The sequence below is a fragment of the Spermophilus citellus genome (assembly GCF_964194105.1).
Source record: "Spermophilus citellus genome assembly, chromosome: 8".
Lineage (NCBI taxonomy): Eukaryota > Metazoa > Chordata > Mammalia > Rodentia > Sciuridae > Spermophilus > Spermophilus citellus.
The window spans coordinates 126,914,242-127,037,638 of record NC_138189.1 but is presented as its reverse complement, the minus strand read 5'-3'; the positions used below and the strand labels follow the sequence as shown (position 1 = coordinate 127,037,638).

General features: G+C 42.1%; 3 protein-coding genes across 4 annotated transcripts; 1 reads left to right on the top strand and 2 right to left on the bottom strand.

Moving 5' to 3' along the window:
• Positions 1–23,985: 23,985 nt before the first annotated feature.
• On the top strand, positions 23,986–38,216 carry TLR2 (toll like receptor 2). Of its 2 annotated transcripts, XM_081304302.1 has the most exons (3): positions 23,986–24,029; positions 29,383–29,506; positions 34,938–38,216. In XM_081304302.1, exon 3 carries the CDS (start codon positions 34,953–34,955, stop codon positions 37,305–37,307), a length of 2,355 nt encoding a protein of 784 aa, XP_081160428.1. In that variant the 5' UTR covers positions 23,986–24,029; positions 29,383–29,506; positions 34,938–34,952; the 3' UTR covers positions 37,308–38,216. The 2 variants fall into 2 exon arrangements, with proteins under 2 accessions (XP_081160428.1, XP_081160429.1); XM_081304303.1 differs by lacking the exon at positions 23,986–24,029 and having other exon boundaries at positions 29,370–29,506.
• Positions 38,217–43,144: 4,928 nt separating this feature from the next.
• RNF175 (ring finger protein 175) lies at positions 43,145–91,180 on the bottom strand. Its single transcript, XM_081304304.1, has 9 exons — positions 91,047–91,180; positions 80,572–80,609; positions 77,717–77,858; positions 63,312–63,466; positions 58,136–58,243; positions 55,083–55,203; positions 50,000–50,133; positions 46,309–46,410; positions 43,145–43,538 (listed from the first exon to the last, which is right to left on the bottom strand). The coding sequence occupies exons 1-9, from the start codon at positions 91,095–91,097 to the stop codon at positions 43,418–43,420; spliced, it is 972 nt and encodes a 323-aa protein (XP_081160430.1). The 5' UTR covers positions 91,098–91,180; the 3' UTR covers positions 43,145–43,417.
• A 19,142-nt stretch (positions 91,181–110,322) lies between these two features.
• On the bottom strand, positions 110,323–118,764 carry SFRP2 (secreted frizzled related protein 2). The gene is made up of 3 exons (XM_081304697.1): positions 117,787–118,764; positions 115,397–115,477; positions 110,323–111,447 (listed from the first exon to the last, which is right to left on the bottom strand). Exons 1-3 carry the CDS (start codon positions 118,286–118,288, stop codon positions 111,143–111,145), a joined length of 888 nt encoding a protein of 295 aa, XP_081160823.1. The 5' UTR covers positions 118,289–118,764; the 3' UTR covers positions 110,323–111,142.
• Between the last annotated feature and the right edge of the window lie 4,633 nt (positions 118,765–123,397).

Here is a 123,397-nt window from a genome sequence, read left to right as displayed (position 1 = left end):
CCAGGAGATGGCTGACTAGACAGTTCTGCGCACAGCAATACGTGACATGATGAAAAGGCCACATGAGCAGATGACAGAAGCCGAGTCTTGTTCACTTTGCCATATCCTGGGGTATTCGGAACAGGAAGTTGGTGACTGGAAGATAGTCCCAGTGGCATGTGACATCTCTCATCAAGGCAACTGGAGACTCTTTATCCTTCATGTCTCCATGAGAGCTGACCCTGGAGACAAGCCCAGCTCTTTGAACTTGTCACAGACTCTGTGACTTGAGGCTCTCCTGTGGTCAATGTCTTCTCCTGTGGTCTTCCAATTCCTCTCTTGGCCTCCCTGCTCACCTGAGATGCAGTGGTGCCATGGCGGGCGCTGGGCCTTCTTCTCTCTGCCTCCTTGGAGAGCTCTGCCATGCTCATGTAACCCTCACCTTGGCGCTGGTGACCTCCTGAGAGAGCTCTGACCATGGCAGATTATATCACCTCCGACTCCCAGCCATGAGGTGCCACCCCTCTCTGTGGGTGGTACATATTCCTTGCCCCATTGTTGAGCTTGGCCCCATGTCTTGCTTTGGCCATGGAATTGCCAAGTGACAATGTGCCAGCTTCTGAGAGAAGCTTTCACAGGCCCTGCATTTATCTCTCCTCTTCCAAATTTATCCCACCCAAGCCACCATCCTATTGGATGGTGCTGCTCACACTTAGGGAGAGTCTCCCCTTCAGTTTGCTATCCCACATGCCAATCATTCCCAGATACACTCTCACTGACCCACCCAGAAGCCTCTTACTCTTCAACATCTCTTAATACAATCAAGTTGATGATTCAAATTAACCATTGAAAAGAATAACAAAAAAATCTAATTATCAGAGACCAATTAAAAAGGAGTCAAGCATTTAAGAGGGTTCTACTGTCCTACCCAATGGAGGCTGGATCATAGAGGTTGGGGGCTTTGGATTGAAAAAAAAAAAAACAACAACACTATTGAGATATCCTGTTCTCAACAGAGCAACCAGGAATGTCCTTTTCAGTATGTGGAACCACATCACACTTCCACTCCAAGACCACCCATGGCTCTCCATGACACTCAAGTGCCATATCACCCAAGACCAGGCATGATCTTGATTTCCCACCTGTCCGTCTCCCACCATTGTCCTTCTTTCTCACTTTACCCCAGTCACACTGCCTCCTGGCCATCTCTCAAATGCACCAAGCATGCTCTGCCTCTGATCCGTCTCACTTGCTGTTCTCTCTGCTGGAAATGCTCATTCCTAGCTATCCACATGACACTCCCTCCCTTTAGATTTCTATTAGAATATCACCAGCTTGGAAGACTTCTCTGATTGTGGCCACAGGAGATAATACTTCCTTGTCCATTATGGCTTTGGGCAATACATTTGATCAAAAGTCTCACGTGCCCCTTCTGGGCTCAAGCATTTAAAAGTGTCTAATACTGATGTTTGCCCCCATTGCTGCATCCATAAAGCAGGCCATATGTTCCAGATGTTGGGTCACAGGGTGGCAGAGCTGACAGCCGCCTGAATTGCCCAGTCAAAACCTAGCGGAAAATTTCTCTCAATGGACAGTGTTTGTTATAGCAGCAAAACTTAAACTGACTGATCCTGATTGATCCATGTCATTATTTAGATTTAGAAATGGCCCCTGAAACACTCACATTTTGAAAGCATGATCCTTAATACAGAAAGGTTTAAAGGTGGGGCTTTTAGGCAATGATGAGCACTGTAACCTTATCAGTGGATTAATCCCCTTGCTGGATCAATAATTTGAATGGAATATTGGGTGGTTAACTGTAGGCAGGTGTGGCATAGCTGGAGGAAGTAGGCCATGGGTGAGGGGAATCCCTTGAGGATTACAGCTTGTCCTTGGCTTTTATGTATATATAAAATATATGGAGAGAGAGAGAGAGAGAGAGAGAGATCTCCCTCCCTCCATCTTTCTCTCTCTCTCTCTCTCTCTCTCTCTCTCTCTCTCTCTCTCTCTCTCTCTCTCTGCCTCCTGGCTGCCATGAACTGATCAGCTTTCCTCCCACCACCCCTTTCTGCCCTGATGTTCTGCCTCTCCTCAAGCCCAAACCAATGGAATCAGTGGACCATGAACTGCACCTCTGTAACTGTAACCCAAAATAAACTTTTCCTCTTCTAAGTTGCTCTTGTCAAGTATTTTGGGCACAATCATGCAAAGCTAACGAACACAGTCCCCATGCCCACATGCTGCCCCTCTTTTCCCCTTGCCCTACTTTGTTTTCTCCTGGTACTTATCGCCACTTGACATATTGTATGTTTACCTGTTTGTCTGTAGAGATCATTACTGCTGCTCACCAAGCATGCCCATCTCTTGGGACATACAGTAGGATTGTGATTAGATGGGGCCATATTTTGCATTCTCCCTTGTGCACAGCAACAGATCTCTTTGGGTCATCCTGGGTCCTTGAGTTTATCAGGCCTTAGGGTATTTTCCATGATCCCTGCATCCAGGCTGTGTATACTCTCATATGACCCCTCCCCTGGAGGGTGAATGGGATCTGTGACTTGCTTCTAACCAAACAGAATATGGCAAGATGACAGCATGTTGCCCCCACACTTACGTTACCTTGTCTAAGACCCCATCTTGTTAGAAAACTCTATGTTGTTGGCTTTGAAAAAGCAAGTTATCATCAAGTAAAGGGTCATTTTGGAGAAGTCCTGTAGTAAATCACTTCAGGGAGCTAATAGCAACTACAAACAAGAAACTGAAACTCTTCAGGAAATGAATTTTGCAAAAAACCTGAGGAAGATAGGAAATGAATCATTTCTAAGTTTAGGCTCTGATGAAATCTTAACCTAGCCAATTCCTGCCAGGAAGGCAGCCTGAGACCTGAGCAGAGGACCAGCTAAGCTGCTCTGTTGGTCTCCAACCTCCCTGGCTAGAATGGAGCTCCATGAGGAGAGCTTGTTTTGTGTGCTTTCATATCTCCAGCATCTAGACCATGTTTTACACATAATAGGTACCTGTGTTGCCCGGGTTAGTCTCAAACTCCTGAGTTCAAGCAATCCTCTCAGCTTAGCCTCCCAAGCAGCTGAGACTAGAGGCATGTACCACTGGGCCCAGCTGATACTAAATATTTTTTTAACATTTTTTTTTAGTTGTAGATGGACACAATATCTTTGTTTTATTTGTTTGTTTGTTTGTTTATTTATTTTTATGTGGTGCTGAGGATTGAACCCAGTGCCTCACTCATGCGAGGCAAGCGCTCAACCACTGAGCTATAACCTCAGCCCTGATACTACATATTATACATAAAAATGTAATATATATAGAAAAGTTCATTTTAAAAAATCTGTCATATTATTATTACTGATTAAAAAAATATCATATTCAAGAGGATATGATTTGACCCATAGTAGGACTATATTTATGCTTAAGTTTTAAAAAAAGATAATATAAAATAATAGTTCTCAACCAATATAAATAATTAAACAAAAATTCCCATGGGTCTGAATGTGTCATGAGAAATTGGCTTTTAGTTCGGTCACCAGACTTGGAGAGTAGGTCTGGAAAAGTCTTACCTAAGTGTATTCAATGTACACAAAGTCAGTTAGTAAAATCCTGGGATTTTTGAACAGGAACATCGAAATGAAAGCCACATTGTGTTCGTCAGCTTTTCATTATTATAAGAAATACCTGATATAAGTCAACTTATATGTAGGAAAGGTTTATTTTGGCTCATAGTTTTGGAAATTTTGGTCCATGATTGGATCAATCTGTTGCTTTGGGCTCCTGGGGTTGCAGCACATCATGGAGGGAGTGCCCAGTGGAGCAAACCCCTTCACCTCATGGTGAGGATGAGGAAGAGAAAAAAGGACAAGGAAGGGGCTGGGATTCCAATCTTTCTTTAAGGCATGTCCTGGATAACCTAGAGACCTCCCGCTAGGCTCCACCTCTAAAAGTTTCTAGCACCTCCCAATAGAACCAAGCTGAGGACTAAGCCTTTAAATATGGGCCCATGAGGAACATTCTAGAGCCAGACTATAGCAACAAGGAAATGTTCTGACTTGCAGTAGAGTCACTTCCCATATAGGCAACTTTATAAACATGCTATAAGAATCTATTACATAGTGATGGCTTAGATTTGCCTTAGCAATGGAGAAGATTAAGAGACAGCTAAATTCAAATAGTGGATGTTTTGTGGCAACTTTGATATTGAAGGTTGGCTTCCCTCTGTCAACTATCATGCTTTGGATTCCTTTCATATCACATTTCAGTAGGCAGAGTTATGGTTTCCCAAAGACGTCCACATCTTAGTCTCTGGAACCTGTAAATATGTTATGCTACATGGCATCTTAGTCCATTTGTGCTGCTATAACAGAATACCCTTGACTGGGCAATTTATGAACAGTAGAAAATTATTTTTTATGGTTCTAGAGACTGGGAAGTCCAAGGTCAGGGGACCAGCTATCTGGTGAGGCTGTTCTCTCCTTCCAAGATGGCACCTCTTTGCTGTGTTCTCCAGTGGGGGGGCAAACTCTGTGTCTGATATTGTAGAAAAGCAGAAGAGAATGACCTACTCCCTCATGTCCTTTTGTAAGGGTCCTAATCCCATCCTTGGGAGCTCCAAATTAATCACCCAACTCTCAATATAATCACATTGGTGATTAAATTCCAACATACGAATTTCAGGGGACACGGTCAGACTGTTACATGGCGAAGAGGAATGAAGACTGTGGATGGATTAAGGATTCTTGTCAATCAACTTTGAGATGGGAGTTTATTCTGGATTTTCTGGGTAGGCTTCAGATAATCATAATTACAGATGAAAGGGGGAGGACAGAGAGATTCAAAGATATTACATTGCTGGGTTTGAGGACAGAGGAAAGAGGCACAAGCCAAAAAATGCAGAGGCTGAGAACAACAAGGAAATATATGCATCCCTAGAGTCTCTAGAGAGATGCAGCCCTGCCAACACCTTGATTTTAGCCTAGTGAGGCCCCTTTGGGATGTGTCCTCTCCAGAACAACACAAAACTGTGAGTTGTTTTAAGCCACTCAGTTTATGGTAATTCATTGCAACAGTCATGAAAATGAGTGGACCACTAAAAAGAGTAGTGAGGTGTCAAGACTTCACTTTGCTCTCCAGTTAACTAGTTAGCCCGTCACAGTTTCTTGGATGTTGTCAGAGGACACGAGACTATTGGGTCAGAGATGAAGGGTGATTCACTACCCACAGCAATGGCAGACGTTAGCATATAAGCATTTTGAACCAGTTCCTTGAACCCAGATTCCCATGGAGCAATGTGTAAAGGACCAGGTGACACCTTGTGTTACAGGATAGGAAGCCTAAATCTTTCATAAAGAATTTTTAATATTTATTTTTTAGTTTTTGGTGGACACAACATCTTTGTTTGTATGTGGTGCTGAGGATCGAACCCGGGCCACACTCATGCCAGGCCAGTGCCCTACCGCTTGAGCCACATCCCCAGCCCAATTTTTTAACTTTACAATGATATGAAAGTGAGGCAAAATACAAAATACAATGATTTTGTTTTTTGCTTTGAGCACAATATTGAATAATGAATTATACAAGATATGTAGCACTTTTTATAAAATAGGATTGTATTGGACGGTTTTGTCTACCTATCAGCTAAGTGTTCTGAGCACATTTAAGGTAGGCTGGGCTAAGCTAGGATATTTAGTAGGTTGGGGATAGTAACATATTTTTTTTTTTTTTACTTGTGATAGTTTCCACTTATTATGGGTTTGTTAGGATGTAGCCTCATTGTCAGTCAATTAGCACCTGTATACCTTTGAAAGCTGTGAAGTAAGCTTGTCCTTTGTCCTTGAGGGCTCTCTCTTTCTTCCAAGGCTGTTTGCAATATGAACACTATTAAACATACAGTCTAAGAAAAATTCTGGCAAAGCTGTGGCTTAAGTTGGATATATGGAGACTGGCTAGTCATTTTCTAATGTATAACTGCAAAAAAGAGCTGAGAAATGCATTTCTTGTTTGTAGTTGGGCTCATAGTTCAAGGTTTCTTACTGAGTAGAATGAGTATTAGGGGCCAATTGACCAATACTTCTAGTATAACCAGTTTGTTTACCCAGACTCTCAGGGGACCTTGTTTTGTTTCGACTGTATTTCCAAAGGAATAACAATAAAATTAAAGGTAGCTACAACATGGCCCAGAAAAAGTCTGGAAAACTGAGAATAATCCAAAGCCCAGCAAGAACTGAATGGCATTGATACACAAAAAGTACTATGAGGAGTAATTTGTATGTATAAAACAGATTCAGTTACATAACATATATTCATATAGTTTGATTTGAATCCAAGGAGAAAATAAAGGTACATTGTAGCATGATCTATTTCTCTGTAAAGCTTCTGAAATACATGTGCATTCAGCAATTTAGCAACTCCTATTTGCAAATTTACCTCCTCAACCATTTGAAGTTTTAAAATTGTTAGCTTCACTGAGGTATGACTGACAGATAAAATTACACAAATATTTAAGATATACAAGGTGACATTTTGATATACATTTTTGATATCATTTTTAAATGATCAGCACAATCAAGCTTATAATACATCCATCACTTCTCATGGTTACCTGAGTGTGTGTACACATTACAACCTTACTATTATAGTCCCCATGCTGTACCTTAGGTCTGCAGAACTTGCTCATCTCATAACTGCAAGCTTGAACCCTTTGATCAACACCCACCCATTATCTCCAGTCCCCAGTCCCTGTTAATTCTGTTGTATTCTGTCTCTGAGTCTGACTTTTTAAGACACCCCCCATGAGATCTCCCAGCATTTGTCTTTCTGTGTCTGGCTTATTTCACTTAACGTTATATCTTCCAAGTTCATCCATGTTGTTTCAGATGGCAGGATTTCCTTCTCTCTCTCAAAACTAAGTTTTATATATATATATATATATATATATATATATATATATATATATATATACACATATACATAAACTATAATTTTCTTTATCCATCTAATAGTGAATGGACACTTAGGTTGATTCTATATCTTGGTTATTGTGAATACTGCTGCAATAAGCATGCCATATGGGGATCACTGGGTCATACGGTAGTTTTTTGAGGACCCCCCACACTGTTTTCCAAAATGGCTGTGATAATTTACACTCCCTCCAACAGGGTAAAGGATTCCCCGTTTTCCACATTCTTGCCAATACCTGTGATCTTTCATCCTTTTATTGTAGCCCTTCTGACAGGTGGGAGCTATTATCTCATCATGGTTTTGATTTGTGTTTCTCTTATGGTCAGGAGTGTTGAGCATCCTTTCATATACCTGTTGACCATTTGTATGTCATTTTTTTAAGAAAAATGTTTATTCCACTCCTTCGCCCATTTTAAAATCCAGTTATTCACTCTTTGTATTGAAATGGCATAAATGACTGACGTATTTTGGATATTAATCCTGTGTTGAACATATGGTTTGCAAATATTTTCTCCCATTCTGTGGGTTCTTTGACTCTGCCTGTTGTTTTTCCTTTGCTGTACAGAATATAATGCATTTTTTCAAAGCAAGGAAAACGTGCTCTCTACTTAGTTAAGAAATCAAAATATTGAAAGTCAAGTGGCGTCAGCAGAAGCAAAGGCAAGATGGAAATTTGAAGAGTTTGGTCTACATTCTCTTCACTTCCCCATTTTAACCCAACACTTTGTGAGCCACGTTCAATTGCATAACAGTCATGACAAGAACGATGAGAATAGTGGCTATTCATTCAAAGACCCTTTCAGTGGGTCTTTTTTCCCTAACTGGTTTTTTTTTTTTTTAAGACTGCTTCAGTTTTAGCCAGACAACTTTAGTCAACTCTCTTCTCATCTCTATCATCTAATTTAGTTTCTTAAAACAGCTCCTTAAAAAGGCCCAGAAACATCGAATCCCCTGCTCAGACCACTCACCTCATAATCACGAGGCCACAATTTCCTGTGGCTTTTCTACTCTGCCACTCTGGGTAGATAAATCTATTTGTGCAGCTCTTCACCCTTTGAAGGTATGAGAGACTCTGACTAGAGTAAAATGTCACTCAAGCTCTTGCCCTGGCCACATGACCTTGGGGGATACTTCATTCAGTAGATAGAAAGTGGGTTTGGGAACCAGGTGTCTGAAGTTCAAGGCTAGCACTCCATCTCTCAGAGCCCTGGGTGGCCCATCTCTGGAAAGGAGTGCTGACTGCCTTGTGTGGCAGTGTTGCTCAGTGGCCCCTGTGGAATCACTTACGCAGTCGATTTCCTGACCTTTCTGAGCTGACTTCCTGGGGCGGAGGGAGGTGGGCTCTGATGTGGGTCCAGGCATGGGGCAGTTCTTGGAATGGGAATTTCTGTGAAGTGTATTATGCAAGAGTGGCATTTTAATGCAGTCACTCCCTGGAGAGCCCAGCTGGCAGAGTTAGCTCTGACTCAGCTGGCCTTGGCTCAGTTGTGCAAATTCCTGAGATGAACAACCAAACAGATCTCCCCTTCATTCTCAGAGTGCCAGAGAAAGCCTTCTCAGCAGACATCCTTATTCTTGGAAAAGAGAGGAATGCCCCTGTACTTCCTAAGCCAAGTGCCAGGTCTCATCTCCTGTGGGAGAGACGTGATCATTTGTCATTACAAGATGGGGCCTGGAGTTCCCCTAGACAAAGAGGCAAGGCACCTCCACAGATGAACCCATTCAGGGGTTTCTCACGACCCCTTTTCTGAATCCCTCCACTTTCCCCGAACTCCATTATTTTCTTCCTAAGGGACCTCCGGATCTTTTTCTTTCCAAACTCTTTCCCTTTTACTGTGCCCCCTGAACCTTGGTTGAGCAATGCTCTCGGATCCACCAAGGCCAATACTCAGTCAACACTCTCAATTCCTGGGAGAAACAGATCTCATCTAGTTGACTTAATTCATATTAAGGTGTGAATGACTGAAAGCCCAATGTTTATATTCCTCGGTGTGTACTTGCCTTTTTACCAAAGAGGCTTAGAAATCCAAGTGAATGCTTTCTGTGATACAATTTTCATAAAGAATTTTTGTCCAGTTCATCTTCTTCAGGCACCTCGAAGAATAACTTTCTTTCTTTCTTTACTTGTTGTTTTTAGATATACATGACAATAGAGTGTATTTTTACATATTATACATACATGAAGTACAACCCTTTCCAATTAGGATCCCATTCTTGAGGTTGGATATAATGTGGAGTTTCACTGGTTGTATATTCATGTATGAGCAAAGGAAAGTTAGGTCTAATCCATTCTACTGTCTTTCCTATTCCCATTCTCCTTCCCTTCCCTTCATTCTCCTGATCTAATGAACTTCTATTCTTCCCCTCCTTACCCTCTCTTGTTGTGGGCTAGCATCCACATATCAGAGAAAACACTCAAATGTGGTAAATATACACAATGGAATATTACTCAGCCATAAAGAAGAATGAAATCATGGCATTTGCTGATAAATGGATGTAACTAAACAATATCATGCTAAGTGATATAAGTCAGTCCCCCCCCCAAAAAAAAACAGAGGAATAACTCCTTTTCAATGATATCTGTCTCTTTAAAAGTACATTACAGGGAGGGTCAGATATACAACAGATTTCAGGACTGATTTTCTGAGAGGCAAATCATGACCTGGGGATTTTCCTGGCAATTAGCTTATGATCTTAGAAACAAATGCTTTTTAGAAAAGGTAAATCTGCTTAAATATCTGCACTCATCCACATTATTTAAGTTTTTCTCAGAATTTTTATTCTTTGCCAACATAGATTTGAAGCTATGTTTAGGTTCCTCCGTCCACTGACCTACAATTCCTCTTTCTTATCTCTTTCAGCCCATAATTACATACTTTTGCCAACATATTATTACATTCCATGTTTCTGCATACATACTGACAGGCAGCTTGGTATTCCCAACTCAGTTTTCTATAAAATAAATACATTTATTAATTTGTCATTTCTTACAAACCAACTCATCATGATCTAGCACTTACAAACATTGGGTGCAGTCTGTGCTTGACCCATACCTCCGTGGGTAACTTGCACAATGACCCTATGAAGTTCATTTTACAGGGATGGTCACTTGGTCAAGATCACACCCCTAGCCAGATGGACCAGAGGCTGCATTCATAACCATGGTACTGTACCATTTCTGTCTCAATCTTCTGGTTGTCAGAAATGTTTTGAAATTACTTTGGAATGTCATTTCTTGCAGCAGACTTGAGTATGGGCATCCTAGCCTTCAAAAGCCAATCTGAACAGTTTGAGAAAATGAAACTAAGACCAAGACCACGACGTCCCTCTGACATGCTCACGGTGGCATGCTCATTGTGCAAGTTACACACAGTTACACAAGTTATGATGGGTGAGGTGAGGTTCCTGCTGTTCCCTGGTTACCTGGCAACGCCATCACTCGTCTCAACAGATTCTGAGGGTGGAGGGGGTGGCTCTTGAATCAGGAAATAGGTTGACTATGACCAATCACCAGTCACAGGGATTGTACGATCTATCTTCCCCTTATTTTCATCCTGATCCACCAACAATTTGAGGACACTGGTTGGACCCACTGAAAACTGAGAGGAAATTAAGTGTCCATAGTTCATTTTTGAAAGGCGGAGCTAACACTGAACATTTACCCAGCTCTGGGCACTATATTCTGGATAAGAATTATCCGCATTTAACAGATGTGAAAACTGAGTCTTGTTATCTGCTCAGCCTTAGAGCTGACATGTGCAAGAGTTGCGATTTGAACCCAAGTTATCTGCCCTTATGAGCCTCCCACACTGCTTCCCCAAGCTGTAGAGGATGGCTGTGACTGGATGATGTTGGGTCATGGAGATGAGTCAATATGACTAGATCTGTGGCATATGGCCCTACTGATGGCTGTCTTGAGTTGATCCAGAAGCTTATTTATGGTTGTGATTCACAGGAAGGCTTTTACAGCCACTATAGCATATTGGGAAAAACCCCATATATATTAGTTGTAGATGGACGCAATGCCTTTATTTATTTTTATTTTGGAGGGGAACCGGGGATTGAACTCTGGGACACACAACCACTAAGCCACATCCCCTGCCCTATTCTGTATTTTATTTAAAGACAGGGTCTCACTGAATTGCTTTGGGCCTCACTTTTTGCTGAGGCTGGCTTTAAACTTGCAATCCTCCTGCCTCAGCCTCCTGAGCCAGTGGGATTACAGGCCTGTGCAAATGCATCTGGCTTATTTTTTTATTCTATTTTGGTGCTGAGGATCAAACCCAGTGCCTCACGTGTGCTAGGCAAAGTCCTCTACCACTGAGCCACAACCCCAGCCCCAAGTATAGCATATTTAAGATCCTGTATTTTAGTGTGTATGTAAGAAATAAAGGCAATGAAGATTTCTCACTATGCTGCAGGCTAGGAGTAATGATTAGGATGATGATGGTGATGAAGGTATTGATGACAATGGCCATCCGTTATTGAGCTCCTTCTGTGTGCCTAGAATTCTGTAAGCACATGATATGCATGACCTGATTTGGAAAGGAAGCAAAGTCAACTGGCACTGTAGTGGTGTTGCATGCTCGAGCCATTATTCAACCATCATTTGATTTCCTTCCTGGATTTAAAAGAATGAGTAGCGTTGTTTCAGGCAAGGTTTGTTTTTTTGCTTAAGGGTCTCATATGAGGCAATCATACTTGGATTATGCAATTCATTTGAGCAATATTTGTAAAAAGAAACCTTGCAACACAACAGGTACATAAACACAGACACACACACACACACACACACACAAACACATGCACACACACAGAGTAAAAGTTTCAGCTTTTTGTATTATTTGAGCATTTGATCATGTTCCATTGAATAACAAGATTATGAAGCATGGGAAGTTGGTCTACGGAGATTAGTAAAATACCTTATAGACTTGTTAGAGGATTAAACAAACACACAAAACAACCAGCAGAGATGTTATCTCAAGATGGGGTCTCGACAGAAGTCCTTATATTCCACGTCCCCACTCCCACTGTGGATTCTATCTGCAAAACTTTATAGTTTGTGATTCATTATTTTCTTCTCAGATACTAGGGTTATCGCTGAGGAGGCAAAGAGAAGCTAAACCCAGCAGGATTCCTGTTTGCGGCTTGGTGAGAGAGAGAGGTATCAATGACACAGTGGAAGGAGGTTCACAAACAGCCGTGAGCTATGAAGGAAAAAGGCACATAATTAGGCTGAAGGGTAAGCAAAGAGAAGCTGATTGGACACCTGAAGGGGAAGGACCCAGAGTTTCTCTGCGATGGTGCTGGTGCTGGCGCAGGTGGTGGTTATGGTGGTGGTGACAGGGTCCTGGGGGGGGTGGCCATGGTGGAATTGATGGTGATGATGGTGGGGATGGTGGTAGAGGTGGCATTCACTCAGAGAGAACAGCACTTACAAGAGATCTGTAGTGGGTAGAAACTCTGACTCAGAAGCAGAAATACTAGCATGGCTGGCACACAGGTGGAGTGGGGAGAAGAGGCAAAGGCCGAAAAGTAAGTAGAAGCCGCAAAACAGTTCTGGTTGGCTATGCTGGGTATTCCTGGGTAATCCTAATTCCAAGAACAACTGAATAACACAGAAGACCTTTAAATGGAGGGGCTGGGGGGGGGGGGTTGAAAGGATCTGATCTGCATCACAAAAGATGCAAATGTTCTAGATCTCTACGCAGCAGCGACCTGTACTGCTAAACCCTAGAAACTGGTGAGGGGCTATAGGGAATTAAGAAACACACATGCACACAGAAAAGTGGGATCAGGTGGGACACCACTGATCTCTGATAGAGAAGCAGTGACCCAAAGCTGGCTCTGCACTTTCATTATATAGGCTTTCACAAACAGGAAGTTAAAGACTATAGAGGCATTGTTCTTTGTGCACTACAGGGTTAAAGGACCGAAACATTTTTGAAGCTATTCCACTGTAGCAATGCTAGGAGCTTCTCCTGGCACCCAGGAAGCCCATTATCCAAAGTTTCTATTAAGCAGTCAGGCTTAGAGGTCACAGCACTGGTGAAGCATTGTGGTTATCTCGCAATGCTCAGAATCCTCTGGCCCTGGGAGCTGGTATCTGAGATCTAAGTCAAAGACTGCTACAGCTTCCATGCTTTGCCCAGAGTCTTCATGGGCAGGACATCACCATAGCAACTGGGCAATCTTGACTTCCTGTACTTTTTGCACAGGAAGTTCCCAGTGTTTGCAGGTACACCACAGCCACAAGACAATCAAAGACTCTGATCCAGATCACTGCATTCCACAGGTAGTTACTAGGGACACACGGCTACTGACTTAAATGTTGTCAGTCTTAGTAGTGATATGGTGTACATGTAAAATACACACTGGATTTCAAAAATAGTAGAAAAATAAAAAGAAAGTAAATATTGTTGTTGTTATTATTATTATTATTATTATTATTATTATTATTATTATTATACTGGGGATTGAACCCAGGGGCAATTTATCACTGTTTTATTTTTAGTTTTGAGATGGTCTCTCTAAGTTGCATAGAGCTTTGCTAAATTGCTAAGACTGACCTTAAACCTGTGATGCTCCTGCCTCAGCCTCTGAAGTCACTAGGATTATAGGCATGCATAACCATGCCCTGATCCCAAAGTCTCTCATTAAATACTATTTACATCTTGAAATGATAATATTTGGGGTTAAATAAAATAATATTAAATTTTGCGTGCAAACACTGGGAACTTTCTGTGCAAAAAGTACAGGTCAAGACTGCCCAGTTGCTATGGTGATGTCCTTTAATATTAATCAGTTTTACCTTGTTTTTGGTCAACATTTTAAAACGTACCTACTAGAAAACTTAAAATTACATACATGGCTCACACATGTGGCTTCCATTATATTTTATTTAGATGGTGCTGCTCTAAGATAGAGCGTAGAAAAGGGATAAAGAGAAGGCCAAGTAGATGAGGCCAGTTGGGTTTTTGTATCCCGGGCAAGAGCAAGGGCATCTCGAACTAGGATAGTGGTGGAATGAGGAGAGTCAGATGGATTCCAGGCAAAATCAGCAGCAGACACATCTGGATGATCAGTGGTGCCAGGTGTCAAAATCAAGAGCCCTGGAGGAGGAGCAGCATTGCTAAGAAATGTTATGAGCTCCCAATGGGACATGTTGAGTGGGCATGCTCAACACACCCAAGTGGGCAGATGTCTCCAGTAGGCCCTTGCCCACCAGGTCTGGAGCTTGGATGAGATGTCTGAGAAGGAGACTTCAATTTGAGAGTTCATGGTATCTCCATGGGCAAAAATGAGACTCCTTAGGAAGGAAGTTGACAGCAAGCAGTGGCCTGAACCTGGCTTGGGAAACAGGGTAGGGAAAGATGAGCTTGAAAAGGAGATTTGGAAAGAAAAACCCATTATGTGAGGTCTTGGAAGCCAAGGGCAAGAATGTGTTCTAACAGAAGGAATGGTGGGCAATGGTGTCTGCTCTCCCCAGTTTGCCAACCCGAGGACAGGCACCATCCGGAAGGGCTGGCAACATGGTGGCCATGATTGTCACTGCAAGAGGAGGGATGGGTGGCAGCCAGGTCAGAATAGAGTGGGGACTGGTTCAGTGGAGAGTAGACAGGGACAGGAAATGCAGAGAAGTGTTCAGAGGAGCCAGGGCTTCTGGGAGATTTGGGACGAGGAAGACTATGAGCAGATACCCGAGTCTTCAAAATGCGAGAGGAAGTAAGGAGGAGGTTAGCTGATGGTCACAGGAGGGCATGGGGATGTTACGCTCAGAGCCTAGAGGAACTGGTTTTCTTACAAAAGACGGAGGAAGTAACAGTTGGTGATTTTTATTTTTTTTTGCACGTGATCAGGGAGCTGAGTTCCTGGCTCTGATGCTGCTCTTTGTGGGACATCATGAAATACCATGAGAAAGTACATTTAATCCATCGTATAAACTGTGGTTTAATGAGAATCATCTGGTAGTAATCTAAGCGGGCTGGGATTGTTAAATGGCAAATAACGTATACACAGTTGTATCTGTAGCAGTGATTGAAAGCACAAAAAAGCCCCCGTTGGAGGAAGGGCAGACAGGACGTTGGCAGGATGTGCAGGAGCAGACAGGAAGACTTGGCACGTCTGTCTGCTTCAGGCGGAGGAAAGGGTGGGGACGGGCCAGAGAAGGAAAACAGCAGCAGTTCACAAGGACTTGGCCCATTTTTCTTTAGAGACTCATATTTAATCTTGTCCATGTTGCCTATTTTTTTTTTTTTTTTAAATGTGTTTTGAACATTTTTGTTGGCAGAAGAGATGATTCAGGTTTGCTTTGGCCTTCTGATTTAATATCTGAATTACTAAATTTACATGTTTTGAAACCTGTCCTTCCTTAAACTTTTGGGTTTGATTTGCTATTTTTAAATCTACCAGAAATGTAAACATCACTTTAAAAGGGACTGACGCTTACATTTGGTCCTATTATAAAGGGCAAACCTAAATAAACCCTCTAAGCTTCATTTGCTTTTAGTTGACTTTAAAAGTCACTAATTTCGAGTGGGCATGGTGGTGCATGCTTGTAATCCCAGTGGTTTGGGAGGCTGAGGCAGGAGGATCATGAATTCAAAACCAGCCTCAGCAACTTAGCAAAGCCCTAAGCAATTTAGTGAGACCCTGTTTCAAAATAAAAAATAAAAAGGGGAGAGGTATGATTCAGTGGTTAAGTGCCCCTGGGTTCAATCCCCAGTAACCGCCCCCTCCAAATCACTAATTTTAGAAGTCATATTACACACATTACATACATCCCATACATTACAATACATTATTCGTCTCCCACTGGCCTTGCTGTGGATCACACTTCTGACATGTGGGTGATGATAGTAATGGTTACTTTGGTTACTTTTCAGGGACTTGATGGTCCCTTTTGCAGAAAACTCAGACTCTTCACTTGGGCCTGCAGATGTCCCATGGGTAACGAAAAACAGGATGTAAAAGTATGGTACCCCCACCTTCCTATTATGTCTGTTTTCTTGATTACCTTAACCTTTGGGCCAGAGTTTTGTTCAACTTTGCATATAGACATATTAATCGTTTAAGAAATGTCTTGTGGGGGCTCTAATACAAAATTGACTTGACCTAAACTGCCCTAATCTCTCTCCTCCCCTTTCAAGGCTGAAAATTCAAACATAATTGTTGCAGTCCAGGCCACTGAAGCAGTACTTAGAAGTCCCCAGTCATCAGTACATTCCTGCCCATTACTCCCCTTTCCTTTCCCTCTCTGTGAAACCCTTTCCCATACCTGAGTTCCCTAAGATGGTCTGGTTGGTGATAGCCTCCTCCACCTTTGGCTTGCTAGACTCCCCAATAAATCCTTTATTCTTGTCTTAAAAACTTAACCTTGAGTCATTGGCCTTCTCCAGTGAGGACAGTAAATGAATTTGGTTCAGTAATGCTATTTATAAACTGAACTACTTAAACTTTCAAATATTTTAGCTGCAAATGCATAAATGCATTTGACAACCTTTTAAAGTATTTTGGTTGTCAGATTAAATTATTCCTTTTTTCTTAAATAACTCATATAATTAATAAACTCATAAACATGGTAATTTTAAGCTCTTTTAAATATCTTAATATGTAATGTAAATGTTTCAAATCTTGCTTCTACAACAGAAAATTTTCGACTTAAAATTGCAAGTTTAAATGGTGTTCAGCTGTCCCTCAGCATCTGTGGGGGGTTTGTTTCAGGACCCCTGAGGATACCAAATTCCAAGAGTGTTAAAGTCCTTTACATAAAATTACATAGTATTTGCATTTAAACTATTCGCATCTTCCTGTATACCTCCAATCATCTCTATGTTACTTACATATCTAATGTAATGTAAATTCTATATAAATGGTGGTTATTTATATTTTCTATATAAATGGTCCTGCTAGGGAATATGACAAGAGAAAAGCTTGTACATGTTCAGTACAGATATAATCCTTTTCGGAATAGTTTTGCTCTGAGGTGGGTTGAATGTGAATGAGTGGATAAGGAACCTATAGCTATGTGGTGCATGGCAAATTCTGGTTTTGATTTTTGGAAACTTCCAGAATTTTTTTCTTTGAAATGTTTCCAATCTACAGTTGGTTGAATTCATGTATGTGAAATCTGAAGATATTGGTAGGCCATTTGTATAAGTTTTAATTTGAAATTTGAAGTCTCACCTTCACTCTAATAAGGCAGATTCCTTTAAAAATGACAAATCTGGGGCTGGGGATGTGGCTCAAGTGGTAGCGCGCTCGCCTGGCATGCGTGTGGCCCGGGTTCGATCCTCAGCACCACATACAAACAAGGATGTTGTGCCCGCCGAAAACTAAAAAATGAGGATTGAAAAATTCTCTCTCTCTCTCTCTCTCTCTGTCTCTCACTCTCTCTTTAAAAAAAAAAAAAACTGTCTTTAAAAAAAAAAAGACAAATCTTTTTAAAAAAGTTAAGTATGCATGTTTGGGGTGTAGGTCAGTGGTAGAGCATGTGCATGAGGCCCTGGGTTCCATTCCAAGCAAAGCAAAAAAAGAAAAAGATATTTTAAAAGCACATATAGGTTTAATACAAAATATTAACATAAATACTAATTATAAATCTTCCAGAGGTTGCACCCAGAAACTTTTAGGGCCAAATACAACTCTCCCAATACCAAGAAGACAGCTATTTTCCGGGCTTTGAAAATACTTGCTCACATAGCCAGTCATTATATCATCATACATAATTTGGGGAATTCCATCTTAGCTATGGTAAGTTGGCCATCTAAGAATGGCCAATGACATTGGCTGGGAGGCTGGCAGTATTCTCATCTGGAACCCTGACCAGCACACACTGAACCCTAGTTAAAATGAATAATTGGGAAAGAACTAGTCCTAATGAAGGCAGTGGTCACACAATTTGTGTCCCCGGATTTGAGTCATATCATGACTCAGTTTTTCCATCTAGTTGACAGTCAGCAACTCTTGCTCACACCACCCTACCACAGGGTGGATTTAGCAGTTATTTGGCTCTTAGGATATTTTAATGTATTTTCTAGGGAGCTCTAGAGAACTTCACAAAATTCTGCCTTCATTTCATATTCTTCTATCTGAAGAGGGCATCCAACACTTAGTGATATTAAAATACCAGTCACTCATAGATTGTCTGGCAATATGGATAAAAATAGCATGTGATCTTTATTCCCAGCTTTAAATGGGGTTAATTATAGTGTGGCAGGTCAAGGAAGTCAGTTAGAACAAGGGTTGTTCAGCCTCTCTCCCACACAGTTCCTTGTATCTGCTAAGGGACACTTCAGATCTTTATATTCCATTCCTCCAGGCCTGTTCTGAAAAAGTGAGTGAATGCATCACTCAGTCAGTATTAGTGAGTGATTATTATGTTGGGGGGGAATTCACTACAGAAAGAATAAAAGCCATGGCCCCATGAGATTTCCATCCAGTCACATTTGGCAGATAAATGGGAATCTGGAAGCTCCTTTTCTACAGACTAATAAAATTCTTGCAGCAAAGGAGAACTATTTGCCTTGTCTCTTCGAGTCTTCTGTATTTCGATCCGACCTATAACAACTTACCTGATTTGTCTTCCTCACCATTTGGTCCTTTGTTTCTAGGATAGTTCATCAAAGACTTGAGGAAAAGTCTCTTTCTCTCTTTCTTTTTCTATTTTCCCAAACTTTAGATTCCTGAAATAATTTATAAGTCCCTTACAAAAACCCTCCCCCACAAAAAAACCCCAAACTGTTCAGTTAGGTTTTTGTTGCTGTGATTGAAATGCCTTACCAGAACAACTTAGAGAAGGAAAAGTTTATTTTGGCTCATGGTTTCAGAGTTTCAGTCCACGGTCAGCCAACTCCATTGCTCTGGGCCAATGTGAGGCAGAATATCATGGAGGAAGGCTTTGGTGGGGGAAAGTTGCTCCATCCATGGAGGTTGGCAAGCAAAGAAAGGGGAATGTGTTGAGCTGCAGGGAAGATGAGCCCTTCCATGGCACGAACCCAGTAACCCACCTCCTTGAGCCATGCCTCACCTGACCACAGTTACTAGTTAGTCCATTCAAACTAGGGTGGAAGGATTAGGCTACAGCTCTCATAATCCTATCATTCCATCTCTGACTATTCCTGCACTAACCTAGGAGCTCTTAGGGACATCTCACATCCACACTATAACAAAAATCAATCAAACTTTGGAGCTGGGGTGTAACTCAGTAATAGAATGTGAACTTAGTGTGCACAAAACCCTAAATTCAATCCTCAGAAAACAAAACATGTCAACAGCAACAAAATGGATAGAATTTTATAGGCTTTCTCTTCTGACTTAAGATTGACATTTCTAATTCTGAGATATGAACCAAGAAGCCTGAAATAAATGTAGATCAGTCATTTGGGCTGACATATGAAGCAGTTATTTTTACTCTGATATTTGGGTACTTAAGGAAACACAACACAAGGGGACAGCTGAAATCACACCAGGCCCCAACAGAGACTGTAATAAAAACAGCTTAGCTACGGGAATTTTCCATGATGACAACTTGAAAGGAATGCTTCTGCTTTTCCATTAACTGAAGAGAGTCACAGCTGAACGTTCCCAGACCTCCTTAATAGTGTATCTTCTGTCATGATATTTAAAAATCACCAGGCTACTTGGATCTCAGTGGAAATTTGATGGCTAGAAAAAAATTGAAGCATTCAGTTCACAAGGATGCCTGGTTCTTACTATATACCTCAAATTTAATACAAAAATCACAAACAAGCTTTGAAAAATACTTCTTACTTTAGAAGACCTAACACTGATTTTGGGCAGTATACACTTGTTTCTTTACCACTTGACAGTGGCCAGAAAGAGTGGAACTTAACCAACAGAAAAATACACAATTTAACCCAGTGTTTCCCAGACTCTACGCTTATCAGATGTCAGCAATATTATGTGTATTTTTAGCCAGAATTTTAAAAACTTTACATTTTCAGATATGTTTAAAGGCCCTCTCAGATGCTTTTTTCCTCCTTAAGAGTAAGCAGGAAAATTGCCGTGCAATGATGGCATGCACCTGTAATCCCAGTGGCTTGGGAGGCTGAGGCAGGAGGATCCCAAGTTCCAGACCAGTCTCAGCAATTTTGAGAGAACCTGTCTCAAAATTTTTAAATGAGGGAGGGGCTGGGGATGTGGCCCAGTGGTTAAGCAACCCTGGGTTCAATCCTGGTACAAAAAAAAAAAAAATCAAGTAGCAAAATAAAACTTTCTCTAAGGAGCAACTGAATCCATTTCACAGACTGAAGACTCTGGAGGCTGGTGGCAACAACTTTAACTGCTCGTATGAATTCCTGTCCTTCACTCAGCGCCAGCCAGCTCTGGCCCAGGTGCTGGTGGACTGGCCAGTCACCTGTGTGACTCTCCCTCCCACGTGCGCGGCGCCCGGCTCTCCGCCTCTGAGTGCAGTGCTGTGGGGTGTGCTGTGTCCTGTTGATCCTGCCCACGGGGTGGTCTGTGCCACCTCTTCCACGGTGTGTGGTCCGAGCGGGACTCCCACTGGGTGGAGAACCTCCTGGTGCAGGAGCTGGAGAACTGGGAGCCGCCCTTCAAGCTGTGTCTGCACAAGCGCGACTTCGTCCCTGGCAAGTGGATCATCGACAACATCATCGACTGCATCGAGAAGAGCCACAGAACCGTGTTTGTGCTTTCGGAGAACTTCGTGAGGAGCGAGTGGTGCAAGTATGAGCTGGACTTCTCCCACTTCGCCTCTTTGATGAGAACAGGTCATTCTTGTCCTGCTGGAGCCCACTGAGCAGCCATTTGTCCTAGTTCACGTGGGCTGCGGTATTACATCACACAACAGAAATAGGTTTCTCGCGGTTAAACGGGAGGTTGAGGAGATGCAGTGTCTGGCGGGAGCTGTCTTTTTGGCTCGCTCAGCTGCTTCTTGCTGTGTCCTCATATGGTGCAAGGGACAAGGGAGTTCTCTGAAGTCACTTCCATAAAGGAGCTGATCCCATTTAGGCGCCTTGATGGCCTATTTGGATACCAAGGACCCTACCTCCAATCCCACCACCATTTTTACCCATGAACTTTTTTGAAGTGTGGAAGGTCATAAACCTTCATTCTATAGCATCATTCCTCGAAGTTTCTATAGACCGTGGAAGATAATGAACACCATGATCTACTTGGAGTGACCTTCAAATGAAGATCAGCTGGAAGAGTTTGAGTTGAAGAAAAAATTTCTAATTTTTAAAAGGAAAAAATTAAAAAATGAAATATTCTGAATTTTCATAACTTGATTCTGTGGAGACTTAGAATTTTTCTATTTTTACTTCAGGTAGCTCATAGATATTAAAGCAGTTTGATTAAAAGTAGGGTTTTCCTTTATAGAGTACTCACTGCATGATGATGATGTTTTAGTCAGTGATGTACCACATATACCACTGTCCAGCCTAGGTATGTAGTAGCCACATGGTATATTCTTTTTTAAAAAAAAAATATTTATTTTTTTTTAGTTGTAGTTGGAGACAATATCTTCATTTTACTTATTTATTTTTATCTGATGCTGAGGATCCAACCCAGGGCCTCGCACGTGCTAGGTGAGCACTCCACCACTGAGCCACAACCCCAGCCCCACATGGTACATTCTTGTGTAAGGGAGGGAGTCGTAGAAGGGCCTACGTAGTCAGGGCAAGATGGTGAGTGAGGAGGTCAGGGGCAGGGGCAGAACAAAGGAGCATGGAGAAAGTCTTCTAATGAGGTCAACTTCCTGCTTGATGAAAGGGCTTGTAGACACAAGCGGGGGACCCAATCAGACAGACACTTGTAGTGCTTGTAGCACACCTAAGTGGGGGATCCAATAGAAAAACTAAAACAGACACGTGGACAGAGGGGGCACCAATAGAAAGGACAGTGTGGACAGGGAAGGAGGTAAGGAAAGGAGGAAATTCTAGAGACAATGAAAAGAACAAGTTACAACTCCCCACCAGATTCCCAGCTCTGGGAGCCCCTTCTCTTTGGAGAAGTCTGACTGTCACTTTTGCAATTATCCATGTTCTATTCTTCAATTCTTTGCTGAATGAAGACAATGAACCCAGCACCCCTAGACAGTAACATAAGCATACTCTACATTGTTCACACAATGCAGAGTCACCTGAGGATGCATGTCTCAGAATGTGTCCTCGCTGTTAAGCAATGCATGCCTGTATACTACAAGAAGTACTTTTTCACATGTGTTCCTTTTCTTTCTTCCTCCTCCTCCCCCTCCTCCCCCTCCTCCCCCTCCTCCCCTCCTCCCCCTCCTCCTCCTCCTCCCCCTCCTCCCCCTCCCCCTCCTCCTCCCCCTCCTCCTCCTCCTTCTCTCTCTTTCTCTCTCTCTCTCTTTCACCAGGGATTGAACTCAGGGGGTACTTAACTAATGAGCCACATCCCCAGTCTTTTTATATTTTAAATTTTTGAGACAGGGTTTCACTAAGTTGCTTAGGGTCTTACTAAATTGCTGAGGCTGGCTTTGAACTTACCATCCTCTTGCCCCCGTCTCCTGAGCTGCTGGGATTACAGGAATGAGCCACATCTGGCCTGTGTTCATTTTCTAACCTTTTTTTTTTTTTAAGGTATTTTCAGTTGTAGGAGGTCTTATATCAAACTGAAAAGAAGGCAGACCAGAAGGGAGTAAGGAGATTTGAAATCTAACCAGGGATATGCCACTGGTTGTTAGCTGTGGGTCCCTGACTCTAGGCAACTCTTTAATCACTTGAACAGAAGGGGTAATAAAATCTGGAACTTTTCATTTCATGTGTTATTGTGAACCGCAAATGAACAAATAGATGTAAAAATGCTTTGAAAATGTTCAATGTAGGACTTCCTGTTAGTGCTAACAGCTTTGATGAGTGTGTAGGATTTGACTTCCCTGTATATAACACTGCTAATAATTTGTGGGTGAATATTTGATTTCCTTCTGATTTTGCCAGATATTCTGTTTGGCTTCAGGTTTAAAGCAATACCATCAAAATCAATCTAAGCAGTTTAGGAAACATACATAAAGAATACAGGTCTCTAGCTTCAGGGAAAAGTAATTGGAAAGACATTTTCACAAATACCTAAGAAATCACATGAAAGAGAGGTGGAGATACTGACTTAAGAAAGTAGTCTTTCAGGCAGCTGGTGGGCCTGAATCGCCAGGGATGGAGATAAATATCTACAATTAGTAAGCTATATGGCAAATCAGACTTCACAGGGCACTGAAGTCCTATCAATTTAATATTCATGCCTATTAATTGTTTCCCTGAGTTTTGAACGTCACAGATTGGGGTGGGGGTAATATGGGGCTGTCCTTTCCCAGTCCAACAGGCGAAATGTTGCTGTGCTGGTTTGATGTTAGTCAGTAAACTATTTTAATGCAGCAGGGCACAGATTTCAGCATGAACCCTTGGAAATACACTAGTAGATCAATAAAGTGAACCCTTGGAGATATACTGGTAGGTCAATAAAGAATTGAACGGGGTTGGGGTTGGGGTGGGGAGAAGCACCTTCAGAGTTTGTATTCCGGTTTCCAAAAATGGAGAAGAATCAGAAATGGAGTTTAAGGAGTGCGTTTTGGGGTGAATTGAGGTTTTGGTTACCCAACCCTTCAATAAAATACTGGTTGAGCACTCAGCTTTCTCTTTGGTGACTGAATCAGCCTCTGTACTCGGGGAAATCCCAGGCGGATTTCTAGCATCTGGGTTCTCTCTTTCCTGCTCTGCAACCCCTACCAAGTCCCCAGCGCCCTCCTCTGATCCCCGCTTGGCACAGGGCAGGGATTGGGGCAGGATCCACGGGCTCCGATCTTGGCCTGCCTCGGGGCTACAGCCACCAGATAGAGCTTGTGCGAAAGGTGGCCGCGCAGGCGGGGGTGGGGGGTTTGTCTCTGCCACCAGGTGTGCGGACCGAGGTCTGGCACAAGCCACTGCGTGGAGGCGCGCACATAGAGTGGGCGTTCCTGCCCATGAGTGGGCGTTCCCGCGTCCGGGAAGGGCGGGCACCGGACTGCGCGGACCTCCCCTTCAGTCACTTCCCAGTCCAGGGCCGAGAGGGCGCAGCGGCACGACCGCCCTCGGCGGGCACCCCAGGTATGTCAGGCGGTTCCCCCTGGCGCGCTCCGCCCGCGCGGTCTCTCTGCGCTCCTCCCGGGGCCGGCGGGCAGGGGCGGAGGGGACCCCGGGTTCCCACTCGGTGCACCTGTGCCCCCAGCCGGGAGGCTCAGATTGCGTGCGGCGGGGAGGCAGCGGATTCTGGACGCCTGTGCTTCCCGCACCTTGGGTCTCTGTGCAGCCTCGTGCTTGAATAGGGACAGCGGCGACATCCACGAAGGCCGAGCTGCGGGCGGTACCCGGGAGAAGCAGGGGCACCCAGAAAGGGAAGCGGGCGAGGCAGAGATACCCCTAGCCACTGAGCAGTCTGAGGACGCGACTCTGCCCATGACTCGCTGTCCTCCGGGAGTGGTCACGGTAGCCTCGGAGCCAGCGTGGACGGTGGTCCTGGCTCTGCCAGTCAGCTGACGGAGTGGCTCGGAGGGAAAGTAACCAGGGGCACGTGAATGCTGTCACCTAGCCATTGCGAGTGACCGCTAGCGTTCTCCGGGATTTGTGTCCGCGATCGTGGTTACTTTAGATGGGATTTCAGTCACTAGGGCACTGAAGTGGGCAAGGTGCCAAGGTTCGTTCCAGGGGGTAGTCCAGGACCCTCCCTTACTGTTTTAGTCTGCGTTTTCGTCGCTGTGACCAAAAGAACGGACAAGACCAGTGTAGAGGAGGAAAAGTTTATTTGCTCTTAGCCGGCCGATGTTCTTGCTGTGGGCCAGAAGTGTGGCAGAACATCACCCGCAGAAAGGTGTAGAGGAGGAAAACAGCTCAGGACAAGGCAATCAGGAAGCAGAGAGAGCATCTGCTCATCAGGGACAAAACATAAGCCCCCAAGGTACGCCCCCAGTGACCTACCTCCTCCAGCCAGAAGGTATCTGCCTATAGTCAATCCATTCAAGTCAATGCACTGATTAGGTTAAGGATCTCATAACCCAATCATTTCACTTCTAAACTTTCTTGCATTGCCTCACATATGAGCTTTTGGGGGGACACTTTATATGTAAACTATAAGACCTCCTAACAGGGAGTCTGGCCTCTGCACTGTGGGGTGCTTCATGCCCCTTCTGCATTCTTTGATTCTTAGGGTATCTTGAGCTGGGTCTCTGTTGAAAAACCACCTTAGAGCATTTAAACAGTTGTTCTTTAAATAAGAACACTATGAAGTTCCTCTTACAACTTCTTCAACTTCTGAACATGAAAACAAGTTTTTGCAAGTGTTAGAACTTGCAAACCAGAAAGGTGTTTTGTTGATTTTATTAAGAAAAGAGAGTGTTCTGGGTGTTAACAACTCAATCTGCTGTGGATTCCCCCACCCCCCTTTTCCTTCCTTGGTAGGTAGGGTGACCTGGCTTGAAAGAGACCTTTTTTTTTTTTTTTTTTTTTTTTTTTTTTTTTTTTTTAAAGGAAGCACAAAGATCTTGACTTATTGGAAAATGACATTCATCAATATTTTAAATTTCTTCCTGTTCCAAGTAAAGAACAGATGAATCTTAAACTTTTTACAACATCCCCATCTTACAGAAGTTGCCAGAAGTTTACAGCATGTTTTGGAAGTTTCTAAGCTATCAGTTAATTTTCTCATATTATTTCATTTATAAACTAACAGGAAGAAAAAAAATCTAATGATAAAAATCACCTCCAAATTTAAGAGAAGGAAAAAAAAAGAGAGAGAGACAAGAGAACATGAAAAAGATGGGACTAAAAAGCATAGTGTAATGACTTACATCGTAACAAACCATTAATTAATTAATTAATTAATTCTATTGAATAAAAGGACTATATGTTGTAATCATCAGACTAATTGTGAGAACAGAATTAAAAACTACAAGCCAACAGTCATGCCTGTTCATAAGAGACATGTTTTAGAAAGATACTAAAAGGTTTAAAGTGAAAGCATGCCACTAATTATCCAAAGAAAAATGTGCAGCTATATTAATTTCAGATAAAATAGACATTAAGCCAAAGAAAGAATATTTCACTGGGATAAAAGTTTCACTGAGAAGAGATACAAATTCTGAGTTGATAAGCACTTACAACATGACATTTAAAAAAAAAAAATGGAGCCAAAGTGACAGAACTATAAGGAACCAGACAAATCTAGGCATGGTGGGAAGTTTTATCACATCTCTACTGATATAAAAAGCAGACAAAAGGTCAGAAAGGATAAAGAACATGTGCAAACTGTATGCCAACTAATTGGAAAAACTATAATAAATGGATAGATTTATGGACACATACATCCTATCTTGATTGACTAACGAAGAAATAGAAAATCCAAATAGACCAATGTAGAGCAATAAGATTGAATCAGTAATAAAGCCTCCCATCAAAGAAAGGCCTAAGAGCTGATGGCTGCACTGCTGAATTCTACCAGACACTTAAGAAGTAATACCAATTCTTTCCAAACTACTCCAAAAAATTGAAGAGCATGTAATGCTTCCAAACTCATTCTATCATCACCCTGATACCAAAACCAGACAAGGACCTGACAAAACAAGAAAACCACCATTCCTGATGAATGTGGATGCAAAAATTCTCATCAAAATACTAGCAAACTAAATTTAGTATATGAAAAAAGAGTATCCTTTTTAATGATCAAGTGGTTTGGATGAATCCCTGGACTTGAGAATGGCTCAACATATGCAAATCAATAAATGCAATACATTGTGTTAACAGAAATAATTCAAAAACCATATGGTCATTTCAACAGATGCAGAAAAAGCATCTGATAAAATTCCCTTTATGATAAAAACTCAACAAATTAGGAGTAGAAGGAATGCACCTCAACACAATAATAGTTACTTATGACAAACTCACAGGTAATATCATCCTAAATGGGGAATGATTGAAAGCCTTTCCTTTATATCTGGAAGAAGATAAGAATGTCCACTTTCATCATTTTTATTCATAGTACTACAAGTTCTAACCAGAGCAGTCAGTCAAGAGAAAGAAATAAAGATAACCCAAATTACAAAGGAGGTAGTAAAACTTTCCCTGTTTGCAAACAACATAATCTTATATATAGAAAAATCCTAAAAATTACACTTACAAAACCTGTTAGAAATAATAAATTCAGAAAAGTTACAGGATATAAAAATCAACAGGAAAAATTATTAACATTTGTATATGTCAATAGTGAACTATCTGAAAAAGAAATCTAGAAAGCAATCCTATTAAAAATGTCTGAGACTTTGTGTGATGCCAAATTTAAAGGTGATGGACTAATTAACGTGACACAGGAAATTTTTAAGGCAAAACAGCATTCAGGCAGTGACATGGGCATTGCTATCATTTTTTAGCCAGGTTTACTGTGATAATTTGAAGCAAAAAACAAGAGAATAAAAAACATTTAAGACCTGTAATTTGGCCAGAAAAAGACATGTAAAACAGGCCAAGGAAAGTGTGGTTGATGAAGAGATTACCACCACTAAAGATAAGTACTTTGCCTAGAGACAATGGGATAGATGTATTGAGGGATCAGGAATCAGCAAGACCATACCTTGGCAGATTCAAGGGTGTAAAAGTGAAAACCTGTTTAAAAAGAAAACATGGAGGCATGCCGCAGTCTTGGCTGGGCACAGAATCACGAGCCAATCAAGCAGGAACAAAACTTTATTTTGAAAAAGCCGCTAACACTCTCAGCGCCAGCAAGTCAAAAACCGGTCCTCCCACGAGGGTGTCCGACCGGAACCGCGCGCCGACCGGAACCCCCCCGTCTCCTCCCACCTCCTCCGGAATTCCCTCCTACTATCCTTCCCCAACCAATGGGAACTCTCCAGCAGTCCCGTAAAGTCCCGTAACTTGAGTCCGGTAGCAGGCCAAGGTGAACAGCGGGAGTCCAGTTTGCATATGAATGTAAATTTTAACATAATCATCTCAGTGGCTAGCTGGCGTCACTTTACAACCAAAGGTGCCATACATCGTATATATGCTTGTGGCTCCTAGCATCTGCCCCCTTCTGTTTAATTAAGCAACAAGCAATGTGGCTAGGGACCGTGCCTGGTAGGTTGTCCAATTTAACATATGGTTCTTACCCGTCATGGGAGAACTGACCTTTAGGCGTCAGCTTCCTGTCTTAGGTTGAATCCACTGTAATCAGAGCAACCCGTCGCTGACTACCGGTCCAGCATTCAGCCATGCTTGTGGATAGGCCGCGGGAGTCCAGTTTGCATATGAATGTAAATTTTAACATAATCATCTCAGTGGCTAGCTGGCGTCACTTTACAACCAAAGGTGCCATACATCGTATATATGCTTGTGGCTCCTAGCAGAGGCACACTGATGTGTAGAAAATTGTTTCTCAAGGAAATTGTTTTGCATGGGTCAGCTGCTCAGACACTAAGAGGCCACTGCAACCATGGTGCAAGGGGGCCTGGTTACTACTCAAGCTGGAGGCTGACCTTGGCATCATCCACATGGTGCTGGTTTTGCAGGAATGCAGGATGCTAGTGTTAAGGGGTCATGGAGGCTTTTTACCAAGATTTCAAATGAAGGCCTGGCATGCTAGGCAAAGTGTGGCAGGGTTGGAATCCCTCTAGGCAGCCCCTGAGAAGATGATGTATGAAGATGTGAAAGGTAAAGCTGAACCTGGAATGGAGACCCCTGCAATTAAAAGATGCCAATAATGTGGACCATCTGCCAATAGGTTGGCCTAGCAGAGCCAGGCCAAGACATGCTATGTGGGATGCAGCCAGCATTTAGAAGCAGGGCTTCCCAAGCTCTTTAGAACACACATCTTGCCACCACATACCCCAGATGCTAGACTGTAGCTATAGGACTTATTTGCCCAGATGGGTTTTGATTTTGTTTTGGTCCTATCCCTTCTTTCTGTGCTTCTGTTCTTCCATTGTGGAGTGGAAATGTTTACTTTGTGCCACTATATGCTGGGTATGTGTAACTTGCTTTTGATCTTTACAGAGGTTCATAGTTTGCCTGTGAGTCTAAGATGAGACTTTGGACTTGGACTTTTGGGCAGTGCTGGAACTATTAAGACTATGGGGACTCTTAGAGGTAGAATAAATGCATTTTGCATTGCGACATTTTGAGGCCAAGAGTGGAATGTTATGGTTTGGATATGAGGTATCTCCCCCCAAAACTCATGTGTTCATGCAGGAATACTTGGAGGTGAAATTATGAGATTATGAGAGTTGTCACCTCATTAGTGGATTAATCTATTTGATGGATAAATAATTTGAATGGGCCAAGTAGGTGGTAACTGTAGGCCGATGGGATGTGGCTAGAGAAAGTAGGTCACTGAGATCATACCTTTGGGGATTATATTTTGTCTCTGACTCCTTGTACTTTTCTCTCCTCTCCTTCCTGGATGCCATGAACTGAACAGCTTTCCTGTGCCTTTTGCAGTGATGTTCTGCTTCACCTTAAGCTCACAGCAGTGGAGTCTGCTGACTATGGACTGAGCCTCTGAAACTGTGAGCCCCAAATATCTTCTTCCTCACACACACTAGGTAAGTGCTTCACCACTGAGCTACAACTCCAGCCCCCAACTAATTTTTGACAAAAGCACCAAAAACAATCACTCAGGCAAAAACTCTCTCTTCGATGAACAGTACTAGGAAAATGGATATCCAGATGGAAGAATGAAAGTTAATCCATCCCCCTACATAGAAAAATAAACTCAAAATGTTTTGAAGACTTAAATATAAAACCAAAAACATTAGAGAAGTATTCCTGGATATTGATATGAGCAAGAATTTTTTTTGGTTAAGAATTAAGACAGGGCTGGGGATGTGGCTCAAGCGGTAGCGCGTTGGCCTGGCGTGTGCGGGGCGTTGGGTTCGATCCTCAGCACCACATAAAAATAAAATAAAGATGTTGTGTCCACCAAAAACTAAAAAAAAATTAAAAACAAAGAATTAAGACAGTAAAAGCAAAGCAAGGATTACATCAAACTGAAAACTAAAAACTTGATCTCCTAGAAAAAAAAAAGAGTACAATAATGATGATTAGAGGCTAGGAAAGGTTAGAGGGAGTGGGTACAGAGGGCAGCTGGATAACAGGAGCCCAAGGCCAGTTAGTAGCGGAATAGGTTCTATTGCTCTATAGCACAGTAAGGTGACTACAGTTTACAGCTTATTATTTTTATTTTTGGTACTGGGGATTGAACCTAGGGGTGCTTTACCACTGAGCCACATCCCCAGTCCCTTTTTATGCTTTTAATTTTTATTTATTTATTTGGGGGGGGTACCAGGAATTGAACTCAGGGACACTCAATCACTGAGCCACATCCCCAGCCCTACTTTGTATTTTATTTAGAGAGACAGTCTGACTGAGTTGCGTAGCACCTTGCTTTTGCTGAGGCTGGCTTGAACTCATGATTCTTCTGCCTCAGCCTCCTGAGTCACTGGGATTATAAGCATGCACCACCATGCCTGACTCTTATTATGTAGTTTATAAAAAACTAGAAAAAAGGAGTTTGTAGACTCCAAACACAAAGAAATAACTAATGTTTAAGGAGATGGATATGCTAATTACCCTCACTTGATCATTACATGTTGCACACTTGTATCAAATGATCAGCTGTACCCCCACAAATATGTAAATGACTCTGTTACAATTAAAAATAAATTAAAAAATATTCTGTACAAAGAAGGAAACAACAGAGTGAAGAGACAGCCTACAGAATGGGAGAAAATATTTGCAAACTGTGCATATGACAAGGGGTTAATATCCAGAATACATAAGGATTTAAAACAATAACAAAAAAATTTATTAAAAATGGGCAAAAGGCATGAAGTGAATTCTCTAAAGATAACATACAAATGACCAACAGATATATGAAAAATTGCTGAACATCATTAATCAATAGGGTAATGCAACTCAAACCCACAGTGAGAGATCACTTCACCCGAGTTAGAATAGCAATTATTAAAAAGACAACAAAAAGCCAGGCACCTAATCCCAGAGACTCAGGAGTCTGAGGCAGGAGGATTGCAAGTTCAAGGCCAGCCTTGACAACTTAGTGAGACCCTGTATTGAAATAAAATAAAGAGGGCTGGGGGTATGGCTTAGTGGTGGAGAGCCTCTGGGTTCAATCCCCAGAATTTCAAAAAAGGAAAATAAATGATGGAGTAGATGAATATATAAAGAAAATGGTGTGTACACACACACACACACACACACACACACACACACACACTATTTGGCCATAAAAAGGAAGAACGTGGATGACATAAGAGAAATAAGCCAGGCACAGAAAGGCAGATACTACATGTTGTAATTGTGGAATCTAAAAAAGATGATCTCATAGAAATACCCAGTGAAGTAGGGGTTTGCGGAGGCTGAGGAGGGTGGGCAGCTGGGAAGGGTGGGGAGATGGTCAATGGGGATAAAATTACAATAAGATAGGGGAATACGCTCTGCTGTTCATAGTTAACAATGTTATACTGTATATTTCAAAGTAATTTAGAAGAGAGGATTTTGAATAGTTTCATCACAAAGGATGATCAATGTTTGAGGCAGTTAATATACCAAATATCCTGATTTGATTGTTAGTATCCATGTGTGGAATATGTTTGATCATCAGTGTACACTGTTCCCCATAAGTACATATGATTATCATGTGTCAGTAAAGAAGAGAAGATATGAACAGCATGATTAATGTAGTTGGTTGGATGGACCAGTATAAATATTGTCCCAACAGCTGCTGAAATCACAGAACATACACAAATCCTGGACTACAGAACAAAGTGCAACACATTTTAAAGGATTTAAATCATTCTGAGTATGTTTTTTTCCTTGCCATAATGCAACTAGAGCAGAGAACAACCACAAAGAACCGTCCCCCCTCCAAAAAAAAAAAAAAAAAAAAAAGAGAGAAAAAAAGCCCATATGTTGGGAAATTAGTACCTACATTTCTATATAAACCATGGGACATAAAAGAACCATAATAGAAATTACAAAATGTTTTAAAATGAATTTTGAATAAACGACATAAAGAAACATGTCAAATGCAGCAAAACTATTGTTTTAGTGATAATATCTAACCTTAAGTGCATGTACTGAAATTGAATAATGGCCGGCAGTTAATGACCAAACAAGAAATTAGAGAAATAACAGTTAAATAAATCCAGAGAAAGCAGAAGGGAGGAAGTAGTAACAGAACAGTGGAAAATAACGAAATAGAAAGTAGACAATCTGTAAAGTCAGAACTGAAAATGTTAATAAAAAATGGAAGACAATCAAGAATAAAAGTAGGCACAAATAAAACTCATGAAAGAATAAAACAGAGGACTTCATTTCATTAAATAAAATAAGCTGGAGTCCATTAGCTGGAGACTGTCTCTGTACTTTGTAATAAACTGCAAATTAACTAGTATATACAGACCCAAGCCTAACTCAGTAGTTTATTTGTTATTATTATTATTTTTTTGTGGTACCAGGAATTGAACCCAGGGGTGCTTTACCACTGAGCCAAATCCCCAGTCCTTTTCTAAGGGACTGGCTGAGTTGCTTAGATCCTCACTATGTTGCTGAGGCTGGCTTTAAACTCCCTATCCTCCTGCCTCAGCCTCCCAAGACACTGGGATTACATGTGAACTCCACTATCCCCAGCTAGAAGTCATTTTTGGTAACAAATAGCTGTTTTAGCCACTCTCAAACAGCCAGCCTTCAGCCAGTCACAGGTAGCTGAATGATTAGACAGGCCCATAGAAGGCGAATACCTCATCACATCATGTCCAGGAAGTGGCCTGGCTGTAGCCAGTCCAATCAGATGGTTCCCCTACTTTGCTTCTGTATTCAGCCTATAAAACCTCACTGCTTACACTGAACTTCCCCCCAACCCCGGTTCCAAGCACAGCATGAACCATTCTTTGCTTAAGATACATCCTAATTTGTCTCATTTTTTTTAAACACCTTAAATCCTCTAGACATTAAAATAATAAAAATATTATAAATAATAAAATTGAAAATTTGAAAAATACAACTTACTGAAAATAAGAGGAAGAAAATCTGAATAGTTCTGTAGTTGTTAAGTAAATTTATTCTGTGTCACAAAACAAAACACACAGATAACAAAACTTCCCGCCTGGCGACACTGGTGAATTCTACCAGATGAGAATGTCCCGAGAAAGGAAATTGACAGGGCAAATTTGTTTCTGAATATAGATATAAAAGTTCTAAACAAAATATTACTAAGTAAAATCCAGCAATATATGAAAAGGATAATACATCTTGTCTAACTTGGGTTTATTTTTTAAAGTCGTATTATCTTAACGCTTTAAAATTCACCAGTGCAATCACTACAGTTTATTAACAGAACAAAGACATTGAATCATGTCTCAATAGGCAACTCAGCAACTTGTCTGAGAGTCTGTCTCAAAGTAAAAATTAAAAAAGGTCTGGGGATGTATCTCTGTGGTAGAGTGCCCCTGGGTTCAGTCTTAGTACTGCAAGAAAAAAAAAAAGTGAAGAAATGTTTGGAAGTAATAGATATGTTTATCTTTGGAAGTGATAGATATGTTTATCACATGGATTGTGGTGAGGATGCCATGAATGTGTACTTGTGTCTAAGCTCACCAAATTGTGCACATTAATTATTTACAGTTTTTAATACTAATTATACCTCAATAAAACTGATGATAAAATGAAAATCCAGAATAAATATGCATGGTATGACCCATTTATCTAAACAGATGAGGGGATTCAGTGTGAGCATAAAAATTCTGTCTCCAACAGCAATTAAATTCTCTCTGACTGTAAATTGTATAACCCGGATCCTTATGACAGCTTAGATTCTGTGAATGTGGGAAGTTAGTTCTTTCCATAAAATGTTTTGTATTTGGGGTTAAATAATTTTTTAAAAAATGTGTAGAGTTAGTTCATGAACAAATACGGACAAAGGCACCCAGATCCAAGGAACAGGGGCACTGAACGTAGTTAGGGGAAAATGTAGGGCCCCGAAGGTGGGCAGAGAGAAAACTGTTGGATTCCTGGCTGAAACTAAAACAGCAGTTGTGTGCAAACAGGTTTATTTCCTCTCTATTCATCTGAACAACACACCCAGGCTTGAACATTGCTTTCTGAACCTCTCTGCAGGAAGAGAAGGTTCTGATGGTTTGAGTATTCCTCAACTCAGCAAGGTACTTTGCTCAGCCTGGGACTCCCAACATCCCTCTTGCCTGAAAGTAGCAGGTGCAGGCTGGGTTGGTGACCATGAAACCTTTTTCTTTTGGTCAAAGAGCATGCTATTTCTAGAGCTCCATCCAGTGAACAGCTGTCCATGAGAGCAGTAGTTTGGTTCTATGAGTTCTTTATGTGCCGGGTATTAAGGAAGGGGAGAAGCATGCTTAAAGCTAAGAGGGTTTCCAATTCAGGAAGAGGTGATAGAAAGTGGCTATGGTGAGCCTAGCTCATTTCTTTCTTTCTTTTTTTAAAAATATGTGTGTGTGTGTGTGTGTGTGTGTGTGTGTGTGTGTACACACACACAGTAGATGGACACAATACCTTTATTTTATTTATTTATTTTTACATGGTGCTGAGGATTGAACATAGTGCCTCACATGTGCCAGGCAAGCGCTCCACCATTGGGCCACAACCCCAATCCCCTAGCTCTCTTCTTAAACTGCTTGCTTGATCATGCCCCTGTTCCTTTATTTGCTTATAACCCATTTTTATTGAGGCCTGTTCCACATTCCCACATGGTGGTACTTTAAGTCTGAGCAGTGGCCCCCCTGTTTGTGCTGCTGTATGTATCAGGGAATTCATTTCTCATCCTCATTCATATGTTCCATTTGCCTTCCTGTTATTTCCTCTGTGTGTGTATGTGAGAGAGAGAGAGAGAGGTGGGGGGGACTGTGAGATGCTTGATAAAGCATTTCTCAAGAATCAGTTATGTTGTCAGACACAATCACTCATTGGAACCGCTTTTATTTGTAGGTGGAATCCTGGACAATGCCACGGGCTTTGTGGACAGTGTGGGCCTTGGGGGCCATAATCCTCCTCTCCAAGGAAGGGTCTCCAGATCCGGCTCCTCTGTCTTGCAACCCCACTGGCATCTGTGATGGCCGCTCCAGATCTTTCAGCTCCATTCCCTCAGGGCTCACAGCAGCCATGAGAGGGCTTGACCTGTCCAACAATAAGATCACCTATATCGGCCAAGCTGATCTGCAGAGGTGTGTCAACCTCCGGGCTCTGATGCTGAAGTCCAATGAGATCAGCACAATTCAGGAAGATGCCTTTTCTTCCCTAAGCCATCTGGAACATTTGGATTTATCTGATAATCAGTTATCTAATCTATCGTCTTCCTGGTTTAGGCCCCTTTCTTCCTTGAAAATTTTAAACTTACTGGGAAATCCTTATAAAACACTTGGGGAAATATCTCTTTTTTCTCACCTTCCAAATTTGCGAATCCTGAGGGTAGGAAATAGTTACACCTTCACTGGGATTCAGAGAATAGATTTTGTTGGACTCACCTTTCTGGAAGAACTTGAGATCATTGCATCTAGTCTCCAGAGTTATGAGCCCCAAAGTTTGAAGTCAATTCAGAACATCAGTTATCTGATCCTTCATATGAAGCAACCTATGTTACTGGTGGAGATTTTTGTAGATCTTTTAAGTTCAGTGGAATCTTTTGAACTGAGAGATACAGACTTGGACATGTTCCACTTTTCAGGGCTATCCATCAGTGAAACGAATCCAGTGATTAAAAAGTTCACATTTAGAAATGTAGACATGACCGATCAGAGTTTTAATGACCTTGTGAAACTGTTGAGTTATGCTTCTGAGTTGTTGGAGGTGGAGTTTGATGACTGTACTCTTAATGGAGTTGGTGATTTTCATGTATCTGAGCTCGAGAAAATTAAAATTCCAGGTAAAGTGGAAACAGTCACTATACGGAAGTTGCATATCCCAAAGTTCTACTTATTTTATGATCTGAGCACTGTGTATCCAATCACTGAAAGAATTAAAAAAATCACAGTGGAGAACAGTAAGGTTTTTCTGGTTCCTTGTTCATTTTCACAACATTTAAAATCATTAGAACACTTAGATCTCAGTGAAAATCTGATGGTTGAAGAATACTTGAAAAATTCAGCCTGTGAGGATGGCTGGCCCTCCCTGCAGACCTTAATTTTAAGGCAAAATCACTTGACATCATTAGAAAAAACTGGAGAGGTTTTGCTGACTCTGAAAAACTTGACCAACCTTGATGTCAGTAAGAACAGTTTTCATGCTATGCCTGAAGCTTGTCAGTGGCCACAAAAGATGAAATATTTGAACTTGTCCAGCACCCGGATACACCACGTAACCAACTGCATTCCCAGGACCCTGGAAATTTTAGATGTCAGCAATAATAATCTCGACTCATTTTCTTTAATTTTACCTCAACTCAAAGAACTTTATATTTCTCGAAATAAGCTGAAGATTCTTCCAGATGCTTCTTCCTTACCCATGTTACTAGTCATGAATATCAGCAGGAATACCATAAATACTTTCTCTAAGGAGCAACTTGATTCGTTTCACAGACTGAAGACTCTGGAAGCTGGTGGCAACAACTTCATCTGCTCCTGTGAATTCCTGTCCTTCACTCAGCAGCAGCCGGCTCTGGCCCAGGTGCTGGTGGACTGGCCAGACAGCTACCTGTGTGACTCTCCCTCCCACGTGCGCGGCCAGCGCGTGCTCGACGCCCGGCTCTCTGCCTCCGAGTGCCACCGGGTGGCGCTGGTGTCTGGCGTGTGCTGTGCCCTCTTCCTGTTGATCCTGCTCACGGGGGGCCTGTGCCACCGCTTCCACGGTGTGTGGTACCTGAAGATGATGTGGGCCTGGCTCCAGGCCAAAAGGAAGCCCCGGAAGGCGCCGTGCAGGGACATCTGCTACGACGCGTTCGTCTCCTACAGCGAGCGGGACTCCCACTGGGTGGAGAACCTCCTGGTGCAGGAGCTGGAGAACTGGGAGCCGCCCTTCAAGCTGTGTCTGCACAAGCGCGACTTCGTCCCTGGCAAGTGGATCATCGACAACATCATCGACTGCATCGAGAAGAGCCACAAAACCGTGTTCGTGCTTTCGGAGAACTTCGTGAGGAGCGAGTGGTGCAAGTATGAGCTGGACTTCTCCCACTTCCGCCTCTTTGATGAGAACGACGACGCGGCCATTCTTGTCCTGCTGGAGCCCATTGAGAAGAAGGCCATCCCCCAGCGCTTCTGTAAGCTGCGGAAGATCATGAACACCAAGACCTACCTGGAGTGGCCCCGGGAAGAAGCTCAGCAGGAAGGCTTTTGGATAAACTTAAGAACTGCAATAAAATCTTAGGTTCCTGGATTATAGTCTGGCTGAGTGGTGGTCTTCAGTTGGTGTCACTTAGTTCATTCTGACATAATTGCATTCACGGGAATGTTCTATTATTTGAGGACTTGTTCACTAAAACTACTTAAACTGCAAATTTTATCTACAGTGCTGTTGTACAAAAACGGTTACGAGATTAGAAAACATAAGTTTTTAAAAATTCTATAATATCATCATGACCCAGTTCCATTACTGGGTATCCGAATGATCCATGGCAATTGGCTCAGTTCATCAGCAAATGGCACAGATGCACCAAAGGTGTCAAATGGTTGTCTCAGGTGGGCTGGCTTGTTGTGAAGCCACTCAGGGGTAGCCAAAGGGAGCATTCTCCGTGCCACCCCCTCTCATCTCTGGGTACAGTTGATCTCAAGAGCAGCAAGAAGTGTTTGAGGACACTAGATTAGACTTGTTGCTCTTCCTACAAAAGGGCTGTGTGTCCGCTGTTCAATTTTTCAGGATACAAAATATCCCCAGGGTGCAGTTTCATTGTGAATGGGGTCTACATTCTTGGGTATTTAACAGATTTCTCCAGCCATATTTACTTGAAAGAGTACGTCTAATGCAGGAGTCAATAAATTATGTCTTACCGTGAAAGCAAAACTATTGAGACAATAAAATGCTTAGTTTTGAGGAAGCTGAAGGAAGTCTCCCACATGGGACCCTGAACTTCCTCAGCCTTTGACCACCTGCACATGCCACGTGCTGCTTTTTTGTTCTTTGAAAGTCTTTTTTTTTTTTTTTTTTTTTTTGGTACCCTACCATGGACAGAAAACTGGGGTGGTTAACAACCCAGCCACATCCACAGTCTTCTTTATATTTTATTTAGAGACAGGGTCTTGATGAGTTTCTTAGGGTCTCCCTGCTGAGGCTGGCTTTGAACTTGTTATCCTTCTGCCTCAGCCTCCCAAGCCATTGGGATTACAAATGTGTGCCACTTTCTTTGAAAGTCATGTTTCCAATTTGAAAAAAAAAAAAAGCTTTCCTTTTTTAAAATTTTCCTTCTGAAAATTTTCAAACAACCCATGTGAGCTGAACAGATTTTTAAATAACTATATACCTAAAGGTTCTTTATCATGATTCAGAAACAGTTCAGTCAACAATAATTTGATGATCATGATAGCATATATTAATGTCTATAGTCAAGATTTAATAACACATTAAATTCCGATGAGCACTCTTTGCTAAGAGCTTGTTTCTGATTCTGTGCAGCTTTCTTCTTTGCTGGGAACTGTGTTTGAAAGGGAGTGAACCACCTTTGACCCCTGCTCAAATCTCAACCAGACTAGGCTTATGTGGTTAATTGGGTTCTGGACTGAGAAGAGATCTGGGTTGGCAGATGTATAACCTTGGACAAGTCACCTGGCCTGATTCAAAATGTTTTCTTGTCCTCAAAATAGGGACAGTCACCTGCATGCACCTGCTAGGTTTGGAACGCAGCAATGTGTGTAATCCACAGAGCACATGCTCCTTGGTACCCTTGCTTCTGGAGGGTGTGAGGAGGGTAAGGGTTCCAAGCCTGAGAACCGTTTTGCCTGGTGTGATATGGCAGCAATGCCTGGCATAGATGTGAGCTATTATGATTTTTCAGGAAGGGATACATTTCTTTATAAAATTATAGGCTTAAGTGGATTTTTTTTCTATCATCAGGACTAGCAGGGCTAAAAGAAACCCTGCTGTTCTCAAAATTACCCAAAGGAAATAAGTTCATTCAGTATATATCAAGTGTTAATCTTGGAGAACTCACACAGTGCTTCTAATACCAAGTCCCAGGAGAGTGTGGAAGATGAAACACACCAGCCTAAGAGGAAAAAAGGGTAGGTTTAGTCCAGGTGTGGTGGCACACGCCTGTAATCCCAGTGGCTCAGGAGGCGAGACAGGAGAATTGTGAGTTCAAAGCCAGCCTCAGCAACGGCAAGGCACTAAGCAGCTCAGTGAGAACCCGTCTCTAAATAAAATACAAAATAGGGCTGGGGATGTGGCTCAGTGGTCGAATGTCTCCAAGTTCAATCCCCAGGACCAAAAAAAAAAAAAGTGTGTGTGTGGGGGGGTAGGTTCAGCAGAAGGAAACCCCCAAACAGCGATGAATTTTCTGCTTTTCTTTCTCACTGCCTATACTAAGCGCCATGTTGATTATTGTGAGAACCAGAGATACATTGACTTGATTTATATATTTAGCTTTAAGAATTTGAACAGCAGCCAGGCGGGGTGGCACGTGCCTGTAATCCCAGCAGCTCTGAAGGCTGAGGCAGGAGAATTGCAAATTTGATGCCAGCCTCAGCCTTAAGCAACTTAGTGAGACCCTCCCTTAAGAAAAAAAATTTTTTTTGAATACCAATAGTAATAGCCTCAAAGTTTATTGATAGACTTAAGATTACCTTTAAAATAATCTTTATAATTTTTTTATTACAATGTTGAACATCACTGAAAAAATTTTAGAAAAGATAATATATAAAAATAGGAATCAGCTCTTATTCCATCACCTTGGTATAACCACTGGTAACTAGTATATAGCTCTCCAATCTTTATCAATGCAGGTGTACCTAATACTTCACAAAATTGAGATTAGAATGTAAATACTTACAGTTTATAAAGAAAATGGCATATTCCTTTTTTTTTTTTTTTAGATTGTTTACTGATTGCTACATTTTGCACATTGAATGTCCCCTGAAGTCTCAGGTGTTGACAGTTTGATCACCAGCCAGTGGCGCTGCTGGGAGGTGGTAGGACCTTTAGGAGATGGGGCCTAGTGGAATGCAGGTGGGTTATTGAAATTGAGTCCCTGAAGGGGATATTGGGACTCTGACTCCTCCTCTTCCTCTTTCTTTCTGCTTCCTGGTTCCCATGAAGTGGGCACCTTTCTCGGGCATGTGCTTCCTGCCGTGATTTACTGCCCACCACAGACCCCAAAGCAATGGTGCCAAGGAACCAGGGACTGAAACCTCCAAAACTGTGAGCTAAAATAAACCTTTCCTCTTTTTAACTTGCTGATCTCAGGTACTCGCTTCAGTAATGGAAAGCTGATTAGTTTAGTGATCATCTGACATTTCTGAACTGCAAGGACCATTTTGAACTCCATGAAGAGAAATATTGCTTTAGCTGCTCAGACTTTTAAGGTTCCAGAAGCTACCCTCGTGCAGCTGTCCAAAAAGGGCAAGCAGCAAATACATCAGAGATCAGTGTAAGGGACCATTTTTTGGAACAAAAACCATTTTTTCAGATGCAAGATCTTTTATTTGTCAATGGACTGTAAGCTCAAAAAACTTGGTTTATCTCTTTATCCCTTGAATATGCCTAGTACAATTATTGAAGCATTGAATTATTGAAATATGTGCTGAGTAGGGAAATGAATAGTGATTAAATCTAGTAACCTGGATGGTGATGCCCATATGATAATGAAGCACTGGGCAGTTTGAAGAAGGAAAATTACCAACAGGTGGAAATCTTCATGTGAGTTCTCTTGATGACAGAACTTTTTTTTTAAAAAATATGTTTTTATTTTAATTGGCATTTAATAATTGTACGTTTATGGGGGCCAGCGTGATATTTCAATATGTGTATACCATGTGCAATGATCAGATCAGCGTATAATTGGCATACCCATCACCTAAATATTTATTATTTCTCTGTTAGGGGTATTTAAAATCTCCCTTATTAACTACTTTTAAATATGCAACAAATGGTGTTTAACCATAGTTATCCTACTGTGCCACAGAACAGAAGTCATTGCTCTCTTCCAACTGCACCCCTGTACCTGCTCACCAGCCTCTCTCCATCCCTCCCTCCTCCACACCCTTCCCAGCCACTGTTCTCTTTGCTTTTATGAGATCAACATTTTTTTGTGTGTGTGGTGCTAGGAATTGAACCCAGGGCCTTGCACACCAGGCAAGCACCCATCAAGCTATTCCCTTAGTTTAAGGAGATCAACTTTTTAGCTTCCATATATTAGTGAGAACATGTGGTATTTATTTGTCTTTCTCTTCCTTACTCACTTTACTGAACATAATATTCTTCAGTTCTGTCCATGTTGCTGCAAAGGACAGAATTTCATTTTTTTTTGTGGCTGAATACTAATGCATCATATATATTCCCCACATTTTCTTTATCTATTTATCCATCAATTGACATTCTACCTCTTGTCTATTGTAAAGAATGCTGTAGTAAATGTGGGAGTGCAAGTATCTCTTCAACACACTGATTTTGTTTCCTTTGGATATATACTCAGTAGTGGGATTACTGGATCAGATGGAAGTTTTATTTCTAGTTTTTTGAGAGGAGACCATAATTTTTAACAACTGAGTACTATCCTTCTCTATGAGTAGGCCATCATTTAATCAGTTCTATGGTATTGGACACTTGTTTGAAATTTGGGGGAGGGATTAAACTTATTATGATGGAGTTATTCATACATAATGGTAGAATAGTGTAATTCTGTAAACACATTGATGACAGAACTTTGAATAACACTAAGTCACTGCCAATATTTGGACAAGGAAAATAACAGTTGATGTACTCCTTCCTATTTCATGCAGGTGTGATGCAGAGTAGGCATCCTCAAGTGCTGCAGAATAGGGATCTAGTGTTCTGTATACAGTGTTGACTGTTTAAAAAATAACAGTAATTTGAACAATTTGGGGATTCCAGCATATGATTCTTGGGTTAATTCTGTTTTCCCCTACTCAGTTAATTTTGTTCTCTCCTGTCAAATTGATTTATTCTTTCAGAAAAGCATTTCCTTTTACTAAGTGCCTGTTACACGCTGGGCACTATGTAAGTGCTGGGGACACAGTAGGAAACAAGACAGACAGAATTCCCTGCCTTCGTGGAATAAAAGTATGACATGATTTCAGGTATGAAAAAGTTAACCGCAGAGTACAGAAACAGAATGATGGCGTATGTCTGTTATGGTTTGGATGTGGTATGTCCCCCCAAAGCTCAGGTGTTGAGACATGGTCCCTAGTGCAGTAATGCGCAGAAGTGGTGCTTTCAGGAGGGATTGGACCATGAGGCCTCTAACCTCATCAGTGGATTAATCCATTTGGTGGATTAATAACTTGAAGAGACTAGTGGGAGGAGGTGGAAAATGTCAGAAGGTGGGGCATGGTTAGAGGAAGTATGTCACTTGGGGGTGTGAAAATCGGGACTATATCTTGTCCCTGGCTCTTCCTCTCTTTTTCTGCTTCCTGGTTTTCATAAGATGAATACCATTGTCCATGCCCTTCCATCATGGCCTGCTTCACCTCAGGCCCAACGCAAGGAGCCAGCCAACCACAGACTGAACACACTGAGATTCTGAGCTAAAATAAATCTTTTTGTATTTCAAGTTGTTTGTGTTACATATTTTATGTGTCACAGGAACACATAAGCTAACACGCTGTCCTCGTATATTTGTGCATTTGCGTGTGTGAGTGTGCATACAGTGAGTAACACTAAAACAGAGTGACTCTTTCCCCTTCAGTGTATGCTTGGGTGGGTGCAGTGCACTCAGCAGCCCCCAAGGACCCCAGAGTAGCTGTGGCCCACTGAGTAAGTGTAGCACCCGATATAGCAGACTTCAGGAGTCCCACCTTCTGTCCAAGTGCTTTGTGGGTGCTTCCACACGATGATAGCACACTGAGTAGAAAGACAAAATCCTTAAACTGCAGATAACTGAAAAGTTCTACTTTCTCTGAAGATACTGAACTGATGATATTATTATAACGAATTATAACTCCATGCTCTATGTGACAAGTACTTTGAAAACCCTTGAAACCCTTTTCAGGTGAGACCATTCTCAGCCAAACTTGGGGTGGAATGTCCATGAGGGGTATGACCAATGTATTGCATGTATGGGTTTCTAGAAAACAATTGGGATAGGAAAGATGTGAGAGCATACTTTGTTTATTCCACCATTTAGCTTCTCTTTAATTCTTTGCACAAAGATAAATTGCTTTAAGTGTGATACCAAATTTTATTTAGTTTTCTGAACTCTGGGGATCATCTCTAAAATGAAAAAAGGAATATCAATATTAAATATAGAACGAAGGATTTAAAAATATTTCAGCCATGCAATACATTGCTGCTGGAGTAAGTCTGCTGTGCTATTCCAGCCCCAGTGAATAGTTAATGCCTTGAACAACTCCTATTACCACAGGTTGCCAGGCCACCAGATATCGAAGCCAATCCAGGATTTGCCCATACAAAAAATGGGTGCGTTCCCAGCTGAGTCTGTGTTAAGGAGGTTGTTCTGTATACAGCCAAGTAACAGAAATAGTCATAAACATCATTTGAAAATATAGTAAGAAATGTAATAAATGGTTGTTTCCCTTCTTGTTAATTCTATGTGCTCAATAAAAGCCCTTCCTGTGCTGGCATGATGTTGTGTGCAGACCCAGCTGCTAAGAAGGCTGAGGCAGGAGGATTGCTTGAGCCTAGGAGTTTGGGGCCAGCTTGGGCAAAACAGTGAGAGAGAGGGGGGGGGAGGGAGGGGGAGAGGGAAAAAAACAAATGATAGAGAGGGAGAAAGAGGGAGAGAGAGAGAGAGAGGGAGAGAGAGAGAATACAAATGAGAGAGGGGGAGAGAGAGAGAATACAAATGAGAGAGAGGGAGGGAGGGAGAGAGAGGGAGGGAGAGAGAATACAAATGAGAGAGGGGGAGAGAGAGAATACAAATGAGAGAGAGGGAGGGAGAGAGAGGGAGGGAGGGAGAGAGAGGGAGGGAGGGAGGGAAGGAGGAGAGAGAGAGAGAGAGAGAGAGAGAGAGAGAGAGAGAGAGAGAGAGAGAGAGAGAGAAAGCCCTCACATGCTTTTTTTTTGTACCGGGGATTGAACTCAGGGGCACTCATCCACTGAGCCACATCCCAGCCCTATTTTGTATTTTATTAAGAGACATTTATTGAGTTGCTTACTGTCTCACCGTTGCTGAGAGGCTGGCTTTGAACTCGAGATCCTCCTGCCTCAGCCTCCAGAGCCACTGGGATTACAGGTGTGTGTCACTGCACCTGGTTTTTCACATGATGTTTTTGGCATTATGTTTATCATTTTTATTTACACCATATTCACTTTCTGAAAATAAACTGAAACTATTTAAAATAAAATCCCAAACTACAAAACAAGGATAGAAGGCAAGGGTATATCCTAAATGAAGGAGGCAGAGGGAATGACTACATTGGAAAGTGAGCAAAAACAGCTTTCCTGCAGTCGACACATCAGAGAGAACTTATATATTAAAAAGAATAACCCTGGTTCATGGGCAAGACATTCCTTTTTCTGGAATCTGGTAACTTCTGCTAAGGGACCTTAACTTAACGCATAGTGACTCTGATAGCAATTTTACAAAGGGCAGCTCTTTTACAAGTAGCTTTTCCTTATACTGAGTCTCAAAAAAAACAAAAAAAAAAAGAGTACACGTAATATTTAGCACTTCATTCTTTTCAGTCTATATAAAGAAATGATTCACTGAACCATCCTTTGGTATTTAAACTATCATCTAAGGTTACATTTGTGAGCCTATTATCATTGATTTAATTAATTAATTGGATACTGGGGATTGGACTCAGGGGCACTTGACCATGGAGCCACATCCCCAGCCCTATTTTGTATTTTATTTATAAATTTTTTTTTTAAAGAGAGAGTGAGAGAGGAGAGAGAGTGAGAGAGAGAATTTTTAATATTTATTTTTTAGTTCTCGGCGGACACAACATCTTTGTTGGTATGTGGTGCTGAGGATCGAACCCGGGCCGCACGCATGCCAGGCGAGCGCGCTACCGCTTGAGCCACATCCCCAGCCCCTTTGTATTTTATTTAGAGATAGGGTCTCACTGAATTGCTTAGCACCTCACTTTTGCTGAGGCTGGCTTTGAACTCATAATCCTCCTGCCTCAGCCTCCAAAGCCGCGTGTCACTCGCCCAGCTATTATCACTAATTTTATAACAAAGGTTTATGTATTACAGTTTTACAAGTTATGAATCAGATGCTGTACTGGACTCCATCTCCTCCTGTTAGTAGTGAAATTCGGGACAGTGGATGGAAAAGAAGGAGGAGGTAGTTGTGCACCACCAGCCTTGAGTTGGGCAGCAGGCTGGAGGCCAGACCTGTGAAGGATCAGGTGGCTGTTGAGGCTGGGCTCTGTTGCCACAGCATGGCCTGAGACCCAAAGGCCCACGAACACTGTCTGCTGTTCTAAGGCCCTACGTGGACGTCTCCACCTGCTTTGCCATGTGCTCTGCTGTCAGCAGCCCCCAGGAGACCACACATTCAGGGCTGCTGGGGAGAGAGGAGATGGGAGCTAGGAGGCTGCTTCCTTAACCTGCAAGGTTTAGGTGTCTCTTAGTAAGTGTGTCTTATGGGAAGAGAGGGCCATGCCAGCACTCACTGCCCTTCTGTATACAGTGGTGGGGGGCATGCCATGAGCTGGTCAAGGCTGTGAGTCTTGTTTCCTCTCAATCTCATCATCACCAGGACCTAGCCTAAGAGATTAGGCATGCTGCGGAATCTAAAACGCTAAAATCCAGGGTGGGGGGAAACTTACTCATTTCTGGTAATAAACAAATTTGGTACACCCTAAAAATACTCCTCTATATTTTAATTCACACGTGGGGCTTTTAAATTTTCCAATTTATCTCTCAGTCCCTGCACTCACCTATTCAGTCTAACCATTTAAATATCAATCCCTCTATCTATTCATCCACCTATCTGGATTACTTTTCCATATAATCTACTTATCTTTCACATGGTCTCATTCGATTTCTGCTAAATCCCTTGATGTGGAAAATATGAAACACAAAGAATGGAATACTGGGGGCACTACACTTTCTAACCAGAATAATATAGGCACAGACAAGAGATTTTAAATGTTGTGAAATAAATTGCTAGAGAGAACAGAAACTTTTTTTTTTGCTGTAACTATGCAAAGACAATAAATGTTTAGATGGAAGAGCACATCCCCAGAAACATTGAAGGTAAGGGTCATCGCACTTTTTAAAAGGATACGGGTTACTGATCATCCTCTTCAAATCAACCTTCTCTTTGCAGTAAGGGCAGGTCTGCTTTTTACCAACAATACACCAACCTCGGATGCAGAATTCGTGAAAGCTGAAGCATCTTGTTAGGGAAGCTTCTGGATAGTCAGTGGCAATGTCTGGCTCAGGGTGACATGGACATCATCCACCGTTAGAGGCCAGCATGGCTGTTGGTCATGGCTGGACTGTGCACAGCCCTTTGGCAGGGCTTTGTCTAGGACAATGGTAATCCCAAGGACAGAGAGCCCAAGGACAGTGGGAGCCCGATTAGCTTTCTGACCTGAGGAATCTACTTAGCTTCTTGGCCTGACTTGTTCTTCCCTCGCTTGAGTCTGGTAAGAGTCCGATAAAGGATGTGAGGAAGCTTTTGTCTTACATGAGCCTATTTTGTTTCACTACCTTCTTTATTTTTCCATTTCTAATGTGTTCACCACAATTCTCCTTTTTGTGCATTACTTCTATGCACTCAGCCTCGTCCTAGACACTTTGGCAAGTTTAAATTACTTGTGATCATAAACTTACAGATATATCACCGCACCCCTCTCCCCCCTGCCTGCTTGTTTGTTGCCAGGGATGAACCCAGGGCCTCACACATGCTAAACATATGCTCTACCATCGAGCCACACCACCCCATTTCTAAACTTACAGACCTTTTTATTGACTTCCTAAGTTTTTTCCTCAACTTTCTTTTTATTACTGATAAGGGGTCAATTATTTTTAATTTTGAATATAAGCTCAAAAATCTGAACTTCTCAAACTCTAGCCACTTACAAATTCATTTGTGTGCATCACCCTTTTCAGAAGGTCGGACACTTTGCCCCTAAAGCTGAAAGTGAACCCCATGATTTTGCACACCACCAGTGACTTATTCCAATGCATCGTGACTTTCTGTGTACATACATGTCTCTCTTAGGCCACACCTTACCTGTGAGACTATGACTCACTCATCTGTGTCCCCAGCACCTGAAGCAGGTGCCCAAGAAATACTGTTTGAATGAATATATGAATGGATCATTCAAAACCAATTATTTTTGGAAAAAAAGCATTTCTAGGTTCCCCAATATTGCAGATTTGGGCAAAATGATTAACTATAGTGAGATCATCTTATTGATTTATTTACTTTCTAAAATCGCTGTTCCCAGTGTGACTTTCAGGGCCAAGATTACATGGTCTTCTGACCAGCCTGCCACGCTCCCATGTTAACAGCAATGATGTAGACGGCCCCTCCCTAACAAGTGGAGGACCACGGAGGAGTAACCCCGTGAAGGCTATGTCCACAATTCCTCAATACTAGATCTTTAAGCAACTCAGAGTTTCCACTACTTTATGTTCTTGGAATTGGGGACATTTTTTTCCCCCAATAGGCTTGGATTAACAAAGTGCTGTGTTACAACAAAGATTTTAAACCAAAATCCATATAGCTCTCCATTTAAAAGGGATGGAGTCAAGGTTTCATCTTTCAGATGGGTATGGAGTTCAGGGGTCATAGAGCCAGTACCAAAATGTCCATTTCTTCTTAACGTGTTCTTTCTTTCATCTTCAAGATCTTCATCCTGAAAAACCTGCACATTGGTAGAACTGACCTGGAGCAATACTCAGATAATCCCTGCTTGTTAATATGACTCATGGTGGCCTGCTCCTCACTAATATGACTCATGCTAAAATGTGCCATTAGAAATATTCCCTGCAAGCAAATTTAAAGGTGACTACATTCAGATCACATATACATACATGTACCACCATCTCTAAGGGCTTTTAAAGGTGGAAAGAGAAAATATTTCCACTTGCAAATGGAAGAAGGGGCTGTGTTCCAACATTTGAAAAGTAAATCATATTTAAAACTAAGGCCAGACTTGGAAAATTCTGACTTAGACTGATAGTCTTTTGGGAAAAGTATCTTACTGAAAAACTACTATAGAATGCCATATGGGATATCTTCTGTGTTTCTTCCCTTAAAATTTTAAGGCTTACATGTTGGAGAAAAGGCTCCTATTACACATTTGAGATGCATTTGGACCAGTTTTTGATTCTATTCTCAGGACTGAATAAGTGGAAACTGTCCAGGTTAAACAGGATTGAATCATGGGCCCTGCACATCGACGGCATTAGGTATTACTGACTGAATTAGGCGGGTGTCAGCGGTACACGACAGCTGGTGTAACCGTTTCATAATGCCAGAGCTTTGATTTGGCTGGGTATACAGAGATAATGTTATAAAATTGATACTGTATTATAAAATAAAGATAAATGATGCTTTTTTAAAATTTAGGAACAAATTAAAATATGGAATGTTGGCCAACCTGAACACAACGGTGATATCCATAGTTACATGCTTGGACGGCCCATGCTTTGTTCATGATTCTTGATGCCAGCATTTTTCAATCTACTGAGGCCCTTATCAGGGGTGCCTGGAGTTCCCCAAAAATGCTAGCTTCCAGGTCTGGCTTGTCTGATACCTCCCACATCAAGATGCCCAGTCAATAGAGAGTTGTTGGAGGAAGAACCCACAGACAGAGGAGCCAAATGATTAAAGACCAAGAAGTCACATATTGGGCCTTCCTTTTGTCATCTAAGGTGTTCTGCTGCTTGTGACACGATTATTTTTAACACTTCTTCCAAAAAAGCTGATGAAGGGGTTTGGTTTTTTCCCTTGGCCACCCGCTATGATTCCTGTTTCTACAAGGGGCTCCTAGGGTTTTCTCTAGGAAAAAGCACACTTTAGATTTTTTGGCCCACCAAGATTCAGATACCAAGCTGGGCGTGATGGCACATGCCTCTAATCCCAGTGGCTCAGGAAGCTGAGGCAGGAGGATTGCAAGTTCAAAGCCAGCCTCAGCTACTGAACAAGGCCCTAGGTAACTTAGTGAGACCCTGTCTCAAAACAAACAAAAACAAAAAAGGGCTGGGGATGTGGCTCAGTGGATAAGCAACCCTGGGTTCAATCCCTGGTTGTGAAAAAAAAAATTCAGACACCAGCTCCTCCTGAACAATCTTAAGTTCTTCCCTTCACCTGACACTTCACTGTTCTGTTTTGGTTTTGGTTCTGGGGATGGAACCCCGGGCCTCATGCATGCTGATCACGTGCTCTATGCCTAAACTCTACCTCCAACCCCCTACTTTTACTCTTTCTCTCACCCTTAATCTCCTTCTTTTCCTAGTCTTTCTTGGTTATGTGCTCACTTGGGGCTTCTGCCACCTTCCGCAGGTAACATCCTGCTCAGGTGCTGCAACCTTTCTGGCCACGTGGCATTAAGAGTTCTCTTTAAAAAGAAAATTACTGGCTAGGCACATGGTGCACATCTGTAATCCAAGTGACTCCGGAGGCTGAGGTAGTATTACAAGTTCAAGGCCAGCCTCAGCAACTTAGTGAACTGACCTTGTTTCAAAATAAAAATAAAAGGGCTAGGGATATAGCTCAGTGGTAAGCACCCTGGCTTCAATCCCTTGTACTGCCACCAAAAAGAAAAAGGACATTACTGGAGTTCATTTTAATTGGCAGCTCATTATTCAGCAGAGATTATCAGAAAGTCTCCAAAGACTGGGCTGGAGGACAAAGGTCTGGGACTTGGAGATGGAAGAGGAGACGGGAACAGGAGGAGGAGAGGGAGGGAAGACAGAGGCCTGAAGAAGGAGGAAGGCCGCGGGTTCCCAGGGAAGGATACACGTGATTACACGACAGCTGGTAGGTGTTTTCAATGAGCCCCTCTTCATCGAGCTCCACGATGATCCTCTGTCCACAGACGGCACAGATGTCGTCAGCCAAGCTCCTTGTGGGCATCCCGCTGACGCTGTAGAACTGTTGGGGGAAAAACAGAGCTCTGCTGGACAGGAGAGCAGCCGCCACTGACCCCAGGGCAGCCACGGCCAGGTGCCGGGACAGGCAGCCCTTGGTGCATGGAGTCTTCATTGCTTCTGAGTTGGGTGACAACTTGACATCTTTTCCTGTGGGGCCCATGCTGCAGAGGAGTTACCAGGTGGAACCCCGAATCCCAGGTGGACCTAATGCGCATCACCACCCGTAAACACCCTTTGAACCTCAGTATTTAGGAATTCCTTGAAACGAATCGCTTTTATCCAGGGCGGTAGTTCAGAATCATAAGGGAAGCTTTGGGTTTATCCTTCATCTGGCCCTTCTCTTTTTTCTCCTGGAGATTCTGTTTCAGAGATCTGCAGAAAATCCTGGCATCCCCGCCCCTCCTTAATTCCCATGTTCTGGTTGGGGAGCACACAGACTAATCACCACAATTCTAACTTGGGATACTGCATCTTCTGTGGATGAGAAGTGGTTCTCAGCATTAGTAGCACATTAGAGTTCCTAGGAAATACTTTTTTTTAAAATAAAATATTTATTTTATAATAGTTTTTTTTAAAGAGATCAACACAGACATAGCACAGACTACCCATGTGCCACATACCTCATTTCCTCTATTACAATTACTGATTCATTTTAATGTTTATGGGGACTGTCGGTCAGAAACCTGCAGGAAAGACTAGTAGGCTGGAGACCCTGGGAAGAGTTGGTGCTGCTGTCTTGAGGCAGGATCCCTTCTTCTCTAGGAAGCCTCAGGTTTTGCTTTTTAGGCCTTTAATTGATTAGATGAGGTCCACCCACATTACTAAGGGTAAACCTCCTTCACTTACAGTCAGCTGATTGTAGAAGTTAATCATATGCATGACATACCTTCATAGCAATATCTAGACCAGAGCTTAACAGACAACTGGGCACCACGGCCTCGGTAAATGGACCCAAAGTTGAACCATCACAACCTCCATCAGCAACATCAGTTATGTGGAACTCTTCCTCATGGACTTATGTATTCTCCATCTATTTATTTATTTGATCACTTATTTACATGAATATGGTCATATGGCTGTTTATTTTATACTTGGCTTTGTTATGCTTTGGATCCAGAACGTCCCCCCGCTCCCCAAAGCTCATGTGTTCAAAGCTTAGTTCCCAATGCAGCAATGTTTACAGATAGGGATGGAGATGTCAGATTTCAGGAAATAATTGGATCATGAGGGCTCTAGCCTCATTAGGTTCTACTCAGTGCATTAATCCATTCAATGGATGTTTTCATCAGTTTTTTTTTGAGTCACTCTGACCAAAATACCTGATGAGAACAATTTAGATGACAAATAGTTTATTTGAGACTCTTGGCTTGAGATGTTCAGTCCATGGTCAGCTGACTTCATAGCTTTGGGCCGAGATGTGGCAAAACACCAGGGTAGAGGAGTGTACGGACGACAGTGGCTTAGGACAAGGTAACAGGAAGAAGTGGGGGGAGAGGGAGAGGGAGAGAACCTCTGATCACCAGGGACAAAATCTAAACCCCAAAAGTCACACCCCCAGTGACCTACTTCCTCCAGCCACACCCCACCTGCCCACAGTTAATCATCAGTGGACTGATCCACAGATTAGGTTACAGCTCTCTTAATCTAGTCATTTAACCTCTGAAAATTCTTGCACTGTCTCACGTATGAGCTTCTGGGGGATGACTGACATCTAAACCGTAACAATGGGTTAAAAATTTGAATGCACTCCTGGGCGGTGGTGGAAACTGCAGGCAGGATGGGCATACTTAGAGGAAGTCAGTCGCGGGGCTGAGCACCTTTCTCCCATCACACCGCTCCATCATGGTAACTGCCTAACCTCGGGCCCAAAGCCATGGAGCCAGCTGGCCATGGACTGAGACTTCTGAGACCATGAGCTAGAATACACTTTTCCTCCTTTAAGTTGTTTTATGAGGTATTTTTGTCACAGTGAGGAAGAGAGGACGGAGAGTGTTACAACCTAGTACTGCTCCTGTTTTGTTGTCCAACTTCCAGCTCTGGCTACTGGGAGCTCTTCTGGTTTGCTTCTGTGGTTCTCTGACAACTCCATCCTTGTGGGGTTTTTTCCCCCCTAGTCTTGGTTTTAGGATGGCCTTACTTTCAAGTCCTCCAGGATGCTCTAGGCTCTTGTTCACATAGAGAATGAAGTCATTGTTCAGATCTGTATTCCTTGTTCAGATCTTTAATGAAGTCATTTCTCCAAGAAGCCCTGGTTCCTTTTATTGCAGAATGGAACCAGAAACCAACCCCTGGGTCCTAGGTGTGCCACTGGAGTATCATTGCTTCTAGGACCTCTTAACTGACAGAGCAAGGAAATGTGTCTTGTGAACCAAGCTGTGCATGTACACAGACCTGAAAATGTTTCTGTATGTATTCATCTGCATCTGTGTTAAGCTAATCAGGAGTTCATACTAAAAATCTCTTATTCATCCTAATTTATTCCTACACAGATCATTCTAGCCTCTTCTCTTTGCTTGGCAGGAATCTCTTATTGAGACAGTGAGAAACCTAGCTTCCATTATCAGCCATCCACTTATAGGTTCCATTTCAGAGTACTTAAGTAGTGGTATCAAAATTGTAATCCATAGTTGGAGGGCAATGACTTTATCAACTATAGCACAATTCATTTTGCTTTTAGTCTTATAATCTCTACGCATTTCAGTTACTTGGATAACACATTCTGCTCCCCACTGTTTTTTTTAAATGCATTTGGATTCTTTTGTCACAGTCTACCTTCTACCCTGGGTTTTTCTGACCTCTGATATAATTTTTAAATTTTGCATGCATAAAGGTTCATCTTTTCTGTGACATAGTTTTATGGGTTTTGAAAAATGCAGAGTGTCATGTATCCACCATTCCAGCATCAAACAGAAGTTTTCCACTACTATAAAACCTTCCCTGTGCTTCACCTATTAAACCCTGCTCCTTCCCTAAGGCCCTGGCAACCACTGATGTGTTTAGCAGCACTATAGTTGTGCCTTTTCCAAAATGTTGTATAAACAGAATCATACAGCATGGAGCCTTTTTGGACAGGCTCCTCTCCCTCAGCCATATGCATTTAAAATTCACCCCCATTTTTGGATGGCTTAATAGTCAGTTCATTCCTTTTTCTAAGGAGTCTTTTAAAATGAAGCAGATGCATTGGCGTCACTCCCAGAGATTCTGGCTTAATTGATCTGTTGTGGGCGCAGGCACTGGTATGGGAAGAGTGATCGCTCCCCCTTAGCTTCTTCCTTACTTAGTTCTAAGCACCTCCCCCCATTAGTCCAAATCATTGGTGGCTGTGCCAATGGCTTGGGACAGTGGTTTTTATAGATTTGGTAAGTGGAATGAAGATGACAGAGGATGACAAGATGTTGATGACCAGAGATGTGAGATCAGATGGGAACTCTTCAGGAAGTTGGTGATTAAGTCCTTGGTCGTCTCGCCCAGTGAAGTCTCTTCCTGATCCACCGGAGAACAGAGCACATACAATCCTTCTCTTCCTTTGGGAATTGTCACTGGGGTATGACTTGTTTTTTGCTGGAAATGAGAGTGAAGATGCTCCTCCTGTGCTCACTTTGAATCTTATGAGAAATGCACTTGTCCCACAGATAACACTTGGCAGAGGAATTCCAAGGGTCATGAATTGTACCACTGAAGTTGGGTTGCAGGCTCTGGAGGAGGGTGTAATAGAGCCCTTGGTGGAGCGGAAGGACAAATGGGGTGAAGATGATGTCAAGGTCATGTCCATTTAGGTTCTGCCCCACAAATGGAAAGAAGTCTACTCTTCTCTTGTTATGCACACTAATTTTCCCATTTCATATCTGGCTGTGTACCCAGAGGCATGTAGACGGGATGTGGAATACCTGAAACCTAGAGCCCTTTGTTTGTAAGTGTTTAGAGATGTGCGTGTGCCAGACACAGATGAATGTTCCTAAGATTTGAGTCTGGAATCCATCTAACCAGAAAGTATATCCATTCTGAATTTCAATTTTCAGAGAGTTTGGGGGGGGGGGAATAAAAGGAACCACAACTATTTGAGATTTAAAACACTTCTAGTCACCAATGACAATATCCAGTCAGAACACATTTAGCACATTTTTCTATCTTCTCTTTCTTCAGTTGCTGTGTAATGATAACCAATCTTTATGATAAGTATTGCCCTACATTATTGTGGAGTATGAAGTGTTTTATGTACTATCAAATGTGAATTATTTTTCAATGATGGGGATCAAATCCAGAACCTTATGCTTGCTAGGCAAGTGCTCTACTACTTAGTTGCATTCCAGTTCCTCAAATACGATTTTTATTTGCATTAGGCAGCATTTTCTTTTTTCAGAGAGATACAGGGTTTTTTTTTCTTTAATTTTTTATGGTTGATTTTTTTTTTTTTTTTTGGTACCAGGGATTGAACCCAGGGTTGCTTAACCACTGAGCCACATCCCTAGCCCTTCTTTTGTTTTGAGAAAAGGTTTTAATTGATCTGGGCAGGGCCTGGCCAGTAGTAGTAGTCAAGATCACTATGTTGCTGGGACTGGTCTCAAATTTGTGATCCTCCTGCCTCAGCCTCCCAAGTTGCAGGAAATATAGGTGTGTGCCACTGCACCTGGAAGGTTGATCTTTTATGAATCCTTTAAACATTGCCAACTATAGTACGTGAGGTATGATGACTCAAAGAGTCAGCATATTTTAGAAGATATCTTATTCCCCAACCATTCTATATATAAAATGTACTTTCGTTTAAAAAACATTTTATAAAATGTACTTTCAAATTAATCAAAAAAGATTTTTTTTGGATGCAAGGAGAATCCAGGGAACAATGAGGTTGGAATAATCAAAATAGAACCAAAGGAAATGAGGCAAATATGTAAGATGAGACCATTTCTCCTTGTGTCATAAATGGTTTCAAACAATGAAAGCAATACTTACCCCTATAGTAGAAGCCATGTAATCTGAGCAGATCTCAGCAAAGTCTCTCCCCATTATCCCATAGTAGAGGCCATAGAACAAGGACACAATGCCAAAATCCATGGAATCTCTAGCCTTGATTCTATTGAAAACAGTAAAAGGGAATAATGAAGTGGCCTTGGGGGAACAGAGGAAAAGCTGGAGCTTGGAAAAGATCTCCTGCCATAGTATGTAAAAAAGAGCCCCGTGGATATATACTTTTTCACTTATTTATTTAGTTCTTTTTTTAAAATATGAAACATTTTTAAATTCTCTAAATTTCTTTCCAACTGTACCACCCAGTGTCAATGGACAAAGGAATTCTTGAGTAGTCCCCTTTATTCCCAGGTGATATGTTCTAAGATCACCAGTAGATGCATGAGATCTGGCTAGTACTGAACTTTATATACACTATTTTTCCCTCACACACATACTTAAGATAAAGTTTAATTTATAATCAGGCACAGTAAGAAGTTAACAACAAATGATAGAGTAACTGAAACAACCTACTCTAATACAAGTTTGTGCTTTGAGGCCATTATTAAATAAAAGAAGGCTTACTTGAACACAAGTGGTATCATGACAGATGATCTGGTAACTAACTGAGTTAACTGCTAAGCGACTAATGGGAAGGTAGCACCGATAGCATGGGTATACTACCCAAAGGGGTGACTTACATCCTGAGTGGGATAGAGTGGGACGGTACAAGATTTCATCAGGCTACTTAGGACAGTGTGCAATTTAAAAATTATTTATTTCGGGAATTTTCCATTTAATATTTAGGATTATGGTAGACTGTAGGTAACTGAAACCAAAGAAGGTGAAACCACAGGTCAAGGGATACTGCTAGAGTCTTTAAATGTTTCTTAGATTTTCAGTGCTTAGATAAGTCCATTCTAACCAGGAGTCTCAAGGTGGGTTGAATATAGAACCATCTCCATGTCTAGCCATACCCCAACTCAATTACATCAGAATCTCTGGGGATGGGACCTGTGCAGCAGTGATTTTTAAAGCTCCTGTACACCGGGCGATGCAAATGGGCAGCTAATGTTAAAAACCACTAGATATGATTCTTGGCACGAAACATAGATTAGAGTCACCTGGGGAAATCTAAAAATATACTGGTGCGTGAATGGACCCACCATGAGGACTCTGGCTTAATTGGTCTGGGCAGGGACTGGCCAGTAGTAGTTTTCAAGATCCTGTCAGGTGACTCTCCAGTACAGGAAGGGTCTAGCACTTAGATTCTACAAAGTGCCTTCATATAGTTTTTCTTACCTAACAAATGTGTTAGATATTATTCTCACTTGGCTTGTGAAAACATGGTGACTTAGAAAAAAAGTCATTTCCTTCACATGACATTGGTATATAACAAAGCTAAGAATTAAGCTCAGATTTTGAGACCTATAACTCTTATGCCATTGTTGATATGTATGAGCGACAACAAAAAAATATTTCCCCTGCAAATTGAATCATATTTTAAATACACTAGGATTCTTTTGTGATCATGCCCCTCCTTTTAAAGGGAAAGATCTCTTTTAAAAACTGAATAATTAGCCTTTATTAGTTTAACTGATGAATCTTAATCCTTGCACATTTGCTTTATTAGATTTGTAAGAGAATCTCCAAAGCCTGGGTGGCCTGCTGGGACTCACTGGAGACAGAGCAGAACATGGAGCAGAGTTGGGTGGTCTGTGTCTAGAATCTCTTTTTGATTGCTTTTGTGCTCTGTTAATTTAAGGAGAACATGGTAAAAGCAGAAAGCTTTGTAGATTTAGGAGATAGTTTTTTTTTTTTTTTTTTTTTTTTTTTTGGTGATGTGAGTCCTTTCAGGATTTGCCTTGGGTGTATTTGAGGATTAGGGAAGTGGAGAGATAAAGACCATCTTCCCTCCACCTGCAGGGCAGTTTGGATTTAAAAGCTTATTGATAAAAAGTATAGTAACAAACCTGCGGCTCATAGAGAAGAATCTTAATACAATAGCAACCACTAGCCTCAGCTCTGCCTGTGAGAATCTCATCACAGCACAATCCAGCAAGCTCCTTCCAAATGGGGGCACAGATCTGAGTCATAGACACCATTACCCCAGTTTCCTTTATTTCTCAAAAGCGTTTCTCTTCTGTAATTCCTTCTGTTTGTTTCTAAGTACCCACTTCTCTCCTTTTTCAACTTTCCCCAACAACAGATTTCATGATACTAACAACAAAATTCTGACATATTTTCAACGGAGACTAGTGTTGTCCAGTGGAAACACAGCTGTGAGCTGCATAATGGCATTTCAATTACGGACTCATGGATCACAATGGTTCCATAAGAAAATATCACCTAGTGACACGGTGTCTGTCTTAGTTTGTGTAAATACACTGTGTGAGGGCTCTCAATGACGCAATTGCCTAACAACGCATTTCTCAAAAACGTATTCTCATCAGTGAATGACAGATACATGACTGCAATTTTAAATCTTTTAAATGTGTTCACATTTAAAAAAGTAAAAAGAAACAGATAAAATTTATCCCACCTGTATTTAAAATGCTATCATTCCAAAATAAAAATATTTTTCATTCTGGTTTTGAAATCCAGTATGTATTTTACACTTAATGGCATTTTATTTCGTCTTTAAAATGCTTGGTGGTCACATGACCACCATATTGGGCAGTGAAGTTCTAAAGGTTTTAAGGAAGAAGGTGTGTGAAGGAGGTCTGGAACTCTAGAATTTCACAGGGGAACCTTGTAGTTCAGTAAGGATTTCCTCTACCACCACTGGAGACCCACTTTCAATTGTGTTGTTTCAAATTTGTAGATCAAGTATATAGATTCTCTTTAAAGATCCTAATTTAATTTCTTTTTCTTTTGTTTTGTGGAGTGCTCCTTTTCTTGGGATTCCCCCAATAATAAGATGATGTGTGGATATCTACTATAAAAATTCTGTTCCTGGAACATGACAGGTCCAGATGCTCCCAGATGAGAGAACACGGCCAGGTGACTATTTCAAGCAAGTGTTGGGACAGCCATATCCTAAAATTGAAGACACTTACTTGAAAATTAAGTTGAATCCACACATTGTAAACATGATAGCCAAGTAACCCACAACGCCAAATGCATAGCTGAGTTTATAGATTAGGAGGAACCATTTGTAGACCAATCTGTAAATGAAAAATAGGGAGAAACATGGCACGTGACATAAAGTATTTTATCTTTTTCAAACATTGTTACAAATCAACTCTTAGTTTCTAGAATTTGATGTAGTACATACTATACAGAACATAAGTATAGAAGTAGATACACATAAGTATACATGTGTGTGTATACACACACACATACACACACACATACACTGAATTCAAGAATAATCTACAGTTTGGGGGCTGAGGTTGAAGCTCAGTGGTAGAGCACTTGCCTAGCACATGTGAGGCACTGGGTTCAAGCCTCAGCACCACATATAAATAAATAAATAAAATAAAGGTATTGAGTTCATCCACAACTAAAAAAATACTTATAAAGAAAGAATAATATACAGTTTTAATCTAATAGCAGCAAGTGGATAAACGCTACCCTCATGCTCATGTGTTTCTTGGTATAAACATTTTAGCTTCTCTATGTCTGTCACGTAATCAGGACTTTCGGGAAGTGTTCCTCTACCTGGGACCCTGCCTTCCCCTCCCCACCCTCTCCTGTGGCTGAAGGCTTAGTTTAGAGTGGTTTTGGCAGGAGTTGCTTCTGAGGCAAGCAAAGTATAGCCCCCCTCCAGTAGTCCCACTTCCCTCCTGCGGTGTTGCCCCTGGATCCCTAGCTCAGTCATGGGCCCAGCCCTCCTTCCTCACCCCAAAAGTCCCTCTGGTAGCCCTGGGGAAGCCATCACAAGAGCACTCGAGCCTTGACTTCTGCTATGTGAATAGGTCATGTGCCCAGCCCCTGATTCACCAGGAGGCCCCCGAGGCCTTCCCTCTTCTCACAGGGTCTAGGGGGAGGTAAGGATGGAGGGAGAGAGAGGAAGCTGGAGGGAGCCCTGCTCTCTGCCTGTTTCCGTCTTCCCTGACTGTAAAAGCCTTTAGAAGAACAGCAGCAAGGCCTAGGAGGCTGAGGGAAGAGGTTGAGAGTCCAGTTCTGCTCCTGGTGGGCCCTGGCGGAAGGGCGAAGCCCACTGGAGCAGGGAGTGGTAGAAGAAGCTGGGGGCTTGTCTTTGGTGCCTGAAGACAATACAGGGGTGGCTGGAACATTGCTCCCAGGTGAACAGTGGCAGGAGGCTTGCTTGGCCCTTGCCCTTTCCCTGCCCTTCACCCAACACCAAAACCACACTCAGAATCTCACTGGAGATTCCGCCCCATCCTCTGGCCTCCGAGCCTCTCCCCTTCCAGCTCACTCCCCGTTGGGGCCAATGCACCGAATGCTTAAGCTCTATGATGTCACTGTTGCAAGCTTTGGTTTTAAAAAATGCTTTCTCTCATCGAGTTCCAGTAGATGGGCCTTTCTGTACCATTATGGTTTAATGGGGCTTGTGGGCCAGCCTGAGAAATGAATGGCCACTTAGATCATTTCTGTAGTGAAATGCTTTCTCCATTTCAATAAACCAACACCTAAGGTTCGTGTGAGCGGGCACTTCCTCCTGTCCTGTGGGAGCTGCAGGTCTGGTGGACCCTGTGGAGCTGGGCACTTGCAAGGCTGCATTGGGCTGGCTTATGGTACTGTGAGGTGGGGCAGGCCAGAGGGGGCTTTGGGGGTCTTTCTGCCACAGTGACACTTGGGCCACAGGTTCTTTGGATTTGCTTGTGTTGAGCAGTTTGGATCTCAGTGCAGCCAGATTGGGGGGGGGGTTGTTGCTAAAAGGGATGATGATGGGGAAGTGGGCAAGCTCTAAGGGGTCCTCCCACTGGCCCCCACGGCCAGTCGACACCAGAGGCTGTGCTCCTTGCACCCTCAAGCACTCGGCACACCCCGTTCTTACCTTGAGGGGCCTCTCTCAAAGTTGTGCCAGTGTGGGAGAGGTTCCAGGACTAACAGCTTTTTGAACTACAAGGTCTGTCTGTGCAGAATAGTTTGTTGATTTAATGAAGCCACAGCCTGTTTTGTGTTAGTTAGTAGCCTTTGGTTGACCCTGGGCTGGCCACTCACCGCCTGTGGACTTTGGTCGACTTACTTGGCATTTCTTCCTATGACTGCATCATTTGTAAAGTAAGGTTATATTCTGCCAACTCTTGACATCCTACTGAAGATTATAATGATGATTATGATGATGATATAGTGAGATGATGGATTAGTGTTTAAAAGACCTCAGAGGAATGGATAAAGAAAATGTAGTACATATACACAATGGAATATTACTCAGACTAAAAGAAGAATGAAATTATGGCATTTTCCAGTAAATGGATGGAATTGGAGAATATCATGATAAGCATGATAATCCAATCCCCCCAAACCAAAGACCAAATGTTTTCTCTGGTATGCAGATGCTAATTCACAATAAGTAGGGGGGTGTCTAGAGAAGAATAGAGGTACTCTGGATTAGACAGAGGGGAGTGAAGGGAGGGGAGAGAATATGGGATTAGAAAAATAGAATAAAGAATCAGACATTATTACCTTATGTGCATATATGATTACACAACTGGTGTGATTCTATATCATGTACAACAGAAGAATGAGAAGTCATACTCCATTTATGTATGATGTGTCAAAGAACATTCTTATGTCATGTATAACTAATTAGAACTTAAATTTAAAATGTTAAAAAAAAAAGACCGGCACAAGATGGGCATGGTGGTGCATGCCTATAATCCCAGTGGCTCTGGAGGCTGAGGTAGGAGGATCGCAAGTTCTAGGCCAGCCTCAGCAGCTAAGCAAGGCCCTAAGCACTTACTGAGACCCTAACTCAAAAGGAAAAATAAAAAGGATTTGGCACATGGCTCAGTGGTTAAGTGCCCTGAGTTCAGTCTTTAGTACCCAACCCCCCCAAAAAAACGGGCTTAAACACATTAATGCTCAATATGCTTTAACATTGTGATGAATGTGTTAGATTTTCCACATCATAATCTTCCAGTTTATTGGGATACAAGTTTCCAGAAATAGTAGAGTCCAGAACTTTCTCATGACTCAAACTTAACCTCTGAAGCTATTGAGCAATTGTGTTATTGGAGGCCAAGCAGCATTCAAATGAGAGCTTGACCTTGGGTTACAACTGATGTGGCCAAGCTCAGTTCTCTGTGGCTTGTGTGTGGCATGTTTTTTTTTTTTTTTTTTTTTAATTGAGCTTAAACTTCATTGCTTGCCAAACAACCCAACTATAGTAGTAAAGAGGAAACTTACTTCCCCTTCTCTGGTATTCTGTACCACAGCAGGGGCTTGGCGTGCTCCAGTGGAGGAACAAATGAGTTTCAAATTCTGTTGGTGCTGGAGACCACACTTCTTGAATTTACCTTTTGCACCAATGTTGATTTGCTTTGCCCAGCTTACCTAGCCTGGAAGGAAATCCTCTGCTTCCAAATGGCAGGCAGCTAAGATCTGACTCATATGCAACATGAGCAATCAAAGGACCATAAAAAAAATCAAAGGCCTACTACCCCTCATACAGAGGGGCCCCTTTATCTTGCTGCTTTTCTAGAATAGGCCCTTGTTAGCCTCTCCCATTTTTGTCTCCTCCAATAGCAGCTGGATCTAATAATAGCTCTTGGCTCTCAGATGGTACTCCTGGGGGCAGAGCTGGCCAGGCAGGAAGAAGCTGAGATGGACCTGCTATGTGCATGAGAAGCAGATGGCATGATACCTTGGCCATCTGAAATGTCAGCCATGAAGATGAAGCAGCATGTGGTGCTTCTTGTAACAAACTTCCTCTGCACTGGGTGAACTGATGGGTCCAGAAACACTGTATTTAGCTAGGGTGATTCATTATACAATGGGCACGTGGGCCTCATTCAAATACAATACAGATCCTGTTCTATATGATGAATATAGAGAGACAGGTACATCTGGATTCATCCAAAGCACAGAGCACTTTAAATCTTAATTAACTTATAACACATTGTAAGAAGGAGAAAGGCCTGCTATGTTTCCATTTTACTGATGGGTAAATGGGGTTGTAAAATGGCTGTCCAAGACCCCAACCTGGCTGGTGTTGTTAGAAGATCTAACACTGCCACAAAGCTCTTCCCACAGTGGAATTAAAATACTCATAAACTTGAGTTGGTATATTTGAATTTCAATTTTTATCATCATATTTATCTTACATATCTCCCTGCATTTTCTTCTCTAGAAGGGAAAGTTTAATGCTTATCTCTCCTACTATTTTACAGGATGATAAAACATCTAAATGGGTAAGTAATCATGAAACTATTACACGGAAGCTTATGATTTACTCTCCACAAAAAGTCGAAATAATTTTATTAAAAAAATTATTTTATAAAAAAAAGTATATAAAGTAATTTTATATACTTTTTCATTATCTCATTGTAGTTTCGTCTTGGTGATTTGTATCTCGCCCAGAACAAGTAAGAACAAACCTGTAGGCACATTATAAGCTCTTAAGATTTGTGCATGGTACAACAGAAGTCTATCAATCTGAAGAGATTAGCAATAGCAATTAAATAATCCTTATGAGTCAGGCTCAGTGGCATATGCCTGTAATCAGTAGCTTGGGAGGCTGAGGCAGGAGGATTGCGAGTTCAAAGCCAGTCTCAGCAACTTAGTGAGGCCCTAAGCAACTCAGTGAGATTCTGTCTCTAACTAAAATACAAAAAAGAACTGGGGTGTGGCTCAGGGGTTAAGTACCCTTGGGTTCAATCCCCAGTACCCAAAACCAAACAAACAAAAAAAAAGAAAACAAAAAATTCTTATGAAAGTAATGTTTGCCTCTTACTTATAATATATATTTTCAGGTTGAAGCATAAACTTTCAACTGTTGTTCTATTTGCTGAGCTAAAAATAAACATGCAAACAGTGCTCTAGAAAATTTTTAAAAACAGTTTCACTTCTCTTTCTCCTGGCCTTCATGAGCTCATACCTGAAGTTATAAATTTTACAGGCATGTCAGAATCACCATTAGATAATGAGTGTGAATGAAGAGTAGTACAGCTGGTCTCCAAATAGTTTTGATAACAAAAGTAAAAGAAGTTCAGAGGAAGTGTAACCGCCCCACCCCACCTTCCTAGGGAAAAGGACGTCCAACATACCTTTTAAGTTTTAAAATAAAGGGGCTCCTGGGGAAGGAAGGAATGCAATACATACCGTGGTGTTCTCCCTGAGAGGGGTTTTCGGGTAGCTCTGAAGAGGATATAACTGGTGATCACCGAGAACATGCCCCACATGGATAGAAACCGCCACCAGGAAAGCTTTATCGTGAAATACAAAGGGACGACCCACATCTGCAGCAAGGTTGCCAGCTGTCAGAGAAATGAACAGAAAGACTCCTTCAGTGACCGAGGGCCTGGATGGCATTTCCATTATTGTTTTTCTAAAATTATCTTTCGGTGCTGAGGATTAAACCCTGGGCCTCGTGCATTCCAAGCACAAGTTCTGCCACTGAGCTAACTCTAACCACAGTGTCTCCATGACACTCAGAATCTGCTCTGTGGGGAATGCTTTCACCATCATGGCTGCACCAAGCTACTGGTTCACCGTTCGACCATGATCTTTTCCCACATATGCCAAGCTACGGAGTGAACGGGTGCGTCCATCTGATATTCAAATGGGTGACAACCCTAAATACCCATCTTCTGTCACCTCCTTTCATCTCACTATTTCAGAAGCCATCTGGGGCCTCAACAGCAATGTGTTTTGGACATACAGGTCTCCCTAGAGTTATAAAATTGGGGATACTGATGCCTGGGCTAATCAAAGGAGATGCTGGACAGGAAACCCTGAGAACCACGCTGTGTTACACAGAGCCATCACGTGCCCATGTGAAAGTGCACAGCGGTGCCAAAGGAGGAAGTGACAGTCAGTGACTTAAAGGTAGCTCTGGGACCTGTTCTACCTGCCGTCCCAGTGTGCTCTGCAGCTTAGCGACCTTGCCCTGACTGTTGGATCTGCATCTCACCAGTCTCTCTTCTTTGGTGGCTGGTACCTTTTCCAGGTGGCCCAATGTGTGGATTACTCTTTTTCTTCTCTGTATAACCCCTTTGTGGACTATGTCATTGACCAGAGTTCAAGTAACCTGCAGAGGGTCCTTTAACCTGGCTGTCCCCAGTCCCATGGGCTGTGTGAGTCACTGACTTGACAAGGGTACCGTAGTAATAGTCCTTCTTTTTAGAGAAGACCTAAGGCCAGCCAGTCCTCTCTCTTTGGAGAGGCGGAGAGGTTTGGACTATAGCAGTAACCACTGGTCTTTTATGTGTTACCCATTCAGACTAATTACCTATTATTTGCTCACAACAAATATAAAGGGAATGGCAAAGAGGTTTTGTCTCCAAGTGTAGAAGTTCATTTTCAGAGGCACCTGCAGCACTCTGTGGAGGATTCTGAATCTGGATCCTGGTTTGGCAGTGAAGAGTCCCACGACTGGTAAATGACACCTGCCCGGATGTGGGAAGAGTCGTTCAAGTTTGTGCATCTCATACTCATCATCCTGAGTATAAAGAAGGCTAATGTCATTTGTTTCCTAACACTTCTTAACCTTTGTGGCGAAAGGGGAAGGTTTAGAGAAAAGTCCGTGGGTACATTTTTGGCTCCTTTAAATAAGGGCTTGACCTTGACTTTTAAGGTCAACAACAGAAACTACTGGACAGGTCTTCAAAATGTGAGTTACAAAGGCAACGTCATAACCGTCTGCTTTCATTGTTGGACAAGAAGGTGTTTCTTGGGTTCTTTATTTTCATTTTGATGACGCCTCCCTGAAAATGGAAGATCTGGAGTCCGAGAATTGCTCTAGATCTTTCAGAGAACATTCAGATTGTTATTATACATATACACTTGAACCAAAATACCCGTGGGACAAACCTGATATGAATATCTGGAGAGTTCACAGGGGGATATCCTATAACCTTTGTTTTGATTTTAAATTCCAGGGAATATTTTCATGGAAAAGGAAATATTTTTTACTCTTCTGAATTAGATAATTGCCTCAATTTTCTATCCTATGAGGTGTGTGTGGTCCAACTTCATGACTGAGTTATAGTCTTTATTTATGACACCGAGATAAGTCTATCTATACAGGTGGTAGAATTTTTATTCAAGGAAGCAGAATATTTTCTTGAAGACCTGGAACCACATCCAGATGAGTAGGATTCAAGCTCTACTGACCTTCACACTCAGCGTAAGCAACCTTGACCCTCTCTGGCATTGACAATAAAAATTACAGCCCCTTAGAAAGAGCTCATCAGTATTTGTGGTTATTTCTTTCCTATAGATGATCACAGAGAAAGTTATCTATCATAAATTATACATTTTCTAACTTTTAAAACTCTATTACTTTTGATATTTCGTCCTTCAAAATTGGATCATCTGTCATTTGTATTTTTCATCTAATAACGATTTCTTTTTTATCTTCTCCCCATAAAAATGATGAGTTCTTTGAATAAAAGTTGAGTCAGTTCAATTTAATTCATCAAAATGCTTTGGATCATGAGCCAAAATTTGTAAGACTGATCCATTTCTTCAAATCTACAATAGTTTGGAGCTACAGTTGGACTATATTTTTATAAAATGGGTTCCCTCCCTGTGGATTTATAAGAATGAACCATTTCTAGAAGATCCCAAATTGCTCTTAGTTGATATCTGTATTTAATTAACAATTAACAGTGAATAACTATGTTCGATATACAGGCACACTACTTTTTAAAATAGGCTTTGGAGAGCAAAATGAAGGGAAAGCTAAAAATCGATACCATGCGTTATATATGCAAATATTTAATTTCTTAAGTATCTTTAAAGTTTATACCCAGCACCATATTTTATCAACATGCAAAGAGAAGGGTCAGAGCTTTGCATTATAAATTCGATAGTTGTACGAAAAGTTATTTTGAAATGAGGGCCCCATTTCATAGCAATTTAAATGATTCTTTATCAATTTCCAGAGCAGTTAAAACTTCTCATTTTTAATAGTAACTGCCACATGTGAAATGTAGGAATGCTGTTCCTCATAAATAAACACATGAAAATGTGAAATCGAGGCACTTACATGCAAAGGAGGAAGCTTGGTGTCTGGAACACATTACTAATGCCAGAAGGGTCACCATCTGGGCATGTGTGTATAAAACACATCTGCATTGCTGGCGAAGGGCAGCCTGTGCATCTGGATCATATTACGCACGTTCTCCCCACCCATACATCATCGCAGGAAGAATTTCCTGATGAATCAGATGGTGCCCAAAGGTACCATGGTTTTTTCCTTGTTACCATGCATGTAATGAATGTGAAAAGGATTGCAGATCAAGTCAAAACAAAGATATCTTTCATCTGTCTAATCATGCAGCATGAGAATGCCATGCAATATTAAAAAGGGAAAGGAAGAAGTTATGCAATGCTCATTTCCTTTGCATTGCAAATACTCAACTATCTGCAACCATTTGTGTGTGTGTGGATGGTGTTCCGGGAGAGCAGAGGGATGCGCAGAGGTAAGCAGAAAAGTGTTATGGAAATACACAACTCCAGAAAACCCTGCTGCTCTCAGCACAAAGATAATAGATGAAAATGTGGGCCTAAATTGAGCAAGAAGAAAGGAAGGAACCTCTGCACCCTTAGAAATTCAGTTGGTCCATGCTTCTCTCTCCAAATCAATCCCGATAGTTGATTTTGTTATTTAACTCTTAAAGAAGATTCTGTAATGTTATGTGCGAATATAAGAACATATGTTAAGAATGAATGTATTTCTGCCTTGCCACATTAAAAAAAAAATTTCCTAGTGTTTCACGGCTATTAATAGACAGGAAGTTTGATTTAAAGACAGCAGTGTTTCAATCTGTGACAAATTATTTGCCTGTGTATTGAGGCCAGTTAATAGTGCATTTGAAACCGAAATTCTGTGGAGGTAATTGTAAGGCCTTCTTTTAATTTGAAGAGTAATAGAAAGATTCTTTCTTGGCACCCTGCTCCCTACTTCTTGAAAATATGAAAAGTAGGTGCACTTAAGGGAGGGTGGAGAGAGTGGTATTAAAAGAAATTTTATTTTTAATTAAATGCTATTAAAAGCTTTTGGAAATAATTTAACTTTGAAGTTCTGCCAATGTCTGCACCATATCAAGATTGCCAGCTGTAAAGAGAAAAATTCAAATATTCATATGGTCGGTCTACATGGTGCTAAAAATGTGGCTATTTGGAACAATGCAGGTGTTTGGTCATATAACTGGAAACGTGCGGTATGCATCCTTTTAATACTGGGTTGTATCACCAAGGTTCCTTCATGTTTCTTCATGGCCTGACAACTTCTTCCTTTTTGTTGTTGAAGAGTATTTCACTACATGGCTGTATCGTAGTTTGCTTGTTTATTCAGCTTTTAAATGACATCTTAGTTGCTTCTGGATTGGGTGACCATGAATAAAGGTGACATAAATATCTGCATGAAGGTTTTTGTGTGAATGTAGACTCTTCATTTTAATGGGGTAAATACCCAGTACAGTGACATATGGATCATATGGTAAAACTACAAATAGCTTTGTAGGAGACTGCCAAATTTCCTCCAAAGTGACTTTCCAATTCTTTATTTTCAACAAGAGTTCCTGCTCCTCTGCATTCTTATTAGCATTTGATATTGTCAGGTTCTTGACTAATAAATTTTAGTCATTCTTGTATCATTTGTATCTCATTGTTATTTTAATTTGCAAATTCCTAGGACATGATGATGAGCTTCTTTTCATATACTTATTTGCCATCTGTCCATCTTTTTTGATTGTGTGTTTTTCAGATCTTTTGCCATTTTTTAAAATTAGTTGCTTTTTTAGGTTGAGTTTCAAGTATATTTTGGATATCAGTCTTATTATTTAAATGTTTGATTGCAAATATTTTCTCCCAGTCTGTGGCTTGTGGGTTTTTTTTTTTTTAATTCTCTTATCAGTATCTTCTACAGAACAGTTTTTAATTTCAATAAAATCCAACTTACCAATTTTCTTTCATGGATCATGCTTTCAATGTCATGTCTAAACACTCATCACCAAACCCAAGTTCACATAGAGTTTTTTTCCCTATGTCACCTTTTAAAAGTTTTACATTTAGGTTAAAGATCCACTTTGAGAATTTTTGTGAATATTTGTGAAAAATATTGACTTTGTGTCAAGATTAATTTTTTCTTGTTTGTTTGGAAGGCCAATGTTCTATCATGAATCTATTTGAAAAGACTCTTCTTTGTCCATCAAAGTGTCTCTGATCCTCTGTCATAGAATGGGTTGACGTTGACCATGTGAGGGTCTACCTGTGGGTCCCACATCATAGGCCAGCAATCTAATGTCTATTATTTGTCAATACCACACTGATTACTATTTCCATAAGAAGTCTTGAAGTTATATAGTGTTATTCCTTCTACTTTACTCTTCTTCGGTGTTAAATTATCTATTTTGTGTCTTTACTTTTCTGGATAAACTGTAGAATCATTTTGCTTTGTTTGATGTTCACAGACTAGCTTACCAGAATTTTGATTGGCTCGTCTTGACTCTAAAGTTGAGAAGAATACCTAAACAGTATTGAAACTTCCAATCCATGAATGCAGAATATCTTTCCATTTATTTTAGGACTTCTTGGTTTTCTGCATATAGATCCTCTACATATTTTGTTTGAGTTATACCTGAGTATTTCCCTTTTATTGTGTTTTAATTCAAATTCCATTGCTTATTACTAGTAAATAAGAAATCATTTGATTTTTGTATATTGATCTTGTGTCTTGCAACTTTGCTATAATCTCTTCTTAGTTCCACGAGTTTTTATTTTTGTTGTTGTTGTCTTTTTGAGGTTTTCTATGTAGACAGTCATATAATCTGCAATGAAAGAATTTTTTTTTCTGCTTCTTTTCCAATCTGTATACTTTTAATTTCCTTTTACTTTCTTATTGAACTACCTGTTACTAGTACAAGGTTGAATAGGAGTGATGGGAGTCAGTCTTACCTTTGTTTGTCTATTTTAGGGAGAAACCATTTAGTTTTTCACCATTAAGTATGTAATCTGTAGGTTTTTGTTGTTATTCGTTATCAAGTTGAGAAGCTACCCCCTATTTTCAGTTTGTAGAGAATATTGATATAAACGTGAGTTGGACCTTGTTCAATGCTTTCTCTACATCTATTGATAAGCAATAAGACTTTCTTCTGAAGACTTTTAATATGATTGATTACATAAATTGATTTTTAATTGTTGAACTACCTTTTCATGCAGGGGATAAATCTCACCTGGTCATGGTGTATAAGGTTTTTCTTATTATTATATTGGATTTGCTCATATTTGGTTGAGGGTTTTTGAACTTATGTTTGTAAGAGATATTGGTTTATACTTTCCCTTTCTTATAATCTTGTTTGACAGAAGAGTATTTCTGGCATCAACGAATGAGTTTGCTTCTAACTTCTGGAAAACAATGTATAAAACAGGTACTATTTCTTCTTTAAATGTTTGGTAGGATTTACTAGCAAAACTATCTGGGCTTGGTGCTTTCTTTTTGGGAAAGTTAGTAATTTTTCATTCCATTTTTTAAAAATAAAGACCCAATCAGATTATCTTTTTCTCTTGTGTGAATTTTAATATAATTTATGTCTTTCGAGGAACTGATTGATTTCTTCTAAGTTACCCAAATTTATGGGCATAGGATTATTCATAATATACCTTTATTTTCCTTTAATGTCAATAAAATCTGTAATGATGATCTTTCTTTTCTGATATAAGTAATTTGTGTTTTCTCTCTTCTTCTTGGTTAATCTGGCTATGGATCCATCAAATTTATTGAGGTTTTTTAAAGACATAGTTTTTGGTTTTATTGAGTTTCCTCCATTGGTTTCTTGGTTTTTAATTTCACTGATTTATTATCTAATTTTTATCATTTGTTTTCTGTTTGCTATAGGCTTAAATATTCTTCTTCCTGTAGTTTCTTCAAATGTATTCTTATAGATTTCTGATTTTTCTTAATTTCTAATATATATATTTAATGCTATTAAATTTCCACTTAAGTAGTGTTTTCACTGCATCTCATGAATTTTGATAAGTTGTGTTTCAATTTTCACTTAGTTCAAATTATTTTTAATTTCTTGAGTTATTTGACCCATATGTTATTTAATGTCCAAATAATTTGTCACATTTTCTGAGCTGTTTCCTGTTTTTAAGTTCTAGTTTGTGAACTAAGAGCATAGTTTGTATAATTTCTATTCTTCTAAATTTGTTTTGGTGTTTTATTGCTCAGAACATGGCATCTTGGTGAATGCTCCTTCCTTCCTTCCTTCCTTCCTTCCTTCCTTCTGCCAGGGAATGACTCAAGGGCACTTAACCACTGAGCAACATCCCCAGCTCTATTTTGTATTTTATTTATACACAGGGTCTCACTGACTTGCTTAGCTCCTCGCTGGTACTGAGACTGGCTTTGAACTCATGATCCTCCTGCCTTAGCCTCCTGAGCTGCTGGGATTATAGGCATGAGCTTTTGTGCCCTGCTCCTTATGATCTTGAGAATAATGTGTACACTGTTGTTGGATGACGTATTCTATAAATATCAACTAGAGCAAGTTGATGAACAGAATTGCTCAGATCAACTCAATTGTTACTAATTCTCTGCCAGTCAGATCTATCACTACTGAAAAAGGGGTGTTGAAATCTCCAACTGTATTATTGGATTTATCTATTTATCTTGCAGTTGTATCAATCTTAGCCACATATATTTTGGTGTTTTGTGTTAGGTGCATATACATTGAGAATTGTTGTGTTTTATTAAATAAATGACCCCTTTATCATTATGTATGTTTCTCCTTATTCCTGATCATTTTCCCTGGGCTGAAGTCTGCAACTTAGTCTTAAATTAATAGAGCTAGTTACACTTTCTTTAGATTAGTTTTAGCATTTAGATTTCTTTAGATTAGTTTTAGCATTGCAAATCTTTCCCTGAACCTTTACTTTTAATGTATCAGTATTTTCCCAAGTGGGTTTCTTGCAAATGACATTATAATTGGGTCTTGTTGAGAGCCACAGCCAGAAGCAGCCCCAGCAAACTTCCAGCTGGCAGCTGATTGGCTCACAGCGGCCCCAGCAAACTTCCAGCTGCCACCTGATTGACTCCTCTGCAGTGATGCTCATTGGGCTGTTTCCCCGCCCTTTCAGACCACGGAGCTGCTCATTGGGGGACTCTTTTGGCTCCGCCCACATGACCCAGCCAATCAGCCTCAAGAGCAGGAGGAGGCGCGGTTGAGAGGCTTGTGGGAAGCCGGTGGTGGCAGTTGGGCTCTGAGGGAATTCCTGAAGAGCTTGTGTGGTGCTGCGTGTGTTCTAAAAATAAAGTTCGGGCTGGGGATGTGGCTCAAGCGACAGCGCTTGCCTAGCATGCATCCGGCCTGCGATGGAGGTGCTGAGGCACCACATACAAACAAAGATGTTGTGTCTGCCGAAAACTAAAAAAAAAAAAAAAAAAAATTTTTAAAAAATAAAAATAAAGTTCGTTTCTGCTTGATAAGTGGCTGGTGATTGTGCCCAGCCAGACTGCGGCAGGGTCTTAAGTGTTTTTTTAACCATTTTGAAAATCCCTATATTCTAATTGATATATTTAGACTGTTCACATTTGAAGTGAGTATTGGTATAGTTGGAGCACTATATACTAAGTTTATAACTGTTTTGTATTTGTTGCGATTGTTTTTTGTCCCACACTCCTTTGCATTCTTTGGTTTTAAGCGAGCATTTTATGGATTCCATTTTCTGTTCTCCTTTAGTATATCAACTATACTGTAATAAATTTTTAGTGGTTGTCTTTATTAGAGTTTGCAGTATACCTTTACAGCTAACCCAAGTCCACTTCCAAACAGCACTGCACTGCTTCACACCTGGTAGTGCAAACGGCTTACAACAGAAATCTCAAATCCTCCCTCCCATGGTATTCATTTCACTGATCCATATAACACTCCAACGCAGTGTTACTATTAATACTTTGAACAGTAGTTATATATTAGATCAATTAAGAATAAAAGATCTTATTTTGCCAACATTTATCCTTCTTTGACACTGTATAAAGATCTGAGTTTCTTACATCATTTTACTTCTGAAGAGCCTTTTAACATTTCTTGCAGGTTAGATCTCCTGATGATGAATTCCTTCTCCTCCTCCTTTTTGTTTGAGAATGAGAAAGTTTTTATTTCTTCTTTACTTGTAAAGGATACTTTCTGTGGATATAGAAACCTGGGTTAGTGGGTTTCCTTTTCCCTGAAGATTTCATTATTTCATTCTGTTCTTGTTTCTATGGTTTGTATGTACAAATCTGATTCATTCTTATCCTTGTTGCCTTATAGGGAAGGTTTGAATTTTTTTCCTCTGGCTGTTTTTAAGATTTTCTCTTTGTCTTTGGCTTTCTGCGGCTTTTTGCACTGTGAATTTGATATGCCTAGGTATAGACTTATTGATAATTATCTTACTTGGTGTTTGAGTTTCTTGGATCTGTGAATTGGTGTGTCTTTGACTTTGGAAAATTCTTGGCTGTTACTTCTCCTCTTAGTGTCACTTGTAATTTCTGAGTGAAAAGCAGACATGGTTAGGTGATGGGAGCTGAAATAAATGGGCCATTAGTGTGAGGTTTTGTATTAATTTGACTAGGAGTTGGCTGTGTTTAATGCTTGCTCTAGCTGTAGTTGTCAGAGGCTCAATTTCCACTAGTGTCTTTGTTTGTTGTCTCTGGGTTTCCATAAAAACACCTTTTTACATAGAATCTATACAAGCTCTTTCAGCTGGAACTTGCTGCATTTCACGGACACCCCTGGATGTAGTGGTAAAGTAGCAGTGAAACCAAAGTTTTTCAGATGAAACTTGATTACTGGCTTCTGCCGGTGGGCGGGACAGGTGAGACTGGAGTTTCTCCACGGCTGCTGCAGGGTGGTGTTTGCATAAGGCTGCAGGTGTCTGCAGCCAAGAATGCTGCAGTTCTTGATGGTGGGCTTTGTCCACCACTGATGAGGCCCCAGCAGCTCACCATCAATTTCTTTTTCTTTCCAGGTTCTTATCTTCTGAATTTGAAGAATGAAATCCACAGATCAAGATGAGTGAGTGTAAGAGTAGGATTTATTGAAGAATAGACACAGGAACAGAACACTTGCAGGGTAAGGGGGACCCAAGAGCAGTTTTTCTCCATCAGAGTGTGCCAGTCTATAGGTTTACATAGCACTTGGGTCCCTGCTAATGGTCCAAACTCAGGCTAAGTCGGGTTTGAAAAAAGTACCAATGCGATTGGTTCAAACTTGTGCTAAATAGGATTTGGAAAAGTGAGCTACTGGTCAACTCTTGAGTCCCCACTTCCATTCAGGTCTGCCCAACTTCCACTTTCTCACTGCAGGTCAGGAGGTGGGAGGTTGAAGTTGTCAGATGGTCTATGCTTATGGGTTCTGAGCTGCAGCACTGCACGGAGAGTGAGTCTGAAGTAGGTGTCCATACCATGCCCAGGCCTGGCCAGCAAAGGCTGTGTGCCATGGCTTGCAGGACTTCAGGACCACCCTGCCTGCCTGGTGGCTCCAAGAGGCAGCAGGGCATGCTAGCTGCCTGGGCCCCAACTCACCCAGGCTGCCACTCCACTGCTGCCCCTCAGGAGGAACTAGTAGGCCAGCTGTGTGGCTGCCGGGGCGCTGTGTCAGCAGGGGAATTCTGCTACCCCGTGTTTAAGTCTCTTTTCGTCACTGGGCTATGACCGTCCCAGGTGTTTCTCAGTTTTTTGACTCTGTTAGGCGACAGGAAGGCTCGAGGAAGGTGGGGTGGGTAATCTCTCTCCCTTAGCACTGCGCAAGTTTCTGGTGAAATCTTTTTCCCTTGTGTTATTGGCCTTTTTATGAAGAGATTCTGTTCTAATTCAAAATGTTCACTTGCCAGAAATACTAGGGTTCCTCTTGGGTTTTTACTATGAGAACCCGGTAGGGATCCTGGAATTAACATTTATGAAAATGTGGGGTTCCCCTAAGACTGCGGCCCCCAAGAGCTTCTCCATTCTTGCACTAGTCTACACTCCATGTTCAGCAATTCTCGAAGTCCCTACAAGTCTATGGCTCTGATGGCTTTTGCTCCCAGGGAGCAGATCTTACCTGCATTCACCTATTTCTGTACATTTTAAGGTGATGGTTTTCCTTGTGATCTCAATTCTCTGACAGGTTCAAGGAAAGTTTTTGATATTTGGTTTATTCAAAATTTTCCTTCTATTGTGGGAGTGACGACCAAGTTTTTCACATGTTGGAGCTGAAACCAGAAGTCCTTCCAATTTTTTTCACATTCTATCATTTTAAATACCAGGAAACTGAGGCTTGCTGTGGTTAAAGGAGTAGCTAGAGTCTTCCAGCTCTAAGCCAGCACTCTTCCCTTCGTCATCCTGCTTCTTAACATCTCACAAAAGCAATCTAGGGAACTGGCTTCAGAAAAAGCATTGGAAAGCATTCAGAATCAACAAGTGGTACTAAACACTCAGGATGTGTCAATCACCATGCTAGAAATTCTCATAAGGAAATATTTCTGAGTTGTGAAATCTTATCTTTCTGTAAGACAAATCCTTACCTTAAGTACCTGAACTTTGCAGATAAGGAAATCATGGCTCAGAGATATTTAAGGAGCTTGTCTTTGATATAAGAGGAAATAACAAGTGAGGTTGGCATTGAGTCTTCTCTCTGCAACTAACAAGTTATATGACTTGGGCCAACTTATTTAAATTCTCTGAGCTATACTGCACAAAAGGGGATAAAATACTAATTACCACTCTAGATAACTAAGATACATGGCTCTAGTACCAATTTGTTTAAAAATTTATAATATACTATAATTTATATATTATTATAGTAATAACTAATAATTATTATAAGTGTTATTATAATTAATATGATATATATTGATATGTTACTAAAAATACATGAGGGTTACAATATCAAATCATGGAAATAAACTTTATTATATGGCCCCTCATGAATAGAGTGCAAAACTGCATGAATCGTAAATGTGTTCAGAGTTCTCAGCAGGGCTGGTAGGTCCCACATAATCTTAGATTCCAAGAGAGATAGTTTAAGAGCTGGATGAGCTTTTAGGCCAGCATTTGTGGAAATATGTCCATCAAAATCCAGCTCAAAGACATTGAATTGGTTAGTACATTTGGTCAGCTTTTAAAAAAATATTGTTCAGGAAGAGTACAATAACAAAAACAGTGTTAGAATAAGCTCCTGGTGCTTTGAGAACCGTTTCCAACTCAAATGGTTGCAGATGTCACTGAGAGTTCCTGAAATGGCTGTGTTTGATGCCTGGCTCTGGAGGTGAATTTCCAAGAAGGGATGCAAAACACAGGTTCAAGTCAAGGCTCCATCCTGGGAAAGCTTGGCCTCACATACTGGCTCTCAACTTGAGCAACAAGGATCAGCAGAGACATGCAGAGGCAAGAGGCTTCTCAACTTATTACTAACAGATTGATGGGGGTTACAATATCAAATCATGGAAATAAGCTTCACTATCTGACCCCATCAGATGGGCTGATGGACAAAGGAGTCGAAAACATCCCAGAGTCTGACCAAGTCTCTAAGCTAACCTAGCAGGGTTGCATCAGGGCCACCATGAGACCCAAATCTTTCCTTGACGACTATGGGAGCATCTTTCTGTAGGCCCCCGTCTTTGTCAAAGTGCTAGACAATGTCATCTCAGGAGAGGCCATGATCACAGTCACTTGGTCATCTCCATGGCGATCCTTAGGACCATAGAGTCCTCTGGGTAGCCATAAAACAGGATCTGTGCAATAAAAGGAGACAGGAGCAGCAATACTGGGGAGAAAAACTGGGGTGACTGAGGGGTCCGGGAGGCTGTCCAAAGCAGTATCTATGGGGAGACGTTTCAGGTGGCAGAGGTTACAAGTGACAATGGGAAATGACTCACATGCTCCAGCCAACTGTTGTGATCAGGCTCCAAAATGTCAGCCTGGGTCCAGCATAGGCTAAGTCAGCTAGGGTCAGGCCCAGCAATGGCCATGTGTCTTCATAGGGGTCTTGGCTGCTGGGCACATCTATCTGGGGTCAGGCGTGAGGCCAGTATGTAAGCTCTACACTTACTGGTGTAATGACACATCCTTAGAGTTGACACGGGAACAATTTCTTCAAACACAAGACAAGGACAGAGGCTTTTTTCTGCTACTCAAACGTCATCAAATAAAAATGGCAGAGGTACTTGGCACCATTAAGTTACCGGCTCATGTGGCCTTATTTCTTTCCAAGGGAAGGAGCTTCCAAGGCAAAACCCACACCTGTTACCATGGAAGCCAAACTTTCTTTTCTGTACTTAATCTAGAGATAGTTATCACTAAAAAAAAGAAGATAGAACACAGCTATGAACTAATTTCTTAGGAATCCAGTTTCTTTTTACATAAGGATTCTAGAAATTGAATCTTAGTTATTTTGAAGGTATAGAAACTATAATTAAGATATATTTAAAGACTTTCTCTTTGATATGAGAATGAATAACTAGCAAGGTTTGATTCTAGTCTGATTCATTTAAAAATATCAGTCAAGTACAATATGAAGGGTGATTAATAGACATGACAATAGTGACATGGCAGAAAACCATGTCTTTGTTCTAAAAAAATCAAAATGGGATTCTTTTTCTTTAAAATTTCCCAGACTGAAATATTATACAGTATTGAGAATTCTTTTAAACCCTGTATTATACGAGAAGTAATGTTTATGATGGGTAAAAATACATAAAATCCTAGTCTGGGTTAAGACTTCATATTTTATAGGAAGTCTTATTTGCTCAAAGAGTGGTCTCAGAATCAGTGGCAGCATCAGTACCACCTTTGAACTTGTTAGACATGTAGATTATTGAATCAGAAACTCTGGGAGTGGGACCTATGTGATTCCCAGGCACCCTAGGACTTAAGAACCACTGCAGTGACAAGGTCTCAGGTCCAGCAAGGACAGAGTATGACTCTAAGCCCTGAAATGGGAAAGTTCCAGTAGACATGCTCCAGTGGGATTGTCCTGTGATGAGATACTTCTCTGTGTTGTTGAGGTGTTTACTGTGGACACATTTCCATGGATATGCATAATGGTAAGACAGCTGCTGATATTTATTTATGATTACTTATTTACTGCTAATGAAGCAACATGAGACAGCCTCAACCTTTTGTTTCTGCTATCCCCAATCTTTCTTTGCTTTAGTCTTGGCAGAAGTCATTCATACACAAAAGGAAAATTGGTTTACTTAAAACAGGCTGTCACAGCCTTGCCACAATTGACATTTGGGCTAGATCATTTCTGGACTGGGGAGCTGCCCTCCATTGTAGGAAGTTGACCAGCATCCTTGGACTCTACCCACCAGATGCCAGTAGCAATTCCCCTCCTTCTCCATCCTGATCCCCCAACTAAATCATGACAATCCAGAATGTCTCCAGACATTGTCAAAGATCTCTTGGGGACAGAATTGTACCTGCTTGAGAACCACTGATTTAAGCCAAAGCAGTAAGGACACAAAGTGGTCACAAAGGAGCAGTGTGGCAATGAGAAGCTGAAGTGGGCTTCCAGCAGCCAGGGGTGACTCACATTGTAGGATCGGCCATGCCTCTGTCTCCACTGCACCAGCACTACCTGGGCGACAACCAGGGTGCAGAGGAAGATCAAGATCATCTCCACGTGCATGGACTCGTGGCCACGGTGCATCTTGTACATCCTCTCCTGCTGCAGACTGGAACCAGCAAATGAGGTCATCTGAAAAAGCCCTCAACCTTTGCACATTTAGCGAAAGAGAAAATAACAGGTTGGGCTCATAGGAAGAAGAGGATTGAAAAAGCAGGTAGTAAGCTTTGATCACAATGCTTCTCTTTATTTCTCCCCTTCCCCTTAGGTTTGGGAAAAGGACAGCAGATTCTATCAGCAAAACCAGTTCCTCTCAGTCCTTTGCCTCCCCATGTGATTTTGAGTTCACTTTTTTTTCTTTCCAAATTAAGTAATGAAGCTGAGAAGCAAGATGGGCACTGGGAAGACAGGTTCCAGTCCCTGATGGGCCACTTCATGGACCCATAATCTTGGAAAGTCATTTATCCTCAGTTTCCTCATCTATAAATTTAAGATAATCCCTTTGTACCTCATGGTACTTATGATGTAAGCACATGTTATTTGTAGCTATATCAGGAAAAATATATACATTAGGCTGAGTCATATGAAACTGACATTTTTTGAAAGTCAAAAGCAGTAGAATGTTGGTAATTTCCACCATTTTTGATAAAAAGGATATCCTGCAGAAGGAGCCTATGCCCAAACGGGAGTATATTATCCATGGGGCAAATGAAAGCTCCAGAGTGAGCTTGTTGTATAAATTATTATACAACTATTATAGGAAGGAAGAATAGGCCTAAGCATTTTCTTAGATGAGCACAAACATTCAGATGATAGTCGGACTTTCAATTTTTAGCTGAACACTTAATTTTTTTCACAGTGATCGAGAAAATGACTAAAATCATATGGCATCTGGTTTGAAGTCCTAGAATAGAAGTGACTTTGAAGAAAACCTATAGCAGTGATCCTTGACCTTTGCTTCCAGTTAAAATCATTAGAAAGTCTTACAAACCCCAGTGCCCGTGCAGTACCCAAGATCAATTAAGTGATCTTTGCTGGGTATTAGGAGCAGGATTGTGTCTTCCACCTCCAGGATTCATGCGTTAAAGGTTCATCCCTGGTGTGTCACCTTGCCAGTCCAAACTCACCAACACCTTGATCTTGGACTTGAAGTCTATAGAACTACCACAAAGTAAGTTTCTGTTGTTGAAGCCTGCCAGGCTGTTCCGTATTGTCACGGCAGCCCTGACAAACTAATACAGATGACCAGGCTGGGAGCTAGCCATTGGTAATCAATTTTTTTAAAAATTTAAATTAAATTTATTTTGAACTGATACATAAACACATAAAAATATGCAGATTAATGGAGTATCATGTGATGTTTTGATACATGTATACACAGTAAAACGTTTAAGGCATCAGTCATTTTTAAAGCTTTCCATGTGATTTTAAGGGGCAGCCAAGATTGAGAGCCACTGGCCTAGAGGAAGAGAGAGGCCCAGATTAAACATTAGAGAAAGGGGAAAATCTACAAATGCTGCCAATTGCTTAATATTCTCTCACGAGCAGCAGGGCAACACCATTAATCACAAAATCTCTTTAAAATGAACTTTCCATTTAGGATTGGTTACAGTATGCAGTTAGCTAGTGTTTCAATCAGAAAACGCTGCAAGGGAATATTCTGTGCCAAAACACTGATTTTTTTTTTTTAAAGGCACTTGTTGGGTATGTAATTGGGTCTCTCCTCTTCCAGCATTTCTATACAGTCTGGAAGTACCCTTCAGAAAAGGGCCCCTGCAAATCCCAGGGGTGCCCCCTGCTGGTGAAGACATAGAAATGAACCAGTAAATATTCCTGCTTCACTTTAGCTTCTTGGAGAAGGACCCTTTGAATGTTACTGTGGGGAGGCGGACTGAAAGCAGGCGGACTGAAAGCCTTTCGTTCATCAAGAGAAGAAGCTGGAGTCTAGATCAGAGAATCGACTTGAATAAAATTACATGACTTTTAGTTACTGTTGAAAGCTGCACTCAGGAGACAGGAATGATTTCTAGAAGCTCATACAAAAGAAAAAACTCATTTGTCACTCAGAAGAAAAGAAAGTGAAGAAAAATGAAAAGGGTACCAGAGGTTAGTTATGGTTTTTATACACCCAAATCCGAAATAAATATTTAATATTCTGTGTAATTAACGGACTTCCAACTTAGGCTATGTAGATATAGGAGTGAATACATTGTTGATAGAGAATATCACTTGCACAGACAGAAAATAAAATATGCTTTATGATATTACTTCATTTGTGTGTGTAAAGATGCATATATATATACATACAAACATACACATACATTGAAAGCACATAGCAAATGGATTGATCTATGTGGAAGAACTTTGAAGATCACAAATTGATATACAATGTAATAAGTATTTCCAGTTTTGAGTAAGGATATATTCAATTGATCACTATAAGACAAAAAAGGGAAGAAATCTTCATTTCTCCTCTTTTTGTGGTGCTCACAGTGTCCAAGAGACCCATTTTAGGTCCCAGCATATAAAGAAATTCATATGTTTTATGTGCCTAAAATAAACAGCCACTTGATACTGCCATATTTTGAAGAATCTGTTAATCCAGCTTTGTGAGATTGCATGGATCACACTAGCAAACACATGAAATCCGTGCAGATTTGGTTTGAAGTACCTTTTTGCTGTAGCTACACAGTTTCCTCATTCCACCTTCTTTATCCCAGGAAATATACAAATGAACTGATGACTTCATTCAGTTTCTCAAACTGTTAAGATGCGAATCTAATTTTTAATAAAGTGATTATAAAAAAATACTGATCACTTACTTCCACTCATCATCCGCAGAAAGCTTTGTGTGAGAGATCTGAAAAACATGAAAAACACCCTTGTTGAAAAAAAATCTCATTTTCTTAGCTTTTATTTTATAGCTTATATTTTAGAGCATTCTATGAGAAACCCAAACTGTTGAAAACAGCAATGTTCCCTAGGACTGGAATAATTTAGAATGAAAATCCTAATAAAATAAAATACACATTACAAGGTACACACAGGGTAGCATGTATCCAAACATCACATTACCCCATTAATTATATTTTATGTATCAGTTCAAAATAAATTTAATTTAAATTAAAGAAAATTACTGAAGGCTGGTTCCCAATCTGGAAATCTGTATTAGTTTGCTAGGGCTGCCATGACCTTATGACACAGACTGGGTGGCCTAAATGACAGAAACTTATTTTGTCATAGTTCTGGTGGCTTGAGGTCCAAGATCAAGGTGTTGGTGAGTTTGAGCTCGCAGGGTGAAGTACTAGGGAGGAAGCCTTTAACAGATGAGTTCTGGGACTGTTATAAAACTGAAACAAAACAAACAAATGAATAACAAGAAACAAAACTCCAGAGATCAAGTCACCACTGATAAATATTTGATTCTGCTCCTAAGTCAGAGAACCAGATGGTTCCATTCCTGCCCTTGTGTTTTGGCAGATCACTGAAGGTCACAGAGAGTAGCTTCCCCTATCACAGGGACAGCCACTCTGGTTCCTAGGCTATGGTGTATGAATCCAGTATCCCTAAAACCAGTCTGTTTTGCTGGTGTCTTAAATGATGTCAGTGAAGGAATATGACTCCAAGTTCAAGGCTTTAGAGACTAAACAGACCAGAGGCTTCTGTGTCCTCCTGGAAAAAGGAGCATCATTTAAGAAGGGTTACTATGGCCTTGTGCCCTTGTAGATTGAGCCTTGTGCCCTTGTAGATGGACCATTCCCAAGACAGAGTCAGACTGGGCAGGCATCAGAGAGACCTCTCCCAAGACAGAGTCCATTCATGGGCTGCTTTCCCTTGATTACTGCTAACTTACCATATTTGGTTATTTGAAGTCTTGGACACTAGTCACCAGAAAGACATAATCTTATAACTTTCACAGAGACCACAGACCACCTAACCCCTCGTCCAGCAATGTTAAAAGACACTCTTTCAAAACTCAAATCCCCAGTGATGGCAAATAAAAGGGAAAGTAAATAAAATATCTGTTAAATAAATCTGATATTAGCCAGATCTTCTCCCCTCTGTTTTCTTCTTCAAATGGTGTAAGCCATCCGGGCAGAGAGAAAGAAACAAATGCCATCCACGGTTTACTCTAGGATCTGTCTGGAGATACACAGGCTCCTCAGGAACATCTAGGCTTCTGCCACAGGCATGAAGCATTCCCTTATAAAACACAACAAGGCTTCGGATGACATGGATGAGAGTCACAGACAGGCTTAGGAGGGATCGGTACAATGCCAGGAAAACAGGACAGAGGTGGTGCTGTGACCGAGGCTGGCAGCTTCTCCATGGCTCCCTACTCACATGGTGGTCACAGCAGCCAGACTCAAGTGCCAAGTTCCAGCAGTAAAGCAACCTTCAGGTAATAGTTGTACCTGAGTACCCTTCTTGGTTTGAGAGGCCCTTCTCTGCTGACTCTGCTCTTTAGGAGAAAACACTAGATGGGTTTGGAGCCTTGAGACATGAAGCTACCAAGCACCACCCACCACCACTGAGCTGGCTAGTTCCTTGGATAACAACTTTGGGCACATCACTAATCTATGTTTGTCTCCAGATACTGGATATTGATATAGTAACTGCTAGTTACCTCATTGCAATATTAGGAGCATAAATGAGGCTGTACGAGAGTTTTGTAGAAAAGTGCTTAAACCAAGGGTTGATGATCTTAATAAAAGTTACAACCTTCAGGACTCCCTTCTTTTTGTTGTTTGAAGTTCACAGCGCTTGGTATTGAAATTATGGAACTGGGTTTTTAGTTTCCTTAAGAGAAAAATTCCATTTGTATCTTACTAGTAAAATAGCCCTGGATATAACTGTCTCCAACTATCCATCAGATTGTAAGTCACTTTTTAAAAAATATTTATTTATGTATTTTTAGTTGTAGTTGGACACAATACCTTTATTCCATTCATTTATGTGGTGCTGAGGATTGACCCCAGGACCTCGCACCTGCCAGGTGAGTGCTCTACAGCTGAACCACAACCCCAGCTCTGTAAGTCACTTTTAAGGAAGTGTGATAAGTTATTCTTTTGAAAAGTAGAAAAGTTTTAGAGGTGGAAATTGTAACCTGAATTTTTTTTGTTAACTAAAAGTAGGGACTTCCTTAGGTAAAGTGATATTGAAATCCTATTTCTTAGAGAATAAGTGAATTAGGATGACAGTACTGATGTTGGTGTTGGTGATGATGATGATATTCTTAGAGACATCTCTTATCTAGTTATAGTCCCCAAGAGTACAGCATTTTCCCCTATGGAGGGGTTCTAATTTTGGGGAACTGTTTTGTGATATATGATTTTACAAGTCCATTGGAAATCCTATGAGGATTTACTTTGGAAATGAAAATGACACTCAAATTCATCTGGAAATATAGCATATAAGGATAGCAGGGAACATTTAGAAGAATAAAGCCTAGAGCCTCAGCTTACCAGACTCTGCAATCCAGAATAAAGGCCACAGAGATCAAGTGAAAGCAGAAGATGAATGAACAGCACACAGAGTCCAAGAATAGACTCAACTGCACATGATGCCGAAGTCACTTCAAATCAATGAAGGAAAGTGTACTGTTCATTAAATGGTGTCAGGACAACTGGCCAGGCATTTGGGAAAAACAAAGCTGGATCCACCATATCTCATTTCTTGCTTCAAAATAAATATCAGATGGATCAAATATTTAACTGTAAGGAAGTAAAATCTTAAAAGCACTAGAAGAAAATATGGGTAAACATTTTCATGATATTGCAGTGGAGAAGGCATTTCTAAGTATGATGTAGAGCCCAGAAATGATAAAGTAAAATAATAAACAGATTTCAAGGACATAAAAGTTGAAAGACAAATTAAACTGGGGAAAATACGACCAATGTGAGAAGCAGAAAGTTAATAAATTAAATATAAAAAGAGCTTTTTACAGTATAATAATAAAAACATTCCCAAGGACAAAGTACTTGAATAAAAAATTTACAAAAGAAATATAAATAACCAATATATTGATGGAGAGATGTTTAAGCTTACTAATAACTGTGATTTAAAAAAAAGCAAGTGAAAACAAGATCTTCCAGTGAAACATGGTAAATTGATATGGTTTAAATATGAAGTGTCCCCCCAAAAGCTCCTCTGTTAATGCAGGAATGCTTAGAAGTGAAATGATTGGATTATGATAGCTGTAATCTAACAGTGGATTGATGGGTTAATAATTTGAATGGAATTCTGTGTGGCAACTATAGATGGAAACAGGTAGGGAATAGCCAAAAGAAGTAGATCATTGGTACATGCCCTCAGGGATTATATCTTGTCCCTTAGTTGGTCTGTCTGTCTGTCTGTCTGTCTGTCTCTCTCTCTAGTTACCATGAGCTGAGCAATGTTCCTCCACCACATCCTTCCATCAAGGTGTTGTGTCTCACCTTGGGCCCAGAGTAATGCAGTCTGCTGACCATGAACTGAATCTCTGACACTTGGCCAAAATATACTTTTCCTTCTCTAAGTTGTTCTTGACAGGTATTTTGTTCACAGTGACAAAAACCTAACTAACACAGAAACCAAATAACTAACACAGAAACCATTTACCTCCTTTCCTTCCTCAAACACCACTAGAATGACTGCAAAAGAATAAAAATAACATAAACCTCCAAGTACAAGAGGAGGCGAGGAGTCTAAGCAATCAGTTTTGGAAACTGGAAAGCAGACGGTCTGTGGACAGTGACTGAGAGCAGAGGATGCTGGCACAGCTTTGTTTTCTCTACAGTCAGGATCTTCCAATACCCACACTTTGACCTCCAGAACTGTGCAAAGTTTCTGTTGTACAGTAGCCCTAGAAAACTAATTCAGGCATGTTCAAACTTCTACCCTCTCAGTTCCCTGCTACCACCCAAGTTTGCAGTCAGCAGTGCACATAGGAAGCCTGTGGATCTAGCACACTGTGAGGCTGATGAGTGGATGTGCAGGAAAGGCTGTAAGAGCAGACTGGTTTATAATAACTAGCCACATGGCTTGGAGACCTCCACTTGGGCTCTTGGAGGCCTAGCATGTTAGATATGCACTTGTCCACTTGGCTTGGGCTACTGATAGCCAGACTCAGGCCTTGTGTAGGAAGACTGGATTTATTTATGGGGAACTATCCAAGTCAAGAGAAAAGAACTCTAGATATGCCACTCCTTGTTCTCCCATGAAAAGGCCCGGCCAGGTCAGCCTTCAGCCCAGTCTGCCTGTCAACAAGCCCTCCCTGCCAGCAAGAGCTTCCAAACAGTGGACAGGCAAACAGCCAAAAGTCACTATATATTTGAGAAAGAAGTTTCTGCAACTATAATGGTCAAGAAAACTGTATTAGTCAGCTTTCTGTTGATGTGACCAAAGTACCCGAGGAGGAATGGTTTATTTTGGCTCACAGTTTCAGATGTTTCAGTTCATGGTCCTCTGGCTCCATTGTTCTGGACCTGAGGTGAGGCAGAATATCATGGCAGAAGGGTGTAGTGAAGACAGCTGCTCAGCTCTTGGTGGCTGGAAAGCAGAGGTGGGGTAGAAGGGGACAAAACAGTGTTCCTATGGGCATGCCCTCAGTGACCTACTTTCTCCAATCATGCCCCCATCTGCCTACAGTTTCCACCCCGTAGTCCACTCAAAATATTAATCTACCAGATGGATTAATCCACTTAGAAGGTCAGAGCCCTCATGATCCAATCATTTCCTAAAAATCCCACCTCTGGACATTGCTGCCTTGCTTAACACAGGAGCTCCTGGGGTCATTCTGGATCTAAACAATAAAGACTATAGAAAAACCGACAAAAGTTCTCAAAATAAAAAAAAAACAAGAGGACAGAAATGAAACATCTCATGAAGGGATTGAAGGTAAATCGAATAATTCTCTCAGAAAAAAAATTTAAAACTCTAAGAGAAGGGATATAGGAGAGAAAATATAAATTATGCAAGAAATTTCCAAGAACTGAAAAATGTTTCCAACATGAAAAACTCACCAAGTACTTAGAACAATGGATGAAAAAGATCCATATCTTTGTCTTTCCTTTTGAGAAATCTATAACATTTTAAAAATGATAATGCAGATCCACATTTATTGACATAGACTTCCATGACTCATTGTTATGAGATAATGAGCCTTCAAAATTGTTGTGCATAATATGAGCCAATTTATGTAAATGTATGGTTTCATAAAGAGACATCCAGAAGAAAAAGACTCACAGAAGACATTACAAAAATGTTACCAGGAATGCTCCATTGGTGGTGACATTGGAATATTTACTCTCCTTCTTATACTTTCCTATGTTAGATATTCTACGTGAACAATGACACCTACAAAGAACAGTACAAAAGTGACTTTTTACTCTGTCTCCCCATTTCTTCACCTTTTCTGATTACTTGCCAAGTCCCTTTTTCCAATCTCTGTGCCATGATTTGATCTACTTCTCACCTCTTTCTTTTATTCAGCCGAATCTCACTTTTTAGCTCCCTTTGTATCTCCACTTGGACGTCCCTCAGATGTGTGACTTAATCTGCCTCAAGCTGAACACATTAATTTTTTTTCCCCAAAGTGCTCCCATTGACGATGTTTCCAATTTCACTCAGTATTTCCATATTTCATCCAACAAACAGAAAGCTGGGGCACCATTCCTGACTCTGCACCTCCAACCCATGACCTTTCTGTTGACCCTACCTGTAAATACTACCTCACATACATGTCCACTTCTTTCAATCCCCTATGGTCCTACCCATCCATTTTTTGTTCATTATTCATTCAGCAAATATGGATTGGCCACCTCCTGTGTGCTAGGCACTAGGTTGAGAGCTGGCTCACAATGGTGAAAGGGACAGGTGAGGTTCCTGTTCTCATGAATCCAGCCCATGTTCTAGAGAAAACAAAGAACAATAAACAAACAATTGCCTCATGTAGTAACTTTTATGAAGAAAATAAACAGAAAGTGTGATAGAAAATAACCAGCAGGGAGAGGGACTATCGCTCTTCAGCTAGCAGGACTAGGGAAGGCTCCCTGGGCCCGAGGGCTGCATGGAGGCAGGCAGGGTGTCTCCCTGGGATCTTGCTGTTATGGCTTAGATGTGAGGTGTCCCCACAAAAGCTCATGTGTGAGACAATGCAAGAAGGTTCAGAGGAGAAATAGTTAGGTTGTTAGAGCTTTAACCCAGTCAGTGAATTAATCCCCTAATGGATTAACCTGAGTGGTAAGTGAGGGTGGGTGGGGTGTGACTGGAGGGGGTGGCATTGGGGGTATGCCTTTGAGGTACTTATTTTGTATATGGCCAGTGGAGTCTCTCTCTCTCTGCTTCCTGATCATCCTGTGAGCTGCTTCCCTCCTCCACACTCTTCCGCCATGATTCCTCAAGCCCTGAGAAATGGAGCCAGCTGTCGATGGACTGAGACCTCTGAAACCAAGAGCCCCCAAATAAACTTTTCCTCCTCTACAGTTGTTCTGGTCACAGCAGCAGAAAAGCTGACTAAAACACTTGCCTTCACTCCTCTCCTCTTCAACTTGTAAGGGTGAAGGCATGAGAAGCAAACGAATCCATATTATTACCTTCCTGCTTATGATTCTTGTCAACATGACTCACAGGGACCTGTGTTTTCTGACCACTGTCCCTGCTCTAACCGACCAGAACATTCCTGTCCCCTGAATGCATTTCCTCCACCCCTAGTCTCCATGTGGGGGTGCTTTATTCCTGCTCATCCTTGTGCCCCACTTCCTCCAGGAAGTCCTTTGGGTTTGGCCCTTCCCATACGTCCATGGCACCCTGAGCATTGTCTCCAAACTGCACCTTTGATCCCTTATTTACGTATCTGAATCGGCAGGAAGGCAGCCTGGGCCTTACCCCACCACTGAATTCCGACGTCTGTGGCAGCACACACTCAATATACTTGTGGAGGCCACCTTGCTGGCATAGCCTTCATCACCTGAGCTGCTGTCTCCAGGCCGATTTCTCCACTTTCAACCCTTCCCTCACAAAATCCTTCTGTTAGAAAAATCTTTCTGAAACAAGTGGCAAAGACAGGGCAATGAATTTAGAAGCTATTAATGTCCCTGTGGTGTGTGTGTGTGTGTGTGTGTGTGTGAATATACTCATTGATAAGGAATTCATGTTATACGGTATGGAAAAATTAATACCAAACAGGTAAAGGCAGATTGCGGCATCCCAAAATACTAGGCCAAGAAAACTTGGAAGACTTTTGATCCTGTGCAAGTTGCTATATCCTGCCATCGACATGCTGAGGGTTACAATTTTCGTTAGAGCAGAACATTCCAGTCCTATAGAGAGCTACCAGGCAATTTTCCCAAGAATTTCTTTGTTTTGTTTTGTTTTTGCTGCTGGGGATAGAACCCTTCTTTCCTCTTCTACTTCTAAGAATTACTTTATATCTACATATATTCTCCCCCTCACCTATTGCTGGTGCATGCTTGGCAAGAGCTTTACACTGAGCTCCACCTCAGCTCTAAGTGTACTCTTTTTTTTTTTTAGTTGTAGACAATACCCCTATTTATTTATTTTTATGTGATGCTGAGGATCGAACCCAGGCCTTGCATGTGCTAGGCAAGAACTGTACCCCTGAGCCACAGCCCTAGCCCTCTAAGTGTATTCTTAAAATCACTCAATCCCTTTCTTATGACGGCTTGCTATCCTGTCTATACCAATCTAAGTTCTTGAAAAATAACTGATATAATCCCTTTCTCCATTTGAAGATTTTTTGCCTTTAAAACTTGTTTGAAATCTGTAAGACCCCAGAATATATTCCAGCCAGTCGGAAATGTCTCTTGGGCTGCAATTCTGCTCAGCACAAGTAAACTCATTGTTTCTTTTTTTTTTTTTTTTTTTTTTTTTTTTTTTAAGAGAGAGTGAGAGAGGGGGGAGAGAGAGAGAGAGAGAATTTTTTTAATATTTATTTTTCAGTTCTCGGTGGACACAACATCTTTGTTGGTATGTGGTGCTGAGGATCGAACCCGGGCCGCACGCATGCCAGGCGAGCGAGCTACTGCTTGAGCCACATCCCCAGCCCTCTCATTGTTTCTTAATCAGTTTGTGCCTCGGTTTCTCTTAAGAGCCAGGAAGAGCAGGGCTGCCAAGGGAGGGGTATAGTTTACTCTGAGGCAGGAAGTTCATTTTCTCCCTTTGGTAGAAATTAGAGCCTGGAAAGCAGGTCCCGGACAAGCCCACGAGGGAGATCCTAAACCCATGCTTCCTGCTCTTGGAGGAGTCTCAAAGTTTCCCAAGGTGTAACTCCTCAACAGACTGTAGGATGTGGAGTTGAGGAAGGAGGATGGAAAGGGAGATGAAGTCTGAACAGCTGGGGCCCCCAATCATGAGGTTGTACATTACTATTCATCATTCACCCACTTATTCATTTAACAAATATGGAATTGAGGTCTTGCTATGTGTCAGACTAGATTCCTGATATTGGAACTATAGCAGCTGATAAGATAGACCATGGTCAGCTCTCCTGGAACTTCCATATTGAAGGCTCTCACAATCAAATGTACAATTAGGCATGCTTTAGGCAGCATTAAAGGTGGTGAAGGAAAATAAAAGAGAATGAGGTTGAGAGTGATGGAATGCTACTGTATGTTGGCTGGTCAGTAACTATACTGCTTTTCCTTTTAGTATCCTCAGCTCTTATAAAGTCTCATTTAACCCAGCTCTTCTCAAATTTTAAGTGCACAGTATCACCCTGGGGTCTGGTTAAAATGCAGATTCTGATTTGAGTATGTATACACTGGGGACTGAGACTGCATTTCTTTTTTTTTTAATCTTTATTTTTTAGTTGTAGATGGACACAATACCTTTCTAAATTTTATTTCTTACGTGGTGCTGAGGATCCAACCCAGGGCCTCGCATGTGCTAGGCGAGAGCTCTACCGCTGAGCCACAACCCCAGCCTCTGAGACTGCATTTCTGACAGGCTTCCAGGTGATGCTTTGACTGCTGGTCCCTAGGCCACATTATCTTCCAATATGGGATTATAGGAAAAGCTGTGAGTCCCTTCTAAGGCAGAATTAATAGGGGTGTACACCTCCTGAGCATGGTGGGCAAGGCAGAGATGCTAGCTTTGAGGAAGGGCAAACATCAGCAAAGTGGATAGTGTGAAGTCCTCTGCCTTTCCTGGGAGGCAGGGTCTCAATCCATAGCCCCTTTGCATGACACTGGTTTGAAATCAGCAAGAGTCATGGCGCTTCCTTATAGGTTCTCCTATTCTAGAAAAGAAACCCCACTTGCATAGTTTGGTACCCAAGGCCCTCCATGGCCCGACTCTTCCCGGGTTCATTTTAAGTATTCATGAACTCTGGGTTCCCGCTGCGGTAATATATAGTCCCCCAGCCCCCATCGTTTCCTATGACCAATCCCCCAGCAATTTTTTTCACCCCCAAACAATTTAGTGCTTCTCTTCCATCTATCTGGAATTCTAACTCCCTCTCAACACCATGCGGTCAGATCCTATTTGTTCTTCAAATCCAGCTCAAATGCCACACCCACCTCATCAAACAGAAATTCTAGAACTCTTTGCCCCAACCTGTTTTGAGACACTAATGTCTTCCCGTGAGTTAGTTTTGTTCTTGCTTTAAGGATGTTAATTCCTGAAGAAAGGCCCATCTCTAGATTATATTCCCTTCGTCCACCCCGGCATAGCTCCTATATCTGGTCAGAGCCTGCGAATTGTCCTACGAATTAAAACTAAAGTAGGATTGGATATATGTATTCACCACTGGTGGTAGGAGGAAAGGACTAACCTAGTGGTTCTCAAGACATCAGCTGCACCTGCTAGTTACACAAGCTAATTATGATCAGCCTGAAACCCTGGGGACAGAGCCCAGCAACCTGTCTTTCAAGGAGCCCCAGGGTGATGCTGACCGCACACTCAAGCCTGGGCACCACACAGTTCGGCCAAAGGCCGGAAATCCACTCCTCACCCTCCCTCAGTCGCCCTCCTTCAATGACCCTTTACTCTGGGTCCCTGGGGGCTACTGCTCAGGAGAGAGGCAGCCAGTTTGGAGGACAGGAATGGATGGGGTCATCCTGGAAGCCGCAGGGGAGAGGGATGGAGCCAAGGAAGAAAAGCAACTGGGAGTCCGGGAGGAAAGGAAGAAACGGGAGGGGATAGGCAGTCCCCGGGCAGCACCTTCCAGAGGTCATCGTCCCTGTCCAGGGCCGGCCTCACCCGTGTGGGCGGCGGGACTGGGGACCAGCTGCGCGAGCTGCCCCGCCCCAGCTGGGCCCCGGGACCCTGGCCGCGCCTCCCCGGCCCGCGACCGTACCTGCTCGTGCTGCGGGGACGCCTCCAGCACTGCCGCCTCGCGCGCCGCCATGCCGCCTTCTCCCCGCGCTGCCGGGCTGCGGCGTGCGGCGCACCGAGGCCCCGGGGTCCTCCGCTGCAGGTGGGGACCCAGCGGGCGGCGGAGCGGGCGGCCCCGCCCCGGGCGGCGCGGTGCGGCTGCGGGCGCTGGCGGCCACCGCGGGGCCTTGGGCACGCGCTGCGCCTCCTCCGCAGTGGAGCGGCTCACGAGGGGCGTCGCGGTCGCTCGGGGCGCCCTGTGGGACCCTGGCCTAGCGGTGGAGAAGCCATCCTGTCAGCGGGGTCTGCAAGAAAATGTCCAGCAACCCGCCCCGGGAGCTTGGCACGAACCAGTGGTTTGGTTATCAGGGGTCAGGGCTGGAGGAGGGGTCAGGGACAAGTAGGTAGCAAGAGAAACGTGGAGTACAGAGAGTGAGAAATAGAAGAAAGAGGAAGAGAAAGAAGAGGGAGGAGGGAGGGGAGGAGGGAGGGGGAAGGGGGGGAGACTTGAGAGAGGAAGAGGAGGGAGAAGGAAAGGGAGGTGGGGAGAGGAAGAGAGAAAGGGCGGAGTAGCAGAGGGGCCAGAGAAGAAAGAGGAGGAGGAGGGAGGAGCAAGAGGCAGGAGGGGAAGGGGGGAGAGGAGGAGAAGGGTCTGGGGAGGTAAAGAGCCGGTTTTCGCTTCAGATCTTCCCCAGAAGTAACTCTTAGTAGGCGAGATTTCCCATGGTTGTTCAGATGCTGAGATGGAATCTCTTTTGCACTCCCGGGAAAGCACACGGACTCAGTGAGGGGCCCCTGGGGTGCTCCAGAGCTGCAGGGCCTCCTGGGTAATGGCTCACAGCTTTCCTTTGCCCTCTACCTTGCACCTAGGCCTAAGGCTGCACTCAAGGCTGGGAACAAGCTGGAATATTTAGGTGAGCCTTAGAGAGACCTGGCTGTTAATGGGGGGAGATAGACAATGAAGGAACACACAGTTAAGTCATCTGGTCGACAAAACAAGGCTTTTTCCATTTCAGTTTGTGAGGGCTCTTATTTTTTCAACATCCACGAGGAACAAGCTGCAAGTATCTGTGCTGTTAGGGACTTAGGTCTAATGGGGTGGAGACAGATAATCATCTAAGGACATTTACCACGGTAAATGAACCTGGTTTCCAGCTCTAGTTGTACATCAGACTCTCATGGAGGACTGTTAAACTTGGATTGTCCATCCCAGGTTCTGATGTCGGAGGTCCCAGCTAGAACCTGAGAATTTGTCTTTTTTAACAAGTTTCCTGGTGATGCTGCTGCTGTTGTTCACTTCCAAAGATTGCCTTGTAGTGTGATCGGGGTTTGGGAAAGAGGGTTCCAGATGGAGGGGACAGGAGATGCCAAGGCCTGCAGGCTGGAGAAAGCACAGTGAACTGTGGAAACCAAAATAAAAGGAATAGTTGACACTAACAGAAAGCTCACTATGTGCCCTGGCTGTTCCAAGCACTGTACAGGCATTAACTCATTCAGTTCTCCCAACAACTCCCTAAAGGGAGCTATTGTTAATATTTCCATTTGACACATGGGAACACTGAAGCGGAGAGGTTCTGAAGTTTGTTCAAGTTTCAAAGCTAATAGGCAGTGCCATGGGAATTTGAATCCAGAGAAGTCTGACTTCATGGTCTGAGCTCTTAACCACTCAAGACAGTGACTGTCAGATCCAGAAGGGCTCTGCATATCAGATTAAACAGACTGGGTGGTGGCCTTGGAAGAGTGGGAAGCCCTCACAATAAGTGAGGGATGACATTATTAGACTTGGAATCTATGACCGTGACTCAAGACAGAGAGACCAGTCAGAATGCTTTCGCTATCGTTCCACTGATGATGACAGTAGCCTTGGGGGTGTGTGAGTGTGTGGAGAGATAGGGTGGAGAAGAGATGGAGAGAGATGGATGGAGCCAGGAGGTTTAGATGATAGAATCTGCAAGACTTCACTGATCTTCAGTGATGACACCCAAGCACAGGGCTTGAGGAGCTTAGCAATTGGGCAGATGGTGCTGCCATCCCTGAGAAGGGCATATGGGAGATGGCAGCTGATTGGGGGAGAAAAAGGTAGAGAGTTCATGTGAACGCGCCATGTTCCTGCCTAGCTTCTGGCATACCTCCGGTGGCAAAAGCCAATGTTTTTTCTAGCCCAGGAGGGTCTCACATTTTATCTATATTCCAATATAGATAATAAATAATGAAATAAAATATTCCAGATGGAAATGGAAGTTCCTTTGCCTGTGAAAGTCTGGCTCATGATCACTATGAAAATTCTACCTTCCTGATAGGAGACATTCTTCCCTGGTTGAAGGATACCATAAAAACCCACATTTTACTATAGACACATCCAAACACAAAAGTAGGCATCTACCTTCTGGTTTCAGCTCAACACTCATATCAGAACAAAACTCAAGAAGTCTTTTTTCCCCGGCCACCAATAATGATGGGGTTCTTCTGATCTTTCCTCCTCTCATACTGACCTTCTTTTACAATCAAATTCCAGCCAACCAGAACCAATAGCTCATTTCCCTGTAAAGTAAGCTCAGCTTTATGCAGTGGTTCACTGAGTCAAGGTGCTGTGATTTGGTTATAGGTTCAGTGTGTCCCCCAAAGGGTCATGTGCTAGATAGAAGTTTGGTTTTCAGTGTGGCAGTGTTGAAGGTGGTAGAACCTTTTAAGAGGTGGGGCCCAGTGAGAAGTGGTTAGGTTCTCGGGGACCCCTGGCTAGTTCCTGCCAGAGCTTGTGGTTACAAAAAGGAGTCTGGCCCCTGAATCTCCACATCTGGACTTGTCTCATTCCTACCTAGTGTCTGGTTTGCCTTTCTATGGCAAAGACCAATGTTTTAATCCAGCCTAGGAGGTCTTCAATTTTTGTTTTTTTCTGGATTCTTCCAAGACAGCGAAATAAGAAATAAAATATTCCAGATGAAATAAAGTTTCTTTTCCATAAAATTCTGGTCCTGTCTCATTGTGAAGCTGTCTACCATGAGGCTCTCACCAGAGGCTGAACGGTTGGGGATGCCCAATCTTGAACTTTCAGCCTCTAAGACTATGATATATCTATATATCTATATATCTATATCTATCTATCTATCTATGTGTATTTATATATATATATATATATATATATATATATATATATATATATACACATACTTTTCTTTATAAAGTACCCAGCCTCAGGTATTCTGTTATAGCAACAGAAAATGAACTCATATACAAGGTTAATTAATTTATAACTGTTGTTTCCCAAATCAATTCTAGAATAGATGAACTATCTTCCTTTTGTATAGTACTAATCTCTTTAGTCACCTGTGCTTCCTTCTGTCATCTTCTGTAGTGCAGAGCTCTGAGGTGATTACATTAATGTAATGGAAGAAATGGGTAAATGTCGCAGAGGTGTTGGGAAAACGAAGAGGCCAAGAATAGTATGGTTAAATATGATTTTTGGTATAGTAATGGACAAATGGACCCATGGAATAGGGGTCCCCTGATGGGCATGTGCATTTATGGGAAAGAAATTTTTATGAAAGAAATGGCTACTTGGCAATGAAAGTATGAATTTTTCCCAGTAGTTGGCTTATTCATATGAAAAAAAATTATACCAGACCAATTTCAAATAGGAGGCTAGAAAGCAAAGGTTTAAGATGATTGAAAAGAATATGATCTCAAGATAGAAAAAGAGATGTCAAACAGCACTCAGAAAGAACAAACCAAGAGCTGGGGTGTAGCTCAGTGGTAAAGCACTTATCTAGCATGTGTGAGGCCCAGGGTTTGATCCTCAGCACTGCAAAACAAACAAACCAAGAAACAACAACAACAACAACAAAAATGGGGGGGGGGGAATCAATGACTTAATTTATATTAAAACTGAAAATTTCTGTACAACAGAAAGTTACCATTAAAAAAATAAAAGAGACACAAGCCATGGACTACCAAAGATATTTTCACATATCTACATGATGAAGGATTAATACTCAGAACAAATAGATGTGCTAGAAATTAATTTTTAAAAAGCCCAAGTCAGGGCTGGGGATGTAACTTAGTATTAGAGCACTTACCTAGCATGCATAAGGCCATGGGTTCCATCCTTGACACTGCAAAATAAATAAATAAATAAATAGAGCAATAAATAAATAAATAAATAAAACAGCATAGCTTAATAGAAAATGAACAAGGGGCATAATCCAATTTGAAGAAAAAATCACGAGACTTTTTGTGATTTTTAAAAAAGGGAATTAATAAATGCATTTAGTTTATGTGGATTAAGCGAGGTGCACATTTCTTAGGAACGTGTGTCAGTGTTAAACTATATATTCCACAGTGACTCCCTTCAACCTTCCTGCTCACACCCTCAGCACTTATTTGAGTCTCTGCTTTTCTCCTCCATGTTCTGGGTGCGTGGTGCCCCCTGATGTTTAGATCTTGCAATTCTATGGTATTGCTCTACAAATGACAACTGATCCCCATCCCCAGCCCACTTCTTTCTTTCTGGCTTTATTTTTTTAAATATTTTTTTTAGCTGTAGATGGACACCATACCTTTTTTAAAATTTGTTATTTATTTATTTTTATGTGGTGCGGGGGGAGTGAGGTGCGGGGTGGTGGTGGGGGGGATTGAACCCAGTGCCCCATGCATGCTAAGCAAGTGCTCCACCACTAATCCAACACCCAAAACCCCTCCCTCTTTCTTTCTCTCTCTCCCTCTCTCCGTCCCTCCTTCTCTCCCTTTCTTCCTACATATTGACAGACAAAATGTGCATTTGATTTTCAGCATGAAGTTAAAATAGGTGGTTCAAAATGTGCCCACCCACGTGCAGTGCTGGTCACATATGGAGTAGGGTGGCAAAGGGAGGATCCAGACAATTGGCTGGGGTTGGGGGAGTCTCCTCTGTGAAGAGGAAGACAAGAGCAGATTCAGTCTCTGTGGGGACAGGAGCATATCAAACTCAACACCATCCAGGCAGTTCAAGTAACAAGATCAGTTATCTGATCTTATCTGATCTTCTGGAAACTAGTTCAGAAGAGACCCCAAAGGTTCTGGACTCATCCATTCTTGGGTCCAGGGGCAAAGTTGCCATTGATAGGATCAATCAGCTAAGGGGGTCAGGTCCCACTGAAGCCAGTATCCACCCTCTCGCCACTGCAAACCGCTCTCTGGCACTGGTTGGGTCTTCAGAAGTCGACACTTGCCTCTTAGAATTGGCGGAAACCCCATCAAGTTGGACTGGTCTCCAGTGATGAGAGTTCTTTCCTGTAGCCCGGGCTTTTCCTGGCCCCTCAGGCTACCTGGATAGACATTTCCATCCACCTCTGATTAAATAGTCTATAACTTAAGCACTAGTGTTCAGCACAAATGAAGGATATCAACTTTATCTCTTTAATTATTGGTATTGTAAACACGAATGATTTCTACTTTTTTCTTTCTTTTTCAGCTAAAATGTACAGAGTTTTGCCATATTATGGTCACATGTTTTTTGTGAGCTGGCCTGTGGCCCTAATTGCCATTTGTAGCCTCGCTTCTCTGGGAAAATGTGTTCTGTCTTCCAAATGCACGTTTGGAACATAATCCGTTTGTAAGCTGGGAACTGTCTGTGTTAACGGTCTCTTGGCCCAGGGCAGCCCCACCACCAAATGACATGTGGTTTAAGGTTCACTTAACAGCCAGTTCATTTAAATAATGTTAGCTAGAGCTCAGCTTTCAGGTTCTTGGGTTTCTGGTTAATTTAGAATAGAGGGACAGCAGAGTGGCAGTGGTCAGACCACAGCGTGCATGGCATGCCCTGCTCCCTACGGAGAAGTGGCACATTCTTGCTTTTAATGATTTACCCTGCAGGTTTTAGGACTGAGCCTCTTCCGAGGGCAAGCTTTTCATTTCTGTTGAACAATTGATCTTGAGAAAGAAGAACTCCTTTTAAAAAGCCACCATACTTTCAAGCCTGGAAGTTCAGCTGGGGTCATTCTAGTTTATGGAGTGCAGGGGCCCTCTCGGCAGGAGGGAAAACCACATTTCAGTCCTTGATGGGACTTCTTCCTTTCCCCACTCCTTGATTTCTTTTGGCCAGTGCTTCCTTTAAAAGTTCTAGACTTTACTAAGTGAAAAGCCAGACAGCCCTTACCAGGCAAGCTAGTCCCCCCATCCTAACTGTAAAGAGTTCATTTTTATCAAACACGACTGTGTGCCAAGGCATTAGGCTAAACACAAATTATCTGCGAAAGTGTTCCCCAGTGAAGAGTATCACCATGCACTGTACAGACAAGATGTTTAAATCAAGAGATTAATTGCTTTATTGAAGAATGCATAGCAGTGCCCACGACTGTTCAGCTCCTTAATCTCTAGACTGCATGTGTCTCTCTGTGTGTGTGTGTGTGTGTGTGTGTGTGTGTGTGTGTGTGTGGTGCTTTGCTGGGGAGCCTCTAGGAAGCCCCATTCTGGTGTGGTGTCCTGTATTTTTTATATTTAGTGAAAGCCAAGGATTTGCCAGCATAGTTCTGTACTTCAGGTGAACGGTCAGGATTATGTTGTGTCTCTGTTCCATCAAAGTCACATTCTTGTGAAAGAAAAATACCAATATTCTCATTTCTTTTGATGTTAGATCTTTGTCCTTCTCAGGGGCTTAAAACAGGTTAGCTATAGAAGCACCAACAAGAGGACACAGTTATTTTTGTCCTCCTGTTGGCCTTATTTCTTACTTTGCTTCCTACCTATGAAAATAGCTAAAACTTCTTATGATGCCTCCTAATGTCACGGACTTGACTTGTATTTAATCCTTTACAGAGAAGAATGAATAAGGATTTCTGGACCATCTTCTCTGTTTGCCAAGCTCTCTCCTTCCCTAATTTGAATCTGTAGGGGTCCCTTCCTGCATCCCAGAGCCTGCCTGACTTGGTTCCTTCACCAGGCTTCTTCAGACTCCAATGAAGTATGACTCTCTCAACCCTTTCCTCCTCTGGGTTTTTTGTTTCTGTCTCTATTCTAAACTACTTGATACTGAAAGTATTAGGTATAGTAGTCCCCCTTTATCCTCTAGGGATATGTTCCAAGACCTCTGGTGGATGCCCCAAACCACAGGTAATACCAGATCCTATGCACAAGCTCTGCAGTACCTCAACAGTAGATCTGTTAACTGATATGGCTACTATGTACATGATTGAGGGAGGGTAGTGTATACAGTGTGGATACACTGGACCACAGGATGATTAATATCCCAGGTAGGTTGCTGTTTGAGATCTCATCACGCTATGCAGAACAGCACACAATATCAAACTTATGAAATGTTTATTTCTGGAATTTTCCCCTTTAATATTTTCAGACCACAGTTGACTACAGGTAACTGATACAGACAGAAGCAAAACCAAGGCTAAGGAGGGACTACTGAATGTCTCTGTCAGTCACCCATTTTAAACCTCTGGAAAGCAGAGACCTTCTCCCAGTCCTTTGTCATTCCACCATGGCATCTAGCACAATGGCTGCCCTGGAGCCAAATCAAATGGGTGGTGCTCCTGCCCATCCCTTTCACTGGCTTGTGGAAGAGGAGTGAGGTTTCCTTCAGCCCTTCACCTGCAGCGGTTCTTCCTGGAAGGACTGGGAGTTGCACTGTGGCCACAGACTTTCCCAATCTACCCAGTGCAGAACCATTGAGAACTCTTCACATGTATCTGACTGCAAATAGGAGGCCTAAAATGTGCCCTTAACCTAATTCAACACAGTTCAGAATGAGCATATCTTAATTTCTTATTTTATGAGCACATATTACTTTTATATATGAGGACTTTCTTATTTCATAATAATATTTATATTTTACCATATTTCATATTCTTATTTCATAATGAGCACATACTGCAGTCACGTACTACCTATATGGACATTTTGGTCAACAGTTGACTGTATGTACCACAGTAGTCCCATAAGATAACATCACTTAGTGACTTCATGGCTGTCTTAGCTAGTATAAGCACATCCTATGTTGTTCATACAACAATGAAATCATCTCATGGTAAATTTCTCAGCCCATATTTCTATCGTTAAATGATTCATGACTGTACCTCTTATTTAGTAACGTATTGATCAGGAAAGGACATATTTTTCCTATCATGGGGAGATGCTCTGAGGTGGCTGGGAGAAGGAAAGCAGTATAAAAGGTACCACTCCAGTCACTTCTGTTCTATCTGTTTTCTTACCCTTGAATTGAATGAAGCATACATTTTTGTGCTTAGTCACAGAACTGCTAAGAAAAATGTGGTATGAACACAAATGAGTGTTGGAGACACAGATGCTTTTTAAAAATTATTCTATTAATACAATAAACCTAGCACATTATGTAATAGCTGGAATAGTTTCCATACAGTAATAAAACACATATTTACATTATTTGGGAATATCAGAGAAGAGAATGTTTGTGGCTAGTTTCATCTTTTCTTTGGAAAAGATTTCAAATACTTCAAGTGACTAAACATTTATAAACAAAAATTTTGTGCTGGGCATGCTGCCCAATTATGACTTTAAATAATTTTTAATACTAAGTATAAAATTACTTATGTATATTTTATTTTATTTTGGTACGGGGGATTGAACCCAGGGGTGCTTAATCACTGAACCACATCCCCAGCCCTTTTTATATTTTATTTAGAGACAGGTTCTTGCTAAGTTGCTAAAAGTCCTCCCTAAGTTGTTGAGGCTAGCTTTGAACTCATGATCCTCCTGCCTCAGCCTCCTGAGACACTGGGATTACAGGTGTGCATCACCACACCCAGCCCTGGAGTAAATATTTTAGAGTAAATATTTTTCTGGGTTTTAAATGAAAGAAAACTTTAGAAGTTATCCTGAATATGGTGGTGGGTGGGTGATTTAAGGGACAGTTAGGTTTTATAGGGTTGATACTTTCCTGAAGATTGTATGACTGTCCTTCAAAGTGGTCATAGTTTTGGAAATGACTTTGTGTGAGCAACTCAAAGAAAGCTTCCGTCCTGTTATAAGTGTGTGAGAACACCTGTGCCCATGCCTTCCCTTGTTGAGAGCCACAGCCAAAGGGGCCCCAGCAAACTTCCAGCTGCCGGCTGATGATTGGCTCACAGCACCCCAGCAACATCTAGCTGATTGGCTCCTCCACGGAGCTGCTCATTAGGGGACTTATTTGGCTCCGCCCACGCGACCCAGCCAATCAGCCTCAAGAACAGGAGGATTGTGGGAGGTGGTGAGGGTTGTGTGGGGGTGAGAGGCTTGTGGGAAGCCGGTGGTGGCAGTTGGGCTCTGAGGGTTTTTTCCTGAGGAGCTGTTTTGTTTGGTGTTTGTAGTTCTAAAAATAAAGTTCGTTTCTTTTGACAAGTGGCTCCTGAATTGTGCCCAGCCAGACTGCGGCATCCCCTATTGCCTCTCTGCACTGTTTTAGATACAGGGTCTCTAGTTTTTCCTTTTAGTCCGTATTGTGTCCGTACTTTAAATATATATTTAAGGAATTATTAGTAATGAACTGAAATAGAAAAATCTCATGGGGTTATGTCAGCTGAGGAAAGAATCACCAAAGAAAATGGTCAGAACTGGTAGCCTGAGCATGGAAAGTTTGATCATTTACCGAACTTGGGGTAGATTAATTATCTTTGCTCTCTAGGGGCCTGAGAATTGGAAAGGACACCAGCCGGGGAGTAGTAATTACCAGTAAGACTATTCCTAAATGGAGGTGTATGTTGTGGAGGGTGAAGCTAGGTTTCATTTAGTGAGTGTTAATTTTGTGGCACCCCAGGCCAGGCAGGCAGAGTTGCCACCGTTAGAAGACGAACAGAGACTCAAAATTTAGGAATAGGGAAAGATTTGTTGGTTTGACAGTGGTGAAACGATAACATTCCCCAGAAAGTCTTGAATATGAAAAAGGTAGAGGTCCAGGAGAAGAGTTGATAGTCAAGACCATGTCAGAGTCAACAAACTTGGCTCCGAGTCTCAAGTGTCATATACTCTGTGATTTTAAGCCTTGGGATACCTGGTCTTTTAAAAAATAACACACTTGAACTGGGCCTGTAGTCCCAGTGGCTCAGGAGGCTGAGGCAGGAGGATCGCCAAGTTCAATGCCAGCTTTAGCATCCTAGTGAGGCCCTAAGCAAATCAGTAAGATTCTGTCTCTAAATAAAATATAAACAAGGGCTGGGGATGGAGCTCAGTGGTTAAGCACCTCTGGGTTCAATCCCTGGTACCAAAACAAACAAACAAACAAACAACAGACTTGACATGATTCACATACCACAGGATTCACCCTTTTAAAGTTTATGATTCTGTGGTTTTAAGTAATTTACAAATTGGAGCACCCATCAATCACCACTACCTAATTCCAGAACAGTTCCATCATCCCAAAAGAAACCTCATATTCATTCGCAGCCACACCCTAGTTCTCTTTTCCTCTATCTCCTGGCAGCCACTAATCTGCTTTTTGCCTCTGTGGTTTGTCCGTTGAGGATGTTATATATAAATGGAATCCTATAATATGTGGCCTTTGTGTCTGGCTTCTTAGCATCACGCTTTCAAGTCCTGCAGCCCTTTTATGGCCAAATAATATTCCATTATGGGAACATACCACATTCTCTCAAGAATTGATGGAAGTTTTGGATGTGTCCACTTTTAGTTTACTATACATTATGCTTCTATGAAAAATCTTATGCAAATTTTTTGACTACATATTTTCAGTTATTTTGAGCGAATATCTAGAAGTGCCTAGATATTAAAAACACAGTTCAAGATTCATGTTGGATATCTAGCTCTGGTAGGTAGGTTTGGGAGTGACTTGTATAACTTTTCTTTTCTGTCCTTACATTGCTGTAAACCAGAGCACACATTCTAATCCTCTGTGGAATAAGTATTTAATGGAGCCAGGCTGGGAATTGTGACAGGGACCAGACAGCACTCTGGACGGCTCCCCTCTCACTTTCAGTAGTGAGTGTTAAGATTTTTAGAAGTTCAAAGCACTCAAAGTATCATTACTATCTCACCATGCCACCCTATATTTTTATTATGAATGCAAAAAGTATAACTTTTTTAAAAAGTACAAGTAAGTGTACCATGATCTGGCTTTCCCATGATGCTGTAACAAAAAATTAAAATTTAAAACTTATGTTTTTGAATTTTCTGCTTAGAACCCTAAATAAAGTGCTTTGTCTGTTCATCATTGCATTAAACACCACATAAAAGCCTCCTTTGTCCTATTTGGACCTGGGTGGCAAGTGTCTGGGACATGGCTGCCACCTCCCCCTCCCATGTCCCTGGCAGACACCATCAGGACTATGTCTAACCAGGTGCTGGAGTGTAGTTCAGGGATAGAGCACATGCTTAGTATGTGCAAGACCCTGGGTTCAATCCCCACCATCCCCCTACCAAAAATGATCATGTTTATCCTTGCCTGTGTGCAAATATTTTCTCTAATCATTAATTTTTTAAAAAATCTATACCAGGAATTTTTCTAGAAAACTCGTAAGTTTCTAGCTTTACTGTTTTGTTTTGTTTAATGGTGCTGGGGCCTTGTGCATGTGAGGCAAGCACTCTGCCAACTGAGCTATATCCCCAGCTTTACATTTTGCAATTAAGTTGATGGCTCATTTCAAGTTAATGTTTGTATGTAGTGTGAGGTTTAGGTTTTTGTTTTTGCTTATTGAATATCTAATTGCTCCAGCACCATTTGTTGAAAAGGTTATCCCTACTTCATTGAATTGCTTTCACATCTTTGTCAAAAAAATAACTGTTATTTTTTTTACTAAAAAATAACAAGATCATGACATTTGCAGGGAAATGGATGGCATTAGAGCAGATTATGCTAAGTGAAGTTAGCCAATCCCTAAAAAACAAATGCCAAATGTCTTCTCTAATATAAGTGGGGTGACTCAAAATGGGGTAGGGAGGAAGAGCATGAGAAGAAGATTATCACTAAATAGGGAAGAGAGGTGGGAGGGAAAGGGAGGAAGAATGGGAACTGCACGGAAGATGGAAGGAGACCCTCATTGTTACACAGATTACATGTATGACGAAGTGAGGAAAAAGAAAAAAAAGAATTGTGTCACATCAGATTGGGTAGAGAGAAGTGATGGGAGGGGAGGGAAGGGGGGAAAGGAAGGACAGCAGAATAAAACAGACATTATTATTGCTGTATGTATCTACGTGACTGCATGACCAATGTAATTCAGCAACCTGTACAATCAGAAAAATGGGAAATTTGGGCTGGGGATGTGGCTCAAGCGGTAGCACACTCACCTGGCATGCGCGGGGCGCTGGGTTCGATCCTCAGCACCACATAAAAATAAAAAAAAATAAAGATGTTGTGTCCACCAAAAGCTAAAATATAAATACTAAAAAATTCTCTCTCTCTAAAAAAAAAAAAGGAAAGAAAAATGAGAAATTATACCTCATCTGACTCATGTATAATATGTCAAGATCATTGTACTGTCATGTGTATGTAATTAAAACACATTAAAAATAAATTAATAAAAATAGCTGTTTATATTTGTGTGAGCCCATTCTCTGTTCTGTACCATTGATCAATGTGTCTGTTCTTTCCATACTGTCTTGATTACTGTAACTAAATTGTAAGTCTTAACATGGGGAAAATAATTTATCCCATTATTCTCTTTCAAGATATTTTTTGCTGCTCTAGGGCCTTTCCCTTTTAATATAAATTTTAGAATAAAGTTGTCCATGTTTGCAAAAAAAAAAAAAAAAAAAGCTTACTGAGATCTTGTTAGCAATTGCATCATGCCTATAGATCAGTTTGGGAAGATTAATATCTTCATCATGTTGTGTCTTCCAATCTGTGAACATCGATGTCTCTCCAATTATTTAGGTTTTCTTTGATGTTTTTCATCAGGATTTTGCATTTTTTTTTGGTGTATAAGGCCTGTATGTGCATTGTTAGATTTATACATATTTTGTTTTCATTGGAGTGTTTGTAAATGGTGTGGTTCTTTTATTTAAGTTTTCACTTGTTTGTTGTATATTTAATACAATTGATTTTGTGTGTGAATCTTATTTCCAGTGACCTTACTGAACTCACTTCAGTATGGGAGTGAGTTCTTTTTTTTTTTGGGAGCTTCCTTGGAATTGTATGTAGATGAGCATATCTGTAAATAGATAAATTGTATTTTTCCCTATATAATTTGTAGTTGTTTGTTTCTTTTTCTTGTTTTATATACCTGGCTAGATCTGCTAATATGGTGTTAAGTAAGAGTGAAAAGAGTGGACAGCCTTTCCTTGTTTCTGATCTTAGGAAGAACAAACTCAGTCACTTACCGTTAAGTATGATGTCAATTTTAGGAGTTTTGGTTGATATTCTTTGAAATTCCCTTCCATTTATTGCATGCTATTTCATCACTAAGTTTTAAATTTTGTTAAAAGATGTTTGATTCAATTTATATGATCATATGATTTTTATTTCTTGAGTTTGTTGATATGGTGGGTTACGTCGATTAACTTTTAAATATTGAACCCGTGAAGCCTGCTTTCAATAAATCCAGCATGCTTGTAGTATAATATTCTTTTTAATACATTGCTAGATTTAATTTGCTAATATCTTGTTGAGGATTTTTGTTCATGAGAAAGATTCATTTTCTTTTTTTGTGCTATCTTTGTCTGGTTTAGGTATTGGTCTCATAAAGTAAGCTGGGAAGTATCTTGTCCTTTATTGTTTTCTGGACAAGATGTATAATTTTGGTGTTAATTATTCTTTAAATATCTGATAAAATTCTCCAGTATAACTTTTGGGCCTGGAGATTTTGATTTTTAATATTTTTAAGCAGGTGAAAGATAATTTGGATTAGAGGGTCCCCCAAAGCCCATGTGTTGAAGGCTTGATCCTCAGCCTGTGCAGCTTTTATGTGGTGGTGGAACCTTCAGAAGATAAGTCCTAGTGGAAGGCAGTTAGGTCATTGGGGGTGTCCTTGAAGGGGATACTGAAACTTCAGCCTCTCTCTATCTATTTTGCTTTCTGGCCACCACGATGTGAACAGGCCTCCTCTGTCATACACTCTCACCAAAGCAACATGGCTATATGATCATGGACTGAAACTTTTGAAACTATGAGCCACAATAAAGATTTCCTCCTTTTAAGTTGATTATCTCAGGCATTTTGTCACAGTTTTGGAAAGCTGACTTATATGGTGAACTTATTTGTATCTTTAATACTTAATGGGGCTGAAACAGACCATGTCCAGGATGGTCTGAAGAAATGTGGGTCTTGTTTTCTGTTGTCTGTTCCTTGTGAGTCATATTAGACCACGAGCTTCTTAAGGGTAGCCATGGTGCTGTAGTCATCATTGAAATCCCAGTACCTAGGAACGATGCGTAGCTCACAGTGGAGATACCTACCAAGTGTAAGGTTGTTGAATGAATGACTCTCTGTACTCTCACTCATGCAGACTGAAATCCTGGTGCAGTTTAGCAAGCCCAGTGAGAAGAGGGCAGCACAGAGCAGAGCTGAGTTCTCTGTGGGGGTGGAAAAATTTCCCTGGAAGAAGGGAGAAGAAGATAGTATTTGTGGTCCCATTTCTTCCTCTTCCAGGGCCCTATTTGACCAAGCAAACTTAAGCAACCCCAGTGTGCTTAGGAAGTTGAATTGCATTGGGAGCTGGCAATGGTGGGAGGAGACCAATTGCAGACTGGTATTCTTTCTTACTGTGAGTATCTTCAGATACAGAAACATGAGAATTACATGTCAAAATGGAGGATGGAAAGGAGAGGAGATAGGAATGCCTTGAGCTTTGGCATAACTTGCTGAGTACTAATTCTTCTTCTTTTTTCCCTTTTTTTTTTTTTTTTTTTTTTAGTGGTGCTAGGGATTGAACCTAGGGCCTTGTGCATGCTAGGCAACCACTCTACCAACTGAGTTATAGCTCCAGCTCAGTAATGATTCTTAATTGTTTAGAGATGATCAGACTCAGGCTTGTAGGAAATGTTGACTTACTTGGTCTCTGAGTTTCAAAAGTGACACCAAGGTGCTTGCTACTTTGACTGCAGTTTCTAATGTGCTAAGTTATATAGTTAAACCTTAAGTTATATGGTTTTAGAGATTTTTCTGCCAGGGTTATATTTGTGTGTAGATACACACAAGAGCATGAGAAATTGCGTGCATGGTCAGGTGTATTTCTGCTGGGGTGGACCCAGTTACTGAAAGTCAGTTTTCATCTTTTGCTTTTTTAACTATGAATAATGGGAAAAGTTAATGACTTTATTACTCTCTACTAGAACATCTTGAGGAAGTTAACTTCTTTGATTTGTCTTAACATTATGTGCATTGACTGATGTCTTTATTAACTTAATTTTTAAGCACTTACCTATCTGTAGCACTCTCTGGACAATTATGAACTATTTTTAAAAGTCTTTTGTTTCATTATGTTTAATTTCTAGTTTTTTTCTGATCTATATGTTAGTTTGTAATTTGAGAATTTTTAAACATTACTGAGTATTATAAAGGCTATGGGCCGTGTGCTTGTTTTTTTTTTTTTTTTTTTTTTTGTAGCATTAGTACAATATCTTCAGCATGCCAGTTGCAATTGTTGCTGGGAATATGTAAAACTGATGATGAATAAGTTTTAAGACTCTGTCTTAATAGAAAATCTTCTGGCGCAATCCGTTGAAAATTTTTCTAAGTACCTTTACCTGATTCTAAACTCAACCTGAACCAAACATTGTAATTTTACCTGAGTTAACTAGTCTCTCCTCTGGGCCCTCCCTTGGGACATGTACACATTTCCCTCTCAACACAGAATTTTGGGATAATCTATCTGTTTGCAAGCTTTTCTCCTGTATTAGATTATGACTGGATTATGAGTTCTTTTTGAAAAGGCTCTAACCCCTGTATCTATCACCAGAGCCTAGCACAATTCCTTACTCTAGAATAAGATCAAAGGAAGGCAGATAACTGTATTGACCATCTAGAACAGCACCTGGCTTGTGGATAAGCTCTCAATGCATATTAATTGAATGAATGAGCCAGTGTCAATAATTGGTGCTCAGTAAACATGTGTTGAGCTAATAAATTAGTCTGTACTTGTGCAATTTGTTTCATAGGTGAAAACCATACTGTTCAATAATCCAGATGCAGCAACTGCATAAGGGGTTCATTACCTGGATTTGCTTTTTAAGGTAACCCTGCCCCCCAACTCAAGAATACTGAAAACCTGATAGAAAACAGCACTGAAAGTTAAAAGAAATGCTGCCAAATTATTATTTGATGAGAGAAAAGAGATTAAGAAATAGAAGGCACTTTTTGATAAAACTTATTATTTTTAATTCTGTACATTTCAGTATACTATTTGTGGATGTGGACTGTGCTTTTATCTTTTGTGCAGTTAGGAAACGTTACTCAAAAGCCTCTTATAAATTTGCTATAGTTTTCACATCTTATAATTTTTCTATTTAGGCCGATCTCCTATTTGGGGCATGTTAACTTTACTAATGGATCATGAATCATTTTAGGGAACTCAGAAACCTATTACTATGTAGGTCTTGTTACTTGCTTTCTTTTTGCATTCATGTTTTCATCTGCCTGCAAAAGAAATCTGATAGTTGAAAAAGTAATTAATAAAACAATCATGATTCTTTAAAAAATAAATGAGCCATCGTTATTTGAACCATCATGGAAAACAATAAAATAAAATAAAATAATCAAACAGTAACTTACCTGTGCTGCCTCGTCCATGTCTCACTGGATTGTACTCTCTGCCAAGATGGGAACAAGAGGTGTGAGGAGCAGTTGAAATGTCCACAGAGAGACATACATGGTAAGAGGCAGATGTTGGCATGATGCCAGAGCTGCTAACTCCTTCCAACATGATTGTTGGAGGTGGATCTAGCTTTAACTTGTTCTCCAGAGCTGAAGTTTTTGTATCCTGTTATGTAAGCACATATTGTTTGCCTTGATTGGAGAGAGAGAGCAGTCAGACAAGGACAGTTTCTTCCAAATGGTTTCTTTTTGCCCATTGCATGATTTTCCCCATTCTCATTCCTCATCCTTTCTACCACGCGGCCTGCGCAGTGGTTTCATTAATGAGGTTCTGGCATTAAGTTAGTTAGAAGAGATCAAAATAAAACACACAGACAGTACCTTATTTTACATTGCTAGGTCCGAGACGGTTCGCCTCCCTGTTTCCCTGCCTCCAGCCGCCCAGCAGGGCAGCGAGGATTACTCTGGGCTAGCAGGAGAGAGAGAGAGCGAACACGCCGGGGAGTAGCCTTTTATTTGGGGGGACAAGAGATTCAGGGGAGAATTCCATCCAATGAAGGTTGAGGGGGGGCTGTACTCCAAGGTCAGGGTCAGTGATTGGGTCTCCAGGGTCAGTGGTTACGCACACCCCCACATGGATGGGCTCTCTCATCAGGAAAGGGTCGGGATAACTCCGACACAGCCAGAGCGCCTCAGGCCCTTAACGGGAGTCACCCAATCACGTGTCAGAATGGCTCCCCACAATCCTTGATCAGGTGAATCCTTGATTTACTGTTCTCTTTCTTTTTTTTTTTTTTCCTTCAGTACTGGGGATTGAATTCAGGGGCACTCGACCCCTTAGCCACATCCCCAGCCCTATTTTGTATTTTATTTAGGGAGAGAGGATCTCACTGAGTTGTTTAGCACCTTGTTGCCGAGGCTGCCTTGGAACTTGTGATCCTCTTGCCTCAGCCTCCTGAGCCGCTGGAATTACAGGTGTGTGACACCATGCCCGACCTTTTCCCTTTCCTGTTTCTTTTTTTTTCTATCTTTTCCAGGATCTTTCATCTCCCCTTCCACAAGTTTAAAAAGAGTGTTGACCTTGATCCTTGGGCCCCTCCCCTTTCTAGTCTGCTCCATAGGGGCCCCATGGGAATAGAGTGTGTGGAATCAGATGAGAAGCAGAGTCAAATTGCAATGCAACTCAGGCCTGGGACCCCCCCAAACTGTAGCCTGGGTAGTGAATTAGTTAATTTTGGGTGCCAGATGAACTTGAAGTGCTCTAGAGACACGAGTATGAATATTTGTTTAGGAAGCTTTTAAACTAAATTTAAAAATGCCATCAAAGTGAAGGCTTCATATAACTTTTCAGTTACATAATTGTGGCTATCTTTAAAAATTTCCTTCACTCTTTTACATGAGCTCTGTAAGATGAAGTGCTGCTAAGTGCTTCCCCAGCACTTAGAACAGGGCCTGGCACATTGCTCAATAAATATTTGCTCAGTAAATATTTGTTGAATGGATGAGTGACATCATGCTTCTGTAATCCTCTCAGGTTGAATGGAAGGCAGAATTTGTCATCTGAGGGGCCTGAATTGCAACCCTGGCCCTACTTCTTATAAGCCTCTTATAATGCCTAACCTCTCTGGGCCTGTTACCTCATATGTCTAATAGAATATCTGCAAAGTCTTTATAGTAAAATGATAAAAAGGTTTTGGATGGACTCTGCTATGATCTGAGTGTTTATGTCCCTCCAAAATTCATGTTAAAATCTAATCCCCAATGACTGCTTCTTAAGAGGTGGAGCCCTGAGGATGTCACTAGGCCATAACAGCAGAGCCCTTGTAAATGGGATTAATGAATTTACAAAAGAGCCCAGAGGGAGCTGTTCACGCCCTTCCACATGTGAGGACAGTGAGAAAGCACCATCTCTGGAACAGAGCTCTCACCAAACACTGAATCCACTGGCAAATTGACCTTGAATTTCCCAGCTCCCAGAACAGGGAGAAATAAATTTCTGTTGTTTATAAATTATCCAGCCTAAAATATTTTGTTCTAGTAGCCCACATGGACTAAAACAAACCTTTTGTGGCTGTCTGTCCACTTCTCATCTTAATGCTAGTTTTTCACCATATTTTCCTTCATTCCTTCATTGTGGCTAGCCTTCTTTATGTGAGGGTCCAAGTTTAAGTAGAGAAGGAATTGCCTCTTTTTGCAGTGATCATTATTTTTCATTATAAAATCTTGGGAAATGAAAAACACAACTGTACAGCTCATGGGCCTAAAGTTTAGCGTAGCATTGTCAAGTAGCTGCAGCTGAACTGCTGAGAAGGGACAAAAGAAGCCTTCAAGTCTCTGCTTCCCACAGGGTCAGCAGTGGTGAAATGTGGGAGATGTGAGGCACAAGGTGGGAGGGTGGGGGGGACGTGGTGGGGGGAGACACTTGAGAAGCAGATAACTTCAAACAAACTGGACCCCCTGAGAAGAAATTGACCACTCATGCATAGCTCCCTCCCAGCCCCTTGTACTGAAAAGACAAGACGGGAGACAAAGAATAGGTAAAACAGGATGTAAAGTTTATATACAAGAATATAATGTTTATCTGAAATATTTACAGGGTTGGTTAAAGCAATATTTTTACAACTTTTTCAGGTCAACTACTATGTATATTACAGGTAAGCTACAATGGTTTAATTTGCAAAAATTAAGTAAAAAATGTTTTAAACACAGCTTAAAGTACTCAAGTCAATAATAAAATTTCTTTACTTTGCCCTTTATTTGAAGAGATCATGCTATGAAGAATGGTTAATGTGCTTTTTATAAATGGAAAGTCTGCAGCTGGAATGTGATACATGCAACCATCTGAAGTTCCCAATGAGGGTGTAAAATGACAAATGAATCCTTGTTAAGACTTAGATGCTGAGTCTCAGGCTGGAGCCCGGGAAGATGTTGAGATAACAGCCAGCTTTATCTCAACCAAGTGTGAACCACAAGTTTGGGCCACAGGGTAAAATGCAGCAGTTTGCATGCTACGGCAACATCTGTGGAAAAGATTGTTTCCCACCAAATAGCGGGAGACAAATCAGACCCAAGTCACAGTCGTACCTATTCAAAAACTAGCCTTGAATTGAACGGTTTTAAACCTTCATAAAAATATTCATAATTTTATTAGTCTGAACATTTCCACATGATCTGGGCGGGTTTTCCCTTATGTGAGAGCATCTATCCACTCCCAGGCCTCCCAGGGCCTGGTGACTCGGGAAGGCTGGGTATGCAACGTGCAAAAGGCAGCTGGGGTTGGAGCAGGGGCTGTGCTTGGGAGACAGGAAGTGACGTTCTAGAGCGGAAGTGGTCAGCTGGGATCTGGAGCTGACCAGTCAGGAGCCAAGGGGATGCCGGAACTAGCACTGCAGCTTGCGGATGCTGCGGGAGATGCGCTTGAACTCTCTCTGGCCCTTCTGCCACCGCTTCACCGAGGTGATCACCAGCTCCCCGCCCTGTTTCTGTCCCATGACGAGATAGGGCGCGTTGATGTCGTTCATCTCCTCACAGGTGCACTGCAAGCTGTCTTTGAGCCACAGCACAGATTTCTTCAGGTCCCTTTCGGACACACCGTTCAGCTTGTAAATGGTCTTGCTCTTGGTCTCCAGGATGATCTTGGTATCTCTGTTGATGTAGGTTATCTCCTTCACTTTTATTTTCAGCGCTGTGAGGATGAGAGGGAGCAGAAGGAATCACATCAGTTACCACGAGACCATACAGTATAGGCTGGGAACTTTGTGCACTCTGTCCAGTGGCATGTGTGTGTGACTTGGCCTGTGGCAGGAAAGAGGAGCTTCCTAGAACTAATAAGACTGTCAGGGGTTGCAGGTAGGGGGTTGGGAGCTGGGGGCAGCAGGTGGCTCCATTTCTAAAGCCTCAAAGCATTTGCCAGGCACTTTGTTTCAAATCAGCCACCCTTTCCGAATGCTTTCTCTTTGCAGGACTCAATTAACTTTTCTCCTGGTTTCCTTGCCCGCCCTTGTGTTTGTAAGTAGGTTGCATGTGGTTCCTGCTCGCCCCAACAAATGACTTCCCCTATTGGAAACTTCAGCATGAAAAGAAATGCCTGACTCTTAGGTGAAACGTGATCCTTCTGTGGCCGTAAACTTTAAACTCAATTTATTATGTCGGAGAGGTTTTTGGACAAACCTGTAAGGAAATTGTATCACACAATCATTGTTTTCTAAAGAACAGATTACAGGGAAGGAGAATTGATCTTGCAGCTGCATTTGATTTGGTAAAGTAACTAGGAGAAAAAATATGCAAGACGCTTTTTAAGAGCACAACATGTTTAGCCATAAAAGTGTTTTTCTGAAGACCTCATCCTCATATGCTCACATTTGTCTGTCCAAGGCCAAGGCATTTACAGATCATATATGTACTGTTTCCAAAATGTATATGTAGACTCATTAGAATGTTAAGACCTAACTAAGTGGTTTACTATAAAAGACACATTTTATAGTCATGAATAGTATGCCTTGGGAAAGAAAAATCCTACAAACATACATGCTGGATTTAAATTTCAAGACTCCACGAAGGCAGGAAAAGGATAAAACTTTAAGGTTGGAAGAGGTCATCCCATTAAGATCTCTTGTTATTACATGAAAAATCTGAAATCCAGAGACTTTAGTGACTGGCACCAGGTTACCCAATTAGATTGTGTCCCACCTTAGTCTAGTTCTCTTGAGGGAAGGTCAAATTTCCCATCCTGGTTAGAGAGCACTAATTTGCCCAACTCCAATGTGTCCTAAGACTCTTGGTGCCATTGATAGCTGTTCTGTATAGGGGACGTGCAAGTATGACTTCCTGACTTTGATGGGGTTTAATGCATTGTTTAAATTAGTAATAGAGGAAGAGTTTTCTTGAGTGTTTATAACTCTTTGAGGGTTTCTCTATCTTTTTTGAAAATCTCAGGGAATTCGACTGAGTATGACTTTCCAGACAATCAGAAATGAGAAGCTTAACCAGGATGAAATCAAGAATGCTGGATATGCCTCTGAAACAGCACTGAGAGTTCTCAGACTTTGCGAGACCAAAGTCATGGAAATATCACATGTGGTCTCTGTAAAGCAGGTAGGGCCCTGGAAAGCCCCACCATGAACTGATTACACATTATCCAGGAGCTGGTCTCTAGCACAGATGGAGTGTGTACAAGACTTCACCTGGCCAAATGAAACATTCTTGAGCTGGGAGATCAAAAACCAAATCATCACTTTTAACCAGGAGGAGATTTATTACTCCTTTTCCTGTAGCTATATAATAACCAACTTGGCAAACATGTATCATGGGAGAACATTAGGGGTTTCCTCTTTGCATTTTCAGCTGAGACCAGACATAGGGAATTAAAGCTCCAAAATACTGTTCCTGCCTTGGAAGATGTGACCAGGGATGTTGGAGGCAGACGTGATGATACCACCCTGCTCAATGATAAGCTAGCTATCTACATATAGATCAGAAGGCAGTTCTGAAGTAAGGAGGTGTTCCACATTTTCTCCATGTTTAAGGAGTGCAGAGGGGAAGTTTCTGCCTTCCCAGATGATTCAGGGTCAGTAAATCAGATGGCTATGCTTGATCCTTCTACCCATGACTCCACAAAGAGCAGAAGTAATATGGAATACTGCCTGTAAACTAAAGGTACATGATGCCCTTCCTGAAATTCCCCTTCATTATCCCTTAATGGGTCAAAAGGAGAGTGGAAAGATAGAAAACAAAGTTCAAGAGGTACCTGCATGTGTGATACCTTAAGTGTGAAGACATCCATGGTGTTTGAAAGGATTCCCCTAAGGAGACAGACTACAGAACCTGATAGGGGGATTTCTGTTAAGTTCAGTATGTGTAAACAAGCAAATATGTGTGTCCCCTCTACTCAACTGTTTTGGTTTTCCATGAAAGTCAGGAGAGTGATCTTACATGCAGTGCAAAGGACATAAGCTACCAGATGAAAATAATATTTCATAGAATTTTTAATATGTTTTACTAAAATGGTAGTTATCTCTCTTGCCTTTAATCAAGTCTTACAGCATGGAAACTTAGAACTGTGTTTTGGTAAGGCTCTGGTGGTTTGGGATTATCTGCTGCTAACATGCCTGGCCCCCAGAAAGTTTGCAATTTGTACATATTTGAATGCAGACATGAAATTCTGTTAGCCCTACCATTTGTGGCTCTTCCTGATGGGAAGGATTGGTTAAGACTTTGAACTACTTTCTTTCTCTCCTCTTCCTTAACAGGGGGAAGCCTTTTTAAAGGTGGGGCCATGGTTGTTCTGGGACCAGCCAAGGTTAAAACAAGGCTACTTCTGGAAGAGAGCTGGAGCTGATGAAGGACGGTGATTGGATTGTTTTCAGAGTCAGGGAGCTGGCTGGGCCCAAGGTTTTAGGGATAGCAAGGGAGGGAGAGTGGAAGTCTATGAAACGTGGGAGCTGGAATGATGTCCCTCAGTCTCAAGGATTTGTTGAATCAGTGTAAGTGCTAATACAGATCTGTTGAGCCCATTATTGATTGATAGAGCAAGGACTTTAGGACTTTACCTATTTACCAGTAACTTTAGGTTTCTGCCTAAATAAATACTTTTAAAGATACCAGTTACACTAACACAAAAGGTGTCAGCTCTTGGAATAGGATTACAGCCTTAGGAGTCGTCTGGGTGAAGTTCTTGGCCATTTCCAACTCGGATTTTGCACTGCTTCTGGGTCTAGCTGGGCTCCCCCCTCAGCTGGGAGGCCTGAGGACCTCAGAGGAGGCACTGGTGGAGTTCTTTGCAGAGGAAGCCTCCCACTTTCTTTCCTCTTCTAATACTCTTTTTAAGGGGAGTCACTTAGACTTCATGGAACTTGGGCAACGTATCACATATGTTTTTTATTGGCCTTAAGCACCATGTCATCGTGGCATCTTTCATGTATCTTGCTAAAGTAAATTTCTAAGCTTTCTTCTTCTCTGCCTTTCCCCCCTAACTATTTGCATAAAAGTGTGGCGAATGTGTCTAGACTTACTCATAAAAACTTTACAAAAATTTCTTTTAAAAAAGGAATTTAAGATGGTAATTGAGGATCATGCAACAGCCCATGTTAGGTATCTTCTCGTGAAGTCCTTCTTTTTAAATTTAAGGAACCTCTCCCCTATAAATAATTGATCAGTGCCTTGGATGTATTCATTAATGATAGAACATAAGAGGAACAAATCACTATGGGTCATAAGTAAAAGTATTTATCTTATCTGTGGCCAACTTAATGCCTCGAATCTTCTTTGCTGAGGATAATATTTGCATTCCAATTGATGGAACACATGTCAAGGGAAGAGAATATGGCTGGGATTATGTTTGTGGGCACAAAAAAAGTCAAAGTGAGTTGAAAAGTGTGCCACTGAATGTTGATGACTTGAGTCATTTTTTTATTTGATTACTGCTTAAGGAAACTGCATCTCACTCAAAAATGTAACTCCGTACATGATTGTGATATACCAAGGAAACTAAGAGCAACTTAAATGGCTTTAGGAAGCATGAGCTATGATTGTATTTCACCCAGTCTTTAGTAGCATCTTAATGGTTTGTACTTTCAGGTTTGGTAAATAAAACTTTTGAATGTGAAATCTGTTGGTGCTGGTGATGTATTACTTACCAAAATCATTTTTACAAAGAGTTTCCATGATGTCGTTGTCATCCTCACTTTTACTCTTGCAGGCTTCACATACCTTTGGAGCTAGAAGTGTGAAAAATAGTCTTTAGTAAGTTTGCTTTAAAAGGGAATAGCAGGTGGCATTTGTAAATAACCCAAAGGGCTTATCCAGGCCAGGGCAGCAATTGTCCTCCCTGCTTCTGCCTCCTCTATAAAAGTAGGATCACTCATTCCTAAGAAAGTCCCCTTTGCTCCTCATTTTTGGTTGGACAATATGAGAAATGCCCCATATGTTGATAAACAATAACTTCCAAATAAAAAGTTGTGGGCAGAGTGTGCAGGTGTGTGTAACTAGTTCACTTGGACAGGTGGCAACTTTTCAGCTTGTCCTCCCCATCTCTGGGACATATTTGGTCTAATAAAGTTATTCCCAAAGTCTTTCTAAGAAGAAAACACCCGAAATGTCAAAGGGACCCTTGAGAGTTTTGGAAAACGTGGTAACCATAAAATCAGTCCAAAGATCTTTCTCAGCTAGAGGACCCCAGGGTAGCTCATTCTAGTCAGCAGAGCTCAGCATCTCAGGAAGCCATGGCTTGGTATTTTGAAGCTTGTGCAGGAAGGGGTGGCTAGTGCTGTATTGTCAGAACAATCCACAAAAAAGGATCTTCCCTTACCCAAGCAAAACATGGGGGCTGTTTCCCCCCTGGGAATCACCTCTCTAATTATAACAGCTTGCTCTTACTGGTTCTGACTCACCTTGTGCTTTCTGATTTGTCTGTGCTTGAGTTAGGCAGCATTTATTTCATGGTTATCTATGAGGCTTCCTGGTACAGGTTCTTCTTGCCTTTCTTTGTTTAAAACTCCCCCAAAACAAACCTGTTTCTGAAGCTAGTCAAAGATGAGGCAGACCTGTATGTGGGGTCTGACCAAACCTAGGAATTTTGTGTTTGCATCATTATCAAAAAGTCTAGAAGGCTCTTCTAAAACAGTCTTGATTTCTTGAGAAAACATTCTCTTTCTCTCATTTACAAATATGCTAATGCTGTCTTTAAAGTTTAGGTGAAATTTAATCGTCACTAAGGTAGAATGGAATGTTCACAGAAAAAAACTTTAGGTGATAGATAATCAAAGAGTTATTTATCAAATCCACCCCCCCAAAAGTAAATTTTGAAGAGCACAAACTTATTTTGAAGTAGGAAAGTAACTTTTTTTTTTTTTTTTGAGAAACGTACAGTGTATAATGTTGGTACTGATTGATAGTGGGGAAAAACAAAACCAAACAAAACCCAAACCAACCCACAAGAAACTAACTCCCCTCACCCAACCTGAATGAAATATTTCCAATTAGGAGCTCTCAGAATGTATATAAAATGTTACTAACCTGTATTGGTTAGTCTATGGTATATGTTGGACAAATGTTTGAAAAATGCCAAACATTTGCAATAAATTAGAAATCTAACCAATAAGATGATTGCAAACTCATGGTGCCTGCCAGGAAAGATTGCTAAACAACTTTGCATTTTCTTTAACTAATGATGTCTGTAGGAAAACAATTAGACTGAAAGGGAGACACTGCTGAAGTCCTGAAAGGGATTAGGAAGCCCCCTTTCTATCCCAGGGGGACCTAAATCAGCCCAGACACATTGTATACGTTTTCCTTTCAGGAAGAATATCAAGAGCCCATGAGGTTTTCATTGCTTTGATGGTTTTTGCCCAGGAACTCCCCCTCTGTTTTCTAAAAACTTGGGAAACTCGTTTGCATGATTTTCTCCAGTTAATTAAAACCACTCCTAAGATAAAAGCTGATAGTGATAGAAAGATGATTCCTGGAGACTCCTTTTATGCCCTCTTTCTCAAACACCTGGGCAATTAAAACGAAATATTCAATTTCCAGTCAGTCCTGGTTTTCTCTCCCAAACCTAAACTGGCAAAGGACAAAAGGTAGCTTAAAAGGTCAACCGTTTGTACATCTTTGTAATCCTGGCTGTATGGGAAATGATGCTGAGACTAGCACACTGCCCAGAGGTAAGAACGTGAGAATTAAGGGATGGTCAAGGAACCCTGGCTCCCCACCAACCAACTCCTCCACACAAGCCCACTTCGAACGCTCTCAGAAGGACGCCGTAGTGCTAGCATCTTCAGCAAGAATTGTGTATAAAGAAAAGTTGCTTTTGTTGTTCTTTGTTTTCTTTCTTTTTCTGGCATAATTCGGGGGTGGGGATGTCTCAAATTCGATAGTCTTCTTGCATCATAGGAGAGCAAGGAGGGCGTCTGCCCTTCGCAGGACTGGCACCCTCAGCGTGACAAATCCGGATGCCAGAAGGGGGCTGCGGGATCCCACGGGAGGGTCTTAGCTTAGCCGCGAGGGGGACGAATTAAGAGGGAAGGCTTACCTTCCTCAGTGGCCGGCAGGAGGTGGTCGCTGCTAGCGAGGGGAATGCAGAGGTCGTTGTCTTGGGGGAAACGATCGCACTCGAGCATGTCGGGCCAGGGGAAGCCGAAGGCGGACATCACTGGAGCGCAGCGATCCTTCACCTGCACACAGAGTGAGTGGCACGGCTGGATGGTCTCGTCTAGGTCGTCGAGGCAGACAGGGGCGAAAAGGGAGCACAGGAACTTTTTGGTGTCCGGGTGGCACTGCTTCATGACCAGTGGGATCCAGGCGCCCGCCTGCTCCAGCACCTCCTTCATGGTCTCATGGCCCAGCAGGTTGGGCAACCGCATGTTCTGGTACTCGATGCCGTGGCACAGCTGCAGGTTGGCCGGGATGGGTTTGCAATTGCTGCGCTTGTAGGAGAAGTCGGGCTGGCCGAAGAGGAAGAGCCCGCGCGCCGAGCCAAGGCAGCAGTGCGAGGCGAGGACAAGCAGCAGCAGCGAACCTGGTCCCTGTGGCATGGTGGGCGCGCGACCCCCGCGGGGCGGAGAGAGCCGAGCCGGGGAAGCGCGAGGCAACCGGAGCTCGAGCTCGTCCCGGGTCCGCTGGTTCCGTTAGGCGCGGTTCGTGGGCTTGGAAAACCCGCGCCGGTGGTCCGAGCGCGCGAAGCCGGGAACTGGAAAGACCGCTCCGGCGAGGCGCTGCAAACTCGCGCGCAGCTCCGGGGGGTTCCGACCCGGGGGAGCAGAGTGAGCCGCTGCTGGGGCACAGCCAGAGTTTTCTTGGCCTTTTTTATGCAAATCTGGAGGTGGGGGGGCAAGGGAGGAGCCAGTGGAGAGTAATCTGAGGAGGGCTGGTCACTATTTTCTTGGTCTGGTTTTCGGTTGAGAATGGCCCTCGTGAGCTCGCTGGAAGTAAATTCTGGCTGTGCCCCATCCCCAGATGCTGCTGCTGCTTTAAACAACAAACAGACAAGCCTGGCTGCGTCCCGCAGGGAGCCAGCGAGGCTCGGGCTGCGGAAGTTGGGGACAAGCACCTCGCAAAGCGAGCGGCTTCGCAGCCAGGTTCAGGCCTGAACCTACTCCACCGTTCTAGCGGCCCTGGCCCTTGTGCATGGTGTCACAGCCCTCAGTTTTTGTTCTTTCTGCGGCATCGCGCCGCGAAACGGAGTCCTAGGGAGTCACCAACCACCAGCCTTCAGGCTCTGTGTGCCCCGGGACCTGAGCCCCAGGCCGCCTCGGCGAATTTCATTTGTTACCAAAACTCCAGCTAAAGTTCAGCAGAGTGGTCCATGTGGCGTGTTTCCCTCTGCTCCTAGAAAAACCATTAGAATTAAAAAGTAAGCAAAGCTTTACATGGAAAACGAAATAACAATAAGTACTGGAGTGTTTTGTTGGGGCGTTTAAATGATCTTGCCATTGTAGAAGTGCCTCGCATCTCATCAGCATCACACAAAATTGCCCACCATTTCTCCTTTTCGGAAGCGAGATTTTCTTCATTTAAGTAAACGGGATGAGTCCCATAAGGGTCCTAGCACAGACCGGCCCTTACAGCAGGGGGCTCAGGAGAGCCGCAACTTGGGGGTTTCCTGAACACCATCGGGGAAGAATTTCTGCCCAGCACGAGAGACTGGCAGATTGGGAAGAGCAAAGAGTCCTGCCAAGAGGCGGGGAAGGGTTAAACGCGACCTTGGCAGCATTGGTTTACTCTCTTTACACGCACAGGGTGTACCAAGCTGGGTAGAGGTGAACAAACTCTGCTCACGTGGTTCTGGGGATTTAGAGTCTTTGGGGACTGCAAACCGTAAGTTCACAGCTGCAAACTGGGTACTGGGTGCCAGGCAAGGAAAGTGCGTGCGTGTGTGTGTGTGTGTGTGTGTGTGTGTCTCCCCTCCCCCTCGTCGCTCCCAATCCCCCCACCCCCGCCGGGGAAGCGGCTTTCACCTCCCGGGGCTCCTCTTGCTCCTCCTCCCTCACTGTGTGAAGGTGCACGTCCCAAAGAGACCGTCCCCAGAGAGCGAGCTTCTTTCATGTGTAAGATGGGCGCATTGTTATTACTTTCCGGCCACTGAGAACCGTCCACAGGCTCAGACCTGCCCTATATCCTCCTTCCGGGGCATGCTTTGGCCTTGGAGACTCCCCCAGGCTCTGTAGTCGGACACGCTTTGTGGTCCAGCAGCTTCGAGGAGGGGGTTAAGAAGTGGCGAAAGCACATTCAGAATCATCTCTTATTTATTTCTGGCGGTAAACACATTTGGAAAAGCGCCAAGCGGTGGGAGCGCACCTTTCGAATTCGGAGAATCAGGACCGTTAAAAGCTCAGCTTTGATCCCTCTGCAGTGACACGGTTGCTCAGCCCGGGAAAGGCCCAGGGTGGCAGTAAACAGCCGCTCTGCCCCCGACTTTGTCTTAGGCCTCTTGGTTTCTAACTTAAGCACGGAGAGCCTTAAAACCCGCCTCCCCAAACACACACTACTTTGAAAACCCCGTAGGAAACGCAAGACATCGAATCAAACAGCTGCTCGGTGCCTGAGCTCGGAGAGATGCTAGGACTTCGGCGGGGGTCGGGGAGGGGTGGGAGCCTTCCCGCCTCGGACGCCCCCGTCCCCAACGCGCTCCTCTGGGGTACCCTCTGCTCCGCAGAGACCCTTGTTGGGGGCTCTAGAAGTCCGAAGACGGTCGGGCTGGTTTGAGCCAGGCTCTGTGGCACACCCGGGAGGTGTGTGTGAGCGCGGGTGTGCGGGGGGGCAGAGGGTGGGGCAGACCACGCGCCCGAGCGGCCCGAGCGGCCCGAGGCATTGTTTCGGGAGACCGCGCGGCTACTTCACCGCCAGGGGGCGCCGGGAATCCTGCCGGAGTCACGGGTCCCGAGGTTCGCCTGGCTGTCCCGCCCGCGGTGCCTACCGCAGCTGCCACGGCTTCTCCTTGCATCCAGCCCCTCAGCCTCTACCCCACCCTGCGCCGGCTGCATCTTACTTCCCTACCTTTCCCACCTCGTGTCGCATTCCCCTCCCTTTTGTTTTTTCCTTGTCTGCGACCCACCAAGCGCGTGTCCGTGTGACAGGCGCGCCGGCAGGACCAGCCGATTGCTAGGCAACATAGGAATAACCTCCCGCTGAGGCTGGTACCCGAGCGGGGACTAATGTCTGAGTGAAAAACACAGCACTGGGACAATTGGTGGCAATCGCGGCGTGTCTTCCCAGCTCCGGTCCCTCTGCCACCGCAGCCAGTCACCCTGAGCAGAATGCCAGTTTGGAGATGTGTGCATGTGGTGCTGCGCCACCCGGCACAGCCCTCTAGTTCACAGGTTTCCTCTGATCCTTGTCATTTATCCAAAGAAGCCAAAGGCTTTTGTTTTGGGATAAAACAACAAACAAAATCCCCCTCCCCCAACCTGCTAACTCTCTTCCCTGCCGATTTAGTGCCTCTTTTAGGAACGGAATTCTATTCACCACACCTAGTAAGTGGTGATGGGTGTCCACCCTATGGTGATTCCATATACCAAGCCAGGCATCCCGTTTAAAGAGCTCTGCCCATGGGTCTCTGGGAATGGAGGGGTTTTGATACCCCTCACCCCAGGGCACACAGTGAATAACATCTCACCCACACGTTACAGGCCTGAAGAAAAGCCTCCATCAACTTTGTTCTGGATTTGGCCCTGCTTCTCTGCTTGAGTGTTTTCTGTGGCCAGGACACTGAAAATCTTGAGTGACAAAGAAAGGCACCCCCCAACCCCCGCCAATCACTGCAGAGCAGTTCAGGCACTTGGTTAAACCTGTGTTGCAGCAAGAGTTTCTGGGCAGGTAGGACCCTCGCTCTCAGTCTCTGAGATTCTGTCCTTCACCAGGGCCCAAGCTGGGAGCCTCTTCACCCCAGCATCAGCTCTGCATTCTAGAAGTGCTGGGTAAAGTGACCCTCCCATCCCCACTGGCGAAATCATCTCATGAAAGAGAAAGCATACAGATGCTTATTTCTTAGGAGTGAAAGCAAGAAAGAGAAAAATACGTGTAATATGCTTTTTCTTAATTCTCCTACTCTAACACCGGCATCAGAAGGGGAGCTTCAAATTGGAAACTGGTTTCTTAGCCCCCTAATGTCCACACCATAACTTCTTGTTTACTTAGATTGGAAAATTTGGGGTGTTCATGCTCCAGATTAAAATACACAGCCTCTTGCTATGCGTTAAGGCGTTACAGCAATTCCCAAGCCCAGAGTAATTCAGTTACTTGGGGAAAGGACCAGAGCAACGCAGAGAAGAGCAATTCATTGCTAAGAGGCTTCACTAACTGATTGAGGGCCATCCTGCCTTATGACATCCTCACTGCCACCTTTTTATTATCCTTTTGCACATCACTAGTCACGAGGAAACTGAGGCTCCCAGAGATTAATTGAGCCAGGTCACTAGTAGTTGCTGACCTCATAGGTATTTTGGTGAAATTATGCCTCGGCCGATTTTGGGGTCCCGTCCTGATCTATTGGGTGTCTTCAACAGCTTTGTGGCTTGGCTTTCACCCCCGCGTTGGTCAGCGGGTGGGCGACGTCTGGTCCTCCTCCTTTGGCCGTCTCTGCTCGGCCTGCAGCCGCGATGCTTTCAGGTTACTACTCTCTGAAGCATCTTTTGTGAGATTCGAAGTAGCCATGTGGGGGCGCCATTTCCCAAACCAGACATTGTCCCTCTAAGATTGCAAGTCGGCTTCTTTCCTGCTACCGTTGTTCTGAGATCCTTGCCTTAAAAAAAAAAAAAAAAAAAATTGGGCTCGAGGATGGCTTTTGGGGGGACTGGGGGTCATTTTCTTTGTCTTTGGTCCTCCCTTCACTGGGCCTCACTGCCCTTGAGGGAAGCTTCCCGACGCCAGTGCAGGGAGGACAGGTGCCAGCGCTCGGTTGCAACGCATGTCAGCTTGCACTTGGACCCCCTGGTACCCCACAGCTTAGACGTAGACCCGGGCCTGCTACGCCCGCCTCGGCCTCTCATTAAAAAGAAAAAAAAAGAGTCTGAGGACGACCAGTTTGCCAACTCTTAACCCTAGTTCTGGCGCGTGTCGCTTTGCTGAAGATTTCAAGGGCTCGGGATCGTTCTGGGAAAACCCACGAAGGGACCAGGGAGGCCAGTCTCTGCCCGTCCCCGAGGCGAGGCCCCTGTCGCCTTTTCGCGGCGGAGTCGCAGACTGGTTGGCTGGGGAGGGGATCCTCGGGCCCGGGCAGGAGCTGCCCCCCATCTTCCCGCGGGGTCACCTGACCGCGGAGGACGCAGCGCCCGGAGAGCCGTGACGCCCGGTGGGTGTGAGCTCCCTGGCTGGTGTGGAGCCCTATCAGTTCCCGAGCCCTTTTTGCCCCAACCACCATGAACTCGCTCATTGAGAAAGACTCTGAAGTCAGCGAATGGAGACTTTGGGAACTCCATAAAAATGGCTAAAAACCAGTCTCCAATATAATAAAATTAATTACTCTGGGATCATTTCCTTGCTCTTCCCCTGGCCACACGGATGATTTAGTGAAAAACTGTGGACAGAGGAAGTTGTTTTATAATATACTTTTTTTTTTTTTTTTCCAGAAAAGGAGAAACATCATGGAGGCAGCTGGGTTTGGCGCCTTTGCAGGGACCAGTTTCCATTTTTTTTTTCTATTGTTT

Coding starts and splice junctions, on each gene's coding strand:
- TLR2 (XM_081304302.1), top strand. CDS start 34,953: ATGCCACGGGCTTTGTGGACAGTGTGGGCCTTGGGGGCCATAATCCTC.
- RNF175 (XM_081304304.1), bottom strand. CDS start 91,097: ATGGCGGCGCGCGAGGCGGCAGTGCTGGAGGCGTCCCCGCAGCACGAG. Junction 58,244..63,311: donor CTCTCAGGGAGAACACCACG/GTATGTATTGCA, acceptor TTTCATTTACAG/ATTGGTCTACAAATGGTTCC. Junction 55,204..58,135: donor GGATTCAACTTAATTTTCAA/GTAAGTGTCTTC, acceptor TGTTTTCAATAG/AATCAAGGCTAGAGATTCCA.
- SFRP2 (XM_081304697.1), bottom strand. CDS start 118,288: ATGCCACAGGGACCAGGTTCGCTGCTGCTGCTTGTCCTCGCCTCGCAC. Junction 115,478..117,786: donor CCTGCCGGCCACTGAGGAAG/GTAAGCCTTCCC, acceptor TCACACTTCTAG/CTCCAAAGGTATGTGAAGCC. Junction 111,448..115,396: donor TCTTTGTAAAAATGATTTTG/GTAAGTAATACA, acceptor TCATCCTCACAG/CGCTGAAAATAAAAGTGAAG.